Source organism: Pinus tabuliformis, chromosome 9 (assembly GCF_031772625.1).
Source record: "Pinus tabuliformis cultivar Carrire ecotype Pingquan chromosome 9, CPIR1, whole genome shotgun sequence".
NCBI classification, from domain to species: domain Eukaryota; kingdom Viridiplantae; phylum Streptophyta; class Pinopsida; order Pinales; family Pinaceae; genus Pinus; species Pinus tabuliformis.
In genome coordinates, this window is record NC_142307.1 from 237290120 (window position 1) to 237434298 (window position 144179).

A 144179-nucleotide genomic window follows, 5' to 3' on the forward strand; every position below is an offset into this window, starting at 1 on the left:
TGGTGGCTTTTCTTCCGAAAGGATTTCAACCAGAAACACTTGTGTTCTTGTGTGTGTGCATGCTTGTATTTCTCATTGTTATTTATCATGGTTGTTATGATTTCAATTAACTGTTGCTTATATGTTTTGATGAACTAATTTTATGGATGTGAATGGATAATTGAAATATAAGAAAAAGTATAAATTGGTGAAAATTGATTAAAGGCCATCACCACTGATCCCCCCCCCAGTAGTGAATATATTTCCAACAATTCGTATCATATTTGGTGCTCTTCAGTGAAGCTTGACTGCTTGGAGAGTAGATCATGTATCATGGCCAAAAGTAAGAATAGGATGTCTCAAAAGACAAGAAGGTTGAATAAGGAATAAATTTAGTCCATTGCAAAAGAAGCTGCAAATTCTGAATCAATTGTGTCACGAGGTGATATTTGGAAGGGATTTTTTAATTATAATTCTAATGATTATTTTGAGGTTGACAATGAGAAGGATGTTGCTCACATTAAGGCTGAATATGAATCAACAATGATTGTAATAAAAGAATTAGCTAATGAAGCAGGAAATCTAACCATTGCATGTAAATATAATAAAATACTTTTTCCTATTACCGATGAGAAAGAAAATGAACTAAGAGAAGAGATCAATGAATTGAAAATCCAGTTGATCTAAAGATGATCTGACGTTGTCATTGATGTCAACCCAAGAAACACCAAGGATTATCCTGAACTTCCATGGCACATTAGGCATCATAATTCATGGCTTCTCGTCTCATGACCATTATAGGAATACTCTACTCAAAAATATCTTTCTATTGGTATATAGCTCTCCTTGTAATTCCTCACGGTTTGTAAGTTATTCAAGATTGAAGTTAGTAACCCCAATTAGTGGGATAAAACCCCATGGGGTTGTGGCATGGCATTTATCATTGATTTTTTCATTGAATAGTCAATAATCAATAATTTTTTAAGCTCCTAAAATCCCTCCAACATTCTCTATAGAAGCCCCTCTCAACTCTATAAAAAGAAATCTCATATATCCTCCAAAAGTAGCGATCGTGGCATTTTCGTTATAACTTTATTTCAGTGAAGTATTAGATGTTGAAACTAAAACCCATTTGAGCCTAAATAATGATGAACATCATGCCCGAATTTCAGATCTTGGGTCCTTATTGTTTCGGAGATATGATCTGTGGACGTTAGGGTTTTTGCAGGCTCCCGCATTTCATCTCAAAGAGGTGACCTAGGGGAAATCGTCATAACTCTCTCTCTGAGAAGCGGATTGGAATTCTATAAGAAGTGATGGATAGTGCACGGATTTTTTTTTTTTTTTATATCAATTTCAGAGCTGAAGGAGTAAATAGTGACATGTGGAACTCTGTACAAGTTCACTCTACCGAACTAGTCCATAATTAGGTCATTGTGAGAGATTGCACATAACTTTGCCTTGAAGAATCTAAATCGGATCAGAACTGTGGCATTGGAAAGAAGACTCAGAGGGTTAATAGGGCCGAAGATCACATATTGTGGATCTGAAATCATAGAGATACATCAGATTCAATATCGTGCTCCTAGAAGGCAAGCAAAAATCTAGATCAAGTGCTGTCAAGGGGTGCAAAGGACCAGAATTTCTAGGGCAGCAAAGAGCAAGGTGAAAAAAAATGATGTAGCAATGGTAAGCTCCAGGTAAGTATCTTATGTATATGCATGTTCATATCTTAATTTCATTAGGCTCTTTGTATTCTAATTTTTTGTTTTTGTTTAGCATTGACATATGCTTTGCAGGATTAGGTAAGTTTTGCTATTATCCTGTCATGGGTATTTCCTTGAAGACTTTTTGCAGGTATTATATATTAATCAAGAGAAGACTCAATGCATAATTTAATTTTCTGAAGAGTGAGAAAGGGTAGCATGAAAAGAGCAGCAATCAAGGTGCAAAACAACAAGAAGAAGTTCACCACATGAAGTCTTCAAGTGGGCAGCACTGCATACAGTCATTGTAAAAGTATCATTGTACAAAGCCATTGTAAAAGCATCATTGTAAAAGTTGTACAAGTTTCTATCTACCAAGAGTTGAAGAGGCAGTGTCGGGAGGTCTAGGATCATCATTAGGTGGTTGTGTCATAGTTGGGGTTATGGTCTAGTGTGTCTTCTTCTTCTACATCATTCTATATCATTGTATGGATCATTTTCCCTGGTACAAGAGTCCATTCTTCTTTTATTCTTATATAGGGTGGTAGGGTGGTGCTAGGTTGTTGAATGAAGTCACCAAAAGGTTCAAGTCTGTGAAAAGTTAAGGGTGGTAGGGTGGGGCTAGGGTGAATTGTAGCTCATTGGGTGTTGGGGCATCTGTTCAGTTGACTACTGAAGAACCTCGGGCGTTGGAGCATCCATCCAGTGGGAGCTGGAGAAGAATGTTTTTCTAGATTCTAGGAAATTGGAGCTTTCTTTTCAATTGCAGTTGAAGATTAAAGAATTATTAGAAAAGCATTCATGTGGTTTTTGTCTCGAAGGGGGTTTCCACCTTAAAAACTGTGTGCATTTGTGTTCCTTTGGTTTACTGCTATCATTGTACAAACACTGATAATAATTGAAGATTAACTAATTCTCTGAAAGATTAATAATAATACTAATTGAAAGGAATACTGATTCACCCCCCACCTCTCATTATTTCCAACAATTGGTATGAGAGCTTGGTTCCTTCAATAGCAGTTTAACAACTGGAAGGAGATCATGGAGCATACCAAGAATGTTGTACCTCTGTTCAATGAAAATAATTATGCACTCTGGAAAGGAAGAATGGAGGTCTATCTCTTGGCGCAAGGTTATGAAGTATGGGACACTGTTCAAAATGGCTTTACAACGACTGCGGATGAACAAGGTAAGAATAATTTGGTAAATGATGCAAAAGCAAAGAATATTATTATCAGTGGACTTATTGAATCTGCTTATCATAAGGTGTTGGGTTGTAAAACCGCTAAAAATGTATGGGACAAGCTTGAGAATATATATGTAGGTGACTCAAATGTCAAAGAAGCAAAGCTTCAAATCTACAGAGAAAAATTTGAGCAACTCAAAATGAAAGAAGATGACAACATTGCTGCATACTTCCAACACGTTGATGAAATAACCAACACTCTAGAAGGATTGGGAGATCCTGTTGATGAGAATACTATTATATGAAAGGTTCTTAGAACGTTACTAGGAAGATTCAACCCAAAGGCATCGGTCTTAGAATACAGTGCAAATATGGCCAAACTCAGCAAGGAGGAATTACATGGAGTTCTCATAGCATATTAAATAAGACTTGATGAAGAAGAGGGTACTTCACATCTATAAACTATGTTCGCTGCATCTAAGAAAATAAATAAGGACAAACATCCTTGAAAGGTAAAGACCTGCACCTGCAAGTGTGAAGAAAAGGAAGATGATGAAGAAGGTTTCTCAGATGGAGAATATGCTTGCTTTACGAGAAAACTAAAAATTGGCAAGGGAAAATTCAAAGGTAAACTTCCATTGATATGTTTCGGTTGTGGTGAGGTTGGGCATTTCACAGCAAAATGTTTGAACAGAAGTGATGGAAACTTAAAAGGAAAGAAAGGCTTTAAGAAATTGAATAAGCAAGACAAGAAGAAAGGATTCAAAAGGAACTTTTTCTCTAAAGAAGATAGCTCATCATCTGATGAAGACAGTGACAGTGAAGAAGAAGCCAATGAGAGAGTACTATTTATGGCCAAGCACAATAATTAAGAGGTATCAAACAACGAAGAAGAAGGGTTGACCATAGAAGAATTTTCTAAGGAGGAAATCAAGCTTATAAAAGATCTCAAGTCTGAGAAGATCTGTTCCAATACTCTTGAAGAAGAAGTTCAAGGTCTCAAAATTGAAGTTGAAGAACACAAATGTATTAAAGAGTCACTTCAAAAGAGGTTGGAAGAAAGCAACTGAGAAAGGGAAGCATTAGAAGCTGAAGTAGTCTTGCTGTGTAAGGAAGTGAAGAAGGCAAACATTGTCCAAAACTATGCCAACAACTCAAGGGCGTTGGAAGAACTCATTAACAATAAACGATCTTACAACGACAAAACTAGCCTCGGTTACAAAGAAGAAGAAGCAGGACCTTCTACAACAAAATACAATGAACCTATGATATCTGACAGGCATGTAGACTTCATTGGACAAGATTCACAAGAACAACCTTGGAAGACAATTCCTCGATGGAGATTTCCATCCATGTACCAACATATTTTTCATGGTTATTGTTATTCATGTGGAAACTTTGGTCATAAAGCTGTAGAATGTCGCATGTACCTTAGGAACCAATACAATTCCAGGAGATCTGTCAAATATGAACCTCCCAGGGCTCAACAAAACATCAATAGATTTTAACATTTAAGAAATAATACTGAATGTTACAAATGTCGAAACTTTGGACACATATCCAGAGACTGTAGACTTGAAAATCCTCCAGAATAATCTTCGAAGCCAATGAAAAATAGAACATGGAAGAAGAGGAAGACTGATAATTGTGCTCTCACTCTCAAGGCTGAAAACAACAAAGATGTGTGGCATGTTGATAGCGGTTGCTCAATGCATATGACTGGAGATAGAAAGAAATGTGTTTCTCTGAAAGAGAAGAAGGATGGAACCGTGTCCTTTGGAAACGATGGATCTTCAAATGTTATAGCATCAAGTACCGTTAGTCTCGGAAGCAAAGATGCTCTAGCCAAGAATGTTTTATTGGTTGAAAACATGAATCAAAATCTGCTCAGTGTTGGACAAATGTGTCATCAAGGACACACAATGCTATTCAACTCCAAAAAATGTAAAATAAAGACAGGCATGTATGGTAAGATTGTGGCTACAGCAAGTCGAGCTCCAAATGACATATATGTTTTGGATGAAGCAACTAAAGCATGTATACTAGATAAAGAAGATGAAATCTGGTTATGGCACAAACGAATGGGTCACATAAAATTTGAAAATCTTGTCACGATAAGAAAAAAGGAAGCAGTACGAGAAATACCGAAAATCGCAAAACCTTCCAACACACTATGTGAGGCCTATCGGCACGACAAGCGCACAAAATTCGGATTTAAAACAAAAGAACACTTTGCATCACATAGATTGGAATTGATACATACTGATCTATGTGGTCCTATGAGAACAAAAGGCTTAGATGGAGAATTATATTTCATGTTAATGATAGATGACTATACCAGGATGACAGTCGTTAGTTTCCTAAAGAAAAAATATGAAACATTTGAGTTCTTTAAGATCTACAAGGAGTTGGTCGAAAATGAAATTGATTTGAAAATAAAGTGTCTAAGATCAGATAATGGAGGAGAATTCACTTCCAAATTATTTCAGCAATACTATGATGAAAATGGAATAAAAAGACAATTTTCAACAACACGAACACCTCAACAAAATGGAGTTGTTGAAAGAAAGAACAAAACTGTACGGGAAATTGGTAGAACAATGCTGAAGGACTCAAAACTGGATGAAAATTTCTGGGTTCAAGCAATTGATACAGAAGTCTTCATTATCAGCAAAAGTCTTCTTAGAAATAATTGCAACAAGACCCCATATGAATTATGGAAAGGAAAACCGACTAATGTAAAATATTTCAGAATCTTCGGAAGCAAATGTTATATCAAAAGAGAAGATCAAAAGTTGGGTAAGTTTGAATCACGTGTTGACGAAGGTATCTTTGTTGGTTACTCACGCAAAAGAAAGGCCTATAAATTCTATATTCTAAGAAAAAAATAGATAGTGGAGAGCATAAATGTTACATTTGACGAAGATGGTGTTCTAACGAATAATGATGAGGATCTAGAATCTTTGAAACTTGAGACAGAGACTGAAAAAGGCACAGAGAAAGTTCTAGAACAAGAAGCAACTGTCAACTAGGAAGAAGTAAATAATGATAAAAAAGATATACAGGAACAACAATAAGGACCTCCTCAAAAGAGAACAAAAGAATGGATTCAAAAGAAACATCCATCAAATCAAATCATTGGTGACATAAATGAAGGAATTGGAACAAGAAAAGGTTGATAGCTTCGTTCATCACAACAAGCTCACATTTATGTTTTAGCAAACTTTGAGCCTAGTAGTTTTGAGGAAGCCAACCAGAATGAACATTGGGTAGCAGCTATAAATGAAGAATTGGATCAAATCGAGAAGAATAACACCTGGGAATTAGTTCCACGACCAAAATATAAAAATTTTATTGGGACTAAATGGGTATTCAGGAACAAATTGAATGAAGATGGACAGGTTACCAGGAACAAAGCAAGGTTGGTTTGCAAAGGTTATGCACAAGTGGAAATAATTGATTTCGACGAAAAACTTGCACCAGTTGCCAGAATGGAAGCCATCCAGATGTTTCTTGCCTATGCATGTTCAAGAAAAATAAAAGTCTACCAAATGGATGTTAAGTCAGCCTTTTTGAATGGCAAATTAGAAGAAGAATTTACACCGAACAACCTGAAGGTTTTCTACTATCAGAAAAATAAGACTATGTTTGCAGGTTAAGTAAGGTTCTGTATGGTCACAAGCAGGCTCCCAGAGCATGGTATGCTCATCTTGATGGATATCTATGTCAACAAGGGTTCAAGAAAGGTACTGCTGATAGCAATCTTTATGTACAAATAGATAAAGATAATTTAACAATCGTTGAGGTATATGTGGATGATATAATCTTTGGTAGCAATGATGATCAACTAAGTAAGAACTTTGCTACAAAGATGAAAGTGAGTTTGAGATGTATTTACTTGGTGAGTTGACATACTTCTTAGGGCTTCAAATATCTCAACAAGAGAAAGGAATATTTATATGACAAGCCAAGTCCATTAAGGAAATGCTTAAGAAATTCAAAATGGAAGATTGCAAACCCATCCTTACTCCGATGGTAACAGGTTGCAAATTGAGCATAGATGACTCATCTAAGGATGTAGATAAGAGGTTGTATAGATCTATGATTGGTAGTCTTCTATATGTAACAACCTCCCAACCAGATGTTATGCAAGTAGTTGGACAAGTAGGAAGATTCCAAGCAACACCAAACGAATCACATATTATTGCAGTCAAAAGAATTATTTGATATCCAAAGGGCACAACAAAATATGGCTTGTGGTATCCCAAGGGCAACAATCTCATTATTTAAGCCTTTACAGATGCAGATTGGGCAGGAAGTGTTGATGATCGTAAGAGTACTAGTGGAGTAGCATTCTATCTAGGTGGTTGTCTCGTATCATGGTTGAGATAAAAGAAAACCTCAATCTCGTTATCTACAACGGAAGCAGAATACATTGCAGCAACAACTTGCTGTACTCAAGTCCTTTGAAATGAAACAAAATTTGCAAGATATTCAAGTACAATTCAGTGAACCTATTCCCATGTTTTGTGATAACACCAGTGCCATCAACATCTCCAAGAATCCTGTCATGCATTCAAAAACAAAACACATTCTGATCAAATATCATTTTGTTAGAGAACAAGTCACTAAAAAGAATATCAAACTTGAATATGTTGGTGCAAAATAACAAATCGTTGATATCTTCACTAAACCTTTACCTCGTGAAGCATTTGAATATCTTCGCCAGAAGCTTGGGATTCTCCCAGGTTCTCAGTAGATTTTCCTTATTCAGAAATAAAGAGGGAGTAGAAGTGTGTACAGTTCCACAGGATGGTTATGTGTCAAGGGGAGTTACCCTTTTCCATTGATGTAAAAGGGGTAGAGAAGGAAGTAGGAAGAGGTGCCTGGATCCCAGGGGGAGTACTTGTGTTGCCATCAATGCCAAAGGGAGATATTGTTGATCTAAAGATGATCTGAGGTTGCCATTGATTTCAACCCAAGAAGCACAAAGGATGACCCTAAACTTCCATGGCACATTGGGCATCATCATTCATGGTTTCTCGTCTCATAACCATTATAGGAATACTCTACTCAAAAATGTATTTCTATCGGTATATAGCTCTCCTCATAATTCCTCACGGTTTGTAAGTTATTCAAGATTGAAGTTAGTAACTCGAATTAGTGGAATAAAACCCCATGGGGTTGTGACATGGAATTTATCATTGATTTTTGTCATTGAACTGTCAATAATTAATAATTTTTTAAGCTCATAAATCCCTCCAACATTCTCTATAGAATCCCCTCTCAACTCTATAAAAAGAAATCTCATATATCCTCCAAAAGTAGCGATTGTGGAATTTTCGCTATAACTTTACTTGTGTGAAGTATTAGATGCTGAAATTAAAACCCATTTGAGCCGAAATCCTGATGAAAGTCATGACCAAATGTTAGATTTTGGTTCGCTATATTTTCAGAGATATGATTTGTGGAAGTTAGGGTTTTTGCAGGCTCCCTAATTTCATATCAAAGAGGTGACCTTGGGAAAATTGTCATAACTCTCTCTTTGATATGTAGACTGGAATTATGTAAAACGTGGCATATGATGCACAGACTATAGTTTTCGGCGTATCAATTTCAGAGCCAAAGGAAGAAATAGTGACACGTGACACGCCGTACAAGTTTGCTCTACAGAACTAGTCCATAATTAGGTCATTGTGAGAGATTGGGCATAACGTTTCCTTGAAGAATCCAAATCGGGTTAGACTTGTGGCATTGGAAAGAAGAATCAGAGGGACACTATAGGACTGAAGATCACATATTGGGGATATAAAATCATAGAGATACATCAGATTCAATATCATTCTCCTAGAAGGGAAGAAAAAAACTACATCAAGCGCTGTCAAGGGGTGCAAAGGACCATAATTTCTAGGGCAGCAAAGAGCAAGGTGCAACAAAATGATGTAGCAAAGGTAAGCTCCAGGTAAGTATCTTTTGTATTTGCATGTTCATCTCTTAATTGCATTAGATTCTTTGTATTCTATTTTTTTTTTGTTTAGCACTGACATATGCTCTGCAGGATGAGGTAAGTTTTGCTATTATCATGTCATGGGTATTTCCTTGAAGAATTTTTGTAGGTATTATATATTCATCAAGAGAAGACTCAATGTATAATCTAATGTTCTAAAGAGTGAGAAAGGGTAGCATGACAAGAGCAGCAATCAAGGTGTAGAACAACAACAAGAAGTTCACCACATGAAGTCTTCAAGTGGGCAACACTGCATACAGTCATTGTAAAAGTATCATTGTACATAGTCATTGTAAAAGCATCATTGTAAAATTTGTACAAGTGTCTATCTTCCAAGAGTTGAAGAGGCAGTGTCGGGAGGTCTAGGATCATCATTAGGTGGTTTTGTCATAGTTGGGGTTATGGTCTAGTGTGTCTTCTTCTTCTACATCATTCTATATCATTGTAAAGTGGATCATTTTCCCTGTTACGGGAGTCCATTCGTATTTTATTCTTCTATAGGGTGGTAAGGTGGTTCTAGGCTGGTGCATGAAGTCACCAACAGGTTCAAGACTGTGAGAAATTCATGGTGGTAGGGTGGTGCTAGGGTGAATTATAGCTCATTGGGTGTTGGGGCATCTGTTCAGTTGACTATTGAAGAATCTCGGGCGTTGGAGCATCCATCCATTGGGAGCTGGAGAAGAATGCTTTTCTAGATTCTAGGAAGTTGGAGCTTTCTTTTCAATTGGAGTTGAATATTAAATAATTATTAGAAAAATGTTTAGGTGGTTTTTGTCCCGGAGGGGGTTTCCACCTTAAATACTGTGTGCGTTTGTGTTCCTTTTGTTTACTGCTATCATTGTATAGACACTGATAATAATTGAAGATTAAATAATGCTACGAAATATTAATAATAATACTAAGGAATATTGATTCAGCCCCCCCCCTAGTAATTCCAACAAATCCATCTTGAGGAGGAAAAGAATACTGAAGAAGAAATAAGAAAGAAATACAGAAATAAGGAGGAGGAATGTGAGAGTTTGCAAGCAGAAGTGGCTTCACTAAGGAATGATTTAGAGAAGAAAATCACTTCCTCACCTATAAAATCAGTTTGCAGCATGCACAAAGGAGAAACCAATTCAATTGATGCTACAAGAATAACCAATGATAGCAATAGTAAAAGTAGCAAGAAAAAGAGCCATCAGTGCAACCAACAAACAAAGATTGAGCACAAGAATAATAAGCAAAAAAGGCCAAAGAAGGAGAAAAAAATCGATGGATGCTACAATTGTGGAGAAAATGGTCACAGAGCAACAAATTGTGACAAAGAGATAAAATCTTCTCACCTAATAAGAGCAACTGAAAGAAGATTAAAAAAGAGAAAATGATACAACTATCGAAAACATGGACATATGGCAGCAAATTGCAAAAGTGATGAGATCATGATTTTTCATCAAAAGAAGAAGCCAAAGGAGAAGCAACCTCAAGCATGCATGCAAAGAAGTTCAATGAAAATTAGGTATAATAGTCATTTCTATGGTTATTTCTACTCTTGCAATTATTTTTGCCACAAGGTTATTAAATGCAGGTTGCATACAATGAGGAGTAAAAGGAGGATCAAAAGATTCAAATCTTTTCCTCCATTTCTTGGTCATATTAGACACTACATATGCAATAATATTGGTCATATAGCTAAGAATTTCAAGACTCCAAGAAACTTGAGGCCACCAAATAAAAAAATGAAGAATATGAAAAGTAGGCCAAACATGAGGACAGTTGGACATCTGCATGCAAGAGAGAATCCACTCAAAGTTTGGAGGAAGAAGGAGCAACAAGGACCAACAAGAAGAAGTTGAGGCTTGCATGGCCTCAGGGGGAGCTATGGTGCATCTTATTTTTGCATGTAGAATCATTGATGGTGTTGCCATAGCTAGTGATGTGTGTGAATAGATTTATTCGTTAAAGAGTTGGTTTTTTTTCATATCATTCTAGGTGGATTTTGTTTTTTCTACTGATGTTGGTTTTTCTAAGGTGTTATTAGGAGAAGATACATCACAAGTTCAGGAGGAGCACTTATTTTCTTCCAATATTTCGATGGCTCCAAGAATCCTTGGAGGACTTGGCTACATGCTCATTGCTATATGTTTATTTGATATATCATTGTTGCAGGTGCTTGCATTTTTGTTATACATGGAGAGCATACTACACATGTAGTTGGTTTGTATCATGCATAATGGGTTGATGGTTTTATGCATGCGGTTGTGCCATGGAGATTAGTATGATGATGATATTTTGCATGTGATTCTATGAAGTAGTATGATGGTGGATGATATTTATAGTTGCTGCTACAATTTTTATTATCATATAGAGGTTCATGTTCCATGTGATGGTTATTGTTTCTGATACATTTTTCCATATAGAGATGATATATTGGGGTATTTGGATGCTATATTTATGATTTGTGATGTTGATTTATGTTTTTGGTTCATGATGTTGTTGATGCATATTACTGTTGGACCACTATGTATTATGGGTTGCCAATTACTGTTGCTGAAATATTGAATCATGGTTGATGTTTTGGAGAGGCTGATACATGTCTCTTATGTGATTCATGTTGATATTATCATGCTATCATAGAGAGGACATGTGGCTGACCATATGCTTTATGTACTTACATCATGACATTACATTAGACATGCATTGATGAGAGAGTTGTTATGAGAGCCATGTTTGGCGTATGTTGCATAATGAGTCGTGAGAGTTAGTCAAGTGCAGTATGGGCTATTAGTAGTGTTATTGCAGCCATAGATTTCATGTATCATTTTGGTAAACTCCCATACTTATCATGGAGAGGCAGTCTAGAGTCATGCATGCATTGAGAGAGAGCCATGTGAGTTATGGTTCAACCATATATGAGCTTATTGATATACTTGTACAACCATGTATTATTATCTTTGTAGCCATGTAATAAGCCTATGGGACCATGCATTTTATTGCATATAATTGAGTCTTAGTCATTGGTCCATGTGGAGTAGCCTATTTCATGTGGAAAGGAGACATTGACAACTATGTATATTAGTATATACTCAGCCATGGAGATGTTGCATTTAGTGGAGTATGTTTGGTCATACTGTTGTGACCTATCATCATGTATTTGCTTCTACCATGAGAGGTGCTATTTCCAGAGAGTCATAGATGCTATTGATGTATGATTTTTCTACTGTTGAATAGTACATTGTGGAGAGGATGCGTTTTCTATTGTTGCTTTAGAATTGGTTGGATATTTTCTACTGCTACTATGCAGTTGTTTCAGAGTTAGTTGGAGGTGTGTTGATGCTGCTATGGAGTTGACCAATGTTGTTTCTACTAGTAAATCACATTATGCTGCTACCGCTATGTGTTGGTGATATGATCTACTGCTATCACTATGACATGAATTATGCTATTGTTGCTTCAGGGGAGAGAGCACGTGTTTCAATGTTTTTTGCTACTGAGTGAGAGTTTATTGTTGCTTCTGGTAGGAGATGTATGCTGCTTCTCATGTGCATTGTTGACTAGACATAGCTTATGTCTAGGGGGAGTTCAATACACATATCTTCCAGGGGGAGTGTTGTTGTTATTTCAGTCTTGCACTACATTGTTCATCACCTGCATATGTTTGTGAGTGGAGTTTATCTTTTATTTATTTATTTATTTATTTATGGAGCCCCTTGCATGTAGAGGAGTATATATCATTCATCCTTGACATTTTTAGCCCTTTTCCATTGTTTTCAAAGGGGGATAATGTAAGGATGTTGATCAGATGATTGTTTTAGTTAGGGAGTTAACATAAATTACAAAGGGAGAGATTGTTGGAATTGATGTGTGTTGCAGTTGTGTGGTTGATTGTCATTGATGTCAACCTAGTTTCTTGGGCTGCAAGTGTGTTGGAGATGCATGTGTATAGGTAGTTGTAGGTGGTTTGTGTATGGTTGAGGTGTAGATAGTCCTTGAAATGTCTAATAGCTTGGACTAGATTGGAGGTTTTCTCATGATGGTGATGGCATGTTAGTATGTTGCCTTAGCTTAGAGGTCTTCCCATGATGATGATCTTCATGAGCATGTTGCTGCATATAGTTGATGACGGTTGCTTCAGGGGTTAGAGTTCAAGAGCCTTGTTGGTTAGGTCTCCATGATCTCCACATCCCGTATTAGGTCTACATGATGATGATTTTATACATTGGGCTTGGAGAGGACCTACATGTGATTGTGGGTTATTGAGATTGTTGTGCAGATGTTGGAGGGTGTCTGACTGATATTGGAGCTGCATACTAATGGCAGGGATGTTGCATAGAAGTTTGATGGACCAGTTGCTTAGTTTGGTTGTTGGTTGGAATCCTAGTAAACCTAGTTTGACATGGGATGATGTTGGTGATGTTGTAGTGATTTGTAGAAGTGTTGCAAAGGGTTTAGTGGCTTCTAGAGGACCTACTGATCTGAACATAAACATGAATGAAACAAATTACATATATAATCATAAACACAGAGATGCAACAAAAAAACACTTCATTTCATTAATAGAAAAACACTGAACTATGCTTACAAACAAAATGGAAATAAGGTAGCTCGGGTGACGGTAGCTTAACTCTGAGAATAGATATGGCAGCTACATGCCTATGAACTGTTATACAATGAGGTTCAAGGGCCTATTTATTGTAGGAAATCATGAGAAAACCATAAACAAACAAAACCCTAACCCCAAGAGATGTAACACGAATAGTTTGTGGGCCTTGTTGGGATTAGTTGGGTAGGTAACTTCCCGGAGGCACTGGTGTGCCCCGGACCCCAAAAAAATGCCATTTAGGGGGTCAAAACTACTCTGGAAGTTTAGGACCCGAAAAACTATTAAAAATAATAAATGCTAAAATGAACAAGGAAATAGATGAAACTGACTGGGGAGACTACGTGGAATAGTCAGGTCACCACCAATATCCACCTGGATCATTCCTCCCCCCTTAGGAAACAATGGTTCCCATTGTGTGCAAAGTCTCTATGAGGTGAGGAAATTTTTGTTGAACATGGTCCCTAGTGAACCACTTGCCCTAGTGAAGGAGTTGGCCTGATTTGACAACTTGATATAGCTGTATCCTCTATTTTCAAGTGTTCTTAATCTGTGTGTCCATGATCTAATCAGTTCTGGTCTGTTCCATGCAGTCCGGGTTGAGATCTGTTGGTGTGAGTTGTTCTGCAATGTCAGATGTGTCCAACAATGGTGGAAAGTACGGCCCAAGGTGATCTACATTAAACACTAGGTGCAAACCAAGGAACAATGGGATGCTGAGCTCGAAGGCATTGGCCCCGACAACCTTGGTGATGGTTTATGACCCATATCGGAACAAGAAAACCTTGCCGAGGGGTACAGGAAGGCGCTCCTTTTTCAAATGTAGCCAAACATTTTCGCCCACGTGGAACTTGTGCGACACTCAATGCTGATAATGGTGTTGCTTATACTTAGCATTGGCTTTATCCAATATATCATGGACCTACTGGCAGGTAATTTGAATGTTCTCAATCAAGTTGTTAGCCCTTTCAGCTTCAGACTGAACATGAGTCGAATCTACCTGAGTGGCTGGAAATGGTATGGTCACATCAATGGGGCATAATGGTAGAAATCCCAGCCCTACCTGAAAGGTGGTGTGGCCTGTTGAGCTCTAGAGAGCTCTGTTGTAGATGTGTTGGACATAGGGGAGACTTTCATCCCACGTGCATGGATGATTCGAGTTGTACATGCGCAAAATGTGTACGATCATCCTGTTGACAACCTCTCTTTGGACATTATTTTGGGGATTGAAAGCCGTGGACTTAGTAAGTTTTGTATCCAACATCAACCAAAGACTTGAAAAAAATGCACTCAGGAATCTATTGTCCCGATCTGAGACAATGGACTATGGGATCCCAAAGTGTATCCATACTCGCTCAAAGAAGAGCTTCACAGTGGCCTCTATTGTGATACTCTTCTTGCAGGCCACCATGATGGCCATCGTAGAGAATCTGTCAACGACCATGAAAATGCAATCAGTATCGTCCTTTGTAGAAGGAAGACCCGACATGTAATCCATGGAGATAGATTCCCAAGGCTAGCTAGGAGTAGGTAGAGGAGTATACATGCCTTGCTTCTTGATGGTTGCTTTGGAAATGTCGTAGGCATTGTAGGATCTAATGTACTTCCCAACATCCTAACGAAGTTTCAGCCAATAAAAATACTTTTGTAATACTACCACTGTTTCTTTATTTTGAAATGTCCAACGACCTGACTGTAGTGTTCCTCCCAAATAATCTTGGCAAGCTCACTGGAAGGAACAAAGATGTGTCCCAGGTGGCATAATAACGCATCCTAAAGGTGAAAATTTGGAACTTGCTTCCCTTCCAGGAGTGTCTGGTATATGCTGCCAAATTTTGGATCGCTCTTGTAAAGATGTGGCCACCCTGATGTCTCGTGCCCACAAGAGTTGAGAAAAGTGATTAGCACCATGACCGGTGGTCAGTTGAGGTAATCAACGACATTATTTGTGTTCCCTTCTTATACTTAATGGTTCAAATGGAACTATTGCAGAAAGGTGGACCATTTCTGATGGTGATCGTTCTGCAACTTCCCTTGTGTCTGTATGAACTGTAGAGGTTAGTGGTATGTGTGGATGACCGTTTCCTTCCCCATAATATAATTCTTACATTTACGATAGACCTACACAATGGAATACACTTCTTTGTCATAAGTGAGGTACTTTTAGGCTATGTCTGAAAGTGTCTCACTGTGGTAAGCCACTGGATGCCCATGCTGAGTAAGAACCACACCAATAGCATAGTCGAAGGCATCTGTCTCAATCTCAAATGGTTGTTGCAAGACTGGTAATGTGAGAGCTGGTGCAGAACATAGGTGATTCTTCAACTCAGAGAATACTTGTTGTTCAGTTTTCACCCAAAAAAACTTTTCTTTCGCACTACCCTTGGTGAGTTGACTTAAAGGCCAAGTGATATGTGAGAATCCCAACATGAACCTATGGTAGAAATTGGCAATACCAAAAAGTTGCAGAGCTCTATTAGAGTGGTTGGGGCTAGCCAATCCCGAATGACTTGTATCTTGGATGGGTCCACATGTACACCCTTCTCATCAATGATGTACCCCAGAGATTGAATCTGGGTTGGGTCAAAGATACATTTCTCCAAGTTAGCAAACAACTTGTGTTGGCATAGGGTTTGAAGGACCTCTCAAATATGGTGGATGTGATCTTCCCAACTCTAGCTGAAGATCAAGATGTCATCTAAATACACCACCACAAAGGCATTGATGAAGGTTCACAAGATTTCGTCTATCAGTCTCATGAATGTTGCAGGGGCGTTCTTCAATCTGAATGAAATGATCAACCATTCGAAAAGGCCCTCCTTGGATTTGAAGGTAGTCTTCCACCATCGGAGGGTTCGATAGGCACCTGGTGATAACTCGACTTCAAGTCAATTTTGCTGAAATATTTGGCTCCCTTGAGCTATTCCAGAAGGTCATCAATTTGCTGGATTGGGTACCTATTCCAGACATTGATATTATTTAACACCTGACAGTCAATATAGAGCCTTTAGGTCCCATCCTTCTTCTGTACCAATGAAACCAGGCTCCCACTATGCCCTTTTTGCAATAGTTCCTAAATATGCATCTTGATCTCATCATTATCTAGAATAGAGCGTCGATAGATCAGTCCATTGGGAAGCGACATGCCTGGGGTCAGATCGATGGATTGATTGACCTGAAAGTGCAGAGTTAACCCCTGTGGGTGAGGTGAAAATATCCCAGCACTCCTCCACGACCTTGTCCATCTATTGCTTCTGTGTAGAGGAGCCTTGCCTGGAAGTCATGGCCACAACCTTCTTCTTGCCCTTGGGTGAATCATAAAGAAATTTTTTTTCCTGGTCTAGGAAATGATCTTAATACATTTCTTTGTATTGATCAAAGAGATTGCAGTAGGCGGGGCTACCTCCGATATCCTGTACAACTTAATAGCCAAAGTAATAATCACATAGCGAGGTCTAGACTCATATACCACATGTCGCTTCCACAAGTATGGTTTTCCTAACAATACATCACAAACTTCAAGAGGAGAAACGTCACACACTACCTCGTTCGTGAAGGGCTTGATGCTGTAGGGAAGGCGACACTGCTGGTTGACGCGAAGATCTCGTACTTAGTGAAGCCACCGGATGGTGTACGATTATCGATGTGCTATAGTCTTTAGGCCCAACCACTTCAAGACCTCTATTGAAATGAGGTTCTTTTGGCTACTGCTATCGACAATGAACTAAAAAGGAGAACTCTTCACCCACATATGTGAGTGGAAGAGGCGTTCCCCCTCCTCTGGATCTTTAGGATCAATCTTCTAGATCTTGATGGTGGCCATAGTGGCATGAAGCTCCAAATCAATGATCTACTTCCCTTTGTAAGTTCCCTTATCGGTTTATGATTCAGAGTCAGAACTTGTGTATGATTCAGAATCCTTCATCTCAGCCACTAGTGACTTCTTGGCTTGACACTCGTATTGTGAGTGGAGCTCTTATGGAACTCACACCATTTTCTCATGTCCTTCTTCATATTTAGGGTGATTTTCTTTGCTTGCAGCTTCAGTGGGCTATCCTGGGTAGTCATGCCTTGGCTTGGTCCTTTGTTCTATGGTTTTGGGGCACTTTGCCTTGCTTTGGATTCACAGATCCAAATTCCCACTTCTTCTATTTAAACTTTTGCTCAATCTTGACAGCATACCGATACACCATGCCGAGCGAGGAAATATCCAAGAACTCCATCTCATCCTGGTTGCACTTGTGTAGACAACCACAGTACTTGAGCACCAAATGCCACACAATATCTTTGATACCTATATTTGTGTGAAGGGTATGGAAAGTATTTGTGAAATCTGGCACATCTTGGTCCCTTCCCTGTCGTAGTGTGGTCCACTTTATGTATTTGTATTCATAGGTCCTGACATGGTAATATTTTTCCTTTATGGCATCTCGTAAAGAATTCTAAGTGCGTGCAGCTAAAAGCAACGAGGGTTCACTCTCGTACTTTTGTTCATAGTACGTTTCCCACCAATCCTTGGCATGTGGGGTAGCTTTAAGAAGCGCAAAAGTAATAGTTTCCCAATTGGAAAAGTCATGAGCTGGAAAATATCCTTCCAATAGATTTAACCATTTATCTACGATGTCTACATCTATCAGGCCTTCGAAAATGGTAATATCAAATTTAACTTGTACCTTAAAAGGAGCGATGCCTCTAGATTGGTTTTTGGATGAAGATACATCATCTGTGAGTAATTGTCGAAGGATCTGGGAAAAGTTATCTATCATCACATCCCTCTGTTGCTTGAGGGCTTCCTTGAGCAACATTTTTAAGGGATATCCTGCCCCCTTGTCTTTCTTTTCTTCCGCCATTGGAGGTCGTCAGGTTTTGCAAGGCTGACCTTGCAATGGTTCAACCAAATCAATCCCTAACTCCTTATACCATGATCTTGTTGGAGACATGCAAAGGATGTTGGCATTATGATTCTGGTATGGCTCTATGTTACAGGTGTTGTACTTGATGACAACTCACTCTAGTGGAAATGTTTTGTTCAGGCTCTCAAAATGTTGGAAATTAAGAGGTTCGTAGGTGAATGGTCCAAAAGGTGCGGACCCGCAGGCACACCGTGTAGGAAATGCAGTCATACCTGCAGGTTACCCGTTCAAAAAGTGCGGTCCCCCAGTTCACTCACTTCAAGGCAGAGAAGTGCGCTCACGTGGGGTTTCTTATGTTTGGCCCATGGTATTTAGCCCGTCGTTCATGATCTTATGGTTTCGGCCTGTGGTATAGGATCTATTTTAGCCCCGGTTTGGATCCCTTGTATTGGTTATTGATGGTTTTGTCCCATGGTGTGAATAAGGGCTTGACTATAAATAGGGAAGGAGATCACTTGGCTGGAAATATCTTTGAAAGTTGAATATCTTAAGATCTGAATTTTGGGTTATCAGTTTTTAAAAGCTAGATCTAAATCAAGGTAAAATTTGAAGGCGAATCTATTGCCAAGTCGTGATCTCTCGGGCGCATGCTCAGATCTGTGGATCTGACTGTCTGTAGTACATTGGAGGACTGTTAATTTGGCCCTAATCAGAGGTTCGCAGGCGATCTAAAGCGAAAGTGCGGGGGTACGCAGTACAGAAGAAGGCGCAGTGCGGGTATACGTAGCGCAGCTAAAGGCGCAGTGCGGGGTACGCAGTACAGAGGAAGTCATAGTGCGGATATACGCAGAGCAGCTGAAGGCACAGTGCGGGGTACGCAGTACAGAAGAAGACGAAGTGCGGGTATACGCAGCACAGCTGAAGGTGAAGTGCGGGTATCCGCAGGTTTATATTGGTGAAGTTGCGGACCTGTTTTGAAATATTTGTTGGCTGCCTGTTTTCTATTTGCTGCTGTGTTCTGGGTTTAGGATACTGGTGTTGGTTTTCTGTTTACAACATTCTGAGAAGTTCGGGTGGCTCATTGGTTTGACTGTATAAGGAGATTGGTTGATTCACATGTACTTGATGTTTATTTGATGTTCTTGGATCCAGTCTGAAAATTAATGAAATGTGGTCCTTGAAAGAAAAGAAGTAGGGGGTTGTAGCTCCCTTCCAGGAGAGACTGGAAAACGAGAGAGAGAGTTGTAGCTCTCTGCAGGCTGCATCCTGCGTACTGGTAAAGGACTGCACTAGTACAAAATCATTGTAAAAGGAGTTTCTAATTGAAAGAAGATAGAGACATATTGCAGCAGGTGGTTTTCACATTGGGTTTCCACCTTATATTTGGTGTTCTTTTGTGTGACTATTTTCTTTTCTTGTTCCTGCTCATTATTTTATGATACTGACATACAAAGTAATGATCAATATTTCAAGAATTATTCAAAGTATAAATAAGGAAGATATATTGAAAAGAATTTGATAATACTGATTCACCCCCCCTCTCAGTATTATTTCCAACAATTGGTATCAGAGCAGGTCCTTCTGTAGAAGCTTGATCGCTTGAAGGAAGATCTAACACCATGAGCAACTACGAGAGGGAAGCATCAATCAGGCCACCGATTTTTGATGGGACAAACTTCGTATATTGGAAGGTAAGAGTTACTACCTATCTTCAATCTTTGGGTACAGAAGTATGGGACATTATAGAAATAGGGTATACTTTTCCATCAGCTACTCCTACAGATCCAGATGAGAAGAAGAAATATGAAACCAATGCAAAGGCGGTTAATACTCTTCCAGGATGTCTATCTCAATCTAAATTCGTGAAGGTTATGCAATATAAATCCGCAAAAGAAATATGGGACAAGATTGTTTTGAGCTACGAAGGAGATGAACAGGTAAAACGTGCAAAACTTCAAACCCTCAGGATTCAGTATGAGAATATCAGAATGTATAATGATGAAAGTGTGGCTAACTATTTCCTTCGAGTAGATGAGATTGTTAATTGCATGAAAAACTTGGGTGAAGAAATAAAAGAGGCTGTTGTGGTTGAAAAAGTCCTAAGATCATTGTCCCCCAAGTTTGAATCTAAAGTGTTTGCAATAGAAGAAAAGGAAAATCTACAAACTCTTACTATGTCTCAGCTACACAGAATTCTAACTGCTTATGAAATGAGAAAAGGAGGTCCATCAGACAGGAGAGAAGCTGCTTTTAAGGCTTCAGGCAAAGGAGACTACTATGAATCAAGTCACGTGCCAGAAGAAGAAGAAGAATCAAATTTTGTCAGAAATCTTCAACGGGGTACTGGAAGGTTCAGAGGTAAGCTACCTTTTAAATGTTTTGCTTGTGGAAGAGTAGGTCATTATGCTGCCAAATGTCCTCATAAGGATAAGATTGACAAAGGAAAGGAACCTGCTAGATGGAAAAAGAAACAGAATGCAAATAAGAAAAGCTACTGTTATCACTTAGAACTATAAACATTTGTATATAATCCTTTGTCCAAGTTCAATGTCAAAAGTTAGTGTCAAATTGTTTTTGTTCTATTTTTCTTACTTAGGGTTGGAGCTTTAAAGGTGTTTGATGTAAATCGTACTCTAATCCTATTGGTCATCCTCCACCATCATGGTTTCATAAGCCATGTCTTGTCTTATTCATGTCACCGATCCTTTCCGTAATTTCGCAGCGCAGTCTCCTATTGGTCAGTTTCGCAGCGTATTTCCGTAATTTCGCAGCGCAGTCTCTTATTGGTCAGTTTCGCAGCATAATCATTGTTTAGCCATTCCGCAGCGCGTCACCATCAAGCCGTTTCGCAGCACATTATGACAATTCAAAACTAGCCGCGCTGCGAAATCGCAGATTCCTGCGTTTTGCAGCGAATATTTCTCAAAGGGTCAAGTCTGTTGATGAGTCACCACTTCTGTCCTCTCATGTCAGTTTGCGTACCTCCCAAACGCTCATTAACCATCACTCCACCAATAGATTTGTAGACATGCACATAAATATTATTCAAATGTGTTTTACCGTGCATGGATCTTTATGATGATCGTAAATGATGCATAAGTGACCAGCCTGTGTGATGATATATTTGAGTTTGCAAGTGAGGCTGTTTTCAAGTGAGCCTGATTACAAGAGAGGCCGAGTTAAAAAGAATTGAATCACCATTTTAGTTGAAGCTGTTGGTCATTGTCTGTGCGAAAGTTTCAAACGCAAAATGGAGAGGAAGGAACATAGATCTGGAAGATGTCAGAGAACAGAACCTGAAGGTTTAGACCTCGCATTAAGAGATGAAGGCGTGAAGAAAGCCTTCAAGGATGCCGGCTGTTGGAATTTCTGTGAGAAGCTGCAAGGTGGCCATGCTCAGGTAACAAAGGATTTTGCTTTAAACTTCACCGGTTTGAATTCTAAAATTGCTATGTTAGAAGTTCAAGTGTCTCCGGAGGCAATTGCTGCTGTAACTGAGATCCCAAGAGGGGGGCAAGAATGGTTTAAGAACTTTAAGTTTGATATGAACCCCTGCAAAGAGTTTTTAAAAGAGGCATATGTGAATGAAGACCTAACAAAAGCAGTGCCTAGAAACTATGTTAAGGAGCACTATGCCCTTCTTCTCACCTGTATTCAGAAGTACTTAACCTGTGAGGGGAGATACAATAAGGTCTACTCTTATCACTTCAAGTTGCTGTTACATTTTACTGGTAAAGCATCCATAGATATTCCCTTTTACTTGTTTCGCAGTCTAAGCAAAATGTGTGACAAAGTGCAATTAAGGAAGGATGACTGTGAAACATCTTTATTTCACCATGGTTTGGTTAAATTGTTAGTTTTGGATGGTCTTCAGAAAATAGGGAGAGACTGGAACTCCTTCATCTTCATGGCTGGTTTCCAAAGTAAAACAGGTCTTACTCCCCAGCCAGTTAGAGAAAAAGAACAATCAGTTGAAGAACCCACAATAGCTGAGCTTCAAAAGGAGGCAAAAGGTAAAAAGAAGATCAAGTCACAGTTAAGACAATCAGTAAAGCCATTGATCATTAAAGAACAACCTCAACCATCAGCAAAAGAAGAAGCTCAGCATAAGAAAACTGTACCTGGACCAAGTGGATCTGAAACAGTGTCAAGAGTTAGGACAAGGAGCCAAATAAGCAAAGAAAAAGGCAAAGCATTAGCTGTTGAAGAAAGCCTGGTATCTAAGGCAAGCCTAGGTGATTTGTTGGAGGCCATTGAGTTTGAGCAAATTGAATCGGTGCACATTGAACCAGTGCATGTTGATTTGACACAGTCATCACCAGAAAGCACCAAGAAGTCTAGAGCTTCAAAAAGACTGAGGTTTGATGAACCAGGTGATGAATTCATACTCAAGCCCAGAAGATCTGTTACAAGAAAGCAAGTAAGGGAAGCTGAGAAACTGCTTAGAACAGAGGTAGCTGAAAAATTTCCTAGAACAGAGGAGGCAGAGAAAGTCAAGCAAAAAGACACAAATAGAAAAGTCATCATTTCTCAAGGAGGTAATATTATAGCCATAAAGAACCAGTTGGAGGTAGCTAAAATTGAAATTGATAAGGTGAAGAATGACACTAGGGAGTTTGCAGTCAGGTATGCAAATTATTGAAAAGCTGTATTGAAAGGAAGCAAAAACCTAGTAAGCCAGGTGGATTCAATAGCTGATGTCTACACATGGAGAGTTCCAGCTCTCAAACAGGCCCAATTCATCAGAAAGATAAACATGTGTTTAAGAGCCGAGAACAAAGCTATGAAGAAGAGGATTGAAGACTTGGAATCACAGCTAGGTCAGTGGAAGAAGGTTGAAGACTTAAAGGCCCAGCTAGACCAATTAGCTGATAAATAAAGTTGCTGTTCAAAGAAAGGTATTGTTCTAAGTTTTGTCAAATTTTGCTTAGTTTCATTATTTTGAAGACATCCAGATCCCTGCCATATGTAAAGGAGTTTTAGCAATTAAAGGTATAAGCAGTAAATACCTCAGGGCAAATACAAGCTGTTTAAACAAAAACAGCAGTTTCGTAGCGCGCTACGAAACTGCTGTAGGTGGCGTTTTCAAAGCAAATAAACAGTTTGCTAATATGTGCGGGAATTTTCAAAAGGGAACACCTAAAGGTTATGTGAAAGATCAAATAAAGACATCCCAGCCATTCTGATCAAGACAGGTGTGCCTTCAAAAGGGTGAAATGTTTTAACCTAAGTGTAAATTTTCGGTTATAAAGCTACTTTATTACCGGTTATTAGGGTTTGGAAGGAGTTGCATACGAAGAATCTTGGCTTGTACACCTGTCCCTCAATGAAACCTCCAACACATCTGGAAACATGGTGGTGCTCTACATTTTTGGGATATTAAAGAACTGAAGACATGCTGCTGCATTTTCGAATAAGTGGTGGAAGACTGGAACCGAAAAAACAGGGGTTTTCTCCTAACATCACTGAACCATCAAAGCATTCAGCATCCGAAGCTAGCATGGGACATTGAATCCTCATCTCAGTCATCTCAGCCAAGCTAAAAGGAGACAGGTGTCAAAGAATAAGAAGGAATCATTCTACGAGGAAGATAAAGTTAGAGTTATAATTAAATTAGGACTCTTTAAACTCCAGTTTAGCACTTATTGTATTTAATGAGTCAGTTCAATAGCAGATAGGGGTCATTAGTGGCAGTCATCGAGCTCCCCTCATGCTGGAGGAGGAAGCTCCAAGTAGTTAGAATTATGTTTCTATATATAGCTGGATCATCTATGTAATGAGGGTTGGATATTTGAGAAAACAGAGTATTGTTTTTGGCTTGTGTAAAAATCAGTTTCAGTAATACAATTTGCTGCTTATCTTCTCAGGATTCATACAGTGTTTCAAATGCTCAAGATATGTGGTTTTGCTTTATCCTTTATGTTTTTACAGTTGTATAAATACACAATCACTCAGAATTCACTTTGCTGCTCTGATTTCCTGTGTGTATTTGTAAGCTGAGGTTTCTATGAGATGTGTTTTGAGTATTTAAACATCACATGCCCTGACTTCTATGTATGAGTAGTGTTATAGTTTACTGAAGAATGTTTAACTCCATAAGCCCAATGGAAGTCTTTGTAATGTCTGTCCAGCCAGCTTGTTTGTTAAATTCACTTTATAAGAGTTAGCCATCTAATCAATAATCAAAATCAATAACTTTTTTGAGAGAGCCCTCTCAGGCTAAGGAGGCTAAGCCTTAGTCAAAAGATTGGTCTGAAACAGTTACACAGAGTCTACCTGATCAGCAACCCTTCAGTGCTTGATTATGTGATAACAGCTACTACACTCATGAAGAGAGTGATGGTCTATCAAATAGTGATGAAGATGAACGAGGTAATGACTATAAACTTTTAATGGCATTTGAAGATGATGATTACATGGATGCTATAGATGTGGATAGTTTTTATGAAGAGATTTCTAGACTCAAGACATGTATAGAAGAAAAGAATATGATCATTTATACTCTACAATTTCAAATTGATGAAAAAGAAAAACATCTTGAAAAGTTAGAAGGTGAAATTGTTGGCCTTAGAAAAGAAATTGAGAAAACAAAGGCTATTAATCTTAAGTTTGTCAAAGGATCTGAAACTCTGGATGAGATCATCAATGTACAGCGTTCTCCGCTAAACAAGACAGGTTTGGGGTATAATGGAGAAACATCTCAAGCATCCACCTCAAAGAGTTATCTTGATGCAGCAAGAAGGAATGAGAAAAAGCACAATGGAGATCACCAGGTAAAGCAGGGACGAATTACATCAAGAACGAACAAAGACTATTAGGTAAACCAGGGGCAATCTGTCTTAAGGGTGAACAAAAGCTACAACCAACCACAGGTAAAATCTTCTCAATTTGCTTCAAGAATGGATGACAATAGAAATTACAATCATTTGGCCGGTAGTTTTGATAATCGCAGAAGTTTCTTCAATGGGCAATGTTTCTCTTGCCATAACTTTGGTCACAAAGCAGCTCAATGTGTTGCATATAAAACAATCATGACTAGAGAAGCTCAAAAACAAAGAAGTATGATCGGGATTACAAAAAGGACCTATAACAACTTTTCGGCTCTTGAAAATGAAGTTGAATGTTCTATTTGCAATAAATTTGGTCATGAAGATTCTGAATGCAGGAGCAGGTTTCAGCAGACAAAGGAACAAACCTCAAGCACCAGAACATGGATAATAAAGGAACCACAAACAAAAAGATGTGGGATAGCATTTTATGCAGAGGGACAAGAAAATCTATGGTACATTGAAAGTGGATGTTCGAAACATATGACAGGTGATAAAGAAAAACTTGAATCATATTCTGCTTTAGAAAAGGGAAAGAAAGTTTCTTTTGGAAATGATACTCCTGCAGCTATAAAGGAAAAGGCACTGCTCAGTTAAAAGAAAAGGTCAAAGCTGGAAATGTTTTTTATGTTGATGGATTGAAGCATAATCTTCTAAGTGTCAGCTAGATGTGTGATCAAGGAACCGAGGTAATATTTAGATCAAACGGATGTCGTGTTCGTGATCTTGATACAGGTGAAACAGTGATCAAAGGTAGAAGAACTCCAAATAATCTATACATATTTGAAGAAGGACAACAACAATGCTATTTGAGCAAGGATGATGAACACTGGTTATGGCACCGGAGGTTGAGGCATCTAAGATTTTCACAAATAAGGAAAGCATGCAAATATCAGGCAGTTCGTGGTCTTCGAGATATCAAAATTCCAGACAACACCATATGCAAATCATGTCAGTTTGGAAAGAAAACCAGAACTAACTTTCCAGAGAAGGAAGGATCAGCTAGCATGCCTCTTGAGCTAGTACATACATATGTATGTGGTCCATTTAGGAAAAGGACACCTCGAGGAGAAGAATACTTGATATTATTCATTGACGATTTCTCCAGGTTTGTTTGGTTAGGACTTATGAAGCACAAAGACGAAGCATTCGAGAAATTCAAATCCTTCAAAGCCTTGGTTGAAAATGAATCAGGTTATAAAATTAAGTGCCTCAGGTCTGACAGAGGTGGGGAGTTTACCTCAAATGAATTTTTCAATTTTTGTGAAGAACATGGGATAAGAAGAGAATTCTCTACAGCTAGAACTCCTCAGCAAAATGGAGTGGTGGAAAGGATGAACAGAACAGTCCAACAAATGGCTCGTGCTATGCTGGATGAATCTGGAACTCCCGCAACTTTCTGGGGTGAAGCTGCATATGCTGTGGTTGTTATTCTCAACAAAACAAATGTCCGAGTGAACAACACTCAAACTCCTCATGAGCTCTGGTATGGTGAGACTCCTTCGGTAAAGCACTTCAAAATATTTGGGAGCAAATGCTATATTAAGAATACTGATGAGCAACTTGGCAAACTTGAACCTAGATCAGATGAAGGCATTCTTCTTGGTTATTCCCCACACAACAAAGCATATAAGTGCTACAATAAAAGACTTGGAAGAATTGTTGACAGCATTGATGTAGTGGTTGATGAAAAGGGATACATTCCTAGGCAAGTAAATCATGAAAATATCGAAGAAGATGAAGACTACCCTCAAAGACAGAATGATGAAGAAGAAGAACCTCAAGAAGCACCAGAGGAACAGATAAGGATAAAAGAGAAGACTCCATCCCGGTACGTTCAGAAGAATCATCCAGAATCTCAGATTTTGGGGCAGAAAGAAGCAGGTGTACAAACAAGAAGAACAATTGCAGAAGCTTCAAGCTATTTGGCATTACTTTCCTCCACTGAACCACAAAATGTAAAAGAGGCATGCAAAGATGAATGTTGGGTCAAAGCAATGGATGAAGAACTTGAGCAGATCGAAAAGAACAACACTTGGGAGTAGGTTCCTAGACCAAAGGATAAGAATGTTATAGGGACAAAATGGGTCTTCAAAAATAAGTTGAATGAAAATGGGGAAGGAATTATGAAACAAGGCAAGACTTGTTTGTAAATGGTATGTGCAGCAAGAAGGAATAGATTTTGAGGAAACTTTTGCTCCTGTTGCAAGACTTGAGGCCATCCAAATGTTCCTTGCTCTCTCAAGCTTTCAAAAGTTTAAAGTATTTCAAATGGACGTGAAATCAGCCTTTCTGAATGGAGACTTAGAAGAAGAAGTATACATTGAGCAGCCAGATGGTTTCATTCTTGGAAATGATCCAAGTCTTGTATGCAGACTGAAAAAGGCTCTCTATGGTCTTAAACAAGCTCCAAGGGCTTGGTACTATCGTTTGGACAAATATCTTCATCAACAAGGTTTTTCAAAAGGATCAGCAGATAACAATCTTTATATAAAAATTGAAAATGACAAATTGCTAATACTTGTTGTGTATGTAGATGACATTATCTTTGGCAGCAATGAAGAATCTATGAGTCAAAGCTTTGCCTTGGTGATGCAGAAAGAATTCGAAATGTCCTTGCTTGGAGAATTGACATATTTTCTTGGCCTGCAAATCCAACAAAAGGAAGGAGGGATCTTCTTGTCTCAAACCAAGTATCTCAAGCAGATTTTGAAGAAATATGGCATGGAAGATGCAAAACCAGTATGTACACCCATGGTCACAGGATGTAGCCTCAGTGAAAATGATGAATCAGCAGTAGTACATCAACCAACCTACAGATCTATGATTGGAAGTCTACTTTATTTGACAGGTACTCGACCAGACATCATGCATGCAGTAGGAATAGTTGGAAGATTTCAGGCAAATCCAAAGGAAACTCATCTTCAGGCAGTAAAGAGAATCTTCAAATATCTTCAAGGAACTCAAAATTATGGCTTATGGTATCCTAGAGATACAGATCTCACACTTTATGCTTATACTGATGCAGATTGGGCCAGAAGCGTGGATGACAGGAAAAGCACAAGTGGTGGTGCATTCTTTATGGGCTCCAGATTAGTATCTTGGTTCAACAAGAAACAGAGTTCAATTGCCTTGTCTACAGCTGAAGAAGAATATGTTGCTGCTGCATCTTGTTGCACTCAACTCCTTTGGATGATGCAGACCTTGCAGGATTTTCAAATCACTTGTACACCACCTATCTCCATCTTATGTGATAATACAAGTGCAATCAACATTTCAAAGAACCCAGTCATGCATTCAAAAACCAAGCACATACCAATCAAGTATCACTTTCTCCAGGAACAAGTGCTTGAACAAAAGGTCAAGTTGGAGTATGTTCCTTCTAAGGAACAGGTTGCTGATATACTCACCAAACCATTGCCTAGGGAGACCTTTGAATACCTCAGGCAAAAGCTGGGGGTTGTTGATGCATCATCTTGGTGTTGAATCTCTTCTGATTGTTGGTTGTACGCAAGGTTCATCTGGAGTATATGCATACATGCGCTGGGTTGCGGATTGGTCAAAGATCGAATGGCACAGGTTCAGGGGGAGCATATCATGCATTGTTGGCATTATGGATGCTGGTCTGAATATTGCTGCAATATGTCTCTATCTCTTTCATGGTCATTTATGGTGCTTGGTGGATTATGGTTCTTCTTTGCAGATCTGGTTTATAGTCAGGGGGAGCATGTTCTTAGGGGGAGCATAACCCTTTGCCCTTGATGTCAAAGGGGGAGAATGATGTTGAGGATCTTGAGGTTGCCATCAAGTCCAAAGGGGGAGATTGTTGGCATTATGGTTCTGGTATGGCTCTATGTTACAGGTGTTGTACTTGATGGCAACTCACTCTAGTGGAAATGTTTTGTTCAGGCTCTCAAAATGTTGGAAATTAAGAGGTTCACAGGTGAATGGTCCAAAAGGTGCGGACCCGTAGGCACGCCATGCAGGAAATGCGGTCATACCCGCAGGTTACCCGTTCAAAAAGTGCGGTCCCCCAGTTCACTCACTTCAAGGCAAAGAAGTGCGCTCACGTGGGGTTTCTTATGTTTGGCCCATGGTATTTAGCTCGTCGTTCATGATCTTATGGTTTCGGCCCATGGTATAGGATCTATTTTAGCCCTGGTTTGGATCCCTTGTATTGGTTATTGATGCTTTTTTCCCATGGTGTGAATAAGGGCTTGACTATAAATAGGGAAGGAGATCACTTGGCTGGAAATATCTTTGAAAGTTGAATATCTTAAGATCTGAATTTTGGGTTATTAGTTTTTAAAAGCTAGATCTAAATCAAGGTAAAATTTGAAGGCGAATCTATTGCCAATTCGTTATCTCTCGGGCGCATGCTCAAATCTGTGGATCTGACTGTCTGTAGTACATTGGAGGACTGTTAATTTGGCCCTAATCAGAGGTTCGCAGGCGATCTAAAGCGAAAGTGCGGGGGTACGCAGTACAGAAGAAGGCATAGTGCGGGTATACGCAACACAGCTAAAGGCGCAGTGCGGGGTACACAGTACAGAGGAAGTCACGGTGCGGATATACGCAGAGCAGCTGAAGGCACAGTGCGGGGTACGCAGTACAGAAGAAGACGAAGTGCGGGTATACGCAGCACAGCTGAAGGTGAAGTGCGGGTATCCGCAGGTTTATATTGGTGAAGTTGCGAACCTGTTTTGAAATATTTGTTGGCTGCCTGTTTTCTATTTGCTGTTGTGTTATGGGTTTAGGATACTGGTGTTGGTTTTCTGTTTATAGCATTCTGAGAAGTTCGGGTGGCTCATTGGTTTGACTGTATAAGGAGATTGGTTGATTCACATGTACTTGATGTTTATTTGATGTTCTTGGATCCAGTTTGAAAATTAATGAAATGTGGTCCTTGAAAGAAAAGAAGTAGGGGGTTGTAGCTCCCTTCCAGGAGAGACTGGAAAACGAGAGAGAGAGTTGTAGCTCTCTGCAGGCTGCAGCCTGCGTACTGGTAAAGGACTGCACTAGTACAAAATCATTGTAAAAGGAGTTTCTAATTGAAAGAAGATAGAGACATATTGCAGCAGGTGGTTTTCACATTGGGTTTCCACCTTATATCTGGTGTTCTTTTGTGTGACTATTTGCTTTTCTTGTTCCTGCTCATTATTTTATGATACTGACATACAAAGTAATGATCAATATTTGAAGAATTATTCAAAGTATAAATAAGGAAGATATATTGAAAAGAATTTGATAATACTGATTCACCCCCCCCCCCCCCCCCCCCTCTCAGTATTATTTCCAACAAAGGAAAACAAAGAAAGAGAAGACTTCTCTAATACCACAGATATGAAATTAACCAGGAACGCAACAACTTATAGATATAATCATAAACATAGAGATGTAATATAAAAACAACTCATTTCATTAATAGAAAAATGTCGAACTATGCTTACAAACAGAATGGAAATAAGATAACTCGGACGACGGTAGATTATATCTGAGAAGAGATGTGGTATCTACATGCCTCTTAACTGTGTTACAATGAGGCTCAAGGGCCTATCTATTATTGGAAAACATGAGAAAACCCTAAATGATCTAGGATTTTTTTTTGCCTATAGATGCATTAGAGTTTACATGAGTTACAATGCTTAAAAACCGTAAAAAAACAAGCATGAAAAATGAATACAAAGAGACATCATTACAAAAGATCATGACACAGAGATTTGATTATGGAGTTCGTCTAATTTGGACTAAATCTCCAGGCCCTGCTCAATAGTGGGGAGGCCTTCTTTTATTAAGTGTCATGAAAAGAGAGAAGTACAAGAAGATTTCTACATAAACATCCTCATACCTACAATCTAGAAGATAGCTAGCAAATGGAGAGCCCAACTCTAGAAACAAACAACACCATTGACTTTTTGGCAAAAAATAGTGCAAAAACGCCTATCCGAACACCCCATTTAGATAATTGGGCCTTCTGCAACCTTCTTGGAACCTTTTGATCTCTGAGATAATGTCTTGACCACCTACCAGAGTAGGTGACACTGCTCTACTCTGTAAACCTACGTTTCTCTCTCTACTCCCCCCTTCTTCAAACCCAAATAGTCATATATATAATGGCATGGCGGCATCCCTCAAAACCGGGGTAGTTCTTAACATAAAAACTAAGGTTAGGAGGTGGAAGGATTCATGGCAACAACCATTCCACAATAGAAAATCCAATGTCTAATAAAGAAACCCATTACAACAACACATGAGTCTTTGCGGCGAGTTTATTGACGCTTCCAACTTATCGGTAGAAAATTTGATGCCTAGACACAACATCCTGTGATAACAATGAATCCGACAAGAGTATTCACCGTATGAAATAATGTCTCGTGTCGAACACTCCCATCGCACTATCACAATCAGCGTGAAACCTTCGGCGCACTGGTCTAGCGCTCTACCACATCTGTGAACCCGCTTGCTGTATTAAAAGTAATATATGGTATTTCATGTCTAGCCCCCCTATCGCAATATCGCAATCGACGCCCATCGCAAAATCGCAATAAAAACTTTTCCCCTGAAACACATCGCAAGCACTAGACTTTTTGTGTGATTGCGATATGAGATGTATATCGTATCACAACTAAGTCCTATCGGGGCCAATTTGTAACTCTTCTGGCCTGCGATATGCGATATCGCAATGGCATCCAGGAATTCCAAGGGCCAATTCTTCCTTAAGCACTCCTCCTTTTCACCGATATGTGATATGTGATATGGGGGGTCCAATGGCATCTTGCTACGTGGTGCTCCCTTATTCGCTGAAACTATGCCATGTCATCTTCTCCCTCCTATCTGGACAAGTCAAACTCAAACTTTGACTTGCTCTAAATTTTTCATCTGGACTCAGATTTGAGTGTCATTCACACCGTTGGAATCAGGATGACAAACACTTCGATCCGATGCTAAGCTTATCCAGATTCTACCACTTTGAGTTTTGATCCTGTTATCATGCCACTAGTATTTTTCTGAAGATGCACCTGGATCAATCCTCCCCACTAAGAGAATCTTTTGGTCCTCCAAAAGAATTAATTAATCTTCAACTATTCTGTACTCTATTTGTACCACAAGTGTCCTAACAGGTCATCCTTCCTTCTCTTTCACCTTTGTCCTTCAGAGTCATAAGAGATGAGCCAACACCTGCATCCCTTGCAGAATTGTAGTAAAATATCTTACAAACTACATGTTTAGCTCTATGACCAAAAAATGATCCAAGCATCCCATATTTGCCATGAGTTTATAACACATACTCTGTGGTCAAGTTTACATAGAAATGGAAACGATACTCCAACTATTAAGACAAGGCCAAACATCATTGTTGCTTCAACAAGTGATGGAAACCACATCATCACTGTAACACATGATTTAAACAAACAAGGCCAAACACTATTGTTGCTTCAACAAGTGATAGAAAACACATCATCACTTTTACAATTTAAAATGCAACACATGAAAAAAGAAGGCCATGTTATTCTACCACACCTAGAAGAACCATATCTCACTTATCAAAGTGAATGGATCATCTCCTTATGGCGCGTTCACTGGTCGAACAATTGTTTCGCCTAGTTCATTCTCAGATGCTCTTGTCCTTGTGATGTTGCTCTGGATGGAGCCTCCAACATGTGGCTCTCTGATGACCACCTCTGTCGCAATGACTACAATGAGCCTTCACCTTCCATATCTACTTGATCTTCTTCTTCATTACCTACTGTTTAGAGGGTCTTCTACGCCTCATCTTTTTCTGTGTTGTCATTCTCTTACAACACTCAACAAACAAATGGTTATGCAATCCAAAAAAATTGCAAGTCCTTCTATGCCATGATGTACTTCCATTATTAACGATGCGATTGTAATCAAAATGAACATTAAAATACTGAGACTGGTTAACCTTTTTTGTCAGTCTCTGGTATGATAATGGGAACAAGAGTTTGTCTCAGCTCTGTCGTTGTTATGCATATTTCCATAGGTTGATGGTGATGCGTCCCATCATCCTCTTTCCTCGGTGGTCTTAAAAATGTCGTGGAAGCTTCTAACATCTTTGAGCATTGTCCTTCAATACACCCCAACCTTGCGATGTTATGAAACCAACTCACAAAAAGATAGAAAAGATAGTTGAACGCCTTAGAATTCAGCCTCTTCGAGGGGGAAACCTCCTTTAAATTACACAAATGAACAATTCTTCGATGATTCAAATGACAAAACCTCCTTTCTATATATAGGAGTTTAAGGAGTCACAATATAACCCAGCCGACCTAACCATAATAATATAAAGCCACAAAATAACAATAGAGGGATTCTATGGGGCACAATAATAACAATATGGGGACAATAGGGGCACAACAATATTAATAAGGGATACAACTACAATAGTAATGGGGTAATCACTAGTATTATAGGGACCTAACATGCCCCTCTCCTTCAAAAAAGTGTTGTCCTCAATGCTTGAGTAGTTTTGGATGCTTTTGTATAAAATTCTCATCCTCCCATGTGGAATCTTCAGCGGATAAGTTCTTCCACTTGATGAGATACTCCGAAATTGATCGATTTCGTAGCTGTCAAGTTCTTGTTTCTGTGACTTCTTCTGGTTCCAATATAATTTTTCCTTCCTCGTCAAGTTCTGGCAATATTGTTTGAACTGGGAGCTTGTTGCCTATAACCTTCTTTAGACATGAAACATGGAAAACTGGGTGCACTCGAGAAGTTGTAGGAAGCTCCAATTTGTATGCCATCGTACCAATATTTTGCAACACCTTGTACGGACCATTATACTTTGGTGATAATTTATTATCCTTCTTAGCTTGCTTGAGGGACATTTGTTTATATGGTTGTAGCCGTAGGAATACCCAATCACCTACATCGAAACTTCTTTCGCTGCAATGTTGATCTGCTATTGTTTCATTCTATTCTGTGCCAACATGAGGTTATCCTTTAAGAGTTGGAGGACTTGTTGTTGAGGTTCGATGTGATGTTCCACTGCTTGAACCTTAGAATTTTCTCTTAAATATGATGTGATGGATGGTGGCTGATATCCATAAAGTGCCATAAATGGGGTCATTTTTGTTGTTGTATGGAAGGAAGTGTTATACCACCATTCAGCCAGAGGCAACCATTTGACCCATTGTGTTTGTTTATCAGATACAAAGCAACGAAGATATCTTTCCAAACATTTGTTTACTATCTCAGTTTACCCATCAGATTAAGGATGATAAGATGAGCTATGAGCTAACTGAGTACCAAGACAAGAAACTAATTCTGTCCAAAAATTTCCAGCGAAAATGGGATCTCTGTCACTTACAATAATCTTTGGATTTCCATGTAACCTTTGAATTGTTTCCATAAATGCAGTAGAAACTGTACTGGCTTTAAATGGATGTGATAATGCACAAAAGTGTGCATACTTGGTAAGTCGGTCAACTACCACCATTATGACACTCTTTCCCTCAGACTTGGGTAAACCTATGATAAAATCCATTGAAATCTCCTCCCAACGTTGGCATGGAATGGATAAAGGTTGTAATAGACCCGGGGTCTTAATTGTTTCCACTTTATTTTGTTGGAAAACCAAACATTCTGCCACAAACTTTTGAATATCCGATTTAAGGCCATCCCAAAAAAATTCCTTCTTAAGCTTGTGGTAAGTTTTTAAAAATCCTGAGTGCCCTCCTAAGGGAGAAGTTTGCAATTCCATAAGAATATTTTGTTTGAGTTGGGAATTCTTACAGAGGTATAAGCGATCTTTGTACCATAACGAATCATTTTGCCAGCTAAATGTATCAGATGTATTGGAATCCTGTTGTAACTTTTGAATAAGTGCCCACACTTCTTCATCATTCTTCCATTCCTCCCCTGCTTCATTTATCCAATCTGGTTGGATAATAGAAATGGCGCACAACAATGCTTCCACATCCTCATCCTTTCTTGAGAGTGCATCTGCCACCACATTTTGCTTCCCTTTTTTGTAGATTATTTCAAAGTCATAACCCAACATCTTTGTGACCCACTTTTGTTGCTCTTCAGAGGATAATATTTGTTCTAAAAAATTATTTAAGGCTATCATGATCCGTTTTTACCTTGAAGTGTCTTCCCATTAGGTAGGGTCGCCATTTCTTAAGTGCATGTAGTATTGCCAGCATTTCCTTCTCATAAATAGCTTTGTGTAAAAACTTTTCCTAGATTGGACGACTTTCAAAAGCAATGGGTCTTTCATCTTGCATTAAAACAACACCAATTCCATTTCCTGAAGCATCACATTCCACAATAAAGGTTTTTGTGAAGTCTGGTGTAGCTAAGACCGGTGCTTGGCACATTGCCTCTTTAAGATGTTTGAAGGCCTTTATTGCTTCTGGAGTCCATGAAAATGCATCTTTCTTCAATAATGTTGTTAGAGGTGCTGCTATTCTCCCATAATTCTTAACAAACTTGTGATAATACCCTATCAACCTGAGAAATCCTCGCATATGATTTATGGATGTGGGGATTTTCCATTCCTTAATGGCTTTAATTTTTCTAGGGTATACCTTAACTCCTTCATGAGATATAATATGACCTAGATATTCCACCTCTTGTACTCCAAAGAAACATTTGGATCTTTTTGCATATAATTGTTTCTCCAATAGTTGTAGCACCCTATCAACATGTTCAACATGATCCTTCCAAGACTTGTTGTAGATTAGTATATCATCAAAAAATACTGACACAAATTTTCTAAGGAAGGGTTTGAAAATGGAATTCATCAAACATTGAAATGTAGAAGGTGCATTGGTAAGGACAAAGGCATGACCAAAACTTCATAATGACCCTCATGAGTTCTAAATGCTATTTTCAGAATGTCTTAAGTCTTTATTCTGATTTGATGATATCCTGAATGAAGATCCAACTTAGTGAAGTAAATTGATCCATGCAATTCGTCCAATAATTCATCAATGATAGGAATGGGGGACTTATCTTTAATAGTGAGCTTGTTGAGCTCCCTAGAATCTAGACACATGCGCCATGATACATCCTTCTTGTGCACCAATACTACTGGAGCAGAGAAAGAACTTTGACTATGTTGAATTATACCAACCTCTAGCATTTCTGCAACCATACGTTCAATTTCACTCTGTTGGGCATAGGGATATCTGTACGGCCTGATATTTGGAGGAACGCTTCTTGGAATTAGATGAATAGCATGATCATGATCATGAATAGGTGGGATACCTTTGGGAGTCTCAAATACCTTGGAATGATTGTCCAAGACTTTTTGGAGATCTGGAGAAATAGATGATTCTGATGTGGAAACATCTAGCGAACATAATTGTGCAATTACACCTCTTTGTTGCTTTTTTAGAAGCTTTGTCATACCGTTAGAGCTGATTATCTTTCCCAGTTTCCCTACAATACCCCTTAATTCAACTTCCTTTCCTTCTGCAGAAAATTTCATGAAAATTTCTTGAAAATTAAAAGCTATTGTACCCAAGGATTGTAGCCATTGGACTCCTAGTACAACATCAGCACCTCCCATTGGAATGGAAAGCATTGGGCTAGTCAATACATATTCTCCCATGGATAGCTTGATATTATGGCACTTTCTAGAGCAATTTATCATTCCTCCATTTTCAATCATCACTTGACACTCTGGTGATGGATATAGGAAGCAATTCAATTCTTTTGCTATCTTACAATGAATAAAATTGTGGGTACTTCCTGAATCAATCAACACTATTACCTTTTTCTTCTTGATTTGTCCTTCTATCTTGATGGTTTGAGGAGTGGTAATTCTAGCCAATGCATTACAGGATATGGTCGAATTCATTTCTTCTTTATCTAGGTTTTGTTCCTGGAGTATATCCTCTTCTTTTGACCTTTCTTGCTCCTTTTCTTCTTCCTCTTCACAATCTTTGTAGAATAATTTCTTCTCAGCACACTTATGACCTTTAGTGTATTTGCTATCACAACTGTAACAAAGCCCTTTTTCTCTTTTTTCTTCCAATTTTTGTGGTGTCAACGTTATAGGTTGTGGAAGACTAGGGGCAACAACACTTCCATCTTTATAGTTGTGAGTGGTATGCTTCCTGGTTGCCATAATTTTGCTTTCCATTTTTCTTGCTAACCTGAATGCCTTCTCTAATGAACCAGGTTCCCAAAGGCGAACATCATGTTGGATATTATCCTTTAAAGTCCCTATGAATACATCAATCCTTTGCTCCTCTGGAATATTTTTTACCCTTATGTTCAATTTTTGGAACTCCTCAATGTGCTCCATTATTGAACCCTTTTTTTTGAGACTTATCAATTGGCTAAAAAAAGTATTGCTTTTTGTATCCTCATAATGTGCTATCAATTCTTCCGTAAAAATTGCCCAAGTGATAATTTGTTTATGAGAGCAAAGCCATTGATACCATACTAACTAATTTGGTTCCAAATATAAAGTTGCAATACGTACCTTTTGTGTGTTTTGCACATTATTGAGATCAAAAAATTGCTCCACATGTAATATCCATGTTGTGGGATCCTTGCCATCAAACTTCCTCATATCGATTTTTGGAATATATTGAGTCTTCGATCCAACATTAGAGTCTATGAAATCATGATTAACATTTCTTTTGTTCTCATCATGAGTTTCCTTTACTACCCTTTCACCATTAGTAAGCATTTCTTGTAGAAACTTTGTTAAATCTGTCTTCAAATCTTCCATGCCTGTCTTGAAATATTTTATGTTTGTCTTCAAATCTATCTTCAAATCATCCATCTTAGCTTCCACATCATTCATCTTAGCTTCTACGCCTTTCTTTAAACCATCCATCTTAGCTTCTACATCTTTCTTTAAACCATCCATCTTAGGTTCTGTTCCTTTTTGTGCAAGTGACACTTGTTGCACTTGGTCTCGTAATTTTGATATACCATGTTGCATTTCTTCCTCTTCTTCATGAGTCATGCTAGAGCTTTCATGTTGCTTACTAGGTGTTTTCATTTTCTTTCCTTGAGGCTTCAATTATTGATAATAATGCTTTACTATGCCCTTTGAATTCCTTCAAACTAATTTTTCAAACCAAGCTTATGCAAAAATTAAAAAAAACTACACACCTTTTTTCACTTTGTAGGAGCTTGATATTGAATCTGATGTATCTTTGTAATTTTAGATCATCTAGTTCTGAAATTGTGATTTGTGCTAGCCCTTTGCGTCCTCTTTCCAATGCCACTGGTTTGATCCAAATTGGATTCTCTAGGGAAGAGTTATGCAAAATCTCCCATAGTGACCTGATTATAGACTAGTTCCATAGAGCGAGCTTGAACGAAGTGCCACGAGTCACTGTTTTGACCTTTGGCTCTGAAAAATATATACAAGAAACTACAGTCCATCCTCTTTCTGCACCTTCTTACGAAATTTCAATCCGATGCTCAGAGAGAAAGTTATGACGATTTTCCCCAGGACACCTGTTTGGAATGTAATTCAGGAGTCTCCAAAAAGACAAACTTCATCAGATCATATCTCCGCAAATATAGTGCAAAAATTTGTGAAATTTGGACTCGAGGTTCAGTGTGATTTCGTCTGAAATGAGTTTTTTTAGCTTTTGAAACATCGCAGAAAAAAATTTATAGCGAAAATTCCACGACTGACCTATTTGGAGCAGCGAAACCCTAGAATCCAATGCTCTGATACCAAATGTTATGAGACCAGCTCACAAAAAGATAGAAAAGATAGTTGAACGCCTTAGAATTCAGCCTCTTCGAGGGGGCAACCTACTTAACATTACACAAATGAACAATTCTTCGATGATTAAAATGAAAAAACCTTCTTTCTATATATAGGAGTCTAAGGAGCCACAATATAACCCGGACGACCTAACCATAATAATATAAAGCCACAAAAATAACAATAGAGGGATTCTATGGGGCATAGTAATAACAATATGGGGACAATAGGGGCACAACAATATTAATAAGGGATACAACTACAATAGTAATGGGGTAATAACTAGTATTATAGGGACCTAACATGTGAATCGAGGTCTTTGCTCAACCTCCAAAGGCTGAGTTATCCGTTTGCTCTTAACACCAAGTTCTTCTTCCTTATACCTCGTCTTAGTAAGGAGTCTCATATTTTTCCCTGAAATTGGTATCTCCACATTTCCAACAAAAATTAAACTATGTGAAGATGAAACTGAAGGGATTTCGACATCTTTTACCTCCATCGTCGATTTGGAAAAATCTGATGAGGGCTTCTCATCATTTGTCATTGATGGTTCACTGGCTGTAATAGCACATTTCTTAGCTTCCCTCCTGACATACCTAAGTCCCGTTCGACAGGATAATTCTTCTACTTTGATGGGATTGACAATGCCTTGGCCATTAATTCCCAAGCCTTTTCCTTCATACCCCATTCTCTTCAACAATTTAGAACCTATTCATGTGGTATGATTTTCAAAAGCAGTAAATTCAGCATCAAGAATCATTTCAGTGTGGAAGTATTTACCTCACATGGATAGCGGTACAACTTTTCCAAGGATTCCTCCTTTGCTTGCAACTGTTGTTTCTCCTCTTTATCTTTCTATAGGAGCCTTTTTAATTCTGCATTCTCCTCTTGAAGCCTCTGATTAATCTCTGCATTCGAGGAAGGCAATGATTGAAAAGAACCGGAAGAGGTAGATGATATATCGCTCTTTGATCCCTGAGTCTCCTCCTCTTTGCGCTTCTCATATGCTACATACATAATATTCACCATCTTGGACATACGAAGGAAAGTCTCACACATTTCCTTGTCGCTCTCCATGGCTGCACACTTAATCATTCACGCACAACTCTATCAATCACACACACTCTAACGACAATTGTATAGTATCTCTCCCCCATGAGCCTTAATACTCGCCATGTCTACTTTTATTAAAACCAAAAATAACGAGATCAATCCAATAATATAATATGAAATGCTTCTTTATTGATCAAACCCTTGAGGTAGGGCAACACCATACAATCACTCCTTAAGGAAGGAGAACACTCCACAAGCCATATGCTTGTTCATACAATATTCCTTGACCTCTCTCAATGGGGAGTCTCTAGCCTCTATATAGGCCTCATACATACAATACCATGGGTGATTACCATGGTTCCCTCAATACCATCTATCTAATACCATGAGCTTATCACATTATTTCTAACTACTTGTGGTCCCTTACATGATGTGGGTTAACCACTTTATTTATTAACTATGGCCCATCCCATTATTACATTATTCCCTTTGATACTTCCCTATGTACCACATACTATCCCCCCTAGGTATACTACATTCCACCCCCCTTAAACATGTTTCGTCCCCGAAACATAAAAAGAACACAAATAATAAGATCTACTCAAAAGAGTAGTCCACTGGTACCATGCACGTGCATCTAGCCATCCAAGAGAAAGGTGAACCCTTGATCTAGCTGGTGCCTTGCTCACTTGAGATGGAAGTTGACCCTGGTGGCTCTTTTGTGTTGATGTGTAGTGGGTGGATCGTCGCCCCTCTCTATCTGTCATGCGGGGGTTGTTGTCCTTGTGGCTAATTTGTTGCCATTGTGTTGGTTGTTTTCTTGCGGGGTGATGTGGGTGGTGATATGCTGAAGTTTTAACCAATGATGTAAATTTCTTTAATTCACCACCTAATGGAGTCTAATTAGTATCTGGTATATGTTGTGGTGCCTGTTTTTGTTTCTTATCTTCCAATATTACTTCAACCATAGATTTCTCATTTGATGTATCAGTACCTGTAACATTTTCTGCTTCAACCTCTTTGGACTCTACCTGTTTTTCTGGTACTTGGTTTGATGTTTGTGTTTAGTTGTCGACCATCAAAGGCTCATCATCTGATGTGTCCATGTCATTAGAGCTTTGTGCTTCTGCCTCCATAGTCTCTGCTTGGGTCTTAATGGAAATATCCTGCAATGTAATTTTCTTCTTTTTATACCAGAGCTTCATGAATTTCTTCTGCACATCAATATTGACAGTACTCACAGATTCCATCTAAGGATATCCCAAAACAACATCCATGTTATCCATATCTGAAGTATAAAAATCACATTGCAACATATACTTATCCATAGAAAACTTCAAATCTTTATAAACTTGAAGATCCTCATTATTGACCTGTGTGTTTTCAATGTGTTTTGCTGGAACTTGCAATTTTTTTGCCAAATTAACATTGATAAAATTATGCTTGCAACTAGGATTTATAGACACAATGATCTTCTTCTTCTAAATCAATCCATGAATCTATAATAAGGAGTGATGAGTAGAAAATAACCCTTTCGGTTTCTTGGTTTCATTCTTTCTTGTCAAAATAAAATCTTTGCTAGGTTTTTTTTGTTTCCTTCTTTCGAGTATGAGACCATTTGTCCAAAAATAGTTTTTCAATTTCCTGAGCATGACATAACTTCAGAATCTCACTGTTAAGTGATTTCCTGATCTAGGCATTGGAATTCCAGATTCGCGCTGCAATTGTCCCGCCGTCACAAAAAATTATGAAAAAATAGCTGATTTTAAATCAACGCTATCTCCCTCATCTGAGCTCTGATTCAACCGATTTGTTTTTTAAAATTGGTTAATTTTTCAAGAGGATCTTAGATCTGCAATTTTTTTTCTCAAAATTCCGCAGAAAAATGACAAAAATTAATTGGAGATCTGCCGTCCACGAATTTTCGTCAAACAATTTCTACAACACAGCTGATTTTTAAATCAACGCTATCTCCCTCATTCGGACTCTGATTCGGTCGATTTTTTTTTTTGAAATTGGGTATTTTTCACAAAGAATCCAGATATGCAATTATATTCTACAAAATTTTCCCCAAAACACACAATTCCGATCTTCAAACTCGCCACCCCAAAAAATTCCTGCCAAAATAAAAGAAATCTTCGCTTTGCCCAAGAAAGTGCTCTGATACCACTTGTAATAGTCTGACTTAAAAATATATGATGAATTAAAATAAACCTAGAAATAACGAGATCGATCCAATAATATAATATGAAATTCTTCTTTATTGATCAAACCCTTGAGGTAGGGCAACACCATACAATCACTCCTTAAGGAAAGAGAACACTCCACAAGCCATATGCTTGTTCATACAATATTCCTTGACCTCTCTCAATGGGGAGTCTCTAGCCTCTATATAGGCCTCATACATACAATACCATGGGCCATTACCATGGTTCCCTCAATACCATCTATGTAATTACATGGGCTTATCACATTAGTGCTAACTACTTGTGGTCCCTTACATGATGTGGGTTAACCACTTTATTTATTAACTATGGCCCATCCCATTATTACATTATTCCCTTGGGTACCTCCCTTTGTACCCCATACTATCCCCCTAGGTATACTACAAATAGCACTGCAACTTTTCCAAGGCTTCCTCCTTTGCTTGCAACTGTTGTAGCAACCGTCGATTCTCCTCTTTGTCTTGCTATAGGAGCCTTTTTAATTCTGCATTCTCCTCTTGAATCCTTTGATTAATCTCTACATTCGAGGAAGGTAATGATTGAAAATAACTAGAAGAGGTAGATGATATATCGCTCTCTGATCCCTGACTCTCCTCCTCTTTGCACTTCACATATGCTACAAACATAATATTCAACATCTTGGACATACAAAGGAAAGTGTCACACATTCCTTTGTCGTGCTCCATGGCTGCACACTTAATCATTCACGCACAACTCTATCATTCACACATACTCTGACAACAATTTTATAGTATCTCTCCACCATGAGCCTCTATACTCGCCATGTCTCCTTTTATTAAGATGCTCATCCTCTGAAGCCTATCTCTAGTTAGCACACTCATGCAATTCACATCACTTAAGCCCTGCTTTGATACCACTTGATCCAAGATTTTTTTTTTCTTATAGATGCATCGGAGTTGACATGAGTTACAACGCTTAAAAACCATAAAAACATAAGCATGAAAAATGAAGACAAAGAGACATCATCACAAAATATCATGACACAGATATTTTATTACGGAGTTTGTCCAATTTGGACTACATCTCTAGGCCTTGCTCAATAGTGGGGAGGCCTTCTTTTATTAAGTGGCATGAAAAGAGAGAAGTACAAGAATATTTCTACATAAACATCCTTATACCTCCAATCTGGAAGATAGCTGGAAAATGGAGAGCCCAGCTCTAGAAACAAACAACACCACTGACTTCCTGGTGAAAAATAGTGCAAAAACGCATATCTGAACACCCCATTCCAGTAATCGGACTTTCTACAACCTTCTTGGAAACTTCTGATCTCTGAGATAAGGTCCCAACCACTTGCCAGGAGTAGGTGCCACTGCTCTGCTCTGCAAATCTACGCTATTGCCTCTGCTCCCCCCTTCTTCAGACCCAAATAGTCATATATATAATGGCATGGCGACATCCCTCAAAATTGGGGCAGTTCTTAACGTAAAACCCAAGGTTAGCAAGCAAAAGGATTCATGGAAACAAACCTTCCACAATAGAAAAGCCAATGTCTAATGAAGCAACCAATTACAACATCACATGATAGTCTGATGCCCAGACACAGTATCCCGTGATAACAATGGATCTGACAGGATTATTCACCGTATGCCATAATGTCTCGCGTCGGACACTCCCATCGCACTATCGCAATTGGTGTGAAACCCTCGGTGCACTGATCTAGTACTCTGGCACATCTGCGGATGCGCTAGGTGTATTAAGCATAATATATGGTATTTTGGGCCCGGACCCCCTATCACATATCACAATCGACACCCATCATGAAATCGCAATCAACACTTTTACCCCGATCCACATCACAAGCACCAGCCTTTTCGTGCGATTGTGATATGTGATGTATATCGTATCACAACTAAGTCCTGTTGGGGCTGATTCGTAACTCCTCCGGCCTGCGATATGTGATATCATAATTGCAGGTGGGAACGCAAGGGGCTGATTTGTAACTCCTCTGGCTTACGATATGTGATATCGCAATCGCAGTCGGGAATGCCAGGGGCCGACTCTCCCTTAAGCACTCCTCCTTTTCACCGATATGTGATATGTGGGGTCCAGTGGCATCCTGCCACATGACACTCCCTTATTCACTAAAACTATGCCATGTCATCTTCTCCCTGCTACCTGGACAAGTCAAACTCAAACTTTGACTTGCTCTAACTTTGTCATCTGGACTCAGATTTGAGTGTTGTTCACACCGTTGGAATCAGGATCATGAGCACTTTGATCCGATGCTAATATTATCCAGATTCTTCCACTTTGAGTGTTGAGCCTATAATCATGTCACTGGTAGTTTTTTGAAGATCCACCTGGATCACTAAACAACCAAAACGCTAATCCGAGTAGATGTAACACCAAGAATTTGTGGGCCCCATTGGGGTTAGTTGGATAGTCAACTTCTCGGGGTCATAACTCAGTCATATTATATTTTTTTGGTGTGTACGATGCCTTGTTGGAAAGGTCTCTCTGAGGCACAGGCCTAGCATAGACCAAAAAAAATGCCGCTTAGGGGGTAAAAAATGCTCCTAAAGTTCACGACCCGAAAATGCTAAAAATAGTAAATGATGAAATGAACAAGGAAATAGATGAAACTAACTGGGGGGTCTAGGTGGAATAGGCAGGTCATTCCTCCCCCCTAGGAAGCAATGGACCCCCTTACGCGTAGAGCCTCCATGAGGGGAGGAAATTTCTGTTGAACTTGGTCCCTGGTGAACCACTTACACTGGTGAAGGAGTTGACCTGTTTTGACAACTCGATATAGCTGTTGTTATTAATCTATGTGTCCATGATCTGATCATTTATGGCCTATTCCATGCACTTCGAGTTGAGCTCTATTGGTGTGAGTTTTTCTGCAATGTCAGATGTGTCCAAAAGTGGTGGAAATTATAGCCAAAGGCGATCTACATTGAACATTGGGTGTGGACCAGGGAATGATGGGATGCTGAGATGGAAGGCATTATCACCGATGGCCTTGATTATAGTTTATGGCCCATATTACAGTGGGTGAAGCTTGTGGTGGGGTCCAACAAGGCACTCCTTTTGCAAATGTAGCCAAACTTTGTCACCCACCTAGAACTTGTACGACACTCGATGCTGATCATGGCACTGCTTGTACTTAGCATTGGCTCTATCCAATATATCATGGACCTACTGGAGGATGTGTTGATTTTGCTCAATGAAGCTATTATCCCTTTCATATTCGGACTGAATGTGAGCCAAATCTACCTAATTGGTTGCAAATGGAATAGCCACATCAATGGGGCATAATGGATGAAATCCCAGCCCTACCTGAAAGGGGTTGTGGCCTGTTGAGCTGTGGAGAGGTCTGTTGTAGATGTGTTGGACGTATGGGAGAATTTCATCCCATGTGCATGGATTCTTCGAGTTGTACATGCGCATAATGTGTACAATCATCTTGCTGACAACCTCTGTTTGGCCATCAGTTTGGGGATGGAAATCCATGGAATTATTAACTTTTGTATCTAGAATTGACCAGAGACTTGACCAAAAGGCACTCAGGAATCTACTGTCCTGATCTGAGATAATGAACTTTGGGATCCCAAAGTGTACCCATACTCACTCAAATAAGAACTTAGCAGTGGCCTCTATTGTGATACTCTTCTTGCAGACCACCATGATGGCCATCTTAGAGAATATGCTGACGACCACCTAAATGCAATCATTGTCGTGCTTAGTAGAAGGAAGGCCCAACATGTAATCCATGGAGATAGATTCCCAAGGCTAGCTAGTAGTAGGTAGAGGAGTATACAGGCCTTTCTTCTTGATGGATGGTTTGGCAATGACACAAGCAGTGCAAGATCTAATGAAATTCCCAACATCCTGACGAAGTTTCAGCCAATAAAAATACTTTTGCAATACCGCCATTGTTTTCTCTATTCCGAAATGTCCAGCGACTTGACTGTAGTGCGCCTCCCAAATCATCTTGCCACACTCACTAGAAGGAAAACATATGTGTCCCAGGTGGCATAACAGTGCATCATGAAATTGAAAATTTTGAACTTTCATCCCTTCCAAGAGTGTCTGGTATATGTTGCCAAATTCTAGATGGCTCTTGTAAAGATGCGGCCACCCCAATGTCTCGTGCCCCCAGTGATCAGTGCCATTACTGGTGGTGAACTAAAGAAATAAACGACTTAATGTTCAAATGGAACTGCTGCAAATAGGTGGAACATTTTTGATGGAGATAATTCTGCAACTTCCCTTATGTCTCTATGAACTGTAGAGGTCAGTGGTCTATGTGGATGACCACTTCCTTACCCAGAATGTAATGCTTCCATTGACGGCATACCTACACAATGGAATATATTTCTTTGTCATAAGTGGGTTACTTTTAGGCTGTGTCTGAAAGTGTCTCCTTGTGGTAAACCACTGGATGCCCATGTTGAGTAAGAATTGCACCAATAACATAGTCGGAGTCATCTGTCTCAATCTCAAATGTTTGTTGCATGTCTGGTAATGTGAGAACTAGTGCAAAAGAGAGGCGAATCTTTAACTCAGAGAGCACTTGTCGTTGGGTTTCCGACCAAATTTTTTTTTCTTTCACTCCACCCTTGGTGACTTGACTTAAAGACCAAGTGTGATATAAGAGAACCCCAACACGAACCTACGGTAAAAATTGGCAAGACCCAAAAAGCTTTGGAGCTCTGTTAGAGTGTTTGGGGATGGCCAATCTCGAATGTCTTGTATCTTGGATGGGTCCACATGTACACCATGCTCATCAATGATGTACCCCAGATATTGAACTTGGGTCAAGCCAAAGGTGCATTTCTCTAAGTTAGCACACAACTTGTGTTGGCAGGGTTTGAAGGACCTCTCGAATATGGTGAAGGTTCTCTTCCCAACTCTGGTTGAAGATCAAGATGTCATCTAAGTACACCACCACGAATTCATTGGTGAAGGGTTGCAAGATGTCATTCATTAGTCTTATGAAGGTTTCAAGGGAATTTGTCGATTCGAACAGCATGACCAACCATTCAAAAAGACCCTCCTTGGATTTGAAGGAAGTCTTCCACACATCGGAGGGTTTGATAGGCATGTGCTGACAAGGAAAATTTTTGGGGATAATATTCACAGGTGGGCTATTTTTCCATGCTTTTTCCAAAAAAAGAGATTCGCTAATTTCCATTTTTTCTAAAAATGATTCGCCCAAATTTTGTAGTATAAAATAATTTTACTTCAAAAATCGCCAAAATTATATATATATATATACTATATAAAATTATTATAATTTTGAATATTATTACAAAAATATCACCAAACATTTTAGATATTTCATATTATGGACTTGTGAGATTCGCCAAGGTTTCTAAACTTTAAAAAAAAATTTCATTCTTAAAATTTTCCCTGCCTGGTGATAACCCCACTTCAAGTCAATGTTGCTGAAATATTTCCCCCCTTGAGCTGGTCTAGAAGGTCATCAATCTGCGAGATTGTGTACCTATTCCAGACAGTGATCTTGTTCAATGCCCGATAGTCAATACAGAGCCTCTAGGTACCCTCCTACTTATGTACCAATACAATTGGGCTCCCACAAGGTGATGAGCTTGGCTTGATGTGCCCTTTCTGGAATAGTTCTTGAATTTTCCTCTTGATCTAATCATTCTTCAGAATAAAGTGTCGATAGATTGGTCCATTGGGTAGCGACGCGCCTGGGGTCAGATCGATGGAGTGGTTGACCTGACAGTGCAGAGGTACCCCTGTGGGTGAGGCAAAAATGTCCCTGTACTCCTCCACAACCTTGTCCATCTATTGCTGTTGTGTAGAGGGGCCCTTCCTGGAAGCTGTTGCCACAACTTTATTCTTTCCTTGGGGGCGAATCATAAGAAAAACAAATTTCCTAGTCTAGGAAATGATCTTACTGTATTGCTTTCAAGCCTAGAAGAAGAGCTTTCCACGAAAGGATCATATTCATGCATTTTTTATTTCTTAGAAATCTAAGAAGTTTCAATATCTAGATCAATAAAATTTTCAATTTCTCTTTTCAATACTTTCTCTATAGGGTGAGGAGTTTGAATCTCCATCCCTTTATGTGATTGAGGTTGACCACCATTAGAAAGTTTCTCAATTTCAGGTCTAGATTCATGTACATATGGTGCATAGGAATTCTCCACCCTTCTCTTTGAAATAATATGATGAGGGTCATAGGACTATTTATCCCCTTATTGAAACTACATTTCTTGAAGTATTTTTTCTACTTCCTCCAAAGCTTGTCTGTTATTGATAATAAGGGGCTCCACAGTCTTGGGAAGCTTGAACAAGTATCCCTTCTTAGCTGGAACAAAATGGACTTGGTCTAAATTCAAAATTTGCCTAATAAACTCTAGTGCAAATAATCTCATAGGTACAAATTATGGGAGCCTATAAGGGGCAACTTCTGCTCCATATAACCTAATTTCAGTATAATTTTCAAATGCAAACCAGTCCCCCACTTTGACATCTCTACTCAACTATAAGAAAGACTGGGCTTTTGGCAAGATGCAAGGTGGAATAAAGTTGTTTATAATAGAGTAGACCACTGACATAAAAGAGGCAATGAAATATGAAAAACCTTCATAATTAGGATGACTTCTTACAATTTCAGTCCAATTTATCACTGACTACTTTCTCTTATGAGGGTCCATTATGTTTAAGCCTAAATGCATGAGCTTCTCCACATGGACATATAGGAACAAATAAACCAACAAAGATGGGAATCTGAAACAACCTGTGAGATTAAAGTTTAACAATTGAGAATTGATTGAAACCTTCCAAAAAGCTGGTATATCAAGAATCACATTAGGTTGCATGACCAAACTGAACATTCCTATGACTGCAAGATCAATATATAGGTATTATGTTTTGCCAAACCTTGGAAATTACTTGTAAAATTGGTTTTGATTCTTCGGTAAAACTATCCAGAGGAAACAAAGTTGGCTCTAGAGATAAAATATGCCAAATGGCATAATATGGAAGGACAACTTGGCATAATCCTCCGCAGATTTTTTTGGAAAATGGCCACAAGGGTTTCTTCAGAAAATGAAGTATAATGTTCAGACTATGGAAAATATAAAGCTTGTTGAATTAACAAGGAAGACACCTAGAAGATGTTTTCTCCCAGTGAATTCATTACAAATCATTTTTTAGGATAGAGTGAAGACATTAGCTAGGTAATAAGTTTAGGGAAAAATTGTGTTTAGGGGATAATTGTAGACAACCCATATTTCATGACTCTAGAATACACCAGTGACTCTAATTGACCAACTAGAACATTTTGACGCAATTCCATAAGGTTCAATGTGCACACAGGGTCGAAAATGTCCCTCTTTGTGTCCATGAGTGGAATGTGGGTTGCAAAACCCACCATAGAAGCTTTCTTTGACATTTTGGAATAATTGAACAAGACTGTACGATGGATAAATACTTGGAGACTCTTCTCTGATGTTGGACTTTGAACTAGTGAGTTGGTGGGTACAAGTGGACATTTTTACTCTCTAGAATAAACAACAGATAAAATGATTTGGGCCGGAAAAATGGGGTTTCATAATTTAACAGGGGAAAATGACATTTAATGAGAAGTGACAGGGGAAAATAATACTGACATGGAGTCATTACGTGGAAGTGATGTCACGGAGGTGTGACGTGTATTGATGAAGTGTTAGATGAGGTGGAGAAGTGATATGGAAAATGGAATCTTATTAGAATCCCGCTCGCTTACCGTATAATCTCACTTTCTTTCCGTAGATTGTGATGAATTCTTACCACCTATTGGGGCACCCATGGTGGTAAGTGGTTACATCACTGAGTGATGTTGTATGCAATCTCGACTATTTATTGGTCGTTGGCATTTTATCTGCCAAACCTCTTATGGGATCACCCTTCCTCATAATTGTTGTGCTCTTCATGGTGTCAGGTTTTGATTGCGGAGGAGTCCTGATGCCGTGAACGACATCGCGCTCCAAAAGTGCATGACTTTTAATCTTCCCTTTTTCTTCATTGGGTACCACCAATCAATATAAATTAATTTATGATCCTGTGCCATTCTCGATCCAACATTATTTTCTTAAAACAAATCTCAATAGACATGATTTTAATGTTTTCCCTTTTTGACTTTAGTTGATAATATATTTTTTTAGTTTTGGCATAGATATATATATATATATATATCTATATATATCTATATCTATATATATATATATATATATATATATATATATATATATATATATATATATATATATATAATTTTTATCTTTTGAACAAAGTAAAAATGAGATACAACAAAGTTGTTGGCATAAAACTGAGTGAAAAAGTCTACATTTGTTGGGGTGCAGGCTCATGAGAGTGACTGAAGTGTCTCAGCCATTGGCTTTCCTTGTCATGGGAGTGATTAAGAGCCCAGGTCAGTGAAAATGAAATTTAACTCAGGGGTTAGGCACTTGGAGTGGTCGGTTAGCTCCTAGGGGTACTGTAGCACTAGAGGGAGGTCAATAAGGTCTTGTTTTGTTGACTCCATTTCCTTAAGGTTATCTAGGAGGTTGATTCATGTCATAGTAGCCCTTAGCTCATGTTTACCCTGGGCAAGCCGGTGAAAATGGGTAGATATGAGAGTTGGTGTTTACATTTACCATTATGCTTACTACTTTTATGAAGTTTTCTCTCCCACCATACAAGTGTTTTTCCTCCTAAACGAAGATATGCCAAATGAATATTTGCTTCATGCTCTTCAATATACCATATTCAATAGTAGAGTTTGATCTGTCTAATCCAATTGTTTAACTTCTCTACATTAGATTCTCCATTAAAAATGGGATAATCAAATTTCACATCTAATTTTAAAAGTGGATTTTTAGAAGAATTTCTTTGATGACTATTTGAATGATGAGAATGAGGGGAAGATGAAGTGATTTAACTTGAATATGGAGATTCAGAAGGTTCTCTTATATCTCCTCGATGTAATGACACATTAAATTTTGTTTTAGCTCCCTCTTTCTTGCCCTCTTTTTCCATTCTCCGTTCATAATATGCAAACAACATTTCCACCCAATCTGCCATTTGGTAGAAGGCCTTGTGGAAAGTTTTCTCTTTTTTGTGTGCATGTCATTATGCTCCATTTTATTTCTTCGTGTTTCACGTCTAATCTTGTAGTTAAAATACTTGAGTTTTCCTTCACCCTCTTTGAGTTTGGCCCCGATAAAGCATCCACACTCACAGTTCACATCAAAGAAGATTGTTCTGATACTAACAAAATCCAGGATATTTTCTTTGGTGATGTTAAACAAAATTGCTTAAAGAGCATGAAAATACCACAAATCTAACATTTATGAAGAGTAAACACTAAATGAAAACATTATAAACAATGCACCAAGATTTGTTAAGAGAGTTCACTCACAATGTGTGAGCTATGTCTCTAGACCCGACTTCAAAGTGGAGAGGCCTCTTTATTATCTCAACAAATTAATAACAAATACATGGAATAATACATGGAAATACCTAACATGTAGGTTTTACTAAAAAATCCACTACTCAAAATGTGGCATACTCCCTACTAGCAGATCTGCCTTGGAATTTTGCAACTTTAGAGTATAAACATGACCAGCTTTTGACATGTGAAAGGTTGTCTTAAATTTCATGCTAAGCATTTAATGAAACATGTGGGATTCTGCCATGAGGCCTTATATCTATAATCATATCAAAATTCTTACTGCACTAGTGGATTCCTTATGAAATTTCGAGAAAAATGAGTATAAACTTGATCAGGTTTTTGAGTGTCACCTTCTCCTCAAATTTTGTCCCACAATATTTTAGCATATTCCTAAAATATTATCTGGAATATGGTCTAGAATAGTTTGAGAATCTATCTTGATATTTGTGCATGTGGGAAACCCCCCTTAGCCTTCCACCCCACTAAACGTTGATGCCCTCCATGGTTGTTACCCTCCCCTCAACAGTCGAAAGGAAATATATAATAACTCGTTAGAAAAGTTATCAAAGTCCATAGTTGGGTGCATTAGTTGGCATACTATTTATAAAATGTTGTGTTATGGGAGGTCCTAGGGTTAAACCAGTGGGCCTCTCGTCTTGGCTATATTGTTGAGATTTGAGGAATTTGAATTTTGGGTGTTTTTGGATCCTCTTGTATCATTTTTGATGACGAAATTGAAGTTCGTCCTCTAACAAATCTATCCCTAGAGTCTCTTTCCCTATGCATGCATTGTATAATGAATTCTAATTTTTATGCATCTAAGAATGAATGCAACTGAAAATGAGATGCAAATCAACAACTCTGGTTAGGAAGAACCCCACAATTGTGATGCATAGGTTCTTACTTGTCATCATACAACTCTTCCTATCCATATTTGTGTAAATAAAAATATAATAAAAATTGAAAGTTAATGTCTATTTATACTTTCCTAGAAACAATGCCAAAAATGTTGGGCAATTTAATTATGCATTAAATTACATGCATTAAAATGTCAATCTGGGTTGCTACACTTGTGAAGTGGACCACACTATATGTGCTAGGAGATTACCTTTTCAATTCCAATGTCGAAGAAGAATTCTATTCTACTAAAAGCAAGAAACAAATGACCATAGAATGCAATAAAGTGACAAATCCTAATGAAAGTAATGAAATTATACTTATGATATGAAATCTAAAGAGAGTACACACACTTGTCGATGAAAGAAAAGGCAGTAAATATGATTATTTCAACTAGAAAAAGAAAGAAAAATCTACTCTAAGAAAGTGATAAACTTCTTATTCAAAAAGAAATACACCCTTAATCTAGTATACTCTTTAATCTAGGAAAGCAGTAAATATGATCTAACCATTTAAACTAGTAAACTAGTAAATCGATTTTAAGAAATTAATTAAATTTTGATCTATGAAAGGTAAAGACAATTTACACAATCGAAACATTTAAATTCTAATCTATGAAAGGAAAAGAAAATTTACATCATGAAATTAAAATAAATTATTCTATGAAGGAAATGTTAGTTGTATAAAGAAAAAATGACAACTATCTAAGAAAGCAGTGCATTTATCTAAGAACGCAATATAACTAACCATGAAAGCAATGAAATCAATCTTGAAAATATGAGAAATATAAAAAAATTCAAAATCTTCAGAAGGTGTGTTTTTATAACTTAGAATTCATTCTTAATTGAAACCATGATATGCCTACAAATTTTATGCAAGAAAACTATGCTATGCAACATAATTAAATATGCCTACAAATGCAGACATAGATGAATGTGAATGAAATAAGGTTAGACAAATATTTTTGTATTTTTTATTTTAGTTAAAGAGCTTGAGACCTGTAAAAGAAAATAGAGTAGTGAGAAAAAACTACAAGTTGAAATGACGAAAAAGAAATTAATTGGAATAAAAAATGAAACATAGAAAAATGGAGTAAAACTATAATACAGTTCTCATACGCAACAAAGGGCCCTCATGTCAATGTACAATGTTTAAAAATGCTTAGAAACATTAGAGAAATTTTGTGGTAAAAAATGGGCCTCAAAACAAAATTGTATAACCAAAATAAAATTTATAAGAACCAATAGGATTCAATATAATTATGCCAACCATGGGGGATGATTCACCATTTTTGGGTTATAAAGGTAAAAATATTAAAAATGTTAAAAAAAACAAAAAATATATTTTTTCAAATAGTATTTTCAACTTATCTCCCTACGGTTTTACTCAAATTTCGAGTAGGAAAACTCATTCCTCATTTGAGTACCCATGTTGCATACTTTCAGTGGACCCTGCTACACGAAAAATGAGAAATACATGAAAAAATATGATTACGAGGAGTACCCATGTTGCACTTTTTGATGGACAATGTTACACAAAAAATGAGAAATACATGAAAAACGTGATTATAATCACCTTTTTTCATGTAGCAGGGTCGATAAAAAGTATGCAACATGGGTACTTCTCAGATGAGGAATTAAATTACACATCCAATGAGTTCTCTTGCTTGAAATTTTAGTAAAACCATAAGGAGATAAGTTGAAAATACGAGTTGAAAAATTAGTTTTTTCCTTTTTCCCTCTAAAATTTGATGATGTAATTTAATATTATTCTATTATTTCCACTATTATTTTATAATATTCCTTAGAAGGCTCATTTTAGACCTAAAAATTTCTCTAATTAATTGAGTATCACTAGTGTAACCTTCTCATCAAAACGTAATGGTAACATAAGATAATATTCTTATTAAACCAAGACACGTATATAAACATAAAGTTTCAATATTGATCAAAGATAAGAGTTACCAAATATGGTACTATCGCTTCTCAACGAGACATATTTATAATATCTTTACAATAACCAATTGAGAAAACTATTGCTAGAAATATGAGTAGATAAATGATGACTAAGTGTCATATTTATATTAAAGATCTTATTCCTATAATTCGTTGATGAGTAAGTGAATCATATAAATATTTCTTGGACACATTATCATTCGCTTATTTATCTTTTACTTCCTAAATATTTATTCACTCCCTCTTTAGGTTGATTCACTGCCAGGTAGTCTTCATACCTATTCCATGCACCACATAATGGTTGACTAAGTATTTGACTGTGGTATTATGGTCAACCGATGAACTTTTTATTGTGCCCAATAGATGGAACACCATATAGGAGCTATTTGACAATGCCCATGTGCTTGAAATGATCTTAGAGTCTATTTGAAACTTGGTTGTAGCTATAGTAATGTTATCAGGGCTGTAGAATATGTCAGTTTCCATAATATTTTCAAATTAAGTCAATTTTTTAAAAATAGAGAACTAGAATGATATTGGAAATTTACCTTGTTTTATCTTCTATAGCTCTGATGGGTTATTATTCGTGGAAAGATAGTAGGTTGATGCAAAGAAAAGTGATTTAGATGGGTTTTTGTGGAAGATTGGTGGAAACCCAAGTAACAATATGTCAAAAATGTTATTTCTTCAACTCAACAACCCTATTATCCAAAGTAAGTGACTTGTTACTGAGAGCGAACCATAAGGAAATCTTGGAATTCAATGGACCATGCCACTTCTAGATTTGATCCCACCACTAGAGTGACCCTTTAGAAGAATATTTTCCATCATATATTTAAAGCCTGGATTTTCCTTACAGACACTAGTTTGTGCATTTTTTCACTAAGACAAAATGTCCTCATATTCTGCAAATAATCTAGTGGTAAGCCAACATATTTTTTCCATTCCTCTGCTAGTGCCCTTTCGAATCCATTTCCTTTGGTAAGATCCAACTAGCCCTTCCAGAACTATTGTGAAGATCTAATATGGCATCCCAAAGGCTAAATATATCATAAGCATGCAATGCTCCCATCAATTTATTAGTCAACACTAGCCTAAGGATCCTCATTGACCTACAAATTTTCCCATTAATAATCCTCCAAATAGTCCATCATCAAGCATAAGAGAAAGCCACCACAAACACTTTCCAAATAATGAAGAATTTTGTTGTGGATTTTCTTGAGGTTGTAAACCACTTGTCCATCATTACATCCTCCCAAGCACTTAAAGCGCATAATCGTTCCCTAGAGATATGAGTTTTAGACTAAATTCCAAAGGCTCTTTCCAACCAAAGATTTATTAAAACATGATAAGTTCTTTATGCCCTAGTCACCTTGGGTTGAGTGTGATTTGACCACTTAACCAATGGAATCCCAAATTTCTCCTTGCTCCTGAACCACAAAAAAGAAACCAAATTTTCTTGATCTTAGTCAAAATTAATTTTGGCACCTCAGAAATTGAAGTATACTATACAAGGATGATGTTAAGAATGGATTTGATCAAACCTAGCCTACCACTTTTGGATAACCCATTTTTTTATTAAGTAGATTTCCCTCTACTTGCATAATTCAAAGAAGAGGTACATCGTACAACATATTTTAGGATCATATACATATTTCAAGATAATCATGCATACATACACATGTCAATGAGACTTAAACCTAGGTGGGGAGGTTGGCATTAAACCCTCCCAAGCACATGGTATAACAATCTAATTACCTAAAGAGAAATTATGGCTTCAATACTTTTTTATAACCATAACTAGTGGTTGAAATCATAATTTTTTTCCCTTAGATGAAACTTGATATACTTAAATACAATCTCAATGCCTTCTCAAGGAGAAGTAAATTCATCAACTAAAGGAACACTTAGGTACTTGGGGAATCAATAATTAACACAACATTTGACCCAATCGATTTCCATGCCCATTGTAGAACATAGAAAGTCTAGAATTCTCCAAATACATTGAAAGTATTCAATAGAATCTCAACCAAAAATAAAAATAAAAATTGCCGACAAACAGAATATGCATTAGGAATTTAGAGGTTATTATCTTAAGGCTCATCAAATTTCCCCTGTGACGAGCATTTGAGATTAGTTTGCTTAATGCTCCAACTATTAGTAAGAATTGAAATGGAGAGAGTGGAAATCCTTGTCTCATCCTCATGGAGGCCCAAAAAATGTTATATGGAGAACCATTCATGAGGGCTAAAAATAAATATATTTAATGCAACCTAGAATCCAATTTTTAATATTCAAATTATGACCCATTTGGATAAAAAATAGTCAAATAAAGGTCCATCTCCAACATCAAAACCTTTGACTAGGATATGGAAGGACAATCAATAGCCCAAGAACTGAACCCATTAAAAGTCCAACCAATGCTTGAGGGTTTCAAATTTGACAATATTAACACTAAACCACCCCATTATTGATTTTCCCAATTTTTCTATAATTCCCTCCATCGCAATTTCGTTCCCAACCACCATTCACACCTTATCTATTTGAGGATGTGTGCAGCATGTTTCTTTTCATGACTAAGAGATTATAAAACAATTGAAGTTTTTTTCTGCTAGCCAAAAATTTATTGAACCATGGTTGTGGTGAGAGGGATTGGACACAGAGGTTCTATATTAGATAGTTCAGGGAAGAAAGATACTGTACATTCTAGGAGGAACCCCAAGGGTAGGTTCATTATTTCCTTTCTCGTTGGTGCATCTGTGATGACTACCAGTAGTATAAGGACGAAAAATTCCTCCACACATCTGCAAAGAAGGAACTTGAAATGTTAAAGATAATTCAAGTCGTTTGGCTTGCAAGCCAATAAATTCCACATTATATCAAAATATTTTCTCACAACTGACATAATCACATTTATAGTCTAGCTCGTCTTCCTCCACTTAAAATGCATGAACGGAAACCCACTCTAGAGACTTGTAGGAACGAGGTTGTTGCTTTGCAACTTGGATACTATGATTTTTGTAGCACTCATATCTCCATTGTCGCTATGTTGTTATTTGTATTTGAAGATTCATTTAAATTTCTGCATCTCTACTAGATTCTCATGTTTTAAGTTCAGAGACAATAACTAAACTCCTTGAAATTAATATGACATAATTATTAACAACAATATTGTCATTCAATTTTCCTCATCCCATATAACCCCAAGTGTTGTCAACACATATCTTTATGTTATCTAGCCCTTTTCCATGTAATTTCTCATGTCAGACCCTTATTTTTAATGCCCAACCACATGAAAATATGTGTTTTCTTTGGAACCTTTATTCTTTAGAATATGTTCCACCGCTAATGTTATTGATCAACCTTTAAAAAGCATTAAAATAATTAAGTGAATATAGATTATTATATCAGTTATAGGATCAACTTGAATCCTTTTAAAATGTGTTGCATAAATAACATGTAAGTAAACTATGTGTGAGTTTATAAAATTCTCAACATTTTGAATGGACACTCCACTTATCATGAAAAAAACAAATAAAACTATAATAATGGATGGAGTGTCCATTTGGAATGTTAGACACTTCATAAACTGACACACAATTTACTTCCAAAATAATTATACAATATTATAACTAATTATAAAAACCTATACATTTAAATCTTTTTAAAACAGTTTAAATAAATAATTTCTTTATTTTCTTATTAATATAAAAATTCATTTAAAATTTGTAATTTTAATATAAATAAATGTTTTCATATTAAATAAAAATATATTTAATTCTAATTATGAGTATATTTTTCATTTAATTTTAATTTTATATAATGTAAAAAATTATTATTTTATTTTATTTTTCTATAACATTGAAAAGTTAAAAACTAAATTTATAGTTTTAATACATTTAAAAAATATTTAACTATAGTTTAAGTAGATATTTTATTTAATTTAATTTTCTCTAATGTAAAAATTATAATTATTATTATTATTTTTTTTATAACACAGAAAGTTATAACAAAACAAAATTTGTAAGCTTCTGAAAATGCTTTCCATTAATAAAAAGAGGTATGAGAATGAGTACATAAAGTTTTCCACACTTTGAAAAGACAATCCTGGAAGACCATTGCTTTGGTCAGGTGTGCCGAAAGAACCACCACTACTACGAGTTCAACACTTGGAAACAAAACCTTAATAAGACACAAAAAAAAGAACAACAAATTATATCAACTATATTTATCCATGGTCACTACCAGTAAACTTTACAAAATTCAAAAGAGGATAGAAAGAGTAGAACCATGTAGTACCGGACTTGCAAATCACTGAGTAAATTGGAGAGTGATAAAAAGTGATAGGTCATCTTATGCTATTAAAGTGTTGACCATCGATATGCTTGGGAGACTAACGACAACCTCCAAGAGTTCCATGTGTGTGACCACCTGAAAAGGAGAGTACTGAACGATCGAGCATGCGACTGAATGAGATCATGATTAGAGAGAAGGGAGGAATTTGCACATGGAGAAGTAATGGCAGGAGGAAATTTAAAATTTGGCAGAGTGTTTATCACTGTAGGAGAGTCATTAAGCTCATTTGACTCAGTGTCTACGTAAAAAACCACTTATTTCTCAACCCTTGTTAATATGGAAACAATTTCATCCAAGCAAAAGCATATGTTCAAGATAATTTGCTTGATATCTTCCTATCCTGTAAAAATTTTATAATTATCTACCTGCTTATCTATGAGGACCATGCGGAGAAGGGTCTCCATCTATTGGTGCACTGCAAGTGATTGAAGAAAATGGAGTCTACACTTTCTGAATCTCCCCGGGTCAGATATCTATTTGAGGCACATGCCTCCCACCTCTAAATCAAAGAAATGTGACCGATCTCCGAACTCCTTTGACTCTATGTGGATAATTTCATTCCTAATTCCAGGAGGGACAAATTTAAAGTAGTTCACCACAAAATCCCACCCAAACAATAGACGATGATGAGAAGATGAACCACCTATGCCTCCTTTGCAACTTGGCATTCTCTGTCGAGGAGCCATAATAATAGAGGGCAACGAGTAAAATTCACATAACATATAAACACAAATCCCAAGTGAACTCTCAAGTCAAGAATACTCATGACAACCAAGAGAGTATAATCACCAAAGTTATACACTAGGGAAGCTGTTGTCGAACATTAGAGACAAAACCGACTACTTATGACTAAGAACGCTCTAATATAGATTGATACCTGTGGCGCTAAAATATAGAACCCCCATCTAAAGTTTAAGTAAACCACAATCTCAAATTCTAATGGATTTCGGGTAATGTGAAATAAGAGATGTCCCCAAAATTTTAAAACACCACCAAATCAAAACAACAAATAAACCCTAACTTGAAATATGCAAATGAAAATGATCCGAACTTAAACAAAAATGCAACAAAATACAAATATAACTATAAATACAGAGATGCAGCAGAAATAAAACTTCATTTCATTAATATCAGAATACTGAAATATGCTTACAAACAGAATGGAAATAAACTAGCTCGGGTGATGGTAGGTTATCTTTGAGAAGATATGTGGTGTCTACATGCCTCTAAACTATGTTACAATGAGGCTCAAGGGCCTATTTATTATTAAACGACAAGAGAAAACCCTAAACAACCAAAATCCTAACCCCAAGAGATGTAACACCAAGAGTTTTTGGGCCCCGTTGGGGTTAGTTGGGCAGCTAACTTCCCGAGGTCGTAACTTGGTCATATTATCTTCGTTTGGCGTGTACGATATCTTGTTGGAAAGGTATATCTAATTATTACAAGATTTATGGCAATGGGCTTGTAGAAGACCTCAAAAAACACCATTTAGGGGGTCAAAACTACTCTGAAATTTCATGACCTGAAAAATTGCTAAAAATAGTAAATGTTGGAATAAATAAGGAAACAAATGAAACTGACTAGAGGTCTAGGTGGAATAGGTGGGTGGCCACCAATATCCACCTAGATCATTCCTCCCCCGTTAGGAAGACATGGTCCCCATTGTGTGTAGAGCCTCCATGAGATGAGGAAATTTTTGTTGAACTTGGTCCCTGGTGAACCACTTTCCTTGGTGAAGGAGATGGCCTACTTTGACAAATCGATATAGCTGGATCCTCTATTGGTGAGTGTTATTGATCTACGTGTCCATTATCTGATCAGTTTTGGTTTGTTTCATGTAGTTCGGGTTGAGATTTATTGGTTTGAGGTGTTTTGCAATGTTATATGTGTCCAACAATGGTGGAAAGTATGGCCCAAGGTAGTCTATATTGAACATTGGGAGCATACCAAGGAATGGTGGGATGCTGACCTCGAAGGCATTGTCACCGACAACATTGGTGATGGAGTATGGCCCATATCGAAGCGGGTGAAACTTGCGGTGGGGTCCAGCGAGGAGCTCCTTCTGCAAATGTAGCCAAACTTTGTCGCCCACCTAGACCTTGTGCGACACTCGATGTTTATCATGGTGCTGCCTATACTTATAATTGGCTCTGTCCAAGATATCATGGACCTACTGGTGGAATTGTTGAATGCACTCAATGAAGCTGTTAGCCCTGTCAACTTCGGACTCGATTTGAGTTGAATCTGCCTGAGTGGTTGCAAATGCTATGGCCACATCAATAGGACATAATGGCTGAAATCCCAACCCTACTTGACAGGGGTTATGGCCTATTGAGCTATGAAGATCTCTGTTGTAGTTGTGTTGGACATAGGGGAGACTTTCATCCCATGTGTGTGGATGCTTCGAGTTGTATATGTGTAGAGTGTGTATGACCATCCTGTTGACAACCTCTGTTTGGCCATCATTTTGGGGATGGAAAGTCGTGGCCTTAGTAAGTTTTGTATCCAGGATCGACCAGAGACTGGACCAAAATGCACTTAGGAATATGTTGTCCTAATATGATACAATGGAATATGCAATCCCAAAGTGTACCCACACTCACTCAAATAAGAGCTTAAAAGTGGCCTATGATGTGATACTCTTCTTACAGGTCGCCATGATGGCCATCCTAGAGAATCTGTCGACGACCATGAAAATGTAGTCATTTTCGTGCTTAGTTGCATGAAGGCTGGACATGTAATCAATGGAGATAGATTCCCAAGATCAACTAGGAGTAGGTAGAGGATTATATAGGCCTTGATTATTGATGGTTGGTTTGGAAATGGTGTAGGCAGTGCAGGATCTAATGTACTTCCCAACATCCTAACAAAGTTTTAGCCAATAAAAATACATCTGCAATACCACCACTATTTTATCTACTTTGAAATGTCTAGTGACCCGACTATAGTGAGGCCTCCCAAATCATCTTGGCACGCTCACCTGAAGGAACACATTTGTGTCCCAGGTGGCATAAAAGTGCATCCTGAAGGTGAAAATTTGGAACTTGCTTCCCTTCTAGGAGTGTCTGACATGTGCTGCCGAATTCTAGATCACTCTGGTAAAGATGTGGCCACCTCAAAGTCTTGTGCCCATAGGAGTTGAGCACAATGATCAGTTCCATGACTGGTAGTCGGCAGAGACAGTTTGCAACATTATTGGTGTTATCCTTCTTATACTTAATGTTCAAATGGAACTGTTGTAAATAGGTGGACCATTTTTGATGGCGATCATTCTGCAGCTTCCCTTATGTCTGTATGAACTGTAGAGGTCAGTGGTCTGTGTGGATGACTGTTTCCTTCCTCATAATGTAATGCTTCCATTGGCAGCAGGTCTAAAAAATATAATACATTTATTTGTCGTAAGTGGGATACTTTTGGACTGTGTTTGAAAGTGTCTCACTGTGGTAAGCCACCAGATGCCCCTGTTGAGTAAGAACTACACCAATATCATAGTTGAAGGCATTTTTATCAATATCAAATGGTTGTTGTAGGTATGGTAATGTGAGTACTGGTGAGGTAATTCTTCAACTCAAGAAACACCTTCTGTTGGGTTTTGGACCAGATTTTTTTTCTTTTGCTCTACCCTTGGTGAATTGACTTAAAGGTCAAATGAGATGAGAGAACCCCAACACCAGCCTACGGTAGAAATTAGAAAGACCCAAAAAACTACAGAACTCTGTTAGAGTGGTTGGGGTTGGTCAATCTTGAATGACTTGTATCTTGGCTGGGTCCACATGTAAACCCTTCTCATCAATGATGTACCCTAGATATTGAATCTGGCCCATGCCAAAAGTGGCACACAACTTGTGTTGTCACGGGTTTGAAGGCCTTGTCGAATATGGTAGAGGTTCTCTTCCCAACTCTGGCTAAAGATCAAGATGTCATCTAAACACATCACCACGAATGCATTGGCGAAGGTCAAAAGATGTATTCTATTAATCTCATGAATGTTTTTGGGGCATTCGACAACCTGAAAGGCATGACCAACCATTCAAAAAGACCCTACTTGGATTTGAAGGTAGTCTTCCACACATCAGAGGGTTTGATAGGCACCTAGTGATAACCGGACTTCAAGTCAATCTTGCTGAAATATTTGGCCCCCTTGAGCTAGTTCAGAAGGTCATCAATCTATGGGATTGGGTCCCTATTCCAGACAATGATCTTTTTCAGTGTTCGATAGTCAATACAAAGTCTCCAGGTCTCGTCCTTCTCCTGTACTAATACAATTGGGCTCCCACATGGTGATGATCTTGGCTTGATGTGCCCTTTATACAACAACTCCTGAATCTGCCTCTTGATCTCATCGTTCTCTAGAACAGAGCATCGATAGATTGATCCATTGGGTAGTGGTCTGCCTAGGGTCATATCAATGGAGTGTTTAACTTGACAGTGAAGAGGTACCCTTATAGGTGTGTTGAAGCTGCTACAACCACACTCCAAAATTTCTCCTTAGCTTTGTTTTAGAGCCTCCCTACCAGCCATCCTTAGTAGCATGTCTTGCACTATCAAGTACATAGGCTTCAACTGAGTTTCAGTGGCTTGCCAGCTTGTGTATGTCAACTTGCTTGTCTCCCATCACATGCTGCAATTCCAGACTTAGGTAATTTTATGGCTGAGATGTTCCCTTTGAAAATTGCGTAATTCTGGAGGGGAACCAACCTTCCCTCCATAAATTGTGCAATCCTGCTGGGTTGCCTGCTAGGCTCCATAATTGCACAATCCATCTAGGCAACTCTCCCTAAGAAAATTGCACAATCCAGCTCGAAATTAGGCTTCAACCCAAAAATTGCACAATTCTGGGTGGCTGTGATCTACTAACCCCAGAAATTACACAATGCATGAGGGGCAGGGCAGCCAACCCTGCTCAACCCAGAAACTGTGCAAATCCCTTTCCCAAGCTTGCAGACTATTGCATGTGCTGTCAGGTTGACGAGTTCCCTCTGGGATTGAGAAATCATGATTTGCATGCATGGGCTTCTTTTCCCAAAATAACATAAAGCAACATGCAAAAATCATCCCTAAGTTTTAGGGATCTAGTTTTAGCAACTAGGGGTTACATGCAAATATTGTTTTAGAAACTTCCCTCCAAGTGTCGCTTTTTCCTAGATTTGTGGCATGATCATCATAAGCCTCAAAATTATTTATTCAACACTATATAGCTCATTTCTCACATCGATATTAGAGCTCTGACATCGCACAACACATCTAGGAGTCTTTGGCACATTCAACTCAACTTTTTTCGGGTAAGTCTGCTTTTCATGTCATTTGCTGCTTTTCTGTCGCTTTTTGTATTTCACTTTGTATGAATGTTGTTTGCTTGGTTTTGTTGAACACCTGCTATTTTTTAATGTATGTTAGCTTGTAGGAGCATTGTTTCAATTTTTATTTACACCTCATTGTCGTCACATGCATGACACTGGTTTGCACTCACAGTCTCTATTGCGGTGACTAGTTTCACACACATGGATGCGTTCCCATTTTCTGAATCTTACATTCATTGTTTACATGCATGATCATTCACTCTTGCTTACACTCAGTCTCACCATGCATCCAAGCCTTTTCATGTTTTCAGTCGCCCGTTGGTGGGTTTGGGCTGCCTTGGCCCGAACAGAAATGCACATTTCTGGAAGTGAAGGCGTTACCTTCCCTCCAGAAACTACACAAACCTAGCCACCACTGACCTCCAGGCTTGCATTGTGCAATTCTGGGAGGTAGTGACCTTTTGGCCCAGAAAATTGTGCAATGCAGTCTTTGGGATTGCATACCCTTGGTGATTGAAACTACACATTGCATAGTTTCGGTCCTTAGCAGACAGGTTGGACTTTTCAATGCATAGTTCCAGTAGTCAGTCATCCTCCTAACAACCCAGAATGTGCCTTGCGCAATTTTGGTAGTCAGTCTCCCATCCTTCCGATGAAAATTGTGCAATCTTTACTGCCATTCACCCAGGTGTGTTGCATGTCAGTCCTCAGATTTGTTTTGGTTTTCAATTGATAAATTTCTTGGCCTGAGTGTCACTATGTCTCTAGGTACAGCAAGTGTTTGTCTGTCTCTCAGTAGTATAGGTACAATGGCCTCCAAGAGAGCAGGGTCAAAGGACACCGTTAGAAGTGTAACTGGAGATGCAGTTGAACAAGTTTCTATGAGCTCGCTTATTTACAAAGACACCAAGTTGTTCATAGGTAGAGACATCAAGATGAAATGGTAGGATATCAATGATACATTCTTAGGCACATTTGAGGAAGATATGGAAGACTGCATGGTCTATTTCAACATCCACAAGTCTGGCTTGTACCAGATTGCATGCAAGTACCCCACGTTTCCATGTGCGGACATGATACATTGGATTGTCTCACACACTGATCTTGAGACAATGATGTTGATCAGTGTCAGCAGGAAAGAGCTTGATACCTTCATGGTGAAGGACTATCAGGTGATGTAATACTTTCCATAGTTGGTGATCACAATGGAGGAACCCTTCAGTAGACCCAGCAGTGCAAACTCTAGAGATATCTTGAAGAGATGGGTGAAAGAGCCAAACACGTTCAGGACAACACCTAGCCTGGTTTACAAGACAAAGATACTGCAAAAGGTATATCAGTACTTGGTCATTTTTGCATGCCGCTTATACAACCAAGAGAGCACAAAGACCTTCTAGAAAAGCTGGGTGATTGCATTGGACCGTCTGGATAGCGAAGGAAGGCCATGCAATTGGTTTGACATGTTGGCTCTTAGGTTGAAGGAACAGGTGACAGAAGCCTGACATCCCCCAATGGTCAACAAGAAGAGATATACATGTTAGCTTACATTTTGGATGAAATCTGAGGCCCGTCAGCAGTTCCTAGGCTTGAAGTGGGCATGGACACCTTCAGAAAACTATGTGCACACTTATTACAGATTGTTCTTCAATGCATCTTCCGTAGAATCATCCCACAGTTTTCAAACCATTTTGTCACCCTGGTGTACAAAATTATATTGGAGTAGGATCCACCTTGCATGTCTCAGGCAATGATGGAGGAATTGATTGACATAGGAGATTGGTATGACTCACCCCTTGGCACCTTCATACTGATGTACAATGCAGATAAGCCTCTGTATGTTTTACCAAAGTTTTCCATGGACAAGGTTGTCATGCAAGAAATTGTAGGTTTTAACCTCGTAGAGAAATTACCTGCATACGAATTCTAAAACACAAAAAATAAACAGTGCGAAAGCATAACACATAAAACACACATACACATAGATTTTCCCATGTATCCCAAAACCGGGACTACCATCTTGATTTTTCATTATGTTCCTTTCAATGTTACAATACATATTTATACATGCCGAAGCATCCAATACCATGGACCGAAAACCATCACGTCCAAAACCATGGAAGAAAAACCATCGCGTCCAAAACCATGTGCAAAAAATCATGCACAAAAGCATAGGTAGGTCCGCACAACCTAATATAGGGTCCAAAAACCCCCCACTATGCAATCAACGAAACGAAGGGGGTCTCTGCCCCCTTCTACCCCTCGATTAACTACGTGGGCTAGTCGTGGAAAGAATATAACACAACCCAACATTATCCCACTTGTTGTTTACTTTCCATTAGGGGCCATAAGAGAGCTTAGTCATTTATCTAGCCCTGCAACGCCCATTGTTTCTCTACACCAAGAGAACTTCTCAGAGCTCACAAATTTTGTCAATGCATCTGCAGTATTCTTCAAAGTGTCCACCTTTACCAGCAACACCTTTTTGTCTTCTATCATATCCCTCACAAAGTGATACTAAACATCAATGTACTTTGTCTTTGAATGATATGCAGGGTTCTTTGCCAAGAAAATTGCACTTTGGCTGTCACAGTCTATCCTTATAGCTCCCTGTACTGACCCCATACTTGAACACAATCTCTACAACCGAACTGCTTCCTTTCTTACATGAGTGGCTGCCATGTATTCTGCCTTTGTAGTTGATAGTGACACTACAGATTGTTTCTTACTCATCCAATTAAATGCACCTCCAAATAGGTTAAACACATACCCACTTGTAGATCTTCTCTGATCCAGATTTCCAACCCTGTCTGCATCAACAAAGTCATGAATATCCAACACTCTTTCCAATCTTGATGTTCCTTGGTAGCACAAACCATAATCACTAGTGCCATGCAAATACCTGAAAACCCGCTTCACTGTTGTCTAGTGCTCCTTCCCTGGTTTTGACATAAACTTGCTCAATACTCCCACTGCATGTGCAATGTCTAGTCTAGTACAGACCATCGCACAAATCAGGCTACCGACTGCACTTGCATATGGAACACGGGACATGTCCTCTTCCTCTTCTTGTGTCTTGGGACACTGTTCAACAGATAACTTTACACCTACAGGAATAGGAACCTTCACCTGTTTACTATCTTGCATATTAAACCTATGCAATATTGTATCGACATACTTCCTCGGGTTTAACCAAAGCTTCCTCTTTGTCCGATCTCTTTTAATTTCCATGCCCAAAATATAGTTTGTAGCACCAAGATATTTCATGTCGAATTTGGAGGAAAAATGGGTCTTCAAATCTTGGATAATTTCTTTGTCATTTCCAATTAGCAACATATCATCCACATACAAGACTAGATAAATAACATGGTCACCAATTAATTTAAAATACACACAGTGATCTGCTTTGCTTCTCGTGAAGCCAAGTCCATGTATAAATGTATCAAATTTCTGATACCACATCCTTGGTGACTGATTTAACCCATAAAGAGACTTCTTTAACTTGCATACCAGTTATTTCTTACCCTTCACCGCAAAGCCTTCAGGTTGCTTCATGTAGATCTCCTCTTCCAGATCCCCGTGAAGAAATGTTGTCTTCACATCCATCTATTCTACCTCAAAATCAAAAGCAACAACAACAGATAAAAGTAATCTGATAGAAGTTACCTTGGCAACAGGAGAAAAAATATCACCAAAATCAATTCCTGGCACCTTTTGCTACCAACCAAGCTTTGTATTTCTCCACCTCTCCTTCTGCATTTGTCTTCTTCTTGAACACCCATTTGTTGCCAATGGGTTTCCTTCTAGCTGGCAACTCCACTAGATCCCAAGCGTCATTTTTGTGCAAAGATACCATTTCATCAACCATGGCCTCTTTCTAGAGTTTTCCATCCTCTGAATCTACTGCTTCCTTCACAGTTTTGGGATCATCATCAGTAATAGATAAAGAAAAAGTTGAACAGAAAGTAGATGGAATATACCTTTCTGGCTGCCTACTTTCTCGAACTGATCTTTTCACACCCGGAGTTTGTGGCTCTTCATCTTCTGATTCCTCCTCTGCTGTAGAGTCTGATTCTTCCTCCTTTAGCTCAAACTCTATCTTCTCATGTTCCTTTGGTTGGACTTCATGTTTAATAACATCTTTCACCTGTCTGAACACCACAACTCGGCTGTACACAAACTTCCTTGTTACTGGGTTCCAAAGCTTATAACCCTTTAAACCATCCTTATACCCAATAAATATGCACTTTTCAGATTTACTATCCAACTTGGTTCTTTTATCCTTTGGAACATGTACATATGCATCACATCCAAATACCCTTAGATGTGAAAGAGAGGGTTTCTCACTAGTTCATACCTCTTGTGGAGTCTTATCCTCCAATACTGATGAAGGTGATTTGTTGACGAGGTAACATGTTGTCTCCACTGCCTTTGCCTAGAATTCCTGTCCTAACCCGACACCACTAAGCATGCTTCTTGCCCTTTCCATCAACATCGTGTTCATACTTTTTGCAACTCCATTTTGTTGAGGTGTATATGGAGTAGTCTTCTGTCGTGCTATACCACACTTCTTACACAATTCTTCAAATTCCTTACTACAAAACTCTCCACCGTTATCTATCCTCAACACCTTTATCTTCTTCTATGTCTAGTTTTCCACCAAAGCCTTAAATTCTTTGAACCTATCAAAGACTTCAGATTTCCTTAAGGAAATATATCCATGTATTCATTGAGAAGTCATCTATAAATGATACATAGTACATAGACTTACCTAGTGATGGAACCTTCACAGGTTCAGACACATCACTGTGCACAAGCTCTAATATCTATTTTTCACTCTTACCACCAAAGGGGAAACTCACCATATTCTACTTCCCATATACACAATTTTCATAGAAATCAAAATCCAGAGAGCTATTACTCATACCTTATACCATATCTTTACCATGAAGTATTCGAAGGCCCTTCTCTCCAATATGTCCAAGCCTTTGATGCCACAACATGGTCTTCTCTCCAGAGACCACTAGATTTTTTGCTCCACTTTCAAGAACCACAGAAATGTTGCACCCATCAACAACAATGCTACCTTGCAGCTTGTACAAAGTTCCAATTCAAATTCCCTACATCAATACCAGTGCCCCCCAAACCATCTTACAGGTATCGTTCTCAAACTCAGTTTTTACACCTGCATCATCCAACTTGCTTATAGAAATAAGATTTCTAGGCAATGCAGGAATATGTAGAACACCCGAAAGTGTTCTAACCCTTCCACCTTGCAACTTCAACTTTACTTTTCTGTTACCAACGATTATAGCCTTCCTATCATCCCCTAAGAAGACATCACCACCATCGTATTTCTCATACTCGCAGAACCACTCTCTATGGGGAGTGAAGTGAAAGGATGCACTTGAGTTAATCAACCATGCCTCATGATCTACATGTGTACTTGAAAAAGCCAAGTACACATCCCCACCTTCATCTGAGGTGGTTTTCACCTCTATATAAGGAGCATCATCAGATCCCTTTCCTTTGTCAGGAGCTTTAGATTTACAGTCCCTTTTGTAGTACCCGTCTTTTCTACATTTCCAGCACACCACCTTTACAGGTTTTCCTGGAGATTTAGATCTCCCTCTAGATTTAGATCTCCCACTCGATGAATTATTTTTGTTTATGTTCTGGGACTGTCCTGTATAGACAAGGCATCACCAATATGGCTCTCCATATTTTTTCGTCTCATCTACTCCGTCAGCAAGGATGAGACTATTTCATCAAACTGCAAGGAAGTTGCATTGCTACCTATTGCAATAACTAGACTATCCCACGAATCTGGTAGAGAACACAACAAACTAATGCACTTATCTTCATCTGAAATTTTGATATCAACAGACGATAACTGACTTACCATAGTATTAAACGCGTTCAGATGCTATGACACCGATTCTCCATATTTCATCCTCAAGTTATATAGCTTTTTCCGCAGGAACAGTTTATTCACCAGAGACTTAGATTAATACAAAGTCCCTAACTTGTCCTACAAAGCCTTAGCCGTAGCTTCCCCTGATACATTTAGCAATACTGAATTTGAGACACACAAACGTATTATGCTCTTTGCCTTCTGATCTAACTTCTTTCATTCTTCATTGGACACCCCCATTGGTTTAAAACCCGAATCTACCACGATCCACTGATCTTTATCTACAAACAGATCCTCCATCTCGAGTTTCCACAACTCAAAACTCTGACCATTAAATTTCTCGATCTCTATCTTTCCACTGCTCCATCTTCTTTCACCACTAGAATCGATCTCACAGATCTCCCACTGAACAGGGTCTACCACAGGCCCGAGCGAAACCCCTCAGCAACAAAGGCTTCCCCTTGAAGCCAAAATAGCTCTGACACCAAATGTAGGTTTTAACCCCATATAGAAATTACTTGCATACGAATTCTAAAACATAGAAAATAAACAATGTGAGAGCATAACACATAAAACACATATACACAGAGATTTTCCCTTGGGTCCCAAAACCAGGACTACTAGTTTGATTTTTCATTATGTTCCTTTCAATGTTACAATACATATTTATACATGTTGAAGCATCCAATACCATGGACCAAAAACCATTGTGTCCAAAACCATGGACTGAAAACCATTGCATCTAAAACAATGTGCGAAAAATCATGAACAAAAAACCATAGGTAGGCCTTGGGGTTACCTGCACCCCTCAAACCCCTTGTGACTACCCTCACTACGCAATCAGCACAACGAAGGGGGGGCTCTGCCCCCCTTCTAACCCGCTCGGTTAACTACGAGGGCTAGTCGTGGAAAGAATATAACACAACCCAACAGAAATGTCATATCACATCTCGACAGGGTTGTCAACTAGACTGCACAGGAAGAAGAAGGTAGCTTGGCCCACTCTTCCTTTGTAGATCGGGTTGTACGAGATAAAAAATATCAAGCATGATGATGTTGAGATAGAGGAGTTCAAAAGATTCACTTTAGACACCAAAAGTTTGAATCTGTATGACCTGCATTTGTTTGTAAAGGACCACTATGTGAGAGTGAAATTTCCTTGGATCCACGGGGCGTGTCATTTGCTTGAGGAAGACCCATGGAGATATTGTCACAACTTCTCCAGGCTCAATGAACTGGTCAACATAGCTGTGGAATGGTTAGCAATGTAGCACGAAGTAGAGTCTCAGAGAGCATCATCATTAGCAGCAGTAGAGGGTGGCAGACCTGTGCCCAACAAAGACAAGAGAAAGGTTATCGATAGCGAAAAGGCAAAACAAAGACGCAAGTTCAAATCATATCCACTTGTGATGAAATCAACTTTGGAGATTGAGGCTAAGAGGTGACAACGCAGCAGGAGGAATGCGCAAAGGCAAAGAGAGAAATAGAGGATGGAGGAAACTGAAAAGGAGTTGCAATATTTGAAGCAGCAACTCCAGGAAGAATAGGAGCTGCGAAGAATAGAGAAGGAAGCGCAACAGGGATAGACACAACAGGAGGCGCAACATGCACAAATTGAAGAAATTGCACTCATATAGGTTATAGACTCATCCAAGTAGTTGGCACATAGTAGACAGGGTGAGTAGTCACAGGAGCAGGGCTTAGCTCAAGAGGTTTAACAGATGCTAGAGCAGATGGATATAGATGTGGTATAGCCAGAGTCCAAACAAGATATTGACCTCATGCGTCATAACCGAGAGGTCACCCCATCAGATTCACCATATATTGAAGCAGAGAAAGTCCCAAGCGATTAAGGAGACACAGAGATCCTTGAAGACAATTCAGAAGTAGAGATGCACAACATATATTTCGACGAGTCGCAACACAGAGTTGTGCAGTCGTGCAAAGTTCCTACTCCAGATGTCCACACATCTCCCGTGTAGTTTGAAGAACAAGTGATCGTATCCGATGTGTGCAAGCATCCAACAACATTAGCAGATGCTACCAGAGCATATGTTGAGGCAACCAGTTGGAGTGTTTGATCCTTGATAACAGAGAATGAGCGCATGGCCAAGGAGATAAAAGAGGCCAAGCAAGGAGGAGCATAGGTTACATCATCCACAAGAGAAGACGTAAATACAACGATACTAGATGAAGTATCATCCCTCAAAACAGTCATGTGGATGTTGTATTCCAGATTCAACACTGTGCATAAGGTAGTTGTCCATCTCAACAGTTGGCAACAGCGTTGTGCTAGGAAAGCACGCATATTGTCAAATATTCACACTGTTGTTGACCACATGGAGACATGGAAAATGAGATACAAAGGATCCCCATTGTATTTACCAAATATGATGAAGCTGAAGGTGGTAGAGTTGAAGGCACGCATCCAGATCCAGATCCAGAACTATGAGGAACTCCCGCATCGCATCACCAGTTTGCAGGCTTCACATGCACGAGTGTTCAGAAGCATGGATTTCATTGCGTGTATGCACACGATCCCATCTATTGGCATACTCATTGAGATGAAATCGAATAATGAAGTCCGAATGGAGTTGGACATGTACTTTGATGAGTTGATGCATGTAGCCACTAGCGCAGACTTGGAGATCAATGCAGACACTATGCATCAATATGTTGCTAGTCTGACTACACTCAAGACTATGATGCATGTGTTATCAGATGAGTTGGAAGAGGTGCCAAATCAGTGTACTCGGATGCAATAGAGGCGAGAGTTTGTTTTCAGCAGGATGTAACCATTGAGCACACGGACACCATCATGGACTACCAAGCTTTGCATTAGTTCGCCACCATCGATCGCCATGAAGATGTCGAAGAGTTGGTCTTCCCACGATTGTCCGAGTCTTAGTAGTGCCTTGCATGGCTTGCTCAAGCCTTATTTGTATCACATGGGTACATGTGCAAATTGTAATGTAACATCTTGTAAATGTGAAATACCAAGTTTCGATGGTCGAATGTAATAATCATGTAGAAGTTGAAGAGTCACGAACGTAGGTGAAGAGTCACAATGAGGAATGTCAAGGGTCAACCCACCCTTTGCTATTTATAGATCCTCATAACTCATTGTAGAGGCTTTTGGGGAGCCAAGCTTCCTATAAGTGTATCTTAGAGAAAGCTTGGAGTGTATTGTAACGAGCCTTGGCTTCTCCACAATGCAGAGCTAGTATATCTCTTTGGGGGAGCAGGCGGCAGTGACTGTAACGTTCCATTGTTGGGACTAGTAGTTAGACATGGTTGTATGTATGATTGGATCTTTCACTTTCTTAATATAACAAAGCCAACACATTTCATGCATATGTTATTATTGTATTCGATTATCTTGGTTACTCTAATGATATATGTAGTTATTTTCTTACGCGTGTATGTATAGACTCTTTCTATATATGTATGTATCAATATTGTTGAGATGTGCTATTGGTTTAACCAACACTTTGGATCGTTGGTTCACCTAACTTCTAGCTAGTGATGTATCTTTGCTTGTGTGTTCCCTTCCAAGCCACGTGTTTCCATAGGTTTCCAGGGGAAGAACTTATTCCACTTTCCATGTGTTAGAACCCTTCATGCACCTTCCTTTGCTTATTGAATTGGTCATACCCTTGCTACCAACAAGGACATCCTGCTTGCCTCCGTGCGTAACTGCAGTCAAGGCAATACCGTACGACCCACTACCGGGATTCCTACACCAAATGATCTGAGGTCTAGTTGGGACTTCTTACGTGGGAGATCCCCTGACATGTTGGTGGGTCCAACACCATCAACATTTCTAGTGCTAGAAGGAGGGCTAGATGAAAAGCTGATTCATTACATCCTATTTTGAATATTCACATATCTGTAATGGATATCATTAGAATCGTCCCTCTGTGATGTATGTCTCATGCTGAACTTGTCGACATCACGAGGGAGTTTTATGATCTCTTGTTGGAATTCATGTACAATGGTGAAGGCAAAGTGGCCTGGCCTGAGTACTTACATGACTTCCTTGCATTCCTTGAGGATGCAGATGAGTTTGATGAAGTCGAGGTCAGCTTGCTGCTTTCACACACACTTCACAAATCCCCACAACAATGGTGCCACAACCTCCCTCACAGTTGTGTGCACTCACTTGAGCAGTTATGTGATCTAATTGAATATACTTTCCATCATTTTGATCCTGAAACTCTTGACCAAAAGCTATTAAAACAATGGAAGACTCCGCAAGAATCGCCTATGGAATTTTGGTAGTGCTTCCGTGTATTGAAGTTTGAAGCTCCAAAAATCCAGATGAATTTTTAGTATCTTTGGGATAGATTCAAATATTGTCTTAACAAATCAGTCAATCTGAAGATGAAGTTGAAGTTCAAACCTCGCTTAGCATACTTTGGTGATGGAGCTGCGCAATCACAGACAGACACAGTCACTGTCACAAGTGACTATTCGTCGTCCCCTCATCAAGTAGCTTCACCACCATAGAGTGATGTGGGAGAACATACACACACATCTATTCAACTCTCACATCCTTGCAACATCACTTTTCTCAATTTTCTCGTAGATTTGGCTGCGGAACCCATGGATTGTCACATGCATTTGTTACCACAACCTCCTTCTTCGTGTTATGCTGATCCTCTGAATTGCACTATCTTGTGTTCTTCAGTTTTTGACTCTACACATGCTGTGAACGAGGATCAAGCCATCAACAGAGTTAGTGTTGCACAACCAACCTGTGATGTCATTCATGATGATTGGGAACCTGAACATCAACCCGTGGCGAAGGATGATCTCCTTCTGTCTTCCCCCCTCCGCTTTTTCCTGACATATTTGGTGATTTTGTTATCTCTGATTTTCCTAGTATAAATCCATCCATGGATGTATCTATTGCCAATCATTCACAGAATACACCAGATGTCAGTCCATCATTCAACTGCGGAGAGGATAATTTATTCATTAAAAATCCACTTGATTCTTCATCAGCTTTTTTCAGAAACACAAAGGGTGAACTTTCTTGCTTCTCATCTACCCCTCTATTCGATTTATCTGATCATGAGGAAGCTGATGAAATCATTGATTTTTCGGATCATAGCTGTCATGATCCATTTACTCCCGTATTCGATCATGATGTTGATCCTATCATTGGTGATCTTTCAAAGCCATATGTTTATGATGATCTATCTATCAACAAATTTAAAACCCCGTAGACTATCGAGGCACTTAAGCCCGAGCTTATGGTTATGTCAGGCCCTCACTGTCTTGAGGTTGGTTTCACTTCCAGTTAGGAAATTGTTGAAACACCCAAGGCTCCTCGTCATGGAAAAATTTAGGGGCTAATGTTTTCCAAGTGGGCTAATTTTCCATGATTTTCCCACAAAAAAGATTTGCCAATTTACAGTTTTTATAAAAGATGATTCGCCCAAATTTTAGAATATAAAATTGTTTTACCTTAAAAATTGCCAACATTATATAGAGACTATATATAAAATCATTATAAATTTGAATAATTTACAAATATATCAATAAACATTTTATAGTTTGCATATTATGGATTAGTGAGATTCACCAATGTTTTTAAACTTCAAGAAAATTTTCCATCCTTAAAATTTTCCTTGCTCTTCATCACTCATCTATATTCATTGAATATCAATCCCACACACATATTTCGCTTCCTCCACTTGAACTACATGATCCCATCACTCATGCATTGGAGGAATCCTACATAGCAAGCACACTTGCACGATGCAATTTATCTTTGTTTCTCTCGTTTGCTTGCATATCACAGTCAAGAGAATGCATATGCTTAACATTTGCATGTAGTGTATCACAACACCATGGTAAGTCCACGGATTGCATGTCATGCACTTACACTCATTTCTATTTTGTGGACGCATTTAAACTCAGAGTGTGTTTGTCTTCATTGTTATATCTTTCATGCTTGCTGGTTCACACAATTGTGCTATTCGCAAACCATGCCTTCACCAACATGGGTCGACCAATGCGCTGATGGCTACATTGGAAATATCAATTCACGTGATCAGTCCCATGCACCGTTAGCTTAGGAGTAGGAGTAGTGTTTTCTTCTTGTCTTGTTTACTTGCATGCATGTTTTCTTCTTTCCTTGTGTGTTTTTTGGCTTGCTTGATTGTTTTCTTACTCGCTTTGGTTTCACATTTTGCTTCTGATTTTCACTCTTTTAGTTGTTTGTTTTCTTTTTCATGTTTGCAGGTTAGTTTTGCACAAAACCGTGTATGAATCTTGAAACAAGCGAGAGTAAAGTGCAAGAGGACTTCTACAGTTATCCATACTTGGTTATCTGTCATCCTGTCTCTGTATGTAGAACTTTTTATCTTCAATCCATGATAAGCCAATGGAAAATACGTGATTTTTGAAGTAAACCTTGATGAAAACACAACGATTGCACGCTAATTAATATCACCTACTCTAGTCGGTTGTTTTGGGTTAACCCTTGTCAGCTCAGTCAAGTAGAGTAAGGTGAGAGGGAAAAACTTAACAAGTATGTTAGAGGCATATACAAAATACTTCTATGAAGGAACAACTTCTTCTGCTCTCAATAAGTCAGGATCCCTCTTCCACCTCTGAAATGAATAAGTGTTATGTTTGAGAAAATGAAAAAATGAGAAAACAAAAATGTGAAAATTTTTGGAAAGATAAAAAATGAATAAGGAAAAAGAAGACAAAGGCTTCCTGTGCAAAGAGGTGATGCAAGTAACTCCACCAGGGTATTGACCAGGCCTTCTGGTAGCGGAGCGATGCTTGTGTTCTTGTGTGACTCCGTCGGGGTACTATCCAGGCCTGCTAGCAATAGAGCAACACCATAGATGAAACTTAAACTCTGACTATCATATTGCTTGTGTACCAATATACCCCTCATCCCAATCGAAACAACTGTGTTGACTTGGCTTGGAATGTGTGTTGACCGACCAAGAGCATAGCGGATGCTACATCTTTCAATCAAGCTAGTGTGGCCATCAAGATGATCTAAGAACAGAACAATATTTCTGGAGGAGTTAGACTTGATTTTACGAAACAAGGTCCATTCAGAGAGATTGAGTTCTACCAGTGTGTCGCCAAGTGTTTTAGTGGCTACAACCATCGTCCAAAATTTTTCCTTAGCTTCGTTTTGGAGCCTCCCTACCAACCATCCTTAGAAACATGTCTTGCACTATAAAGTACATAGTAATCAACTGATTTTCAGTGGCTTGTCATCCTATTCATATCTACTTGATTGTCTCCCATCATAGGTTTCCATTCCAGAATTAGGTAATTTTTTGGCTAAGATGTTCCCTCTGCAAATTGTGAAATTTTGGAGGGGAATGAACCTTCCCTCCAGAAATTGCGCAATACAGTTGGGCTCCAGAATTGCGCAATCCAGACAGGCATCCCTACCTCATAAAATTGTGTGATCGAGCCTGACACTGGGCTTCAACCTAGAAATTGTGCAATTTTGGGTGGCAGTGACCTGCTGACCCAAGAAAATGTGCAATGCCTGAGGGACTGCCAACCCTGCTCAACCCAAAAACTGCACAAATCACTTTCCCAGGCTTGTAGACTATTGCATGTGCTTTTAGGTTGACCGGTTCCCTCTGGGACTAAGCAATCCTGATTTGCATGCATGGGCTACTTTTCCTGAAACAGAAAAAAGAAACATGGAAAAATCATCCCTAAGTTTTAGGGATCTATTTTTAGCAGCTAGGGGTTACATGCAAAGATCGTTTTAGAAACTTCCCTCCAAGTGTCACTTTTTCCCTGATTTGTGGCACGCACGTCATAAGCCTCAAACTTATTTATTCAACACTGTAGAGCTCATTCCTCACATCAATATTGGAGCTCTGACATCCCATAGCACATCTAGGAGTCTTTGGCACATTCAACGCAACTTTTTTAGGGTAAGTCTACTTTTCATGTCATTTGCTACTTTTTTGTCACTTTTTGTATTTCACTTTGTATGAATGTTGTTTGCTTGGTTTTTTTGAACGCCTGTTTTAATTTTAATGTATGTTATCTTGTAGAAGCACCATTTCAGTTTTTATTTGCATCTCACTGTTGTCGCATGCATGACACATGTTTGCACTTACGGTTGCTGTTGTGACGACTCATTTCACACACATGTATGCATTCCCGTTATCTGAATCTTGCATTCATTGTTTGCATGCATGATCATTCACTCTTTCTTACACTCAGTCTTGTCATGAATCCAAACCTTTTCATGTTTTTGATTGCCCGTCGGCGGGTCTGGGTTGCCTTTGCCCGAACCTTGCCTTGCCCGAAAAGAAATGCACATTTTTGGAAGTGAAGGCTCTACCTTCCCTCAAGACACTGTACAAACTTGGCCAGCATGGACCTCCAGGCTTGCATTGTGCAATTCTAGGAGGGAGTGCCTTGCTGACCCAGAAAATTACGCAATGCAATCTCCGGGCTTCCATACCCTTGCTGACTGAAACTACGCATTGCTCAATTTCAGTCCCTAGTAGGTAGGCTAAAATGTGCATTGTGTAGTTCCAGTAGTCACTTAGCCTCCTGACAGCCCAGACTGTGCCTTGCGTAGTTTTGGCAGTTAGTCTTCCAGCCTCCCGGTGAAAATTGCGCAATCTTTATTGCTAGTCACCTAGGTGAGTCACATGTAAGTCCTCAGATTTTCTTTTGTTTTCAACTGAAAGATTTCTTGACATGAGTGTCCCTATGTCTCTAGGTATAGCAGATGTTCACCTGTTTCTCAGCAGTATAGGTACAATGGCCTCCAATAGAGAAGGGTTGAAGGACACCATTGGAAGTGCAACTGGAGATGCAGTTGAATAAGTGTCTATGAGCTTGCCCATTTACAAAGTCACCAAGTTGCTCATAAACAAATACATCAAGATGAAATGGAAGGACATCAATGATACATTCTCAAGAAAATTTGGGGAATATGTGGAAGACTGCAGGGTGTATGTCAATATCCACAAGTCTGGCTTGTATTAGATTGCATGCAGGTACCCCACATTTTCATTCAAGAACATGATACATTGGATTGTCTTGTACACTGATCTTGAGACGATGAAGTTGAGCAATGTCAGTGGGACAGATGTTGCTACCTTCAGGGTGTAGGACTATCAGGAGATGTATCACTTGCCACAGTCGGTGATCATAATGGAGAAACCCTTCAACAAACCCAACAACACGAACTCCAGAGATATCTTGAAGAGATGGGTGAAAGAGCCAAACAAGTTCAAGACAACACCCAACCTGGTTTACAAGACGAAGATACTGCGGAAGGAATATTAGTACTTGGTCATCTTTGTATGTCATTTATACAACCTAGAGAGCACAGAGACTTTCCCACAGAGATGGGTGATTGCGTTGGACCATATGGCCAGTGAAGGAAGGCCATGCAATTGGTTTGACATGTTGCCCAAAGGTTAGCAAGCAGAGATATACATTTCCACATACATTCTAGATGCAATATGTTCCTGTGAGTAGTTCCCATGCTTGAAGTGGGCAAAGACACCTTCAGAAACCTCTATGCACACTTATTTCATATTGTTCTCCGAATGTAGCTTTCGTGGAGTCATCACACAGTGGTTAGACCACTTTCTCACCCCGTTGTACAAAATGATATTTGAGCAAGATCCACCTTGCATGTTGCAGTCATCGATGGAGGCATTGGTCGACATAGCAAATTGGTATGCTTCACCACTTGGCACCTTCATATGGATGTACAATGTGGAGAAGCCTCCACATGTTTTACTGAAGTTTTCCATGGACAAGGTTTTCATGAAAGAAGTGTCGTATCACATCCCAAAAGGGTTGTCATCTAAACTGCATAGGAAGAAGAAGGCACCTGGCCCACTCTTCCTTTGTGGATCGGGTTGTACGAGATACTGAATCTCAAGCATGGTGATGCTGAGATGGAGGTGTTCAAAAGATTCACTTTCGGCACCATAAGTTTCAATCTGTATGACCTGCATTGCTTTGTAAAGGACCACTATGTGAGAGTGAAATTTCCTTGGATCCACGGGGTGTGTCATTGGCCTGAAGAAGACCCATGGAGATATTGTCATAGCTTCCCCAGGCTCAATGATCTGGTCGGCATAACTCTGGAATGGTTAGCAAAGTAGCGCGAAGCAGCATCTCAGAGAGCACAATCATCAACATCAATAGAAGGTAGCAGACCCACGCATGACAAAGGCAAGAGAAAGGTTGTAAACAGTGCATAGGAAAAACAAAGCTGCAAGTTCAAAGAAAATCCACTTGTGATGAAGCAAATTTGGAGATTGAGGCTACGCGATGACAATGCGACACGAGGAATGTGCAAAGGCAAAGAGAGAAATGGAGGACAGAGGAAACAAAAAAGGAGTTCCAAGAGTTGAAGCAACAACTCCAGGAAGAACAGGAGCTGCACAGAAGAGAGAAGGAAGCGCAATAGGGACAGACACAATAGGAGGCACAACATGCACATATTGATTAAACTACACCCATACATGTTATAGACTCATCCAAAAGCTGGCATAGAGTAGATAGGGTGAGCAGTCATAGGAGCAGGACTTAGCTCAAGAGATTGAACATATGCTAGAGCAGATGGATACAGATGTGGTACAGCTAGACTCCGAACAAGATATTGACCTCATGCCTCATAACTGAGAGGTCACCCACTGCATTCACTAGATCCAGAAGTAGAGTATGTCCTAAGCGATCAAGGAGACAGAGAGATCCTTGAATACAATCCAGAAGCAGAGATGCACAACATATCTTTCGACAAGTCGCAACACAGAGTTGTGTAGTCACGCAAAGTGCATACTTCGGATGTTCACACATCTCCTAATGTTATAGAAATATTTGGGGACATCAAACCCAAAAAGAGTTGTTTCATACCATAAAAGAACATAGTCATCTGATTACATCATTCCCAAAAAGTTCCACCTAAGAAACCATCAAGAATTAGCCTAAACTGAACCACATTGATTGCTCCACTGTCAAGGTGTGATGCATATTGAGTGTTACATTGCCGAAGTGCGATGCATACTATTTGGGCCTTCTATAGGGTGCGATGGGCGAGGATGGACAAATGTCTGAGATAGTTTGCTAGGTGGTTGCTCATGGAATCTTCTAGAAACTTTTCCTATGCCACTTGCCTCTCTGAATTCGCCTAGGCATGAGTAAGAGATCCAAGAAATCTCCAAGTGGAACCAATTGTAACAAGTGGAATGAAACTAATCAAAACCCTAGATATGACTCACACACTTGCACACATCTATAAATGGATCCCTCATCTAAGAGATCTAGAGGTTGGAATATTGTGAATTGCAAGGAAGTGCTGATAATTTGTATTTAAGGAAAGAGCATTGTATTGTTGGTGTGATCTTGCTATTTCATGAGGTGAAGAGGGATTGATGCTGGGAGGATGATGCTGGATCAGACAACTGGGTTGTAATTCTCCCTTCTATTTAATAAAGTTATTCAAGTTTTCTTCCATATGATTGTGCAATTGTGAATGTTATCATTTGTGAATGCCATCATTTGTTCATTATATATCTAATTATGTAATGTTTATGTTGTAATAGATCAAGATGCTTTGATGGTTCTTTGTTACTATGTTTCTACAGGTACTCTCCAAGCGGGTTAAGTACGGGGAGGAGTTGCAAGCTCTGTCAAGGGGGAGAGAGATCAAGCAAGGGATTAAGCAGAAGTTCCAGGTTGGTTCCATTATCTTTCTCTTATCTGTTACACATAGAAGAAATCATTGAATTGCTTTAAACTATTGTTTCTAGGGTAGCTGCCAAACCTAGAGGGCTAGTCGTTCGACAAGACACTAGTTTTCCCAGAAACAAATTGGCAACTCCGCTGGGGAATGAATAGATGTTTGTTTTTTGTTAGTGTTTGTTTTATAAACTATAGACAGATCTCGAAGTCATCCAGGTAGCCTTCAAACTACACTTGCTCTATAATTTCATAGTAGATGAATGCGGCTTCAGTCAATCTCTGGTTTAATTTATGAATTAAAAATTTGAATTGCAAGCACATCTAGATGCCCTTTTGGTAGCTCAGTAACCTCTCAAGACATTCCTTAATACTTTGCTATTTACTGTTCATCAAAGCTCAACTTAACTCATTGAAAATAGCTGCACATCTGAGCCAAAACCCATTTCAGTTGCGCTCCCTGGCCCATCGCACTTTCTTGTCACTGTAACCTAGTATGCATCACACCTCCCAAGTGTGTAAAGTGTGATGCATCCCTGTTTCTGTGAAGCTCAAGTGCGATGACTGACAGAACCTATTTCCATTCTAGAAATTGGGGGTTTTTGACCTTGTTTTCAGTTTTGTTTAGTAGTTTTGCTGCTTACGAACAGTGCCTCCTTACTGAAGCCTACTTGCATCACATAGACCAGCCTCCATTAGATTAGGATTAGTAAATGTTTTTATGTATTTGTCAATCATTTACAATCCTTTGTCTAAAAGTTTTTTAAATCGATCTGTTGTTTTGGTACCAAAAATGTCGTAACTATCGTTTTGTGTCGAAAAGAGAAGTGTCGTGGATTATTCCTTCCCTGGATAGTCGATTGAAATTTTCGTTGTATATTTGGTTTGATTTGTTTATATTCGAAGTGTCAAAATCATTTTTTATTGAAAATTGAAGAGTGTTGTTTAGTCTTTCTTTCTCTTTTGAAGAAGAAATTGTCAAAAATGTCAGTTTGAAAGTAATATTTTAGATCTTTGCTGCATTTAGTTTTCCTTTTTGGCATTTTTCACATTGAGGAGAACGAAAAACAAATACATGCATTTGTGTTTGCATTTAGTTTATGTGCGGAAAATGATTTAGGAAAATGCACTAGTGTGTGCTCTTTGCTCTTTGTTTGAAAGAATTGTAATCTTCTTTCCCTAGTAGCTAGGATTTTCATTTCTCAAAATAAACAACGATTGTTTATCATTGTAGATTGCATTTTAGGAATTTCAAATCAACATCACGCGGTGAACCATTGAAAGGAAAAATTTAAACAAGATCAACTCTAAAATAATTTTCAATGAACCTAAAATTGCTTTGGAACTTAACACAACACATCTAGAGGTCTAGGCTAGAGACGTGTTCCGGCATCGTAAAAACTAGTAACTATCGTTTTCATCGAAGGTTGGGTGATTCCTCCTCCTTGATATGACAAGTGCTAGCACAAACTTGTGCTCCCCATACCATCGAGTATATATTGAGAGACCACAATAGGCTAATATCCTTTATCCATAGGAAGCCGAGTCTACCGCCTTATTGATCGCAATGCACTGAACACAACATTCAGGAAGATTGACTACCATACATAAGTCCTTGGTAATTTCTCTTTAATTTATCACCAAGGTGTATATTGCAGTTTTGCGATTGGTTTGTTAATCCGTCTGTATATATTTTCCAGAGTAGTCACTTTCATTCCTTTTCGACTATTTAAAAGAAAAGGTCCATTTGAGCACTTGTCACTTCAGGCTCATTAAAAATCGAAGGAGACTAGAGTCATTTTTAGCTTTTTCTCGACTTTTAAAAACTGAAAAAGTAAAGTTGTGTCAAAGCGTATTTAAAATTAATTGAATTCGGAATAACATCTCTGATCCTTAGTTGATCTTAGGTTGAGATATATGGAGACAAATCCAGGATCCACCAATCAAGGAATCCCTTTTGAGGGGAATCCTAGTCCTTTTTCTTCTTGGGGAAATATTGGTGCTCTGTATATGGCTACATTGTTCCTTCCAGGAATTACCATTGACCTACCAGTATGGTTGTTTTCAACCTCTGTGGTTCAAAATTACATGATTTCTCCACAATCGAATCAACCTCCAGTTGATACTGAAGTTGACCCTTCACCTTCTTCTTCGTTTGTTTCTCCCTCCCCTTCTTCCTCTTCACTTGGTGAAAGTAGTGATGCTAGTAACCAGGTGGCTGAGAAGAAGAAGAAAGGGAAGGAGAAGAAGAAGAAGCCAATTCAGCAAGGGGGAAACCAAGCAACCATTGCTTTGAATGCATCATCTGGTGAAAATCCACACATTAGACTTTCCAAAGCCAAATTTCCATGCATAATTTGTGCGGGTGACCATTTTTCTCGAGACTGTCCTTGCTTTCCTCAGATCTTGAAAGAATGGTCTCCCCGTTCACAACATCCTGTGTCATCAACTTCTGGAGATCATGTTGATAACACACCTTCAACTAGTGATAGTAAAGTTCATGGATAGACAAGAAAGGTTAGGTTTCCATGTAGGTTATGTGAAGGGAACCATGCCCTTCACCTTTTTCCTTTTTTGGATGAAGCCAAAAGAGTGTTGGATAACCGTCTTGCTTCACCGCAGTGACTTCCATCTGGCTATAGGAAACTCTCCCCAAGTCCTTTACTAGTTGAAAAACCGACTGACTTAAATCAACCGTCGGTCGAAACCACTCTCTCTGAAAGTGAATCTTATGAGTCTATACCTGATCAAAGTCAACAGGTCGAGGTGATAGTTGACCCAATTTCACCTTTAGATAATTGTACCCTTCCCGAAGAGAGTGAGAATGATACTGTTCAAATTCTTTTTGTTACTTCAGATTCTGATGAACTTGAGGGAAATCTGCCCGTTCCTTCATGACAGGAGGAAAACCTCCCAGTTCTCATAACACAAGGGGTTAATTCACCCATTTATTTGGTACCCCCTCCAAGTAGTCTGGTCACTTCCTTTGATTGGAATCGACTAGCAAGATCCCACCTCCCTTCTTATGTACCTTTCCGGATCATAGTACAAGTTTGTAAAATGATCATGTCTGGCACTATTATAGATGAAGGGGCGTCAGTGAGTATCCTTTCTTCAACTGCTTGGAAAGCACTTTGTTCACCATCACTTATGCATGTTACATTGAATCTGTTAGGCTTTAATAAAGGAACTAGTCGACCGTTAGGGATCCTTCCTAAGTTACCAATCACTTTGGGAGGGAAGATCGTTCATCTAAACGTGATGGTAGTCCCAGGACCTTTATATTACAATTTACTCCTTGGACGTGACTATGTTTATAACATGGAAGCTATTGTTTCAACACTCTTCCGAGTGATGCATATCCCGCATGAAGGCCAAATTGTCACCATTGACCAGTTTTCATTTTTCAGTTCAAACATAGCTCCAAGTCAATCATCATCCCTAAATGGTCCTTTTAAATTAGCAGTATCTCTTGAACCTTCATTACAAGCTATTATTTCAACACTCTTCCGAGTTATGCATATCCCGCATGAAGGCCAAATTGTCACCATTGACCAGTTTTCATTTTTCGGTTCAAACATAGCTCCAAGTCAATCATCATCCCTAAATGGTCCTTTTACATTAGCATTATCTCTTGAACCTTCATTACATCCACCTGATTGCCATGAGTAGTCTAGTAGATGTAACGAAGCTTGGGGGCATGCACCCTTGTCTATTCTAGACGCACCTAGTTGTAAAGATAAGTTTCCCTGTAGGTTATGTGATTGGTCTGTCATACCGGTCTGTCACACCATTCAACTTTGTCTATTCTGGATGAAGCCAAGGAGGTGTTTTGTCTATTCTGGATGAAACCATCTTGCCTAACCACAGTTATTTCCATCTGGTTACAGGAGACTCTCCTCTTCATCATGCTGGGGGCATGCAGACCTTTTTTCATTTCCTTTTTCAATTTTCATTTTCAATTTTTAGTTTTGTCGTCTTTCAATTTTTAGTTTTGTTGTTTCAAGTTGGCAAAAAAATAAAATGAAACCAAGCATAGTTCCCCCATGGTTCAAGCTTGTCAAAAAATGAACCCACCAAACATAGTTTGTTCATTTCAAACTTGTAAAAACATGAAACCAAATCCAAGCATAGTTCCCCCATGGTTCAAGCTTGTCAAAGAATGAACCCACCTTCAGTAATTAACCTTTGAGATTGCCATTCTATCAACCTTTTGAGCCTTGGTTGTGTACCTCTCATCACCTCCATTCTTTTGGCCGATCATACACTTCCACTTGGTTGTTTACCCTTTTTGAGGAATAGTTGCAATGAGTGGTCTTGTTAGCCAACCTCTTCACATAAATCACCATGTTTTGAGAAGTTCCAAATTCAACGGAACTAGTCGCTACCCTAGACACCACTCGTTCCTCAAAATCGAGTCTCCTTTAAACCCTTTTTAGACTCGATAAATATGAAAATATTGTCGAGCAATTGGCCTTTCTAGCTCGTTAGAGTGATTGGAAATGTCATCCCTCCTGTATATTTTAATATTTTTCGGACATGAGGGATTATCTCATGAAAAAGTTCGAGCGCTTGTCTTTTTCAGCTCGTTAAAGTGATCGGAAAAGTCATCCATTTTGTATTATTTTATCCTTTTTCGGACTTGAGGGATTATTTTACGAAAAAGGACTTCTAGAGTTTTCTTTTCATCCCTTTTAAAACTCTCTAAACATGAAAAGGACTAAGTTATCCTTGTCGTTAAACTCGTTAAAACAATAGCGACAAACTTGTCCATTCTAGACAAGACCAAGTTTCACTGTCGCTAGACTCGTTAAAACATAGCGACAGGTTTGCCTGAAGGGAAAATTATAGAACAAGAATATGTTATCCTCCTCAAGCTTGACAAAAATAAAGAGGTACTGGTTAGAAATGACTGGGGAAAAAGGGGAAAAACTTGAAGAACTTATGGTAGCAGGTCGCTCTTGAACATGACACTTTCACTCCATCACCATTATTGAGTCGGGTTGGGTTATTCCATTCACCAGTCATCTCACCATTGGTCTTTCACACCATCCATATTTTGGGGTTAATGCTACCAATCCATCTCAGTGTCGTCGACATGTTCAAGAGAAGTCATTCAGTTGAGAATCCATAATCCAATTAATGCCTCATCCACTGCAATACCTCCAACCTTCATTTTTCATGACCACCATTCCTAAACCTTGTGTCGTTAGTTCATTTTCACCTCCAGAAATCATTTGCTTCATTTCGTGTCGTAGATATGGGATACATTAAGGCCCTCCTATGACGAGTCACTTCTTATTTGTAGGTTTTAACCCTGTACAGAAATTACCTGCATACGAATTCTTAAACAAAGAAAATAAACAATGCGAGAGCATAACCCATAAAACACATATGCACAGAGATTTTTCCCTGGATCCCAAAACCGGGACTACCAGCTTGATTTTTCATTATATTCCTTTCAATGTTACAATACATATTTATACATGCCGAAGCATCCATTACCATGGACCGAAAAACCATCGCGTCCAATACCATGTGCGAAAATCATGCACAAAACCATAGGTAGGTTCGCCCAACCTAATATAGGGTCCAAAAATTTTTTTCCTGGGGCGCTGCCCTGGACCCCGTAGAGGGGGGCTACCCGCCCCCCTCAAACCCCCCAGACAAGGGGGGCTGCCGCCCCCCCTGTGACCCCCCCGCTGCGCAATCGGCGCAACGAAGGGGGGCTACCGCCCCCCTCTAACCCCCCATTTAACTACGTCGGTTAGTCATGGAAAGAATATAACACAACCCAACAATCTCCCACTTGTTGTTTTCTTTCCACAGGGGGCCACAGGAGAGCTTAGTCATTTTTCCAGCCTTGAAACACCCATTGTTTCTCTACACCAAGAGAACTTCTCAGAGCTCACAGATTTTGTCAATGCATCTGCAGTATTCTTCAAAGTGTCCACCTTTACCAGCAACACCTTTTTGTCTTCTATCATATCCCTCACAAAGTGATACTGAACATCAATGTGCTTTGTCTTTGAATGATAAGCAGGTTTCTTTGCCAAGAAAATTACACTTTGGATGTCACAGTCTATTCTTATAGCTCCTTGTACTAACCCCATACTTGAACACAATCTCTGCAACCAAACTGCTTCCTTGCTTCATGAGTGGCTGCCATGTATTCTGCCTCTGTAGTTGATAGTGCCACTACAGATTGTTTCTTACTCATCCAACTGACTGCACCTCCAAATAGGTTAAACACATACCCACTTGTAGATCTTCTCTGATCCAGATTTCCAGCCCAGTCTGCATCAACAAAACCATGAATATCCAACACTCTGTCCAATCCTGGTCTTCCTTGGTAGCACAAACCATAATCACTAGTGCCACGCAAATACCTGAAAACCCGCTTCACTGTTGTCTAGTGCTCCTTCCCAGGTTTTGACATAAACCTGCTCAATACTCCCTCTGCATGTGCAATGTCTGGTCTAGTACAGACTATTGCATACATCAGGCTACCGACTGCACTTGCATATGGAACACGGGACATGTCCTCTTCCTCTTCTTGTGTCTTGGGACACTGTTCAGCAGATAACCTCACACCTACAGGAATAGGAACCTTCACCGGTTTACTATCCTGCATATTAAACCTCTGCAGTATTGTCTCGACATACTTCCTCTGGTTTAACCAGAGCTTCCTCTTTGCCCGATCTCTTTTAATTTCCATGCCCAAAATATAGTTTACAGCACCAAGATCTTTCATGTAAAATTTGGAGGACAATTGGGTCTTCAAATCCTGGATAATATCTTTGTCATTTCCAACCAGCAACATATCATCCACATACAAGACCAGATAAATAACACGGTCACCAATTAATTTAAAATACACACAATGATCTGCTTTGCTTCTAGTGAAGCCAAGTCCCCGTATAAATGTATCAAATTTCTGATACCACATCCTTGGTGACTGTTTTAACCCATACAGAGACTTCTTTAACTTGCATACCAGTTCTTTCTTACCCTTCACCGCAAAGCCTTCAGGTTGCCTCATGTAGATTTCCTCTTCCAAATCCCTGTGAAGAAATTCTGTCTTCACATCCATCTGTTCTAACTCAAAATCAAAAGCAGCAGCAACAGATAAAAGTAATCTAATAGAAGCTACCTTGGCAATAGGAGAAAAAATATCACCAAAATCAATTCCCGGCACCTGGGAATAACCTTTTGCTACCAACCGAGCTTTGTATTTCTCCACCTTTCCTTCTGCATTAGTCTTCTTCTTGAACACCCATTTGCTGCCAATGGGTTTCCTTCCAGCCGACAACTCTACCAGATCCTCTGCAAAGATGCCATTTCATCAACCATGGCCTCTTTCCAGAGTTTTCCATCCTCTGAATCCACTGCTTCCTTCACAGTTCTGGGATCATCATCAGTAACAGACAAAGCAAAATTTGAACTGAAACCAGATGGAATATACCTTTATGGCTGCCTTCTTTCTCGACCTGATCTTCTCACAGCCGTAGTTTGTGGCTCTTCATCTTCTGATTCCTCCTCTGCTACAAAGTCCGATTCTTCCTCCTTTGGCTCAAACTCTATCTTCTCAGGTTCCTTTGGTTGGACTTCATGTTGAATAACATCTTTTACCTCTCTGAACACCACATCTCGGCTGTACAAAACCTTCCGTGTGACTAGGTTCCAAAGCTTATAACCCTTTAAACGATCCTTATACCCAATAAAGATGCACTTTTTAGATTTACTATCCAACTTGGTTCGTTTCTCCTTTGGAACATGTACATATGCATCACATCCAAATACCCTCAGATGTGAAAGAGAGGGTTTCTTACCAGTCGATACTTCTTGTGGAGTCTTATCCTCCAACGCTGATGAGGGTGATCTGTTGATCAGGTAACGTGCAGTATCCACTGCCTCTGCCCAGAATTCCTATCCTAACCCGACACCACTGAGCATGCTTCTTGCCCTTTCTATCAACGTCTTGTTCATTCTTTCTGCGACTCCATTTTGTTGAGGTGTATATGGAGTAGTCTTCTGCCGTGCTATACCACACTTCTTACAAAATTCTTCAAATTCCTTGCTGCAAAATTCTCCACCATTATCTGTCCTCAGCACCTTTATCTTCTTCTCTGTCTGATTTTCCACCAGAGCCTTAAATTCTTTAAACCTGTCAAAGACTTCAGATTTCTTCTTAAGGAAATATATCCATGTATTCCTTGAGAAGTCATCTATGAATGATACATAGTACACAGACTTACCCAGTGATGGAACCTTCACAGGTCCAAACACATCACTGTGCACAAGCTCTAATATCTGTTTCGTCCTCTTACCACCAGAGGGAAAACTCACTCGATTCTGCTTCCCATACACACAATTTTCACAGAAATCAAAATCCAGAGAGCTATCATTCATACCTTCTACCATACCTTTACCATGAAGTATTCGAAGGCCCTTCTCTCCAATATGTCCAAGCCTTTGATGCCACAACATGGTCTTCTCTCCAGAGACCACTAGATTTTCTACTCCATTTTCAGGAACCATAGAACTATTGCACCCATCAACAGCAGTGCTACCTTGCAGCTTGTACAGAGTTCCAATCCGAACTCCCCGCATCAATATCAGTGCTCCTCGAACCATCTTGTAGGTATCTTTCTCGAACACCGTCTTTACACATGTATCATCCAACTTTCTTACAGAAATCAGATTTCTGGCCAATGCAGGAATATGTAGAACACCCGGAATTGTTCTAACCCTTCCACCTTGCAGCTTCAACTTTACTTTTCCCCGACCAATGATTCTAGCCTTCCTATCATCTCCTAAGAAGACATCACCACCATCGTATTTCTCATACTCGCAGAACCACTCTCTATGGGGAGTGAAGTGAAAGGATGCACCTGAGTCAATCAACCATGCCTCATGATCTACATGTGTACTTGAAGAAGCCAAGTACACATCCCCACCTTCATCTGAGGTGGTTTTCGCCTCTGCAGAAGGAGCATCATCAGATCCATTTCCTTTATCAGGAGCTTTAGATTTACAATCCCTTCTGAAGTGCCCTTCCTTTCCGCATTTCCAGCACACCACCTTTGTAGGTTTTCCTGGAGATTTAGATCTCCCTCTAGATTTAGATCTCCCACTCGATGACTTATTTTTGTTTCTGTTCTGGGACCGTCCTCGTACAGACAAGGCATCACCATTCTGGTTGTCCATATTCTTCCGTCTCATCTCCTCCGTCAGCAAGGCTGAGACTATTTCATCAAACTACAAAGCAGTTGCATTGCTACCTATTGCAATAACCAGAATATCCCACGAATCTGGTAGAGAACACAATAGACTGATGCACTTATCTTCATCTGAAATTTTAATATCAACAGATAATAATTGACTTACCACAGTATTAAATGCATTCAGATGCTCTGTCACCGAGTCTCCATCTTTCATCCTCAGGTTATACATCTTTTTCCGCAGGAACAGTTTATTCACCAGAGACTTAGATTGGTACAAAGTCCCTAACTTGACCCACAAAGCCTTTGTCGTAGCTTCCCCTGATACATTCAGCAATACTGAATCTGAGACACACAATCGTATTGTGCTCTTTGCCTTCCGATCCAATTTCTTCCATTCTTCATCGGTCACTCCCGATGGTTTAGTACCCGGATCTACCGCGATCCACTGATATTTATCGACCAACAGATCCTCCATCTTGAGTTTCCACAACTCAAAACTCTGACCATTGAACTTCTCAATCTCGATCTTTCCACTGCTCGCCATCTTCTTTCACCACCAGAATCAATCTCGCAGATCTCCCACTGAACAGGGTCTACCACAGGCCCGAGCGAAACCCCTCAGCAACAAAGGCGTCCCCTTGAAGCCAAAACAGCTCTGATACCAAATGTAGGTTTTAACCCTGTACAGAAATTACCTGCATACGAATTCTTAAACAAAGAAAATAAACAATGCGAGAGCATAACCCATAAAACACATATGCACAAAGATTTTTCCCTGGATCCCAAAACCGGGACTACCAGCTTGATTTTTCATTATATTCCTTTCAATGTTACAATACATATTTATACATGCCGAAGCATCCATTACCATGGACCGAAAAACCATCGCGTCCAATACCATGTGCGAAAATCATGCACAAAACCATAGGTAGGTTCGCCCAACCTAATATAGGGTCCAAAAAAAATTTTCCTGGGGCGCTGCCCTGGACCCCGTAGAGGGGGGCTACCCGCCCCCCTCAAACCCCCTAGACAGGGGGGGCTGCCGCCCCCCCTGTGACCCCCCCGCTGCGCAATCGGCGCAACGAAGGGGGGCTACTGCCCCCCTCTAACTCCCCGTTTAACTACGTTGGTTAGTCGTGGAGAGAATATAACACAACCCAACATTATTGAGATCAGCTCATTATCCAAGAAGTTGACTTAGAAACACCCCTTTCAGTGCTTTGAAGCTTGCATGCCTCAATGGCAAGTTTCTCACTTCCGGCGACAGGTTGAAATCAATGGTCTTCGACCGAAAGATTTTGTGTGGTGTTCGACATCGGATCATATATTCACACCATTTGAATTGTATTGTAGTACCTTGAGGGTCATTATCATTATCATTGATTCCTCTCGCGCTTGTTAATATCTCACATTATTGGCTGGTAATCAGGTGATGTCTTTCCATGTTCGACTACAGAACATCTCTTCACATGGATTGACTTGTACATCAGGAAAAGATTGAATTAGTTTTGAAGACCCCAGATCTAGTTTCATCCATTCGGGCTGCGATATATTCAGGGATATAAAAACATCAAATGTACAAAGACACTGCACAGATGGTCATCCGAACCAAGGATGATGTCTCTACATCTGAAGAATCACTAGTCTGCATCGCAGACAACTATCTAATCTATGTACATGAAATGAATTTATAAAGCTGAGCGTGGGAATGGCTACCTCAACTAGATCATGAAAATTATATTATGATGATGTATTGCATTGTAACTTATGGAGGTCACCTTCCAATTCGAAACCTAGGATCCTCATCATAAATCATTTCCCTTGACATCAATATTTACAACTTCATGCTTTAGTGGGCAGCTGTTATAAACATATTTTGGCACATCAACCCCAAGCTTATATGTCGATAAACTAAGGCTCTTCAACCCCTAAAAGAGTTGTTTCATACCCTAAAAGAACATAGTCATCTGATTACATCATTCCCCAAAAGTTCCACCTGAGAAACCATCCAGAATTGGCCTAAACTGAACCATACTGACTGCTCCACTGGCAGTGTTACACTGCCCAGGTGCGATGCATATTGTTTGGGCCTTCTATAGGGTGTGATGGGTGAGGATGGACAAATGTCCGAGACAGTTTGCTAAGTGGTTGCTCATGGAATCTTCTAGAAACTTCTCCTATGCCACTTGCCTCTCTGAATTCTCCCAGGGATGAGTAAGAGATCCAAGAAATCTCCAAGTGGAATCGATTGTAACAAGTGGAATGAAACTAATCAAAACCTCAGAGATGACTCACACCCTTGCACACTTCTATAAATGGATCCCTCATCTAAGAGATCTAGAGGCTGGAATATTGTGAATTGCAAGGAAGTGCTGATAGTTTGTATTTGAGGAAAGAGCATTGTATTGTTGGTGTCATCTTGCTATTTCATGAGGTGAAGAGGGATTGATGCTAGATTAGACAACTAGGTTGTAATTCTCCCTTCTATTTAATAAAGTTCTTCAAGTTTTCTTCCATATGATTGTGCAATTGTGAATGCCATCATTTGTTCATTATATATCTGATTCTGTAATGTTTATGTTGTAATAGAGCAAGATGCTTTGATGGTTCTCTATTACTATGTTTCTACAGGTACTCTCCAAGCGGGTTAAGTGCGGGGAGGAGTTGCAAGCTCTGTGAAGGGGGAGAGAGATAAAGCAAGGGATTAAGCAGAAGTTCCAAGTTGGTTCCATTATCTTTCTATTATTTGTTGCACATAGAAGAAATCGTTGAATTTCTTTAAACTGTTGTTTCTAGGGTAGCTGTCAAACCTAGAGGGCTAGTCGTTCGACAAGACACTAGTTTTCCCAGAAACACCTACGCAGTTTGAAGAATGAGTGATCGTATCCGATGTGCGCAAGCATCCAACAAAATTAGCCAATGCTACCAGAGCATATGCCGAGGCCACCAACTCCAGTGTTCGATTCTTGATAGCAGAGAATGAGTGCATGGCTAAGGAGTTAAAAGTGACTAAGCAGGGAGGAGAACAAGTTATATCATCCACCAAAGTAGAGTTGAAGAGAGAGACATTAGATGAGTTATCGTCCCTCGAAACTGTCATGCATATGTTGTATTTCAGATTCGACACCATGCATAAGGCAGTTTTCCATCTCAATGGTTGGAAAAAACGTTGTTCTAGGAGAACACGCATCTTGTCAAATCTGTACACTGCTATTGACTTCATGCAGACATGGACAATGAGATATAAAGGAGCCCCATTGCATTTACCAAAGATGATGAAGACGAAGGCAGTAGATTTGAAGGCATGCATTCATAGCCATATTCGAAACTATGAGGATCTCCCGCAGCTCATCACGTAGTAGAGTTGAAGGCACGCATCGAGAGCTAGATCCAGAACTATGAGGAAATCTCACATCTCATCACCAGTTTGTAGGCTTCATATGCACGGGTGTTCAAGAGAATGGATGCCATGATGTGCATGCACACGATAACATCTATTGGCACACTCACTGAGGTGAAATCAAAGAACCAAGTCCGAACGGAGCTAGATTTGTACTTTGATGAGTTGATGCATGTAGCCACCAGCACAGACTTGGAGATCAACACAGACAATATGAATCAGTATGTTTCTAGCTCAGGTACACTAAAGACTATGATGCACATATTATCAGACGAGTTGGACAGAGGTGCCAAATCAATGTACCCAGATGCAACGAAGGTGAGAGTTCGTTTTAAGCAGGATGTCAACATTGAGCACATGAGCACCATCATTGAGTACCAAGCTTGGAATTAGTTCGCCACCATCGATCACCATGAATATATCGAAGAGTTGGTATTCACATAATTGTTCGGGTATTAGTAGTGCCTTGCATGGCTTGCTCAAGCCTATTTTGTCTCACATGGGTACATGTGCAAATTGTAATGTAACATCTTGTAAAAGTGAAAGACCAAGTGTCAATGGTCGAATGTAACAGTCATGTAGAAGTTGAAGAGTCATGAGGGTAGGTGACGAGTCACAAAGGGGAATGTTAAGGGTCACTCCACCCTTTCTATTTATAGAACCTCTTAAATCATTGTAGAGGCTTTTTGGGAGCCAAGCTTCCTATAAGTGTATCTTAGAGAAAGCTTGGAGTGTATTGTAACGAGCCTTGGCTTCTCCACAGTGCAGAGCTAGTATATCTCTTTGGAGGAGTAGGTGGTAGTGAATGGAACATTCCGTTGTCAAGACTAGTAGTTTGAAATGGTTGTATGTATGATTGAAACTTTCACTTTCTTAATATAACAGAGCCAACACATTTCATGCATATGTTATTATTGTATTTCATTTATCTTGGTTACTCTAATGATATATGTAGTTGTTTTCTTACGTGTGTATGTATGGATTCTTTCTATATATGTAAGTATCAATCTTGTTGATATGCGTTGTTGGTTTAACTATCACTTTGTATCGTTGGTTCACCTGCCTTCTAGCTGGTGATGTATCTTTGCTCGTGTGTTCCCTTTCGAGCTGCGTGTTTTCACAGGTTTACAAGGGGTGCAGTTATTCCACTTTCCATGTGTTAGAACTCTTCATGCACCTTCCTTGGCTTGCTATGCTGGTCACACCCTTGCTACCAAAAAGGACATCCTGCTTGCCTCTGCGTGTAGTCATGGTTATGTCGATACCGTACAAACCTCTGTTGGGACTCCTACACTAAATGGTCTGAAGTATAGTTGGGACTTCTAACCAGGGAGATTCCCTGACATGTTGGTGGGTCCAGCACCATCAACAAGGTGATGCGAAAATGTCCCTGTACTCCTCCACGACGTTGTCCATCTGTTGTTGCTATGCGGAGGAGCCCTGTCTAGAATTCATGACCACAACCTTATTCTTGCCCTGAGGGCGAATAATAAGGAAAAAAAATACCCTAATCTAGGAAATGATCTTACTGCATTGCTTTGAAGTGATCAAAGAGATGACGGTAGGTGGGGCTACCTTTGGTATCTTGTATAACTTATTTCCCAAATTAATAATCACAGAGCGAGGTCTAGACTCATATACATCGTGTTGCTTCGAAATGTATGGTTGTCCTAATAATACATCACAAACTTCAAGAGGAGCAACATCACTTAGTACCTCATTCGTGAAGGGGTTGATGTGGTAGGGAAGGCGGCACTGCTAGATGACGTAGAGATCTTATCCTTGGTGAAGCCACCTAATGGTGTATGACTGTATATGTGTTGTTTTCGGTAGGCCCAGCTACTTCACGACATCCATTGAAATGAGTTTCTTTTGGCTCCTACGAGAATGAACTAGAGCGGAGAACACTTCACCCACATCTGTGAGTGGAAAAGGCGTTCTGATGAGCCCCACAAATGGGTAACTATATGGGCTCATTTCTACCTATTATTTTCATTTAATTCACCATTACCTATTATTTTCATTTAATTCACCATTCTTCATAGTTTTGTGCATGTTTTTGAATATATTTATGTCAGTTGAGTGAATGGGGATAGTCACTTTACCACAAAGTCTAATGAGTGTTTATTGAAGATTTTTTGGACATTTTTGGACCAAGAGCAGGCATTTATGAGCAGATTGGCAGCCAAACTCGAAGAAATAGGGCTGAGGACTTATAGGAGGGGTGTCTCCTGCATTAAATGAGCCCTTCCTTGAGTTCTCCATCAAGAGCTCGGAGTACAACAACCACAAATGATGATTCCAAGGGGCAGCTGAGCAGGTCTAGTGAAGTTGTTGTTATCTGTAGTTTTAGGCAGCCGAGTTCCTAAAGTTTAGGAGGATTGTTGGGAGTCATCACTTGTATAAATAAGAAGGCTTCAAGCCTCAGTAGGTTAGGCATTTGATAGTCTATTTTCGCACTTTAGTGTAGCCTTGTACTTAGCTCATTTTCGAGCTCTTTTTGTAGATAGTTTTGTGATGTAAGTATTATTTTTTTGATCAATGAAGATGAATCCAGTTTTGAACCAGCACTGATCTTTCTTAGAGGGTTGTAGCTCTTGGGGTTGGGCCCAACCCAAGTGCCCAACACCTCCTTTGTGTATTTATATTTTTTTGGTCTTGCTTTCATGAAATAATTTCTGTTGTTTAGGTTAAATCTTGCTTTGTTACTTAGGTTGTTTTTGATGTTTAGAATAGTTGTTCTTGCTTCAGGTTGATTAGATAGTTTGCTACAATAATAGAAAATATCCACAAAAAAGGCTACCAAGCAGGCCTTGATCTCATTTTTCCCTCCTTGGGACGATGAATTGAGACCAAGGCACTCTTGCTACCACCAAAACATTGTTTTTGCTTTCCAATGCAATTGCTAGTGTGAGATTTTGAGTTGGAGAAGTTGATATCAGTTGTATTTACATGCTTAGATCTGTTCCTGTTCAGTTTCCTTGGCTTTATTGCATAAATTTCTGTCCATAAATTTCTGTTCAACACTTTTCTGGTTTTTAGGTCAAAATTAGGTTAAAATAGGTAAAACTCTATTTTTTAGTTCTTGCTTGGGACAGTTTTGAAAAGTAAGTGTGCAACTCACTTGTAGAACACTCCAACTTATCATTCTTCCATCACACAACCTACTCTAGTCCATCTCTCAATATTTCCTCCACTCATTGACCATACTTTCCCAAACTTCCCTAATTTCTACGTTCTTGTGCAAAATTACTTCCTTGACCTTTGAACAAATCTAACCATCTCTTTCATGTCTGATCTTCATTGACAGAGTCCTATCCCCTTTGACACCTCCATCCAGCCTTCATTTCCCTTTTCCCACCATTTTTCCACCTTCAAACCACTTTCGGCCTCCTCCTGTAGAACTTCATGTAGATCCCCTACAGCCTCCTGTAGAAATTCATGCAAGTGATTTTCGAAGTCTGATCACAGCGGAAGTCTCCAAAAGGGTACTCGGGACTCCTTAGGTCCTCTCCACACCTTCCAAAACTCCAGAAAAATCCAACTCCATCTCCCTTCACTACCAAACCTCTGCACACTCACAAATAGTTAAAACAAAAGCATAATAATTTTGCATAAAATTGCTCAAAAGTACAAAAAGATGATTTTTCCATATTTTCCTTCAGAATTAGCTTGAATACATGCATTTTACCTTTTCAGTAGTCAATGGCATCCATTTTAGTAGTTTCATCTATTTTTCTTGTAAAAGTAGGGTTAGTGGGTAAAACTAGGGTTTGCTAGGGTTTGCGTTTCCTTTCAGTTTTCATCTTCTTTCTGCAAGTAGAATAGCCTATTTTGAATTAGCTTTCTTCCATCACAGTTAAAAGCTTCTTCTAAGAACTCATAGAAGTTGGCTTAAGATCCTAGTGAACTTGTGCCAGCTGATCAAGTGACAGCCTGCAGTAAGAGCTAGTACTTGTGCATACAACACCGTCACTTCCAAGTTTGTTACGAACTACCGGGTTGATAAAAGTAAAGTAGGGAGTCCCAGGAGTTACAACATCATTGCTGCAATAATTGAGCTCACCATATTTTTGGCACCGTTGCCGGGGAAGCGTCAGAGTATTTTGTGATTACTGCTTTTCTTCTATTTTCTACTGCAACCTTCTGCTAAGTAGTTTATTTTAGCAAGAGTAGAGTAGTTGTTTCATTTCAATTCTGCAATTTCAATTCTGCAAAAGTAGATTAGATATTTCCTGCTTTCATTTCAATTTTGCAATTTAATTTCAGCAAGTGTAGATAGACATTTCCTGCTTTCATTTCAATTTCGCAATTTCATTTCAGCAAGCGTAGATTAGCTATTTCCTGCTTTCATTTAAATTCTGCAATTTCATTTCAGCAAAATAGATTAGTCCTTTCCTGCTTTCATTTCAATTCTTCATTTTCATTTCAGCAAGATAGATTTTAGTTAGTTGCAATTTGTTGTTCAATCCATTCCAGTTTTGCAGGTACAAGCAGAAAAAGAAACAAAAAAATTACCCAAAAAAGAGATTTCCTTTCATGCCTCATAGGAACAGAGACAATTCAAGAAAATTCCTACCCAACACCCCCACCACATCATTAAGTCACCCTTCTCTCTTCTTTGGTGGCAGTGATCTAGAAGAACCTATAGGTGAACCTCCAGAGATATATGAAGATCCTATAACAGAAGAAGAGCAAGAAACCATTCCTCCTGAGACCATGGCTGAAAACAAAAACGGTAGAGGAAATGGGGAGAGAATAGAAGGTACCTTTCCCATCTAGAGACCAATGGGGACACAAAGATGAAAAACATAAGTCCCTCAGCCTTACCTCACTTCCATGGATTGACTATTGAAGACCCTGATACCTTCTTGTTTGAGTTTGTTGTCCTTTGTCGAACCTATGACTATGTAGAAGACGAGCAAAAGTTGAAACTCTTTCCCTCTACCCTCAAGGATGCAACACTACACTGGTTCATGGGGTTACCTGGAAACAATATCACAACTTGGGCTCAGATGCAGCAAGCCTTTAACAACAAATATCAGGACTACTGTAGGTCAAAGGATACAAAGGAAGAAATCTTTCAAATGACCATGGGAAGTGATGAATCTTTAGAAGAATATGAAGAGAGGTTTCAACTCAGTTATAAAAGGGCCAGGTGCACACTTGACCCCGAATATATGAATTTGGTTTTGCTGAGAGGAGACCCTGAAGACCTTCTAGATACCCTCCATTTGTTGGCTGGGGGAGACATCTACCAGCTACCTTATGATGACATAAATACTGTGTTTAGAAACCATTCTAGGGTAGCTAGAAAAAGAGGTAGGGGAAGTCAACTTTTAGCCAGTACCCCCTTATCTAGTTCATTCCTTAAAAATGAATTTTCAAATCAGATGGAAGATTTCAAAAGCGAGATGAGACAGACTATTGCCATGCAAATGGATACCTTGCGAATCCAAAAGAAGCAAGAGGAAGTTGAGAGGGCTTTGGCCATCTTTTGTCCCAGATGCACTAGAAAGCATCCTAGGAACGAATGTCCATTGCACTCTGTAGAAGTGTGTTTTTTCTGTGAAGAAGACCATCCTACAAATCAGTGCTCGTCCTTACCCAGATTTAAAGCTATGTACCAAGGGGCTGAAGGAGCCACTGAACCACTCTACTTCATGAACCAAAGGAGGCCACATGGACCCAGACCTTACTAGCAGGGAATGCAAGGGACATCCCAGACTTATTACAACCCCAATCAAGCCACTCCCATGCCTTCTTGGGGTCCCCCTACTCATCCTTCCTAGTCCACACCCCCTCCTTGGTCGTATCCATCTCAATACCATACTCAACCAGCTGCTCATTCGTTTCATTCTCATGCTCAGCCACAACCTCAGTGGAATGCACCTCATCAGGGGTGGAGGCCCCAATACAACTCTCCTCCCGCTCTTTTGCCTCCACCACCTGCTCAACCACAACCATTACCTCCTGCTCCTCCAAGACAACCCCAAATACCTGCTCAACCGAACCCGAACCCTAATAACAAACAGGCCCAGCAAGTATATACTAGAGAAACAACATGCCCTACCTATGCTGTGGAGATTCAGGAGATCAACCTACGATCTAGGAAGGTCCTCCTAGATAGCCAACCTCCTTCTAAGGAGGATGAGGAAGAGAAATAGGAAAGTGAACCAAAAGCCATTCCACCCTTTCCTGAGAGACTAACTGGAACCACACAACCGACCCCAGAAGAAACTGAACTTCTGGGAGAACTAAAATAGTTATGTGTAAAAATACCACTTCTCTAGGCCATAAAAGATGTACCAATCTACAACAATTTGATCAAAGAGAAGTGTTTCAAGCACCCAGGTAGGCACAAGAGAGATGCCCCAACTATCAATGTCATAGGACAACTGTCCGACCTAATGTTGGGACAGGTAATCAGTCTAAAATATCTGGACCTTGGGAGTCCTGTAGTCAATGTCCACATCAATGGCACCATAATCCCCCACACCTTGATTGATCTAGGGGCTTCCATTAACGTAATGACCAGGGAAACTATGCTCAAACTCAACCTTCAGGGTTCCCTAAGAAATACCTCAATAGTACTGCAGTTGGCAGATCGCTCCACTGTGACTCCTGAGGGGATTGTGGAAGATGTCATGGTCTCCATTGATTCCTGGGAGTACCCTGTTAACTTCTTGGTTCTTCAGCCAAAGGAAAATCTCACTGGGTATCCTCTCATCCTGGGAAGGCCTTAGTTAGCTACTGCAGATGCTTACATTAGTTGTCAAGCTGGGAGCATGACCATCAAGAATGGTCAGATGTCCAAAAATCTAGTCATATATCTTCCTGCCCAACCTCTGCTAGAACACGACTTACCTATCTGGTTGGAGGAGGAAGATGAGGATGAAGTCTACTCCGCACCATTGTGCACAGTGGAAGCTACCAAGGGGGATCCTTAAACCGAGGATGATCTTATTTAGAATTTGATTCAAAATCCGCCCCCCAGTGTGTTGCCATTAGAAGAGTTGGTGGAAGAAATCCAAGCCAATGCTTTTGATCTCTGTGTGGCTGATCCGACCTCTCTCCGAGTTAAGAATGTGGAATTTGGCCTAGAAATAACCTTGAAGATCAACTCATACCTATCCACCTCTCAGTAGAAAGAGTTGTGTAGCTTATTGAACAGCCATTTGGATGCTTTTTCTTGGAGCTATAAGGAGATGAAGGGAGTCCACCCTTTAGTCCGTACTCATCACATTTACATTAAAGAGGATTGTAACCAGTCAGACAACCTTAAAGGAGGATGAATCCAGCCCTTAAGGACATTGTCAAAGAAGAACTGCAAAAGTTTCTAGATGCAGGATTCATCTACCCCATCTGTGATAGCAAATGGGTTTCTCCTTTGGTGCTAGAGCCAAAGAAAAACGGGAAGTTAAGAATCTGTGTAGATTATCGAGAGCTTAACAAGGCCACCAAGAAGGACCATTTCCATTTGACTTTCATAGATCAAGTGTTAGATGGCTTGGCACCGAAGAATTTCTTTTCCTTCCTAGATGGGTTTAGCGGGTACAACCAGATCCAAATCAGCCCGGAAGACCAAGATAAGACCACTTTCACTTGTCCATGGGGTACCTTTGCCTACCGGGTCCTTCCCTTTGGGTTGTGCAATGCTCCTGCCACTTTCCAGAGAGCAGTACTGAGCATATTTGCTGAGCTGGTTCATGATTCAGTGGAAATTTATATGGATGAATTTACCCCTTATGGTTCTAACTTCCAAGAAGCTTTGACTAACTTGAGGAAAGTTTTAGCCAAGTGTATTGAAATGAACCTGTCCCTCAGTCCTGATAAATGTGAATTCCTAATGACTGAAGGGACCGTGCTAGGTCATACAATTTCTCAGCAAGGATTACAGGTGGATCCCAACAAGATTGCTATCATCCAAAGGGTCCCACCTCCTCAAAAGGTAAGAGACATTCGAAGTTTTCTAGGCTTAGTAGGGTATTATAGAAGATTCATTAAGGATTTTAGTAAGCTAGCCTCTCCATTGTTTGGTCTTTTGGGAAAAGATGTTGAGTTCATATGGACTGACAACTGTCAAGAGGCTCTAGATGCCTTGAAAGGTAAGCTGATAACTGCCCCAATATTGAGAGGTCCAAATTGGGCCCTACCTTTCCACATTCACACAGATGCCTCGAACAAAGCTATAGGAGCAGCCTTAGGACAAGTTGAAGAGAAGCTACCATATGCCATATATTTTGTCAGTAAAAACTTGTCCAAGGCAGAATTAAACTACACTGTAACCGAAAAAGAGCTCTTGGCTGTAGTCCATTCCCTAAAAAAGTTCATACACTACATCACTGGCTATCAAACATTCATACACACTGATCATGCTACAATTAGGTATTTGATGAATAAACCTGATGTAAATGCTCGTATCATTAGATGGTTACTTTTATTGCAGCAATTTGATTTGACCATTGTTGATAAGCCAGGTAAGGAAAATGTTGTTGCTGATTTTCTGTCTAGACTAGATCTGCCTGCAGGTGAAGAAGGAATGGTGGATGATCAAATTCCAGATGAACACCTATTTGCTATTTTAGTACTCTCTCCATGGTTTGCTGATATAGCAAATTATTTGGTTTTAGCACAGTTTCCACCACATTTTTCCTCAAAAGAGAAGAGCAAGATCGTGAGGAAAAGTGCCCCATTCACTTGGATTGGGGGTAATCTTTTTAAACTTGGCCCAGATCAGATTTTGAGACGATGTGCAAGGAGGAGGAAGTTTTCGACATCCTCCTAACCTGTCATGATGGGCCCTGTGGGGGCCACTTTGCAGCAAAGAGGACTGATTTCAAAATTCTGCAGGCAGGTTACTATTGGCCCACTCTTCATCAAGATGTCAGGAGATACATCAGCCAATGTGACCAATGTCAAAGGATGGGGAAACCTACTCCAAAGGATGAGATGCCCCTGCAACCTCAAGTGACTTTCGAGCCATTTGAGAAGTGGGGCATGGAATTTGTGGGTCCTATCAACCCTCCTTCAAAACAGAAGTCTTACATCATTGTGTGCACAAATTACCTAACAAAGTGGGCAGAAACAAAGGCAATCAAAGCAGCAACAAAAGAAAAAGTTGCTGAGTTTTTGAGGGAAAATATCTTCTACAAGTTTGGCTATCCAAGATAATTAGTCACAGATCAAGGAAGTCAGTTTACCTCCAATCTGATTGAAGACCTGCTCACACATCACAAGATTAAGCACAAAACTTCCACCCCTTATCATCCACAAGCAAATGAATAGGTGGAAGTCATTGACAGAGCTTTGGAAGGGATTTTGACTAAGGTAGTGAGCAGCAGTTGAAAAGATTGGGCAGATCAATTGGTTGAGGCCACCTGGGCCTATAACACTACTTGGAAAACCACCACAGGTTTCACACCCTATGAGCTGGTCTATGGGAAGAAGGCTTTGCTACCCATAGAATTTGAATATAACACATTAAGGATGGCAGCTCCGCTGGACCTAGATCTCAGCCATGCACAAAAGGAAAGATTGCTTCAGCTAAATGGATTAGATGAACAGAGAATGCAGGCCCTTCTCCACTCAGAGGTAGTCCAGCTTCAAAGAAAAATATCACATGACCGACACCTCAAGGAGAAACAATTTCAACGGGGAGATTGGGCGCTGCTTTATGGTTCGAGTTACAAAGATTTCAAGGGCAAGCTGAGGACAAGATGGTTGGGACCATATATAGTAGAAAAATGCAATGACAATGGTTCAATCCTTATCCGGACCATTGATGAAGAAGCCATCCCTATGCCCGTCAATGGGCATCGATTGAAGATCTATAGGAAGTCCCTTTCCAAGCAAGAGTTTATTGAGACTCTGGGTAAATCAGTGTTGGTAGTGGAGCAGGTCTCTGTCTCCACTCCACCCACACCCTGAGAAAAACCAAAAAAAAAAACAGAGAAAAAAGAAAATGGAATAAAAGATCCCTGGGTGAAAACCTCTTGGAGGCACCCAGGGCAGGCAGTGAGGGTGAAAACCTCCTGGAGGTCCTCCAGCTGTCTAAAAAAAAATAAAAAAAAGGAAGAAAAACCTAACTTCTTTTGAATAAATTTCAGGTTGCAGGAAGGTCATTGCAGGTTGCAGGAGGGTTGCACAAGAGGAAAAAGACATGGCTAGGTTGCATGCACCCTTCACAGTCCATCACTCCATCACCGTTATCCTTTCCCAAGTTTTGGTCTCATTTGTTCTGAAATTTCGCATCCTATAGGAAACTTTGTGTATTTTATAGGAGGATCCTATAGAAACTACAGAAAGGCCAAAATCAATCTCAGAGAAGGACCCGAGGGTTGGAAAGTTGTCTATGAGGTCTGTGAACCTCCCTACCACCATCCATCTTCCTATTTCACCATTCCATCCCTGTACACCTACATTTCCACTCGTTTTTTTGTGTCCTTGCACAACCACATACAGAAATTCTGTTTCTTTCATTCTGCAAACCAAAAAAAAATGATGACAAATAAAGGTAGCAACATTTTTACTCATTCCTACTTGATACCTTCCAGCTGTGATTTATTTTCAGTCGAGACCTTCTTTAGCAGTTTTAGCCCTACTCAAATATTAGCTTGAATTTTAGAAGGAGAAGCAGCTACAAGAAATCCTACAGGATTCCTGTAGCAGCTGATCCCTTTGAAAAACATACTCCAGAGACAAGGTCAGCGTAGCAAGTTATATGAAACATGCAAGGAGCAATGTTTGAATGGGAGGTCATCAGTAAAAGCCCAAGGCCGAGCATGCAGGGCGCAACCAGCAACAGAAATGAGGAAATGAAGTGCCAAAGTCCGAAATATGCATAACACAACAACGACTGAGTAGGTAAGTGCCTAAAACTATTCCTCGATTGCATGAATAATATTTCAAAGCTGCATGAACTATGAGAATGGTCAATTAAATGGAATCGGTGGCCAGCTAACTGGCCACCCTCGTTCAGTTACACACCCTTGTGGAATTCAAAAGAGCCTCGTCAAATTCAAACTGTCGATCAAATACGCAACCAACACGTGTGGTATGTCAATTCGGGAAAAAACATTCAGGAGTGGTAGTGGTGGCGGCGTATAACGGGAGTAAGGGAGGTGATGGCGGTTAGGTGGCATGCAGAACTAGTATGACCATGACGTAGGACCAACGGTCTAGGTGGGGATAACATACCCATCCAACCACCTCACCTCCTCACCACGGATTACGCCAATAGTTAAAGGGCAGTGCGGTCAAAGCCTCCGCCACCCTTTGTTTCATTCTTCATTCATGATTTTCTCGACTGCAGTACTCACCTACCACTTCCAGAGCAGAAAACCAGTCATCCTCCGCTAGTTGTCTGCCATTTTTTCAAAACCCTCCCACCTATCAGGCTCTACAGGAGCATTGCTGCATTCTACAGGAGCCGGAAGATTTCTACAGGAAGGGCAGAGAACAACCCTGCAGAAGGAAAACCTAGGATTTTTGTCAAAATTCAAGCTTGCAACGAGGTAGGCTCGGGAGACCTCTCTGCATATGACTTATTTGTATAAGGTGGTGGATTAAAAACACAACATTGGATTAAAAGAAAGGAGAGTGAAGCTTAAAAGTCTACCTGCATATTTTCCCTGAGTTCTACACAGTTCTCTGTTTTCTTCTCTGCATTCGAAATATGTCTTCTTCTTTCTCACATTCTACTATAAAGAAAACACATGCAACCATAGAAACTAGCCTGTGTGAAAAAACCGAATTTGCATATCTGTCTACTCTGTGAGAAAAACCCTGTGTTATTTATCCTTTGTTTTGTCAATTTTTTTTTCTTTCCAAAAGAAGAGAATCAAATTCAGGATAAGAGCAGTTTGAAACAAGGGAAATATTGCAATTTGATGTTTTAAGGAGAAATCACACCGGAAATTCCTTATCTGGTTTCAGAAAAAGACAAAATTAAGCTATCCCTCTATTTTCAGTTTTGCCTGCTTTCTCACCTGAGCATTTTTAAAAAGAACTCAACACCATGCCAGGAGGTTTCATGAGAAAAGAACCTTTGAACTCCAGCAAATTGTATGAGCACCCTGAGGTGGTGGCCCTCTTCACCAGGGCAAACTGGATACCCTTCTTTGAAAGAATTCAGGGATATGATGAGGAGGTTACTGAAGAATTTTTGATGTCCCTAAGACCCCATTCGAAAACACATGTTACAGTCAGTTTTAGGGGTTTGACCCTAGATCTTACACCTGATTTCATTAGAAAAATCATAGGTCTTCCACTTGGGCTCCCTTGGAGAAAGGAGGAGAAAACATTGGGATAGGTTGCTAAGAAGACATTTTTTTCAGCCTGAGGAGCATCCTGTAGAGGATAAAAATGGGGTCAGAAGGACAAGCTTGCCTCCTCCATGGAGTTAAGTCAGCTACCAAATAATGAAGTATATCACATGTGAAGGGAGTTTTAACATAACTTATGGTTATCACTTCAGGTTGTTGCATGAATTGAGATATGGGATGGACCTACCTCCAGCTAGAAAACTCAGTCTCCCATATTTCCTCCTCCAGTCTTTGATAGAATGTGGCACCAAGCTAAATGCAGGGGTCCCAGAATAGCTGGTCCACCATGGGCTCATCAAAATGTTGGTAGAAGATGCCTTACACACATATACCATCCCCATAGCTTGAGAAATTTCCAGGAATATGTCCAGAGATGATGACATCAAAACTTTGACTGAGGACATTAGCCCATCCAGCAGTGAAGAGGAGGAGCAAACCGAAGAACTTGAGAAGAACAGTAATGAGGAAGCACAAGACATTCAAACAGAAGGAAAAACAGAGGAGAAACAGAAAGAAGAAGAGAAATCTGACAAAACTACTGCTGAGCCTAAGGCAGAAAAGAAGACAACCTCAAAAATAGAGCAGAGAAAAAGGACAAAGGCTAAGAAGAGAAAGCCCAAAAGAAGACTGCCACAGGCAAGGCAGGGACCCAGCAGGAAAAAGACACCACCAGAGATAGTAGAGACACAAGAAAAAACACTAGACATAGGAAAGGCTGCACGAGATGAAGGAAAAGAACAACAGAAAGAAACATCCCCTGAAACATTGGCAAGGGAAGCAACAACTATGCTTACTGCATTAAGCACTCCAGCAAAACAAAAAGGAAAAAGAAAAAGGCAAACCTCTATGTATTTTAAAGCCAGAAGGAGCACCAGGATTAAAGTGGGCAAGCCCCAGCCACCATCAAAGGAACCAATTGTCATTGAGGATACACCTACTGAAAAGAAGGCAGAATCTCCCTCCAAGATCTCTATCACCTATGAGAGAGGAAGTCCCAAAACATCCACTTGGAAGGAAAGAATCAAGTTGATGGACTCCAAAGCAGTTCTACAGGAAGCTGAAACATCTCTACAGGAAACACTAGCCAAGCTGAAAGAAACTAAAAAATTAGAAGAGAAGGCAACAGAACAGTCACAAGGGGAAGGCAAGGCCAAAGAAATACTTGAACCAAGCCCTCAGCCTAATTTAGGCTCCTATTACAATCTGCTAGAAGGTGGGAAGATCATCCCACAAAAATTCGTTGTGCCTCTATTCTTTGAATTAGAAAAAGAAATGGTAAAAACCCACACTTGGATGCAAATTGCAAAATCTAAAGGAGTTGAAGACATAGGGCACATGGAGGACAAGTTGAAGGAATTGAGAGGGGAGTTGGCCATGGTAAGGCACATAGAGAGTAGTAAAAGAGCCCAACTATAGGAAGAAAATGAACTGCTGAAAAAGCAGTTACAGCAACAGGAAATTCATAAGGGAGATAGGTTGTCCATCTTGGGAGGGTAGCAACAGCAAGAAGGTCCCCTAGTAGACAATGAAGCAACAGAGAAATAGTAGCAAGAGGGAGAGCCACAGGCTGATGTTGAAATACTAATGAAACAGTTGCAAGAAAAAGAGTCTCGGGCAGCAGATGAAGTGTAGATTTTGAAACAACAATTGCAGGAAAAAGAAGCCCAAATGGCCTACATGGCCAGCTGGGCAATGGAAGCCTTGCAATGTAGAAAACTAGCTAGATCCTATGCATTGTATCTTAAATACCAATGGCTCCAATTCCAAATTAAAACATTGGCCCAAAGGGGCACAATCCCATTCCAAAATTATAATCAGTTTATGCATTTATGTGATAGTAGCTCAGCTAAAGATAAAGCCAAGTTAGCAGAATTCTATTTACACAACCTGGCACTTCCTAACATGAATCTATGGGATCCAAATGCTGCATTAGGATACCTACAACTCATGGCTATGGCTTCTTGGTTAAGCCATGAGGAAAAGAGAGCAGTAGAAATTCAAAATATTATGACCAGGAAGCTAAGTGAGTCCCTCATGACAAGGGCAGAACTAGAAGATCCCTCAACTCTCATATATGCCCACTAGCACCTTGTAGACAACCCTCAGATTACACCTGACTATGTTGAAATGCAAGCACATGCTATTGCTCACTTTGAAGATATGGAGAGACTGTTTGGTGATAACTGCCTTCATGCTTGCACAAGAAGATGGAATACATTATCCCATAGCCTAAAGATAAGGTAGTATCACTCCCCAACTAGAATGAGGGAAGCTATGAGGAGAGTACCCCTATACAAACAATCAATGCAAAACTTGAAAGCCAACTGGATTGGTCTTAAGTTTAGTTCTCCGCTACTGCTAGGACTGTTGGAAGGAGTTAAGGAGGAGGAGGAACAAAAAAAATGGGAGGAAGTGGACAGAAAACAGGTTTTCATGATAGAGAAGAGGACATCACCTCAGAGGCCTGGGATGTCAGGGAAGCTGTTAAAGCTATCAAAGATGAAGAACTGGATTAGTTGCTTAGAGGATGAGCAACACATTCAGCCGGGGGGTGATGATGAGCCCCAGAAATGGGTAACTATATGGGCTCATTTCTGCCTATTATTTTCATTTAATCCACCATTCTTCATAGTTTTGTGCATGTTTTTGAATATATTTATGTCAATTGAGTGAATGGGGATAATCACTTTACCACAAAGTCTAATGAGTGTTTATTGCAGATTTTTGGACATTTTTGGACCAAGACTAGGCATTTATGAGCAGATTGGCAGCCAAACTCGAAGAAACAGGGCTGAGGACTTATAGGAGGGGTGTCTCCTACATTAAATGACCCCTTCCTTGAGTTCTCCATCAAGAGCTCGGAGTACAATAGCCACAAATGATGATTCCAAGGGGCAGCCGAGCAGGTCTAGTAAAGTTGTTGTTATCTGCAGTTTTAGGCAGCTGAGTTCATAAAGTTTAGGAGGACTGTTGGGAGTCGTCACTTGTATAAATAAGAAGGCTTCAAGCCTCAATAGGTTAGCCATTTTGTAGTCTATTTTCGCACTTTAGTGCAGCCTTGTACTCAACTCATTTCCAAGCTCTTTTTGCAGACAGTTTTGTGATGTAACTATTATTCTTTTGATCAATGAAGATGAATCCAGCTTTGAACCAGCACTGATCTTTCTTAGGGGGCTGTATCTCTTGGGGTTGGGCTCAACCCAAGTGCCTAGCACCTCCTTTGTGTATTTATGTGTTTTTTTTCTTGCATTCATGAAATAATTTCTGTTGTTTAGGTTAAATCTTGCTTTATTACTTAGGTTGTTTTTGATGATTAGAATAGTTGTTCTTGCTTCAGGTTGATTAGATAGTTTGCTAGAATAATAGAAAAATATCCAAAAAAAAGGCTACCAAGAAGGCCTTGATCTCTTTTCTCCCTCCTTGGGAACATGAATTGAGACCAAGGCACTCTTGCTGCCACCAAAACATTGTTTTTGCTTTCCAATGCAATTGCTAGTGTGAGATTTCGAGTTGGAGAAATTGATATCAGTTGTATTTACATGCTTAGATCTATTATTGTTTAGTTTCCATGGCTTTCTTGCATAACTTCCTGTCCATAAAGTTCTGTTCAGCACTTTTCTGGTTTTTAGGTCAGAATTAGGTTAAAATAGGTAAAACTCTGTTTTTTAGTTCTTGCTTGGGACAATTTTGAAAAGTAAGTGTGCAGATCACTTGTAGAACACTCCAGATTATCATTCTTCCATCACACAACCTGCTCCAATCCATCTCTCAATATTTCCTCCACTCCTTCGCCATACTTTCCCAAACTGCCCTAATTTCTACGTTCTTGTGCAAAATTGCTTCCTTGACCTTTGAACAAATCCAACCATCTCTTTCATGTCTGATCTTCATTGATAGAGTCCTAGACCCTTTGAAACCTCCATCCAGCCTTTATTTCCCTTTTCCCGCCATTTTTCCACCTTCAAACCACCTTCAAACCACTTTCGGCCTCCTCTTGTAGAACCTCCTGTAGAACTTCCTGTAGATCCCCTGCAGCCTCCTGTAGAAATTCATGCGAGTGATTTTTCGAAGTCTGATCACAGTGGAAGTCTCCAGAAGGGTACTAGGGACTCCTTAGGTCCTCTCCACACCTTCCCAACCTCCTGCAAAAGCCAACTCCATCTCCCTTTGCTACCAAACCTCTGCACAGTCACAAATAGTTAAAACACAAGCATAATAAAGTTGCATAAAATTGCTCAAAAGTACAAAAATATGATTTTTCCATATTTTCCTTTAGAAGTAGCTTGAATACATGCATTTTACCTTTTCAGTAGTCAATGGCATCCATTTCAGTAGTTTCATCTCTTTTTCTTGCAAAAGTAGGGTTAGTGGGTAAAACTAGGGTTTGCTAGGGTTTGCGTTTCCTTTCAATTTTCATCTTCTTTCTGCAAGTAGAATAGCCTCTTTTGAGTTAGCTTTCTTCCATCATAGTTAAAAGCTTCTTCTGAGAACTCATAGAAGTTAGCTTAAGCTCCTAGCGAACTTGTGCCAGCTGATCAAGTGACAACCTGCAGTAAGAGCTAGTACTTGTGCATACAACACCGTCGCTTCCAAGTTTGTTACAAACTACTAGGTTGATAAAAGTAAAGTAGGGAGTCCCAGGAGTTACAACATCATTGCTGCAATACTGGAGCTCACCACGTTCCCCCTCTTTGGATATTCAAGCTCATTATTTTGGGTCTTGGTGGTGGCCAGGCGGCACTAAGATCCGTGTCAATGATTTGATTCTCTTTATATTCCCCTTTTCGGGTGCTGACTCTGATCGATAAATACATCTGAATCAAACACCTTCAGCTCAACTTCTTGGCCCGACACTCACTTGTGTTGTGAGTGGAGCTCTTATGGAACTCACACCATTTTCCCGTGTTCTTTTTAGTCTTTGTGGTGTTGTTCTTTGCTTGCAGCTTTGGTGGGTTTTCCTAGGTCACCCCACCTTGGTGTCGAGTGAGGGGATGTCCAAGAACTCCATCTCATCCTGTATGTACTTGTGTAGATAGCCGCGATACTCAAGTACCAAATACTGCTCATAATCCTTGATACCCAACTTTGTGTGGAGGGTATGGAAAGTCTTTATGAAGCCCGACACATCTTGGTCCCTTCCCTGTCGTAGCATGTTCCACTTTATGTATTTATCTTCATAGCTCTTGACAGGGTAATATTTTTCCTTGATGACATCTCAGAAAGAATCCCAAGTAGGTGCGACTGAAAACAATGATGATTCCCCCTCGTCCTTTTGTTCACAGTCATTTTCCCACCAATCCTTGATGTGTGGGGTGGATTTGAGAAGTGCAAAAGTAATCTTTTCCTGATTGGAAAAGTCATGAACTGAAAAATATTCATCCAACATATTCAACCATTTATCTATGGTATCTGCATCTCTCTAGCCCTCAAATATGGGAATGTCAAAGTTAACATGTATCTTAAAAGGAGTTGTGCCTCCATAGTGGTTTTTGGATAAAGATGTGTCACCTATGGGTAGCCGTTGAAGGATCTGGACAAATTTATCCATCATCACATTCCTCTGTCGCTTGAGGGATTCCTTGAGTAATATTTTCATAGGATCTCCTGCCACCTCATCTTTCTTTTCTTCTACCATAGGAGGTCATCGGGGTTTTTGAGGTTGGTCTTGCAAAGGTTCAACCAAATCGAGCCCTAACCTTGTTGGGGACATGCAAAGAAAAACATAGAAAGAGAAGAATGCTCTGATACCACTGATTCAAACTTAAAATAGGAACATAACAAAATATAGATATAACCATAAATATAGAGATGCAGCAGAAATAACACTTCATTTCATTAATATCATAATACTAAAATATGCTTGCAAAAATGGAAATAAACTAGCTCGGGCGATGGTAGCTTATCTCTAAGAAGACATGTGATGGCTACATGCCTCTGAACTATGTTACAATGAGGCTTAAGGGCCTATTTTTTTAGTGAACAACAAGAGAAAATCCTAAAAAACCTAAACCATAACCCCAGGATATGTAACGCCAAGCGTTTGATGGGCCCCATCAGGGTTAGTTGGGCAGCCAACTTCCCGAGATCGTAACTTGGTCATATTATCTATGTTTGGCACGTATAATATATTGTTGGAAAGGTCTCTCTAAGTACTACAAATTTTGCGGTATTCTACAACTACAGGCCTGAAACAAACCTAAAAAACACCATGTAGCAGGTAAAAAGTACTCCAGAAGTTCAGGACCCGAAAAACTACTAAAAATAGTAAATGCTGAAATAAACAAGGAAATATATGAAACCGACTGGAGGTCTAGGTGTAATAGGTGGGTGGCCAGCAATATCCACCTGGATTAGAAAAGGAAGACCCAAGAGCTATAACGCGTTATGAAACTGAAAGGAAAATTATCATCTTTAAAACCATAAGGAAAAAGTACTTGGATACCAGACCCCATGAGCCAGAACTAGGGAATTAAAGGAAATACCTGCAAAATTAGAAACTTGAAGTGACGTAGTGGGTACAACAGCCATTAGTTCAAAGGTTGGACAAGTCATTGTGTTATGAAGAAACAATATGAAAAACATTGACCCTCACCTATACTCCTGAAACTGAAGGAACAAGACCAAATGACCAGTATCTTGATAGTGAAATAAGTGATAATAAGAAATTGACCAAGGTAAGAAAACAAGCCTCCCACACATCTAGAGAATACCAAAGATGGAAAGCAAGAGCAGCTCGAGGAGGAGAGACCCACTTCACCACCCTAGGTAACGTTGCAATGTCGCCACCCTCATAAAAAATCCATGCATTTATAATGGATGGACGACGTCTTATGACCCAACATTTGAAGTCCTTTTCCACAGTGTGCGAGGTCGAGGAATGGACTTGTGTAAGGCCTATCACACACCTTAAAACCCAGATTCATCTTGTAGATCATGCACTCATCAATGAGCTCATAGAATTGTATGGCAGGGTCTCCCAAGACAATAGCCAATTCGCCCTACGAAAACTGATCCATGTCAAATGCAAAATGATAAACAAGAATTCCAAACAGAACATCGTAGCTCATCCCAAATTCTACCACCTTCAAGAATTTAACATGACGGGACTGGGGTAGGTGACCCCAACCCTGGGAACAAATTTTATGCCATGCGACAATAAGGAGACGACAGGTGTAGGCGTAGCACTCTTTTCAAAGGCCACCAACCCACTCTCGACTTGCACCCTCAGCATGTTAATCAATTATAATATGTCATTACAAGGTTCATTAATTTCACCCCCATTGGGGATACTATCTTCCTAGGAAGACTTATCACACTCCACCCACTATTGAATACATTGAACTTCATCCCTCATATAAGAAGTCAACCATTATTTTTCCAAGGGAAGGTTTTGATACTAGCACCCCCAAATACCCAGTGCGTCCACCACCCTATTCCCTTCTCGACGAGAGTGATGAATAACAATATTATCAAACTTATTTAATAAATCTCTAATATTAGAAACCACATCCTCTAGGTGCCGACTATGCATATCTTTGTGAGTAGGATGCCCATTTAACAACTTTTGGATACATTGGATGATAACATATGAATCACCATGAACCATTAGCAACAAAAAAAATTCTCTAACTACAATATGTAAACCTATTTTGACAGTGAGAAAATTGACTAAATTGTTAATGACCATCCCACACGATCACGTATATATTTGCAATGGAAAGGACTTATCATCCCAAAAAATCCCTCCATACCTAATAGATTTAGGATTTCCTTTGGAGACCCCATCAAAACTCAACTTAAGAAAGGAGCTTGAAGTCGGGGAATATGAATCAACTATAAAATGAATTGAGCCTTGCACCTGAGATGGAGAGGAAGAGGACATAGAAGGATCCAAGTTGAGGTTCTTTAGAATTTATCCTTCGTACTCCTCCATCTGTCAATTATCCATAGTCCAAGGAGATGCCAAGATAGTTTCCTATATGTTCAAAAGGATCACCTCTTTTAGGGCTGATACTAAGATTTCATTCTTTCCATATATTCTAAAGGAAGAAACCTAGCACCAACTGCCAAGATCATGAAATGATAGGCTTTTTTAAATTTTGATAATACCATTTATCCAATAATGCCTTCAAATATACCAAAAATGGTTGACTAAAAGCAAAGATATGAGGAAGAAGTTCCAAAATGCCACCTGCAAAAGGATGGGAGAGAAAATTGTGCTCTGCTGAATCTTCCACCTGAAAAAAAGTGGAAATAAGTATGGTCCCTCGTATCCATTTCTACGAATATGGTCCCAAGTGAGAAGATACCCCCAAGCAATTAACCACAAAAAGGATGAAAGGTTTGGCCACCACAATACATCCCAAACCCAATTCCGCATAGCTTCCTTCTCCATAGATGAAAAATTTACAAGTAAGGAGTATGCTTATTTAATATAAAAAGAACTAGATGATTGTTGACCCCAACATAAAATATCATTCTTCTGAGAAACCATAATTTTCCTATCTTCCGATGCTTTTTGAAACTCCTCCTAGAGATAGGTGGCTTCAATAGGAGGCCAATCATTTTTATATTTCCATCATTGCCATAGCTGGTTATCTTCTAGTTGTTTCATAAGTCATCCACCTTATAAGAACCAAAATCTTGAGATAATATTTTAATAGGTTGGAAACTCTCTTGATTTTCCAAATGCGGAAACTACTTCTAGGTATCCTCCCAAAAAGACATTGCCTTTTTTCCTTTTACATCCCAGAAATCATACTTGCTCACTATTTATTTGCATTTCTACGCCCAGTTCCAAATACTCGAGCCTTGAATATAACCTTCAAATTGAAATCACTCCTATTTTTCCAAGGGCACATACTTCCTGAGCCAAATGCACTTCCAAAGTTCAAGACCTCCCTTAACCCAAAGCCACCATAGTTTCATTTTATAGCCTTTACTAATAAATTCCATTTCATATAGACCTAGTCTACGTGTTGATTTGGGTCTAATCAGTTTATCCCACCCTGTAAGAGACCAATGTCGTACTTCAATTGATTCTCTCCAAAGGAAGTCATACAATAGAGATCGAAGGCCGTTACAAACTATTTCCGGAATTGGCATAATTACCATTGATAGTTTGGTAGTGCTTGCAACATTGATTTGGTAAGCACCAATCCACCGACAAAGTTAAGGTCCCAAAATGGCCAATTTCTAACCTTCATTCGAACCCTTTCTACTAGATATTCCCAACTTGATATCTGATTATTAAAATATAGGACCAGAGGCACTCCCAAATATTTGTAAGGAAACTGAGCCTGTTGAAAACCCAACATTCAAGTCAAGTGTGTATTTATAGCTTCATGGTTGTAAAAAAAGAACATATTTTTTTATCCTTATTTACTGATGTTACAGAGGCCTTCATAAAAAACTATAAAATGTTCCATAATCCTTTCACTTCCTTTAAAGTAGGAGCCCCAAAGAGAAAATCATCATCAGCAAATTGTTGATGAGTTACAGATAGATCTTCACCAAACAAACGTAGACCAAAGATATGATCTAAAGAAAATGAATTCTTATACATTATCCCAAGCTCTTCCATATCCAAAATGAAAATAAATGGTGAGAGAGGATCACCTTGCCTCATACCTCTTAAATAATTGAAGGTAGGGGAACATTACCCATTAATCAATATAGAGAAGAAGGCATATGACATTAGAGAGCCTACCTAGGAGACCCATTGTCCAGAAAATCCAAAAGCCACTAAAACCTATAACAAATTGTCCAACATATCTGCTCATAAGACTTAGACAAGTATAGTTTGATTAGCATACCTCGACGTTTCATAACCTGTAACTAATACATAATTTCTCATGTCGTAGTTAATATTTTGGTGATATTAAACCTAGAAATAGAGGCTTCAGGTAATTCACTATTATAGTGGAAATACTTTTATAGATTACATTATAGAGGGAAATAGGGTGAAAGCCACTAGGGTCCTCTGAATGGCCTCCTTTTGGAATAAGGGTGAAAAATGTTACATTAAGAGCGAGTCAAATCGATTGGGTTTGTCTCAATTATTCTAACAGTTCATATATCTCCATACCAAGAAATCCCCAACATGATTTGAAAAATTTTGAGGTAAATCCATCAGGACATGGCGACTTATTGCTGGGTATATTTATAACCACCATTTCCACTTCCTAGAACATGATTGGTCTCATCAAGACCACATTTTGATCCCTACTAATAAGCCGAGGGATATGTTGAAGGACTAAATTAATGGTTGATTGTCTCTTAAGAGAGCTCTAAGAAATATACCTTGATAATACTATACCAATTCATATTCTATTTCCATATGGAGGATCTACCTATCCTCATAAACTCCAAGAATAAAGAAGATCCTGTTATTATGACGACATTGCAACATAGAATTGTGGAAAATTTTGGAATTTTTTTCTCACTCCTTAAGCCATTCAACTATATATGTTTGTTTCCAGAGGATTTCTTCCTATTTTCATCATTGTTCTAGCTTATGGAGAGTCAACCCTTCCTCTATGATGAGTTCAAGTGATCTTCCCTCCAATATCATGCATTGTTGTATCCTTCACATCTGATCTTCTAATATAACCTTATCTTCAAGAATGTTACCAAAGTCTTACTTATTCCACAATTTTATCTGATTCTTTAAGGCCTTAAGCTTAATTGAAACATGTTATTTTTGGACTTACCTCAAACGTTAATATCCAACCACCATTTGTCTAAAAGATCAACAAAACCATGCACCTATAGCCAATAAATCTCAAACCAGAAGGGACAATTTTGTGGGGCTCCCTTCAAGTCCAGCTCTAGCCTAATTAACTAGTGTCCTGACCTAAGGCATGGTAAAATAATGTCCTATACTAAAATTTATGCATGTAAAGTCTTATTAGAGAGGATAAAATGATCCAAACGACTAGATATCTCGTGTCTTCCTCCCTATCTGTTATTCCAAGTATGCAAACCATTAATGGTTGGTATATAAACCAACTGAAGTTGGTCTATATACTTCTCAAAGGAGGCCAATTCTGGATCCAGTCTATGCATTCCTCCTCTTTTCTCATTTAACTATCTAATGAGATTAAAATCCCCATCAAAAATACAAAAAGAATCTTCGATCAATTTCTTAGTAGCCAAGATTTGCTCCAAAAAATGAAGCTTGTATCCCACTGTAAAGGGACCATACACCACTATTAAAAAGACAATCGCTTTCATCCCTATATAATAAAATTCCCCATCAATATTCTTGGACTAGCCATCTAGTCTTGGAAAACCACCTCTAAAGGGTTCCACAAAATCGCCAAGCCACCCACACTACCTTCAAATCAAGGGACATAATTTGACAACCCTTCCAACATTTATAAAAAAATGTGGGTAATTTATCCCCCATTTATCACAGGTTTCTCCACCCTAATCCTATTTCTAACATATCATTGCTTCCCCTTACTATTTAACCCCATGATATTCCATGATAAAATCTTCATGATGAATTTTTTTGGTCGGGCGGAAATAAATTTGGTAAAGAAGTTACTTGTCCAGAGTTAACTAAATTCTCCCTTGTACTCTACAACATTTCCATTTTTGGTTTTCATTCTTTATTTTTAAAGTCTTTCTTTAAGTATTTTATTAGTATATCTTTCCCTTTCTCCTTGAAATATTGAATGGATCGAAGCCCTTGCCCTTCTCCATAGGACTACCTCTGCTTAGTCTTCTAATTGATGTAGGCTACCCCAAGGTCCTGTTCTGCCTATTCATTCACCAAACCAACCTGTTACACAGTAATTTGTCACTGCCTTCACTCCCAGTCCATCTACTGTGTCATGTGTCCAAGTCAGACATGCTTATACTGAACAAATGCTCTCTTTTGCTACCAATTGACCCAGTTTTCCTAAGTTATCTTCCTCATCGCAGCTATGGACTTAATATATGCGCTGAGTGGCGCTCATGAACAACCCAGCCGCGTTGCTAGCGCTGAAGTACATATGATTCCCGCGCTGGTACCTGCAATGATCTAGATTGGGCGAATTTGTTCCAATAGTCAGCCTTCTGGATGACTCCAGACCTGGTTGTTGGCATAGGTTGTGTCGCCCTTCCTTCCCTGGTATGGCAGTTCCGTTAATTGTGCTACCTTATTTGGGGATAAGCTCTCTCTTCCACCATTCATGGAGACTCCTCCTATTTAAACACTCACCTTTGATATGATCAATGAGTTGGTAAATTCTTGGTTTGAGCAGTGCTGATAGTGCTTTTGATAGATAGTTGGTGTGGGTGTGATAAGTGTGAGAGTGTTGATAGCTTGGGGAAGGTTGTGAGGAGCCCTTGATTTCATGTAAAACTTATGAGTGAGAGAGAGACCTTTGTATGTTGGGAGATCCATCTTCAAAGAGTGAATGCTTGAAGAACATGCTGGCTAGACCCCTCTGAGGAGGGTTGTGACGTCAAGACTTTGGTTGTAAGCTTACTCTTATTTCATTATTACTACAATAAATGATGTTTTCCTATGTCTTGTATGTAATGTACTTGATAGCTCATGACTTCTTGACTTTATGAGTAAATAGTTCATTTTTGTTTTCCGGTTGCGTGCTTTATTGTATTTCCTTTGCTTTGTTTCAGGTTGATCACTCATTGAGGAGAAGGAAGTGAAAGCTGGAGCAGTGCAACGGAACTCCATCGACCACCGGTTGAGGTAGGCCGCCAACTTTGACTGTTTAAGGAAAGCTATTGTTGATTTGTTCTTGTTTGTGACTAGACCCACTCTAGGGCTAGAGGGGTTGCCTCTGTCCGCAGAGGGAACACTTTCCTACATCACAAATTATTGTGTTTTGAATGCTTCTATATGCTGTTTTGATTACATGTTACACAAATTTCTGTCTAATACATAATTGGCTAATGCATCAGTCAATGTGTTTAATCGTCTTGGAATGTGTTGATATGTGATAAAATCAAAATTCCTCTCTAACAATTTAACACGTAAATACAACCTTAAGATCTGATGATCATTGATGGAATAACGCCCATTAAGCTGGTGGACAACAAGCTGAGAGTCCAGATTCACTAGCAATGCACGAATGCCGAGGTTAATAGCCTCGGTGAGTAATTCAATGACAACACTATATTCAGCAACATTGTTTGTGGTACAACCCAGACAAACACCTTGAAGGTCTACTAACTCACCGTGAGGATCGTAGATCACCCATGCTGCAGAATACAGGTTGCATGTACTACGGCAGGCACCATCAGTGAAACCAACGTAAAGTGTACCAGACATCTGCATATGAAGCAAAAAGACACAATAAGCGGCAATCATGCCTACACACCAAGCCAAAGACATGAAAACACACACACACAACACACCTGCTGAAAACACACGTATGTACAAATCAGAGTGCATGGGGTTCATGCGTAATATTTTTCCAAATAAAGCCCATTTCGGGGCTTATATAGAGGTTTCCCTTCATAGTCAATCAGCTCGTAGGCCCCTTTTTATAAAACTCGCTTTACAATATAGGGCTCATGCCACATAGGCTCGAATTTTCCTGCCCCCAGCTTATCATTCGCTTGATCATAAAGCAGGACTAAATCTCCTTCAATAAAAGAACGAGGATGGATAGTATGATCGAAGTGAGTTTTCACTCTCTTCTTCTGTGCTTCAATAGCTAGAGAGGCTAGTCGACGGGTCTCATCTAGTCGCTCTAGGTAGAGAAGGCGTTCTTCTACTGGGGTAGTGTTGGGGAGTAATTCGACAACCAATTTCAACGAAGGGATCTCGCACTCAATCAGAAGGGTAGCCTCCAAACCGTAAACCAATTGGAACGGGGTGAACCTGGTGGCATCCTTCACTGAAGTTCGGTAGGCCCGTAAGGCTGAGAACAACATTAAATTCCAGTTGGACTTGTGCATGCTAACGGTGCTTTGAAGCATTGTAACTAGAACTTTGTTGACATATTCCACTTGGCCATTGTCCTGAGGATAGTATGGTGTTGAACTATCATGCTGTAGGCCCAACTGGGTTGTTAACTCAGTCATCATATGATTACGAAAATGTTTGTCGTGATCAGTGACGATAGCCTGAGGGACTCCGAATCGTGAAATAATATGATGGAAAAAAAATTGCGCCGCTGTGTGACCGTCCTCAGATAGTGTAGGAATTGCCAGGAGGTAGCTACATATTGGGATCTCCACAAAATTCCATCCCTGCATATGGCCAGTCCTCAACAAAGATTGTCTAGTGCTCCAACCACTCACAGAACATTGCCCCCCCATGACACTAGGCGTCCGCCACCTCCTCGTGGCATAACGTGGGCCCACCATGTGATCCTGGGCTCTCGTGGTCTGGGCACGTCCAAGACCATATCCTGCAACTGCAATGCCGGCACCCACTCCAGCATGAGCGGGATCAAGATGGAGCCATAACCAAACTGTTTCGTCTCTCCTCGACGACAGTTGTTAAGTTGTCTTTTCATATTAGCCGTCACTGTTTCTACCCAGTTGAACATGGTCGGATTAAGGCATTCGAGAGCCAACCGTAGTTTGGTCTTCGATGCCTCATGTTGAGCCTCGGAGCCTACTGCCCTGGTTAACATAAATAGAACTGCACGAAGAACCAAGTCTTCTACCGTCGGAATTGCCATCTTCCCGCTCTTTTTCTTTCGCGCTCGGGGGCACACTCGTGCCATTATCATCTCTAGTGACTCGCCCCCGGGACGTTGGCCTTCTAGGATCGGCCTCTCATCGCGATGGGACAATTCGGTCAAAAATTATATTTCTATTGAATCGAACTCGATGTCTCAGCCTCGGATTATGAATTTCCTGTCTGTTGGGTTCCATGCACGGATTATCAACTCTAGCAAACCGGGTTAGGCCGGAAGGTGCAGAGTAAGGAAGAATTTTAGCAATCCACATGCACGTAAAGCGTTTCGGCACCTAGCATTAGCAAAAGCTTCCTCATTATTGGCATCATGAACTCGTTCCTGCCAGACAAACGCCATGACGCCCTGCATGACAACAATAAATGAATTAGAGCTTTGGTTATAAATTTCAATCCATAATTCGCATAAAAAATAGTTTTGCGTCACCATCGCGACTGTTTTTAAAACAGTCGTGATGGCGCGAAGTTCATATTTCAATTTTCTCGCGGTCATCGCGAGAATACACCATATTCTTGCGATGATTGTAGAGCAGTACATGTAAGTCGTGCTCGGTCATCGCAGACTCGAGTGGCAAACCCGTGATGACCGAGCGGCGGACTCCATTCCAAAAATCTGCCCAAACTCACATGCCTAACACTCAAATGCATAAAAAAACCATTGAAATGAAGCACAGGAGGAGGACTACTTACTTGGTAGAAGTTTCACGACGAACCGTCGACAAATGAGGCTGCAATCAGCTCGAGAAAGCAGCTCTGGTTGGTGCTCCAAATTCTCCAATGGTGAATTGAACAGTGCAAATGGTGAAAATAAAATGAATTACCCCCCATTTATAGTAATTTTTTGAAATATTAAAAAATTTCACTTTAGAATATGGGGTTTTACCAATTTTTACATGGTTAATTGGAGTTTTGGTTTCTGCATATATTTATCATTTATGTCGAATGGGTTTTACGTTTGACATGTTTTATGCAGAACTACAGGTCGTGGAGTCACATATACTTCATGTGAACTTGGTCTGTAAAGTCATCTTTAACACTCTTTTCCGACTTGAAAAATGAAAAGACAGCCGAGATATCTCTTTCGACTTGTTAAACGAAATGAAAGGCGGTTTGCTTTAAGCTATTTTCCGACCGTGTAAATGAGAAAAGATTGTTGGGCTTTTGTCATTTCAGGCTCGTTATTGGTTACGAAACAATGTGGTTTTGATCGCTTTTCTACTTTTTCGGGTCGAGATCACTAATCACAAAAAGTACTCCTTGATCGTAATGGTCAAGCGGTTCTTTTGAGTACTGTTTTATACTTTTTTCAGGCTCGAGAGACACAAATTTACGAAAAAGGACCCCCCTGGAGTTTTCTTTTCCGTGTCTTTTTCAAACTCCCTAAACATGAAAAAGACTCCGAGTTTTACCTATGTCTGACTCATTAAACCCTAACGACATTGGACTCGTCACCATGATGAGACTCGAGCTTCTCCTCCCTAGGGCTCGTTAAACTATTACTAGGTTGGATTCGACAATAGGTTTATCATTGATTATTTATGGCAGCTAGTCACTCTTGAACATCGACACTTCTGCTTCTTGTCGGGTTTGGATATCCATACATCGTCATTTGGCCTTCCGAGGGTTTGGGTTGTCATTTAGCCTCATTCCATCTGATCTATTCTGTTTCCATCTGGCCTCTGATCCCTTGGTACCTGAATGCTGCCACCCTCCAAAGTCATGTCGCCGACATGTTCAAGATTATAATCCTTCTACAGTTTAAATCCCCGCCTTTTTCTCTGATACTTTGTTTCACCTCTTGTTCCTTGTCTCGTGTCGTTGATGGGGGAAACATTATGGCCCTCTTGCGACAGGTTGTCTCCTGTCAACATCAGCTCATTATCCAGGAGATTGATCCATAGATCCCTTTTGGTACCTTGGAGCTTGCATGCCTCAATGGCAAGTTCTTCGTGCTTGATGGTCGACTTGCATCATTGGTCGTTGAATGGGTGATTCCACGAGTGTTCGACTTCAACTCATTCTTTACACTTCATGGATTGTACTGGACAATACCTTGAGAACCATTGGCATTATTGGTGGTTTCTCTCGTGCTTGTTAACAGTTTACATCATCGACCGGTAATCAAGCGACTTTCTATCATGCTCGACTTCAGCACCTCTATTCGCATGTTAGAATTTGTACTATGATCATTTGGGTTCAAGCCCCGAACTTAGATTACATATGTTCAGGCTGCGTGGATTGGTTTGTGATTACATGACTTGTTGATGGATAGCTGCGACCATACCTGAGTCTTCATGGATAGCTATGACCATACCTTTATCATTATCATGGTCTCGTTAGCTGGATGGCTACGTCCATACCACAGACCTAGTTCGTATGTCTCTTGGATGGCTGCGTCCATGCCTAGACTACATGTAGTTCACATTAGAGATATCAGTTGTACTTGCACCTGCAGGTTCTTCCAGATGGTATTCTAGCTTAGTTAGTTTTGTAAAGCATTTCACCCCTCCCACTCTCTCAGGCTTCATACTTTAGGGGGCATCTGTTACACAATAATTTGTCACTACCTTCACTCCCAGTCCATCTACTGTGTCATGTGTCCAAGTCAGACGTACTTACACTGAACAAATGCTCTCTTTTGCTGCCAATTGACCCACTTTTCCTAAGTTATCTGCCTCATCGCGACTATGGACTTAATATATGCACTGAATGGTGCTCATGAATAGCCCAGCCGCACTGCTAGTGCGGAAGTACATCTGATTCCTGCGATGGTTCGATTTTATGCACCAACACGGGGCTACTTGTTATCTTTAGCGATGATCTGACCTTCTACATTGCTCACTAGCGATGTCATCGCTGAATCTCAGTTATATACCCGCGATGATCCAGATTGGGCGAATTTGTTCCAACAGTCGGCCTTTTGGATGACTCCAAACCTGGTTGTTGGCATAGGTTGTGTCGCCCTTCCTTCCCTGGTATGGCAGTTCCGTCAATTGTGCTACCTTCTTTGGGGATAATCTCTCTCTTCCACCATTCATGGAGACTCCTTCTCCTATTGAAACACTCACCTTTGATATGATCAATGAGTTGGTAAATTCTTGGTTTGAGCAATGCTGTTAGTGCTTTTGATAGATAGTTGGTGTGGGTGTGATAAGTGTGAGTGTTGATAGCTTGGGGAAGGTTGTGAGGAGCCCTTGATTTCATGTAAAACTTATGAGTGAGAGAGAGACCTTTATATGTTGGGAGATCCATCTTCAAAGAGTGAATGCTTGAAGAACATGCTGGCTGGACCCCTCTGAGGAGGCTTGTGACGTCAAGACTTTGGTTGTAAGCTTACTCTTATTTCATTATTAATACAATCAATGATGTTTTCCTATGTCTTGTATGTAATGTACTTGATAGCTCATGACTTCTTGACTTTGTGAGTAAATAGTTCATTGTTGTTTTCCAGTTACATGCTTTAGTTTAGGTTGATCACTCATTGAGGAGAAGGAAGCGAAAGCCGGAGCAGCACAACGGAACTCCATCAACCACCGGTTGAGGTAGGCCTCCAATTTTGACTGTTTAAGGAAAGCTATTGTTGATCTGTCCTTGTTTGTGACTAGACGCACTCTAGGGCTAGAGGGGTTGCCTCTGTTCGCAGAGGGAACACTTTCCTGCATCACACAACCAAGGCCTGCTCTTCTCCTAAAAGCTCGTTCAGATATTTCTTTTTGAGATGGTTTGCTTCCTCAATTCCCGGTAATTCAAAGTAGTGGAAGTCTTCCTCTTGATTTGCATCAACCTCCAATTTCCTCTTCTGGGGTTGTTTATCTTAAGTTGATGCCAAATATTTATCAATATTTGAATAGCTTTTGGAATATTAGGATTTTACTCCATTGCCTCCAAGGTAGAGAGGGAATTATTGTCGTCCATTTGCTACAAGGGTTGAAAATGTCGATCCCTCTGGTTCTGTCTTCTTGCTATGACCTTGGTAAAACCTTTGGTCCTTGATGCTCCTCCAACAATTTTCTATTTCCTTTGCAACCAAAAATATCTAAAAAAGTGAATTTTCTCATGAAAGTGGAGGCATCGAAAAGGTACATGTTCATAATCAATTGGTTGATTCCATATATCTCCCTGGTAATCCAACTCTAAGAATTCTGACAAGGGATGAGAGATATTGATGTACACACATAAACGAGCATAAGACATGTTATTATCTCATTTATTGACCTGCAAAATCTTTAGAAAAAGCCCTAATATGTTTCCAGTGTCTTCCAGAATTTTTGGGATCCAAAAATTGACATGAAGAGAGTACAGTTGTACCCAAACCATTGCCGCTAAAAACTTCTCTTTTTCTGGATTAAAACAAGCTTCTCAATGTCTGATATAGAGCCCAAAATTTTTGTAAAAATAGGTTCCTCCCTAAAAAATTCGGCCTTTATCCTCTAGGTTCGAAAATATTACCATAAAGAAACCCTTCGACCCCAATATTAAGTCAAGTTCCTCTTTAGGTTGCTAGGTTTATTGAATCCATCTCTCCAACTTTTTCTCCATAGGCCAACCGCCGATAAATTTACATATGAAAGAATGGGCTCTCATATGCTTTCTATGGTCATCCAGGCATTTTGAAGGTATTACAAATCTAGGGTTTTAATCCCTAGATCCTGATTTACATTTATCACCTATAATAGGTGACTATAGAGACCCATAGGTTCCCCCCATTAGATCCCTTTTATCTCCCAATTGAATAGATTTTCTAGCTAGAGCATTTCGGAAGGAGGGGAAACCCACCCCTGCCTTAACACTCATCCTTGAGTATCCCACAACCATCAAACCAAACAAACCTTGATAATGAGTGAACAAGAGCAAACCCTAACTCTAACTATCAAAACCCACTAAGACCAGAATCTTTGAAATTTATAAAACTAAATTTATAGTTTTAATAAATTTTAAAAGAATTGAATACTAATCATAGGATTACTTTCATTTCCCATATAATATATTCTTTGTTTGAAAGTTATTTAAATTAATGAAATCATTTTTAGAAATTTCTTCTTGTTTTATAATTATGTTAATAAGCATGTCTATTTCGAAATAGGTTTTTTTAATTTTAATTTAATTATCGATAATTAATAAATGGATGGTAGGGATTTTTTTTTTTAGCATATCCACAAAATATTTTTAGTACTAATCAGGAAAGAAAGTTGAGATTTACTTTAAAGGTATTTATTTATTTTTTATTTTCAATTTAATTAAAAAATGTCATGAAATTAAATTATATATATATCTATATATATATATATATATATATATATATATATATATATATATATATATATATATATATATATATATATAACCACGGTGAGTCAATAATTGTTGAGTAATTTGGGCTATGCTCGAGATTAAACATTCGGGTTGTCATTATAACATAGCAATATATATGAATTCGCAATAGCTGAGACCCCAGCCCCACCATTTGGGAGGAATCTCAATTCTAGGGGTCACCTACCCTTTAAGGCTTATCACAGTGGTCCAACATGTCCAGAGGATTGAACCTAAATAGGGAAGATTACAAACAATTTCTCTCACCACTAGAACTAAACCCAAGCTGTGTGTGTGTGTGTGTGTGTGTGTGTGTGTGTGTGAGAGAGAGAGAGAGAGAGAGATTTTTACTATATAATGACTTATGGTTTTCAAGCATGAGCTATTGATAAGCCATGGTATTGTAACAAAGCCTATTTACAAATTTAAAAATCTTCATATTAAAGTGGGGTTGAATCTCAATAAGTTAAGAATATTGTTATATATATATAGTTAATAATAATCATAATAATAATTTAAATTAAGGTTATAATTTAGTTATTTTGTGTGTGTGTGTGTGTGTGTGTTTTAATCTTTAGCAATTTGAGATATATTATGATGGAAGTGTTTTGATACTTTTCATGTGTTGATGTCTATGGATCATTAACAACTTTTTAATATATGTCTAGGCTAATTATTAATATTAATTAAATTTTTTCTATATTATTATATAACAAAAATACTTGTATTTATAGATAAAAAAATTAACTGCTCATAAAAATACTTTAACTATTTTAGAATTGATGGTTCTATGGTTTGAATAATGTTAAGCTTCTTTTTATGGATCCATCACATTGATGATTTTAATTCTAATCGTCAAGTGTGGTTCATCATTATCATCATTCCAAATTGGTGATTTTGTAATCACCAATGTAATGAATCTCCAAGAAAAAAGTCAAACTAAATAACTATTTTTAAACTAGCCTAGATCCATCTTAACTTCAGATATACAAAGCGCCTAGAGGGATCAATCTCTTTTTACTCTAAAATAGGTTTGCACCTTAAGAGATTTTATCCCTCTCAACACTTGGTAGATCTAGAGTTAATATGAATCTAGGTTGGTTTAATTATTAATCATAATTGACTATAATTATAATTATAATTTTATGTTTTTCATTTTTTTTTAATTTAAACTTAAATTAAATTAATTTAATTTTTGGAGAGTCAAAATGTTAAACATGACATTACAACATCTCTACCATACTAATTTGAAGAGTTTTGTGATTGTTATTTTATTATTATTATTACTATTTTTAGTTGTAATTTTAATTTTAATTTATTTTTGACCGATTCATAATATCAAACATTGTAACATCTCCAGAATATGAGACTAGAGAGTGCATCTTGACACAATTACTATAATTTAAAATTAATACTAAATCAATAATATAAACGCACACACACGCACACACACACATTTCATTGAAGAAATTAATTGTTATTGATGTCAAAGGGACTTTAATTGAGGATGGTATTATAATAGGCTCATAGAGGACTTCAATCCCTTTCCAACGATCTTTTACTTTCCCCCTAATTCCACTTTGTTGGAGAGTAAATGAATTTAGAAGTTGAAGACCCATATTTTTTCAAGCCTACATGAGTCGGCTTACATATACACAAGTCAGCCTCCCTAAGATACATGTCCATTCAATATAGGGTTGAACAAGTATAAACAAAAGTTTTGGTTTCTCCATTTCATCAATCAACTCAGTCAAGAAAAGAATACATTCGATCTGAGGTGAGATAAAAGAGTTCACAACTCGTGAACTAAGGAACAATTCAAGAAGCCAAAACGAGGAATCAGGGAGTTTTCTTTTGGGTGATATTTCCTATGTTTCTTTTGGAATTCATTTAGAGCAGTGGTTATATTTCTTTGTGGCTCATTGAGCCTAATACAAGACTTCAAATTCACTCCCCCCATAGATGCTTGTGGCAAGAACAAGCCTGCAACTTTGGCCATGTGGTGACTTGCAACAAGGTAGACACACCTGCAACTTTTGGCCATGTAAAAGTCCTTGTAATAGGGCACAAACCTTGACCATTTCTGTGGACAAGAACCTCAGTCTTCATCCTTCTCTATGGGGCATAATCTCACTTTTTTATCGACCTATGGAAAGACATTATTACCTTTGATCTTAGCCCCTGATCTCAACCCATCTTTGGGGTCAATTTGGAGTAGACTTATACAAACTTTATGTAACAGTACTCTCCCACATTTACCCAAGCTAACCGGTCAACCAGGTTAAAAATGTGATGAGGAGTTACTATGATATGATTCAATCTCCTAGATCACCTTAAGGAAGTAGAATTGACAAAACAAAACCTTACTGACCTTCCTTAGGTGCTACAATATCCCCAAGGGCTAAACCACCCCTCTAGGTGTCCAAACCCTGAGTTAAATTGAATTTTCACTGACCTGGACTCCCAGACACATGAAAGATCATGCATCCATGTGACTGTAGGCCTCAAGTTGCATGCATAACCACTGCAAGGGTGCAATTGCAGTCTTTTTCAGCGAATTTTGTGTTTGCTACTGCAAGATTTGAGCCACTTTTTTTGGGTTAGTCTCCAGACCACTGCCAAAACTTGATGAGACTTTCGAAGACATTAAATGACACCAAGACAAAGCCTCTAACACAAAACTTGGTCAAAGAATTTACCTAACAATGCATAAACATGACAAAAATTTCGTCAAACACATGATGAACATGAAATCTACAGGTCATAAATACACATCTGAACATAGGGGTATCATACTTATATGAGAATCATAAAGAAGGACTTATGCCTCCTCATAATAACTACAATAACATATATTATATCACGCATTCAATAACCATTCATTTACCAATCAAAACATGCCAAGAGCCATATACAATATACATCATATAATCAACATATCATCAACATATAAACCAACAAATAACCAACATATAAACCAATGCAACTTAGCCATAATGTCACCATAATAATCAATACATATGCTCATAGATCATAATATAAAAAACCTCTTATTAACATATTAAAATGCCAACCAAGTCAAGGACTTCCATGCACCACATAACCATAGACATGGTTGAAACAAATCTTTCTTTTAGCTAATCACCCCCGTGCCATATTCCAAGTATGAATATGGGATCTCATGGAATAACAAGAAAATAAAAAAACAGGGTTTCCAAGGGAAAAACCACCTCAACCCTCAACCAGGGATTCCACCTAAAGGTCGGAAATCACTAAACATCACCAAATCGGTCTCTACCCAAGCTATCAAGGGCTCGAGAGCGTTTGTTGCAATCAAGGCTTCCAGGACTAGTAAATCAACCCACAGTTTCCGCTGGGCTCCTGAGCATTTGTCCAGCCAAGGCTTCTAGGACTAGTAGCTCAACACTCCAAGGGTTCTATAGTGTTTTTCCAACCATTACTTCAAGGACTAGTAACTCAACCCAAGTTGTTACAGGGCTTCCAAATAATTTGTCCAACCAAGGCTCCAAGAAAGAATAACTCAACCCACAACCATAAGGAACATGAGTACCAATCAGAAAAATAAATGGGAAACCCACAATGCCATGGATATCCAAAAAATGGAAAGGCTATGAAAAACCACTATCCATCAAGGAAATCCTCCATGCCAATGAAAAATCATAACCAAGAAATCAGTTGCATGTGCCATGCATGCCAAAACTAGTAAGGAAATCATACATGCAAATTGGTATCTCCAAATAAATCGATTTGTAGTTGTTGATCCCGTTGTCCCCTTATGATTTCATGTTTTTCCTTTTCATTCTTGCTCTAAATCCCAAGTATGTCGCACTCCTCCAAGATTTCTCCAAGAAAACTCTACATGTGAAAGAGTATGACAGAGAGAATAGAATACAAAGTTCCAAGAAAAAGCCAACAAAATCCTCATTCACTGACAAAGCCATGAATTGATCCTCATAAACCTCTTAATCATTGAGGCCTATAATTTCTTCATTTTCCATTATTTTTCCTTCATTTTCCTCCTCACATGCAACATGTGACCTTTCACCTTCCTTTTCTCCTAATTTTCTTTATTTCCATAAATAAAATACCAATTAATGCCTCATGCCTTTCCAAAACCTTTGCCATTTCCTTTACTAATTTCCATAGCCATAATAAATGAAGTGAGATCCCACTAAGATGTTTTTCCCACCATTCATCTTCGAATATGTGTCCCATGACCTTGGTCTTATAGTTTTTACATGGAAATCAACAAGGGGTTATTACAAAACCCTTCCCCTTGGGGGAACACCGTCCTTGGTGTTTAATCACACCTATAAACCAACAAGCCGCTGAACAAAAAAGATACTGCCTATGGAGCTTTATAACATAGCTCGTTGCAGTATTTACTATGAACACTGCCAAAAACATGGCAATCATATTGTTTACTTAAGTTTTATAACACAACTCAATACAATATTTACAATAATATACACATATGCACATTTTCTCAACCAACAAATATACAGTGCCCATATCAGCAACAAGGGAATCTAGAGGCTTACACCTCCACCCTCAAAGTAATACTAGGATTGACCTCCTTCCTAGGAGGTCTAGAATCCATTGCTAGAGTCAAAGCTGCAACCAATGTCTAGCACTACAATTGTGCGCCACTTATCCTCTAAGTGAATAGTTACTGACTCATTGTTTTAGGTCACACGCCTAATGTGCATATGATTCCATCTGGGAATGATAATGACAAAAAAAAATCCATCCTTGACCTTCCCTTCTCTGCTACACAGTCCCTCGAGCAATCCGGTCACCCCCTTTTGTGCACTCACACAGCTTCCAAATTTCGTTGGGCATCCCCTTCTCTTCTACATAATCCCTTGGGTGACCCCTCCCTTGGCAAGGTTTCCTCGCATCATAATTTCCAAACACCAAGGCATATCCCTACCTCGAAACCATCATATTGGTTATAACATGCTCATGGAAATCAATGGACACTATTGGGTACCAATGTCCCACAATGGCCTTGCTCTTGAAGTGCTTTACCAACATAATCTTGCTTATTTTGATTCCTTTTGTTGTTGTTGCTAATGCTTGCAGTTAGTTTCAACCACCCAACTGGGCATTTTCATGCTTTCTTGTATCAAGCACATAGCTTCCATTAGATTTAAAATAAATTGAAATAAATTCAAATCACACCTCATTGGTGGCTCATCAACAAAGTACACTTTCCATTATGTTTACTTTTTGTCACAAAAAGTCAAACTAGCATCTTTGACCAAATCATCATGTCTAAACACATCACATCCGGTTAGCTCAAAACACAACCATCATAATCAAAATAATAGATCACATGTAACCCTCATAAAGTAGAGTCATAGATCATATGCATAATTAAAACTGAAATAAAATAATGATACTTATCCTTTAATCAACCCTTAACTTCTACCTTTATCTTTTTTACTTTATGTACACACATCAACATCGGTTGCCACACTCAAAAAACATACAGTTCCTTCTCTTCAACCAAGTACACATACACATGGTGTGCATCACACACATACAACCACACCTAGCATACAACACCATACAATATAATAACCTACACCTAACATACAACACATACACCTACACCCGTCATACACCACAACATATACACCTTCATCTAGTGTATGCTGCAACACATACACCTACCCTCGATGTACACCACAACACAATATATACACCTACCTCCAGTGTACAACACAACACAATACATATACATACACAAAGTGCAACATAATGAACACACATGTCATGATATCACGACCATGAAATTCACATAAACAATACCACACGTACGCAAAACATCGTGTACACCATGTACACAATACCACATGTGCACATCACAACATGTGCGACATGCACACAATACCACAATGTACAACAATACCACATGTACAACATGTACACAGTACCACCTGTACACAACACCACCTATACATAATGCCACCTGCACAATGTGTGCACAACACCACATGAATTACATGTACATAACACTTATACAAAACACCACATGCATGACATGTACACATCACCACATGCACAACATGTACACAACACCACCTGCACACAACACCCCATGTATAACATGTACATGACACCACATTTACAGTCATACACACAACACCACATGTATATATCACCATATGTACAATGATGCACACAACACCACATGTACACAACACCACATATGCGACATGCACAATGTTGATTTGTGTAGCTTGGGAAGTACTCCAAGCCCTAGGGTTTAGGATTTGGAGGGAAAAGTGCCACAAGAGTCACTTGTGGGCTTGGAACCCAAGTATGGGGTTTTGCACCAAATCGTGTTTTGTGTATTTACGGGAGAAAATTTCTACATGATATGGCATGAGACGACAGACGACGGAAAGAAGAATCTAACTCTTCGAGAATCGTCGAATTCTGAGTTGTCGAAGTGGAGATATGAATTTTAGAATGTAATTTTGGGTTGACACCATAAGTGTCAAGGTTGACCTGAGGTTATGTTAGGCTCATGATAGCTGGACAACCCTAAAATGTGATGCTTTGGAACCTCTCTCTTTGATATAAATAAAGGGTGAGTATGAGGCTTATTCCTCATCCTTTTGTTCAATGCATACCTTAAGGAAAACTCGTGGAGGAAGGGAGATCTTTGTTTTGAGGCCGCAACAAGGGAGGCTAGGGAAGCGTGGGTTGGAGGATTGTTTCAAGGGTAGAATAGGGTTTGAAGATTGCTATTGGAGGTCGAGTATGCTGGCTTCTAGGCTAAGGCCTTAAGAGATGGAAACAAATATTTTCGGGGTTGGTTTGTATGATTGCCAATGGACTATGGTAGTGTTCGAAGGTAGCATATTGCAACAAAAGTGTTGTGTGACAGCAACAAGGCTTGTGTGGGCTATTTGAAAGGTTGGTTTTAGCCCTTATCCTCAACGTGGAGGAGGAGTGTATCTCCTAGCCTAAATTGCAATTTTCTAGAGAGTTGTTTGTGGACTATTGGAGAAGTTTAGGGTTTTAGAAATGTTCCCTAGTGTCCTAACTAGAATAGTGACGAACAACAGTGTGCAAGAAGATTTGGAGCAGCATTTGGAGGTGCGTTGGGTTAAATAAGTTGACCATAATTGGATCAGAATTGGAGTAGCTTATGGGAGCTCTGTATTGGGATTTTATTGAGTGATAAGTAACCCCAATTAGCAGTAGATTATGCAGCGAAGGATTGGGCAGCATTGGTTTGGTGGAGGGAAACGTGTTGATAGCCCAAAGTAGCTCTTGATGATCATCTTGAAGTGACGAAGAGGAGATGAAGATTGGGTAAAGTTTGGTGCCGAATTGAAGTACCTTGATGGACAAAGGTGACTACTAGCCTGGTAGTTTGGATCTCGGGAATTGGCCAACCCAGAGAGAAGATTCAATCAGCCCGCGTACGTACTATAGAAGTGACTTGTAGTAGTGTTAGGTGGAATCCCTCTTGGAGTTTTGATGTGTTTTCCTTTGAAGGACTAAGGGGTAGCTAGTGAGCAGTGCGGGAGCAAAGGACCGACAAGACAAGATATGACATCGAAGCGAATAAAGAGGTTTTTCATTGTATCTTGTATACCATAGACTATTGTATTATTCATATTTGGTTTAATATAGCGAAGATTGATGTTGTACATATTATACAATTTTTAAAAAACCATGTATATTTGTGCATGTGTGATTTACTGCTTTATATAACAATTGTGAGAAGTAGTTTATGGTTGAGATTCTTGGTTTGGTAGCATCAGTGATTTTAAGACTCTAACCTAGACCCAAGGTCGCGTAAATTCAATATGGTATCAAAGTGAGTCTAAGGTATGTTGGAAGTAAGTAAATCAGATTTGTGCACAACGATGTACATCTTAAGAGGGAGTTGGTCACATTGTAGGTGACAATGTAAAAGTTGCAGGCAGGTCTCCCGTATGAGGACAGGTTGGAGGGGTTGTCCAAATATAGTCCTTGGAAGAAAAGGATCAAGTAGGTCTTGCAGGTCAACAGGATCTGTGAGTTAATCATGGAAGAGGTTAAGAAGCCAACCGACCCTAAGGAGCTGGAAATATATGAAGATTTAGTTGCAAGGGTGAGATTGATCATCCTAGATGGTGTGAAGGATGCCCTATTACCTCATTTTTCCAGGAAGAAAAATGCACATGAGATGTGGATGGCTCTTTAGAATTTGTTCTAGAATAAGAATGAGAACCGGGTTATTGGTATTGGAGGATAAGTTGAAGTCCACCAAGATGATAAAGGGTGAAAGTGTGACCTCGTATTTGATGAGATTGTCTTAGGTCAATGATGAGCTTGCTGCCATCGGTTTGACTATCTCATAGTGAGATATGGTATGGATTGCCTTGAAAGGGTTCACCGAGGAATGGAAGCCCTTCATCAAAGGAATCATTTCCAGAGAAAAGTTGACATATTGGGATAGGTTGTGGGATGACTTCATTCATGAAGAGTTGCAAGACGGGGATCTTCATCCAAAGTAGAAGTATTTCAATGGTCATGTGGCACTTGCAACACGAATGAAGGGTAAGCAGAAGAAGGAATTGAGTATGGTAAAATGTTTCAATTGTGATGAGATGGGTCATTATTTTTCAGGATGTCCAATGAATAAGAAGGGAGATGATAAAAATAGGAAAGGAAAACAGGTCGTCGGTGTTGCCACTTTAACTAAGATAGATGATCTCACCAGGATATTGAAAGAGGATGAATTTGCTATGTTTTCTAATTTCTCGCAGGGTACTATTGATGAGGATGGTTGGTACGTGTATAGTGGTGCGACAAAGCATGTGACGTGGTCACAAGAGGTTTTTGAGACTCTAGCTAAATGGGACTCGAAGTTGCACATGGTGTTGGGCGAAAAGAACCTATTAGAGATCCGAGGATTGGGTCTTGTGCCATTTAGGATGGAGACAGGACATGTGATGTGAGTCCAGGATGTATTGTTTGTACCAGGACTCATATATAGCATGATTTCTATCTCGATGATCGAGAGGAATGGGTTTGAGGTCTTGTACCAGGATGGGAAGGTACGACTCGGGCCTAGAGGCTCTAAGTCTGATGGAATTGTACTTGGAGTTAGAGAGCATGGTATATATAGGCTAACGGGAAAGCCTATGGATCATGAGAAGTAGGTGCAGATCCCAGAGAAGCAGGAGAAAGTTTAGGTGTAGGTGCAGGCTTCAGAGGAGAAGGTACAGGTTCCCATGAAGAAGGTGCACTTTCCAGAGAATAAATTCCAGGTTCCAGAGACTCAGAGGGAGTCTAGTTTGAGAGGGAGATTGCAATTTTAAGGGAGACTTTACAGCCCAATAAGAGTCTGTGCTCATTGGGGAGCAAGGGTGCTCCTACTATTGTCACTCACTACTTTTTCAATCACTAGTCGCTTCAAAAGCCAAATAGCAGTGGTGTTTGATGCCAAATTTTGAGCCACATAAGCTGTGAGAGCCAAACCCGAGCCTATCCAATGTGTAGTGCTTGGAAATATATTTTTGGTGGTATATAAGTTATCGAGAAAACTAGTGTCCATTCAGAGCTGCTAGTCCCACTAAGACAGGTAGCTATCTTAGAAACAAACAATTTAACGTCACTTGTGTTTTCCTTTATGAGAGATAGATGAGAGAGAAGCAGAGAGTACCAACCTCATTCTTTCGCTTAGCTCCTTGCTTGTTTCCTCCCTCCTTTGATAGAAATTTTGCCACTCCTTCCTCACTTGTCCCACTTAAAAGAACACCTGTAGAGCCAAAGCAGCAAAATACCATCAAAGCATAGAGATCTATAACCATAAACAATGTAGGATCAGATGTACATTAACCATACAAATGCATAGACCAATACAAGATTCAGAAATATACAAGTATATGGAGGAAAACTCAAATAACTTTATTGATAGAAGTAGTAGAAGAGAGGATTAAAACCAAGCTATCTGATCTAGCCCCATCCTCCCAGCATGAAAGCCCTATTCACCTCATGAAAAGCTAGATCACCCAACAATACAATGTTTCATAGAGAAACCAACAGCACTTCATTACAAAATACAAAATTCCAGCCTTTGGATCTCTAGGATGAGGGATCCATAAATAGATGTTTGAAGGGGGGTGAGTCAGCTTACGAGTTTTTAATTAGTCTCATTTCAATGATAGTTCTTGGTTCCACTTGGAGATTTCATTGATCTCTTACTCATCCCTAGGTGAATTCTGAGAGGCAAGTGTCATATGAGAAGTTTCTGGAAGATTACTTGATCATCCACTTAGCAAACTGTTTCTGCCATTTGTCTATTCTTGCTCATTTCACCCTACAGAAGGCCTTTTCAATTTGCATCACACCTCCTGTGTGTAGTAGGTGAGATGCATTGCACCCTGACCATGGAGCAGGTGAGATGGTCCAATTTTGACCAATTCTAAGTAGTTTTTCAGGGAGAACTTCTGGGAAATGATGTAATCAGTTGACCTTGTTCCTTTAGGGTATGAAACAACACTTTTAGGGGTTTAGAAGCCCTTGGTTTATGGACATATGTGATTGGGGTTGCAGTGCCCAAATATCTCTATAACAGTTGCCCCCTAAAGCATGAGGTTTTAAATCTTCTGATGTCGGGTGAAATGCTTTATCATGAGGATCCGAGGTTTTTCGAACTGGAAGGTGACCTATAATAAGATACAGTAAAATAAATTATCTTCATAATATTTTCATGATCTAGCTGAGGTGCGAATTCCCATGCTCAGCTTTATAAATTCATTTTCATGTACATAGGACAGACAACCGTCTGTGTGGCAGACTGATGATTCTGATAGAGCCATCATCCCTTAGCTTGGATGATTATCTGTGTAGCTATGATGTACATTTGATGTCTTTATTTTCCTAAATATATCGTAGCCCGAATGGATGAAAATAGATCTGGGGTCTTCAAACTCGTTCAATCTTCGGCCGGAGTACAAGTCGATCCATATGAAAAGATCTTCTGGTGTCGAACATGGAAAGACATCACCTGATTACCAGCCAATGATGTAAGTTGTTATAAACAGGCGCGAGAGGAATCACCAATAATGATAATGACCCTCAAGGTACTATAGTAAAATTGACGTGGTGTGTGTTAGGGTCCCACCCTAACCCCCTTATTTATGTAGTGGGATCAAGTCATAGTAAAGAGTCAATAAAGCCCATATTAATAATTGTAAGTGGTTAACCCACAATTAATGACGGGACCACAGTTAGTTGCAAATGGGCCATGGTATTAGATAGATGGTATTAATAAAACCCATGGTATTGATCCATGGTATTGCATGTATGAGTCATATATAAAGGATAGAGACTCCCTGCGAGGAGCATCAAGTCTTATTTTTGTATCGAGCTTTGCTCTATTGGAGGTTGCCCCCTCGAAGAGGCCAGTGAACATTGCTTTTTGAATAATAAAATATTTGCTGTTGTCTCTCACTATTCTATGTTCTGGGTATCTTTCTTCGCATATTCTATATTTGGGTATCTTTTGCAGGTTAAAAGCATAACAAGTGGTATCAGAGCACTTTCCAGGGCTGGTGGGATCTCCATTTCTTAGCAAATTTTGTTTTTTTTTTTTTGGCTAGAGACGTGTTCCGACATCTTTAAACCACGAGATCTGTCGTTGAGTGCATAAACCTGTGGATTTGGGGAGGCATGCATGCAGGAAATACAAGAGGTGGTCATGCTTGTTGGACTCCCTTGTAACCCCTGTGGGTACCCCTTCGAGTAGTAGCGAATTAGACAGAACCGCGTACGGACTGTCTTCTAAGTACCTTCTGGGTATATTGGAAGCCCCTTAGCTCCTCTGCAACCTCGCCATAGGTAAACCGTCAGCCGTCTTGCTGTTACAGTACACCAAGAACAGTGCTCAGAGAGATTACTCGCCCGTACGATAAGGTAGTCGGGTTGTATGGCTAAGGGTAAAGTTGATCCTCCTTAGTTAGAGCCCTAAAACATTGGGCCGAGTACTATTTTCAGACCCTTATGTATATTGCGATCTGTAGCACCTGCCACACCTCAAGACCATAGTTCCCTTTTCTATCTGGGGATCACGCATCATCTCTACCAGATCCGCTCACGCAAAGGGGTGTAGCAACAACAGACATCAGTCCCGCAATTCCGAGTTAGCAGACCAGCCATTCTGATCTATTAGATCCATCAGATCCGCAATAGCAATCTGTTATGCCGCTTAGAGCTATCCGATCTCTCAGATCCACCTGATCTGAGTAGTTGTGTGGCGTTCCTATATCGGGGCATGATTTTCGCAGGACTTTTAGTAGCATTGACATTTTGAGGATTCGACTACTGTAGTATTCCTAAGAAAGGAGTAAAACTCCGTTAGGAGTTTTCTAAGATCTCCCGGGGCGCCTATTGGTGATCTAGCCATCAGAATCAGAACAACGAGCTGAGCACGGTGGTACCATTCAATTCTTAGTGAATTTTTTTTTTGGGCAGTCCCAATTGTCAAGAACATCAGGTCGGTGCATGCTAGAAACTAGAGCTCAAGCTATGGCCAATGAGAGGATGGAAAAACTTGAAGAATCCTTGCAATCCCTCCAAATTCAGCTTGACCGACTAACTAGCATAATCCCGAAGGGCAAGGAGCAAGCCCATGAGGAGGCGTATATTGGCAATGGACATAGTGAGGGTGAGTCTAGCCACTCTCTTCACCTCGGGGGCCCCCAACAAAAATCTCGTCCGCGACCTCCCAAGTTGGATATGCATAAATTTGATGGTTCTCACCCGGCAACATGGATAGCACAAATGGAGTAGTATTTCAATCTGAATAACATCTTAGATAATGAGACTCAACTTATGGTGGGGAGCATGTACTTGAACAATGAAAGGTGGCAATGGTGGGAATGGCATCAACGTTGCAATGGACCTTTTATGACTTGGACCTCCTTCAAAAAATATCTTACAGAACACTTTGACCAGGAATCTTCTTTTTTGGGTCATCTTACTAAGCTTCGACAGACTGGCACAGTGGATGAATATATTACAGCCTTTGAAGCCTTAGCCTTCCACACTAGGGGTCTCTCAGATGTGTTCTACACGGAATGTTTTATCAGCGGTCTTAAAGAAGCCATAAAAGCCCACGTCTTACTGCACCACCCTCCCACATGGACATAGGCTTGTAAGGTAGCTTGTAACATGGAACGTGCATTAGCAGCCTAGTACAGTCGCCCAAATTTCACCGCTAAGGTTCGCCCCCCATAGGCTCACATCACGACTCAAACACTTAAGGTTCAGAAGGTGTCACCTGCAGAAATGGCCGAAAGAAGAAAGCAAGGATTATGTTACTACTGTGATGAAAAATACTCCCCAGGTCATAAATGCAAGGAGCCCAAATTTTTTCAAATTGATGCCACTGATTATAGCTCATCGGAGGAAGATCCACCACTGGAGGAATAGGAGGCGGTAGAAGAAGACAACCAAAAGGACAATGTCCCTGACGAACCAGTTATTTCATTGCATGCTTTGGCACGGATTTCTTCACCTCAAACTCTCAAAATCATAGGTTTTATTAAACATCGCCCAGTAGTAGTCTTGATTGATAGTGGAAGTACACATAATTTCATCCATCAAAAAGTCACGGAAGCAGTGCATTGTTTTGTACGAGCAGTTTCTAACTTCCAAGTCCAAACTGCGGATAGGGGCACAATGAAATGTGAAGGCCGCTCTGAAAATGTCAAACTTTAAATGGGGGATTATCAGTTGAAGACCCACATGTTTGCCATACACATGGAAGGGTGCGACATTGTCCTCGGTGCTGAATGGCTTCACACTCTTGGGCCAATCACAATGGATTTCCAGGAGTTATATATGAGTTTTAAGCAGAACAACTCCACACATACCCTCCATGGACTCTAGGCGGGAGCTCCCTCTATCATCAGCTCGCATAGGATGGAAAAATTGCTAAAAAAAGGGCCATCATGGAGTTATAGCTCAATTTAATGCCATCCAGGCAGTCAAAACCAAAGCTCTGCCGATTCATCCTGAGATGCAACATATTTTAAATAACCATCTGCTAGTCTTTGACAGGCCTCATGAGCTTCCACCCTCGAGAGGGGAACATGATCATAGCATCACCTTGGTTCTAGGGGCCCAACCCCCAAATGTGCCCCCATACAGATATCCGTTCACCCAAAAGAATGAAATAGAAAAAATAATCAAGGAACTTTTGGAAGCAGGTGTCATTCGTCCCAGCATTAGTCCTTATTCATCACTGGTGGTCATGGTGCTCAAGAAAGATGGGGAGTGGCAGATGTGTCCAGACTTCAGAGCCCTCAATAATTTGACAGTCAAAGATAAATTTCCCATCCCGGTGGTTGACGATTTGCTGGATGAACTCAATGGGGCTCAATTCTTCACTAAGCTGGATCTTCGCTCAGGTTACCACCAAATTCGTATGAAGGAAGTTGACATTCCAAAGACTGCTTTCTGAACTCATGAAGGCCATTATGAGTTCATGGTAATGCCATTCAGTCTTTGTAATGCCCCATCTACTTTTCAGAGCCTTATGAACCACCTTCTCAAACCATATCTCAGGAAATTTGTCCTTGTCTTCTTCAATGACATCCTCATCTATAGTTGCACTTGGGCCGCACATCTTCAGCATGTAGATCTACTCTTGCAACTTCTCCGCAAGCATAAATTATTTGTCAAGATGTCCAAGTGTTCGTTTGGCATGGAAGAAGTTGAGTATTTGGGCCACATTGTTGGGCGTGAAGGTGTCAAGGTGGACCCCAAAAAGATCCAGGCAATGCAGGATTGGCCTCAACCTAAGACCTTGAAGAGCCTGAGAGGATTTTTGGGTCTCACAGGCTATTATCGCAAATTTGTCCACAATTATGGTCGAATAGCGAAGCCCCTCACTCAACTCCTGAAGAAAAATTCATTCTTCTAGAATGAGGACGCACAACAAGCATTTACAGCTCTCAAAAATGCCATGTGTTCCACTCCAGTCTTAGCACTACCTCACTTCACCAAATCTTTTGTCATTGAATGTGATGCTTTGGGTACGGGTATTGGGGCGGTCTTAATGCAGGAAGGGCGACCTTTGACCTTCAAAAGCCAACAACTAAGTGGGAATAATTGGGCCAATCTACCTATGAGAAGGAAATGATGGCCATTTTACATGCAGTAGAGACCTGGTGACCTTACTTATTGGGGCGACGTTTCCAAATCCGCACAAACCATCACAGTCTTAAATATTTTTTGGAGCAATGCCTATCCTCCCCACAACAAAATAAATGGCTCGCCAAAATGTTGGGATATGATTATGAGATCATTTACAAGAAAGGGCAAGAAAATAGTGTAGGAGATGCATTATCTCGCCAATTTGAGGAGGGAAGTAGCCTGCTAGAAATTTCCCTTCCCATTCCGAAATGGATTGAAGAAGCTTGTAGGGAATGGTTTTCACATCCTGAGCTCTCCCAACTCATTTCTCAATTGCAGTCGGATCCAAATTCCACCAAGGGCTACTCGTGGCAGGATGAGATTCTTCGCTACAGGGACAGAGTCGTAATATCACCAACATCCACCCTCAAAAATCGCATTTTGGCAGAATTGCACTCATCCCCCATTGCAGGACATTCATGCTTTCAGAAGACGTATGCTCGCACCAGAAGATCATCTTTTTGGACAGGAATGAAAAAGGACATCCTCATTTTTGCAGCAGAATGCGATGTCTATCAACGCCACAAAGGGCAGACTGTCAAAGCACCAAGCACATTACAACCGTTGCCCATCCCAGCAGCAATATGGATGGAGGTTTCTATGGATTTCATTACAGGTCTTCCAAAGTCAGGAAACAATTCAGTCATCATGGTGGTTGTGGACAAACTTTGGAAGTATGCTCATTTCTGCGCCCTACCCCACCCATTTACACTGACTTTGGTCGCTCAATCTTTCATGGATCAGATCTTCAAATTGCATGGCATGCCCACTTCTATTGTGTCCGATCGCGACCCGATCTTCACCAGTAATTTTTGGCAGGAACACTTCAGGCTACAAGGCACCAAACTAAAACTCAGTACTTCTTATCATCCACAAACGAATGGTCAAACGGAAGTCGTCAACAAATGTCTGGAAACCTACCTTAGGTGTTTCACTTCAGAAAAGCAACATCTTTGGGTACAATGGTTACCTCTGGCTAAATGGTGGTGTAACACCAACTATCATGCCACCACCAAAATGACTCCCAATGAAGCAGTATATGGTCAACTCTCTCCTTCCCCTACTTCTTATATCAAGGGGGGCTCAAAGGTACAAGCAGTGGATCAACTCCTACAAAACTGCGCAACCATGCTCGCCCATCTTAGAGAGAATCTTCATCAAGCTCAAAACCACATGAAGCAATAGGTAGACCAGCATCGCTCAGAGCGCCAATTTCAAGAAGGGGATCAGGTCTTTTTGAGGTTGCAACCATATAAGCAAACATCACTCAAAGATAAGGGTTGTCAGAAACTATCTCCAAAATTCTACGGACCATATCAAGTACTTCAGCGCATTGGAGAAGTAACCTACAAGCTGGCTTTGCCGCCTACCTCAAAAATCCATCCAGTTTTCCATGTCTCATGCCTCAAAAAAGTGATTGCCAACAATTGCAGAATTAAAACCAGTCTACCTGAATTGGACGAGGAAGGGTAAATATGGCTCCAACCTGAACAGGTCCTAGACACATGAGAAAGGCATCTGCATGGCCGCATGATTAGGGAAGTTCTTGTCAGGTGGAAAGACACCTCTCCGGAAGATGCAACTTGGGAACCAGCCACTATTCTTCAACAGTTTCCGCAGCTTCAACCTTGAGGACATGCTATTCTTAAGGGGGAGGGCATGTTAGGGTCCCACCCTAACCCCCTTATTTATGTAGTGGGATTGAGTCATAGTAAAGAGTCAATAAAGCCCATATTAATAATTGTAAGTGGTTAACCCGCAATTAATGACGGGACCACAGTTAGTTGCAAATTGGCCATGGTATTAGATAGATGGTATTAATAAAACCCATGGTATTGATCCATGGTATTGCATGTATGAGTCATATATAAAGGATAGAGACTCCCTGCGAGGAGCATCATGTCTTATTTTTGTATCGAGCTCTGCTCTATTGGAGGTTGCCCCCTCAAAGAGGCCAGTGAACATTACTTTCTGAATAATAAAATATTTGCTGTTGTCTCTCACTATTCTATGTTATGGGTATCTTTCTTCGCATATTCTGTATTTGGGTATCTTTTGCAGGTTAAGAGCATAACAGTGTGAATACATGAGTCGATGTCGAACACCACACAAAATCTTTCAGTCGAAATTCATTGATGTAAACCTGTCGCCGAAAGTGAGAAACTTGCCATTGAGGCATGCAAGCTTCAAAGTACTGAAAGGGTTGTTCCTAAGTCGACTTCTTGGATAATGAGCTGATGTTAAGAAGAAGTGACTCATCGTAGGAGGGCCTTAATGAATCCCACATCTAAGACATGGAGTCG